This window comes from Gouania willdenowi, chromosome 22 (assembly GCF_900634775.1).
Source record: "Gouania willdenowi chromosome 22, fGouWil2.1, whole genome shotgun sequence".
Taxonomy (NCBI): domain Eukaryota; kingdom Metazoa; phylum Chordata; class Actinopteri; order Blenniiformes; family Gobiesocidae; genus Gouania; species Gouania willdenowi.
In genome coordinates, this window is record NC_041065.1 from 21,185,066 (window position 1) to 21,329,244 (window position 144,179).

The 144,179-nt window shown below is 39.6% G+C and overlaps 2 protein-coding genes across 9 annotated transcripts; one reads left to right on the top strand and one right to left on the bottom strand.

Annotated features, from left to right (window-relative positions):
* The first annotated feature begins 3,479 nt into the window (after positions 1-3,479).
* insm1b (insulinoma-associated 1b) lies at positions 3,480-6,204 on the top strand. The gene has a single exon (XM_028438957.1). The coding sequence runs from the start codon at positions 3,758-3,760 to the stop codon at positions 5,228-5,230; it is 1,473 nt and encodes a 490-aa protein (XP_028294758.1). The 5' UTR covers positions 3,480-3,757; the 3' UTR covers positions 5,231-6,204.
* A 2,506-nt stretch (positions 6,205-8,710) lies between these two features.
* ralgapa2 (Ral GTPase activating protein catalytic subunit alpha 2) lies at positions 8,711-112,684 on the bottom strand. 8 transcript variants are annotated; one of them, XM_028439077.1, is made up of 44 exons: positions 112,381-112,684; positions 96,710-96,817; positions 96,337-96,386; positions 87,435-87,492; positions 86,124-86,167; positions 85,791-85,971; positions 85,533-85,648; positions 84,436-84,574; positions 84,043-84,245; positions 83,490-83,729; positions 82,503-82,685; positions 82,233-82,367; positions 81,980-82,128; positions 81,772-81,883; positions 80,370-80,607; positions 78,996-79,175; positions 74,298-74,444; positions 73,834-73,956; positions 72,738-72,823; positions 72,563-72,653; positions 72,249-72,422; positions 71,753-71,926; positions 71,178-71,210; positions 70,384-70,577; positions 70,152-70,250; positions 69,352-69,507; positions 66,268-66,396; positions 65,666-65,794; positions 65,392-65,450; positions 64,550-64,658; positions 61,999-62,109; positions 61,708-61,776; positions 61,066-61,203; positions 58,677-58,854; positions 55,958-56,786; positions 55,331-55,402; positions 54,036-54,159; positions 53,786-53,941; positions 48,176-48,334; positions 37,498-37,625; positions 17,716-17,837; positions 14,406-14,465; positions 13,764-13,806; positions 10,777-10,910 (listed from the first exon to the last, which is right to left on the bottom strand). In XM_028439077.1, the coding sequence occupies exons 1-43, from the start codon at positions 112,484-112,486 to the stop codon at positions 13,802-13,804; spliced, it is 6,096 nt and encodes a 2,031-aa protein (XP_028294878.1). In that variant the 5' UTR covers positions 112,487-112,684; the 3' UTR covers positions 10,777-10,910; positions 13,764-13,801. The 8 variants fall into 8 exon arrangements, with proteins under 8 accessions (XP_028294873.1, XP_028294879.1, XP_028294877.1 ...); XM_028439072.1 differs by lacking the exon at positions 13,764-13,806 and having other exon boundaries at positions 8,711-10,910; positions 112,381-112,683; XM_028439080.1 differs by lacking the exon at positions 14,406-14,465 and having other exon boundaries at positions 112,381-112,683.
* Between the last annotated feature and the right edge of the window lie 31,495 nt (positions 112,685-144,179).

Genomic DNA, 144,179 nt, shown 5'->3' on the forward strand with positions numbered 1-144,179 from the left:
TAATCCAATACATATTTCACCATGCACCAAACAGACAAAAAAAGAGATAACTTTATACCTAATGCTGCAATAAATACTTCAAATGTAATGTATTGTTTTGAGTAAAGATCTGATTGATACAAAGAAAATGCAAACAGAAACACAGAGGGAAAAAAAGACAACTATTCATTCATTGTACTTTATTACAATGATTAACAAAAAATAATGAATTTCAGAGACAATTGTCATCAAAAATGCATTGCATTTAAATATATATATATATATATATATATATATATATATATATATATATATATATATATATATATATATTAAATAGGTCAAGAAACAAAACAAAAAAAACAGTACAGAACACAGAAAACTATTAAAAGACATAAAGACACATCAAAAGAAATTGGGGATTAGAAAAAAGGTAAGTGCCTTTTTGTCACACATCTTTTAATGAAATTATGTAATTGTGTAGTCTACTTAGTCTGTATATTCAGAGTACATTTTTTGTAAGTTATCTCTAATTTTTAATGTAATTTTTTTCTTCTTTTGAAATATTCTTCCTATTTTAAATCTCTGGATGTTAATTTCATTAAAAACTAACCCAGTTCTCTTTGGGAAAATATATTTTGTAAATGGGAATTTAACCTGGATAGAGATTATAATAATATTAATCTCAAGAATCTTGAAAAGCCTATAAAACAATTGAATAAATAGAGTTTGGTGTTAAGTCATGTTTTATGGTTGCATGCACTGCACCTTCTCTCTGCACAGCAGAGGCTGCAGCCACTGCAGAAGCAGCTGTATGCTAATGAGGCGCCTGCGCATCCCGTCTGCGCGGGGCAGCACGCGCCACTGAGCAAACACACGCATGCGCCCACGCGGCCAGAGCCCAGGCACACCTGCCCACGCGCCTCACGGAGATGATGTGCGCAGTGGAAAAAGAGGAACTCGTTAAAATGCCATCAAAGCCTGTTGTGTCCCAACAAACCACGACTGATGAAGCCTAAAGCTAAAGAACCACAAGCAGACAAAGGATGATTAGCCTACAGCAGACCACTGGCTCTCACTGTGTTAGTCAGCAAAAAAAAAAACAGAAGTGGAATGAAAATGTAAACGGTTTTATTATGAAAATCTTATTCTTTCAAGAACTGAAAAAACAAAACAAAACAAAAAAGTCAAATCAAAAGAGAAAAACATATAGTCAGTATACACTGGGGGAAAACTTGTGCACAAAATTAAATAAGCACCAAAAATCTGCGTCCCAAATTTGGATCCCGACCCAGCAGTTGAGAACTTCAACTTTGAACACGTGAAACATGTTAAAAGGCGTGTGACTAATTATAAAAGAGCTTTCAGTCCCTCTAAACTTTACTTTTACACCTGATGAGCCTTTTGTTTCACTCACTGAATCCTGGAGGGAGGGACATAACGGTGTGTGTGTGTGTGTGTGTGTGTGTGTGTGTGTGTGTGTGTGTGTGTGTGTGTGTGTGTGTGTGTGTGTGTGTGTGTGCGTGTGTGTGTGTGCAGGCAGGTGAGAGAAGAGCACAAGCACCCATAGGCCCATTGAATGGAAGGGCGCCGGCCTGCGGCTCAGCCACGATTGTGTAATTATTTGACTTGGTCATACTGCAGCTTTATGCAAATGAGGGGAACAATAGTCGACGATGGAGATTAATTCCTCCCTGGTCTGCTGACTGAAAGGAACAAGAATGCGCTCTGTGCCAAGTGGCGCATACATTCAACAGTAATGACACAAAGGCAGACAAATAAGCATGTGAGGCATGAGACACGCACAGGAAGCAAAAGCCTTTGGAACAGATAGCAAATAAAAAGTAGCCTAGATATAGATTTATATATATATATACCCTAACCGTATATATAAATATATATATTTTTTTTTTTCTTCTTTTCGTCTTGCAAAACAGCACCACGTGATACCATCACATGAACAATATGAGCCTTGACCCCAAACATCCCACAAACTGCAGCATCAGCTGTTTTTGGTCCGTGAATAACTGTGCAGACATTTCTCCATCACCACCATCGGCTGCGGCCTCCTTTGTCTCCCCAGTCCGCCCAGCACGCGTCTTGCTGTGGGGCCAGATTGGCCGTAAGTCCCGATGCACAACCCAGAGGTCAATTTGCCTTTCATAAAAAAAAAAAAAAAAGAGAGAGAGAGAGAGAGAGAGGACATCCAAGCGCAGGCGGGCAGACGTGGCTATTGTGCTCAAAGACCAGAGGGCCTTTCCTATTACTTATGTATGCAGCGAGATGTCTGATTTATACGTCGAGTTAAACCACCGAGACAGACACGTGTCCTAATATAAAGAACCTTTTCTTTATATATATATCGAAAGCATGTTTAGATTGTAGCTCCATGAAAACAGCATCGTGCGTAAAGGTCGTGCGTAAAAGATGCAACAGAGCGTGAAACAAACACTACAAACAATTTGTAGATATACTTTGATTTATGGGTCTATTGGCCTCTGTTATTACGCACAGATAAAGTCTAAGGCCAACAGTGCATTATAGGAGCTGTTAGTCAATAGTATAAATAATAAGTTTCCTCCTGAGTGACAAGTTTGAAGCCAGAAAGCTTTTTGAGAGTGGACCAGGAAAGATCTATATATGCATGTTCAGTTCCAGAATAGGAGACAACCCCCTCCACGTGCAGGATGTAGGACTAACTTTGTGGCTAAACCGCTGTGCAATATGCGTGAATATCATGTGTGTGCAATAGTGGATGTTTCCTCAAAAGGCAAAGCAAAGTCTTTTTTAAACGATTTTATTTAAGTTAATGTGCACAAAAGTAATGCGTAAAAGAGCTGAGAACAGGATCTGTGGGTCAGGAACTGAAAGTGACCTGTTTTCAATTAGCATTTTAACACTAATTGAAAACTGACATGAAAGAAAATGTGCTTTTAATTTGAAGGAGACTTGTGTATAATGAAAAGTGCCCTAAAATTATTTCTAACGGTATGGACGCATAATTTTGTACTTACATTTTCTTTAAAGAGGTAGCTTTTTAGAAATACCTATTATTATTATTATTATTATTATTATTATTATTATTATTATTATTATTATTATTATTTAACTTTTTCAGCCCATATTGATGAAAAATAGCAATAACATGACACGTGGGACTTATTCTGTGTTTCGAAGTTTAATCAAATGATGGAAGTGTTTTGTATTATTTTTTTAGCATTAGGTGTAAACAAATAAATAATAATAATAAATCAAACACGCTGAGCTTTGGTGTGCGTGCTGCTGATGGACATTTCCTTTTAGAGAGTCCGGGGCCTCCAAGGAAGGGCCACAAAGCAGAGGCACGTGTGCATTTGTGTAGGGGCCCATCGGACCATAAAAAGAGGAGGGACCCGGCGTGTGCCTCTGTCAGGGAGGGGCCCCCAGCGCACACATTAATGTAATAAACCGCCAGTGCATCTGCTGAGCTATCTGCACATCCTCCAACGAAATCCACTAAACCCAACCTCAGAGCCCTCCCACAATAAAATCCTCCAGGATCAGGGGCGCATCTGATTGGTCAGGGATGCTGCGACAGGGGGGGCGAGAACAATAGCATCATTCCGGCATAAAAGAGTGGAGCTATGCCTTGGAGACGAAAACATTTCAGCAACAGAAGGATCGATATAGCGGGGAGATAAAGTCCTGCACGCTCCTGGTGTTGCCATCATTTACCAAACCTGGATACTTCACATCTCACCCGCCTCTCCGAAGTGCCTTCCTGCTCTCAGTCGCCAACATGCCCAAAGGATTCCTGGTGAAAAGGAACAAGAAATCCGCACATGTTTCCTACAGGACCCGCTCGGATGAAGATGACCCCCAGGAGCACCCCACCCCTGCTGCCTTTCCGACCCACATGGATCCATCCCCGTCGGTCTTCGTGGCGTCCAGTCCGGACCGCGCCTCAAGGTCTCCGGATTTCACCGCTAATGCACCGGTATTCAGAGTGGAGAAGCCTGTCCAGTTTGGCAACCCGGAGTCGGTGTGCCAGGCCATCTACAGCCCCACCCGGCCCATCAGCAAGGAGCACGACAAGGGATATTTCGAGCGAAGTTTCAATCTGGGCTCGCCCATCTCTGCAGAGTCATTCCCGACCTCTGCGTCCCTCTCCGGGCTGGATCACCTCATGTACGCCCCCGTCGACCTAAAGATCGGCACCAGCAACAGCAGCCGCAGCGGCACCTCCACCTCCACCTCCACCTCCATCAGCAGCCTGCAGCCCGGACCGAGCCAGCGGGTCGGAACCAAGCGTCCCGCATCTGATGGAGCGGAACGCAAACCCAAACCCGCCCCTAAGAAACCCAAAGCCATCCGAAAGCTCAACTTTGAAGATGAGATGACGACCTCTCCGGTGCTCGGTCTGAAGATCAAAGAGGGTCCTGTGGAGGTGAAGCCCAGGGCGCAGAGCTCCGCGGGAAACAAGCCTCTGGGGGAGTTTGTGTGCCAGCTGTGCAAAGAGGCGTATGCGGACCCCTTCTCCCTGGCTCAGCACAAGTGCTCCCGCATAGTCAGGGTCGAGTACCGGTGCCCAGAGTGCGATAAGATGTTCAGCTGCCCGGCAAACCTCGCCTCTCACCGCCGCTGGCACAAACCGAGGACCAGCGGCGCACCGGCGCAGGGCGTCAAGGCTGATGTGGCCAAAATAAACCCGATGGGTGTCAAGTCCGTGTCCGACGAAGCCAAAGACATGAGTGACAGAGACAGCCCGAGTCCTGGGCTGTCCGAATCAGGCTCTGATGACGGCTGCTATGACTGCCATTTCTGTGGGAAAAGGTTCAAGCGACAGGCATACCTAAGAAAACACATCATGGGACACCAAGCCCTGCAGAAGAAAGCTCTGGAGGATCCGGGCTTTCCAACCAGCGACCGGGCAGCCGAGCAGGTGCAGGTCCCTGCATCAGCATCATCCTCCTCCTCCTCCTCCTCCTCCTCATCATCCTCATCACCCTCAGAGGAAGCCTCAAACCAAAGCCCCCTCAACCTGAGCCCGGTGGACTGCCTGATGTGCCCGGTGTGTGGGGACACTTTCACCAGCAGGGCCGGACAGGAGCGACACCTCCGCCTGGTGCACTCCTCCCAGATCTACCCGTGCAAATACTGCCCCGCCACCCTCTACAGCTCCCCGGGCCTCACCAGGCACATAAACAAGTGCCACCCGTCTGAGAACAGGCAAGTGATCCTGCTGCAGATGCCCGTGCGTCCTGCCTGCTGAAGACAACCGCGTGCCTTTGATGGGAAAACAACAACAACAACAACAACAACAACAACAACAAAAACATAACAAAAAAGAAAGAAAAAAAGAAGTGTCTTTTGTTTGATAAATACCAGAGTTGGTGATGCTCTCTCTGCCATAACTGAAGGCCAATGACGGGCAGGGCTGTGTGATGTTTCAATGGTGTCTTTTTCATGCCAATCAGTGATTGTTATAAACGCTTTTTCTCTATATTTGAACCACACATAGGCCTATTTTGAGATTTCCTTTCTCAAACTAGTTTATCAAAGCGTTAGTTTGACTGTTAAAGGGTATTTTTCTAGGACAGCACACGTTCAATGATAGCTTCTAGACCTAAGAGATGTCTTAAGAAAATTCTCAGAAACTTTTTTTTTTCCCACCCACATCCAGGCTGGAAACGCTCCGTATCAGCTGGAGCTTTTCCGCTTGTTTGTGGAGGTAAAAAGTGACTGAAATTTCCCTGTTTAGTAGAGCCACAAATGCCTTTAGTCTATACAGAAAAGCCTAGTCCTATACATAGCATACATACACATCCAAATCCTGCTGTATAACTGCCTTAAAGTACATAGATTGTTTTAATTTTGAATGCTGGCACATATTTTATTATTATTATTATTATTAATAATATTGAAGATTGTTGCAATATTTTTCATCATATGTCTATTTATTTATTTATTCTAATTATTTTATGTAACTTATTGTTGTGTTTGTTGGTGATTATTTCTCCTGTGAATCGTTCTGGCAGTTTACATGTCGTCTAGCCAAATCTGGTTTTTTTTATATTGTTTTTGTTTTTATTTTATTTTTTTAATTTAATGATAATTATTGTTCTTATTATTTGTCAGACAATATGAGTTGTGATAAATGTCGTGGGTCGGGTTTTAATCTTCAATCTCCACAGCTCGTTGTTAAGGAAAAAAAAAAAAAAAAAAGAAGAAGAAAAAAAACGCAAAGCTCTTACTTTAGATGCAATCTTTTTTAAGGACACGTTATTTTTCTTAAATGTTGGCTTTTATAGCGCTTTGATTGTATGTGTACATCGTTGTTGTCTATGGAAATAATAAAAAAAAAAAAAATATTTTCAAAAAGACACACAAGGCCTGAGTGTTGGGACTTTTATTTATTTATTTATTTTTTATTGTTTTCCCCCCTACAATGTATCAGTTCTAAAAAAAATAATAATTATGTTACTCACGAGAGGCTTTGGTATTTCATTTAAACTCAGAAATGAGCTTTAAATCAATAAATATCAGTTTAGTGTCTGGTTTTCTTTGAGAAGGAAATTAGTTCCCAAGGTAAACTTTTTAATAACGAGGGTGACATACTTGATGCTTATTAATAATACATGTTCCCTTTGCGTAAAGGAAGCTCAAAACATACCATAAGGCCTTAATGGTGATAATTATTTTATATTTTTTTAAAAGTTAAAACATTTGCGATAGGCTAATATATATATATATATATATATAAATGTTATTTATATGTTTTAATTTGTATTAATTTGCTAAAACAAAAAATATAAAACAAAGTAAATACTTTTAAAGAGTGATTTTACACTCAAACCTTGTTCCCACATTAATACCAGATTAGTTTAAATGCATAAAAGTTTTCAGATGATGAAACATTGAGTTGTGAATGTGATGCTGTCTCCTATAATCCTCCTGTGTTTCCTCCCACAATATCAACTTAAATCAAATTCTGCTCAAACTGAATGAGTGTGTGTCTCTGTGTCAGTCTGGCATGGAAACATTATTATTGAAGCCTTCCTTAATTAGTCAAAGCCCTCAATATCTGTGTGTATCATTGCTGCAGCTGCTCAATAGACACACTTTGGTCCTCAATATAAATCCCCTTCGTAATACCATGTCAGGACATGACAGGAGGACAAAGAGGTGGGGGATCGACGCTCACCTCTGGAGCAGTAAAACATCTGTCTGCTCTGAAGAGGAGAAACTAACTCAGCTTGATTTTTTTTTGTAGTCGGGTTTCAGGCTGATTTAAGAGGATCCATATCTGACCTGCACGAGCCATAAAACATGGAGATGGTTGTAATTTAAAAGACAGCTTCTCATTGCGTCAGTGTAAAGCATATCTCAAAGCACTGATGGGTAAAAAGTTTTGGATAGGGTATAGATTTATTCCCACAGTCTAAAAAATTATTTGTGTTGATTTAAATTCAGAATCAGAATCAGTTTTATTGCCAAGTAGAGTTTTTAGACAATGAATATTGAGACTTACTTGGTGGATGTTGCAAAAATATAAAAACAAACCAAAAACAGTATAATAACAATGATAAATATGAAGGATGAATATAAACATAAATACAAGTAGTTGTCTTTTTTTTTGCTTTTCGTGAGATTATGTGACAATTTGTTTGAAAAAAAAAAAAAAAAAAAAAGAAAAAAAGAGCATTCAACCATATTTCCAAACGTTGAAAAACACATTTTACATTCATCACAAAGGACTTTTCCATTTAAAACATAAATCTATGCTTAAATATCCCATAGAACATATACCAAACTCCAGGCTCTGAAAGATAAATCTGGCCCTTTGTTTGCCACCCTATAGAAGTCCATTTGTTGGGTTTTATAATCCTACATTTTCCCCTCTTAAAACTTACATATATAACTAAAAATATGGTGTTTATGTAAATTTCATTCTGTAGGATCATTCTGCAAAAATGATCCCACAGGCTAGAATTTACAAAATACTCTATTAGTTTAATTTAGCATGTAGCTTTTGAGTTAAGACATCAATGGTTCTGAAGGTGTGCGGTCCTGCATGCTTCATCCCTGCTCCAAAACACCAGTCTGTAAAGCCCAGGTATCTGCAGAGCTGTATGATACACCATCAGGGTCAAATATAAACTAGCAGGACAGTACCTCTCCAGGAACTGCCTTTTTCTCTAGGCATGAGGTCAATATATATATATACATATATATATATAACTATTTAAGAGTAAAAAAACATAAAACGTCACCTTTACTTATCACATCTACTGTATTTTTTTAGCTTCTTAAGGCAGTTTTCAAAGGTGATGAAACACCTGGATGTTTTTACGTGGGTGCTATAATCAAAGCTAATGTCAACTTGTTCTGTTAATGTATCGTGAAGGCGGCACTGTAAGCATGGGACAAATGAGGCGTCAGGTCACACACAGCGGCTCATCACAGTCAAGTGCTTTCCTTGTACCATGTGGCCCAGGAGAGGCAGGGCACCCGTAGGTGCAGCACTTCGTCACACCTGTACCTCCTGCTGAGGATCCATTATCCTCGTCTCCTCTAAAGCATGGCTGAGCAGCAGGGGAGACAGATGGGAGGAGGGTCAGGTTACTCCTGCTGCTGTTGGCAGCATGGAGCTCCGGGGTCAAGACGCCCGTAGTGAGTACACGCAGAAACACACACACACACACACACACAGACACACACACACCACCAGCACCAGAAACAAAAAAACAAAAAGAATTCAAATCGATTTAATGAAACTTTTAAATTTTCACATTTCTAATAAAGAGAGCAAGACTTCGTTCATTAAAAACAGTTTGATATGTTGACAGGGATGAAAATTTCAAGCTCTTATTCTTCTCCACCTTCTCCTATACAAAGATTATATATATTACAGGCATTCATATATTTATATTCAAAAAGAGCACCCAGGCCCACAGATTTGACACAATGTACAAGTATTTCTAAAACGAGAAGAAAGACGATAAGACTAGCTTGTTTTCTTCACGCGAGTAAGACACACAACGTCATGTTGGTCCATGCTAACAGCTTCCAGCTACTAAGCCACACAAAGAAGAAGGAAACAGAAAAAATAAACCACTTCAAAGACATCTTCTAAAAGCTACAATCATTAGATTTGACACCCTCGGTGATTCCTTCAAGGGACGACAAAGGAAATAAAAAGAGTTCAGACCTATGGGGGACTGTACATTCTTCAAAACAGGAACTATAATCTGTCACATTCAGCACGAGGAAGGATACAAACACACGGCGTGACAGAGGTAAGGCAGAGAGGTGCAACAGATGGAACAAAAAAAGTCTCACAGTTTGGGTGGAGCCCTCTCAAGGGGCGTGGACAGATGGGGACACCTGGTTGCCGTGGCGACACCAGTAAGCATGGTCACATGGCTGAGCGTTGAGAGAGCCGCTCTGGCATGCCGACCTCACCCAGGAGGCAACGAGTGTCGAGGATAATGGGAAATGAGGAGGAGAAGAAGAAAGGGACTTGATTCCAGTCATAGACTAATAATGGAAATTAAAGACAACACCAACAATTCCAAATCCATCTTTTGCAATTGTGGGAAAAAAACACAACACACGAGGCCTTAACGCAGACACAGTGCCAACGAGGCGACAGTGGTTAGTCAAGCGTTGTAATTTGATTAAAGACAGACATCACACAGGCACTGTGAGGACACTCAAAAATGCACACACACACACACACACACACACACACACAAGTGCATGGAGTTGAAATTCACCTGAGGCCGTAGCGGCATTTTTCATCTCAAAGCAGCACACCAACATAGACATTGTTTCAACAGTAATTCATCACATTGTCTTCTCAATAAAACATTAAACAGAGAAACAAAAATCCATAGACAAAGAGACATTCAATGCTATAAATGAGGAAAAAAAAAAAAGAAAAAGTAGAACGGAAGACAGTCGGGAATGTCGGAATGTCGATGTCGTCGCTTCCTAGGACGAGGAGAACTGATGGCAGAGGAAAGAGACAGGAGGAACTTATCCAATTACCGGACATGAGTGGACGTTAACGACATCAGTGGACAATTAGAAATGCAGTCTTTTCTCATTCCAGCGGAGTTGCATAAATCAGATTGTGACAGAATCCATTGGAATTCATTTAAAAAAGAAAACGAGTGGTAAAAGAAATCCCACGCAAATGTGATTTCAGCTCATGTTGAAGCGATTGTCTGCTCCGAGTACAAAGGAATAATAATTTAAAAAAAAAAAAAGAGGCCTGGACTGCAGTCATGGTGACATCGTCTTAATTCATCTGCCACCTAGTGGTGCGGAGCAGTCACAACACATGACGCAAAAAGAGGTAAAAGGCAGATCTACTCAAAGACGAATCACGTGCACTTTTCAGCATTGCACTGTTTATAGCTGCGCCATTCAGTGCTTCATTACATTAAGTTTTAAGAGATCAATAAGACGAAGAAATGTGACTCAGCGATTTGCTTACAATAGTAAGAACAGGGTTTACCAGTGCAATGAACAGTGTACTGGAAACACAGACATTAAAAACAAACGTTTACATGCTGGGGCGCAGCAGGAAATGGAGAAACTTCCTTTGCTGCTGAAAACACCAAACAAAAAAACTTTTCAGCGTTCCACAACCACACACGTAGAAATGTATTCATGATTGCCACATAAATTAAAAATTGCATTAAGATCAACAGGGATAAACACAGACAAACACATTAGAAAAAACTCTTGCAGTCTCGTCGAGGTGTGTGAGGTTCTTCAGGGGGCGGATCAGTTGGAGGATTTGCTGATGGCGCTGGCCGAACGACGGAGTTTCCCAGAAACTCTGTTTTTCGTAGCGCGGGGCATTGTGGGAGAAACCTGGTCGACAGAGTCGGACGCTGTGATGGTGGTGTTTCCGGTGTCGGTGCTGCCTGAGAAGGAACCTGTGAGAGAGACGGAGTAAAGTTTGTGAGGCAAGGGAAGAAAGTGGAGATGATTGGTGGTGTTGGGGACGTTCACGTGGGCTTTGGTTCCAATCACGACGCATCTCTGCATGCAGCGACATGCACGTGGCTGCTCCAGAAAACCCCAAAATCACCAAGTTAGACGGATTTACTTTAACCAGCATTCCTTTAAGACAGTGTTTCTCAAATGGGGGTAGGTGTACCCCTAGGGTAGGGATGGCCCACTCTATCACAGTGTGTCTGATCAGTGGGCCACATGATCAACATTCATGTCAGCATTTAGAATAATGACCAATCAGAGGGTTGTAACTTTTTTTTGTCTTTGTCTGTGGTTTTGATGTTTTGTCAGTTTTTAGTCATTCTTTGTGTGTTTTTTATTTTTTGTGTGTGTGTTCTTGTAATTTTGTGTATTTTTCTGTCATTTTCTGCATTTGTCTTGTCAATTTGTGCATTTTTGGGGAAACTTTCTGTATTTTTGTTGTTGTATTTTGTTGTGTGTCTTTGGAGCTATTCTGTAATGTGTTTTTGTTTTGTGTGTTTTTGTAGTAATTTTGTTTGTTTAAGTGGTTGTTGTGTATCTTTGTTGTCATTTTAGGTTTTCTGAGTCATTTTGTGTATTTTTTAGTTTTTTGATGTACTTTGTTCATTTTGCGGCTGATTTAAGTGTTTTTGGAGTTATTTTGTGTATCATCTTGGCCTTTATGTTCCTTTCAAATTCTTCAATTACAATTTTTGGGAATTTGCTTTTGGGGGCCTCTTAAAGTTAAACTACTGCCAGTTGCCCATGTCTTCCCTAGGGGTACACAAATGAAATGATAAAAACTATAGAAATAAATATATTCAGAAGCAACTAAATCATTTCTTTTTCAACATTGAAGTTGGGACCCCATGTGTGATCGCCTTAAACAACTGTATTTCTATACTTTCACTTTATCAAATATATATCTAGTTAAACAAAAATGCAGTAAAAAAAATACCTGAGCTCAAACATGATGAAAAACTAATTCTAGAAACAAAATGTCTTTGGGGTCACCAGAAATCTTTGATATCAAAATGGGGTCATGATTCAAAAAAGGTTGGGAACGACTGCACTAAATACTGTTTCTTTCCACTTATTTACAAAATTAGATTCTTTAAAATGTGTATTATCACTCATTCATTCCATTATTATGCTCTATAGTTGTTTTTAAATAGTTTTGTAAGTAAAATGTTGTAGTCGGACAAAAAGGAGTACATGGACTCAGAAATAAGAGAAAGGGGGTACTTGAGCCAAAAAAGTTTGAGAACCACTGCTTTAAGATCCATACTTGTTAAGATTGAAATTAGTAGTTCAGATTGAACATTTCATGCATGTGTCACATGCGGCAGAGAAGCAGTTTGTTAGCAGAGAAGACGTTTTTATTCCCAATAGTTCTTTCCAGAAGATGTTAAATAATGATGTGGCCAGTTTAGTGTGAAAGCAGAGATTTGAAGGAAAATAAAATATGTGGAGCATTTCCACTGTTAAACATCATCCCTTTTGACACAAACATCACATCTATGATGACACGGCTAACTTCAATCGGCCAGGAGGTGGTCATGACAACCAGCCATTGGTAAATGCAAACTTCCATGCTGTACCCAGGACCAAAACCACAAACCACCAGGCACCAACCTACCCCCACCCCTACCTAAGCTACCCGCCTTGAGTTTAAACAACTTTTTTTTTTTTGCTTTGTTGAGATGGCATCTGGTTGCCTATTTTCTTTCCCATCCTTTTATTTCCTGCCATTTTTTTCTCCTCTCTGCGGCATCTCAAGTTGCAGCGGCTAAAAGGAATGGCAGATGGCCGGAGTAACAGACACTCTGCAGCAGAGTGGACACCAGCAGCATCCAAGGCTGTGGCTCACTGGGAGCTGTGGATGAAACACTGTGTGTGCATTGTAAGAGGCTGGTGGAGGGGAAACTTAACATGCATGCTCCAAAATCTGCATATGAATAAAAAAAAAAAAAGAGAAGATGGGCTGCCACGTGGGCAGAACAAAGTCTGCATTCCCGTATTTGTTTTTTTCATTCCTGCAGTAGATGCTGTCCTACAAATGGACCAATCGGGACGGTGAAGTTCGTCATCATCATCACCAACTCCGCTGTGTTTAACTATCAGCGTGTGATCCAGAAAAGACTAAAGTGACACCATTACCATCAAAGCGTTTGTGCTAAATCCTTACTGAAACCATCACAGGATGAGCTTCATTAAAGATGGTAAGAAAAAGGGAGGCATGAAGTGAAAAAAAAACCCTCTTTAAAAGGCCTGGTTGTCCCATTGGTCCCACCACAGCAGTTCAAACAAGGCTTTAGATGACAAAGACGTCTTCCAGTGCGGCAGGTGTTAGTCTCAGACTCTGCCCCAGGCAAACAGGCACACTCCAACAGGAGGAAATAAGGGAGGGGGAAGGATCGGAGTGATCGAGTTTAGAAAAGAAAAAAAAAAAAGAAAAGAAAGGAGAAAAGTGCTTGCCTGGGAAAGAGATAAAGCAGCGCCACATGCAGAAGTGAGGCCCAGAAGAGTAGCCGTATTGTTCATGCTGCTACTTAGGTGCTAATTGTCCCTGCGAGCATCCCTCTCAATTACCAGCCTGGCCTAAACAGGAGGACACCCCCTCCTTTCAAAATAAAACGCCTGGTTTCTCTGTCCTTTCCCCCTTTTGTCAGGGCACTCAGTAAATAAAGATTGGTTAGTACTGATTGGACAAGGAGGGGTTCAGGGAGAAAGGGTGGGGGGCGGGGGTTTGAGGCAAGGCAAGGTAAGGCTGGTGGATCCATAAGAAGACAAGCTCCCAGTCTGAGTCTTACCTTCACCACACACAGTATGTGAGACCTTTAAGATATTTTTAATCTAAAAGGAAAAACACAGAGTAAAACATCATATGAGATAGCAGTGTACACACACCAAGCTGCACCGCAGGGCGACACAACACAACACAACACAACACAACGCTGCTGAACCAACAACATTAATCAGTGTTGGGTGGAGAGACGTTCAGACAGCGGGTGTAGTGTTGTGATTAGTGAGTTAGTCAACAGGTGGCAGATGTCACTGAGGATTTATCTGTTGTTATAACAGCTCAAAGATCTTAATTTAATAACAACCAGTTATCAAATTCAAATTAAGTGTACCATAGAGAAGTACATACTTTATATTTTGCAATCTTTTTTTTCTTAGGATTTTAGTGACAACACGATGGAGCACAGATCATGCTGGACGGTGCAGGGTGAGAGTGAGTTTATATCTGGGAGAGTTTTAAAAAAATTAATAATGTGCGATCATAGGAATCACGGTGTACATGCAGGACCTGCACTTCACTTTAGGATGAAATGAAGCACAAACACCCGATGAGGATGAGCTCACAGTGACCTAATTGAATAGATGAGTGAATGTTGGGGGACTGCGGCCGGGCGTCATGCCTAATATGGAGGAAGCAGGCAAAGTCTTACAGTCCAGCTTGGCCCAGGGGTACTCCATGTCCCAAACCATCCCCGGCCAACGCCTGCACGCTGTCATGGAGCATGAATGACATGTTAGTGGCAGCAATGGGAGCCAGAGCAGGAGTGGATGGACAAGCAGCGTTGGACGGAGCAAACGAGACACACAAGCTCACACTCGCACAGACACACTCCTGCAAAGATTGAAATCACGTTGAAAGCAGATGAGAATGAATCAGCCAGCTATCCCAGCTACAGTGAAGAGTTAAGCTTAATGTTACATGTTTTATAAGATCTTGAAATGTTTGGATAATGTACACTAAGTCTGAGGCACCGGGAGCACAATTAATTTTATTTAAAACAAGCATTGAAAAACATTTAAACACCTATGCAATCATATAATATAATCATAAAACCTGCTTGTGCTTCTTTCAACAAATTAAGATTTTTAGAACTAGTATATTAAAAATCTGCCCAACAAATAATGTTTTGATGCTGAGAATCTGGAAAGAGATTTCCTTCAGCTGTGAGGGCAACACAATGACAACAGCATGATCTCGTGTACGACCTCTCACATGTCCTCAGCAGGTGTTCAGAAGGTGTCAAACATAGTTTTTGACTCAATAACCTCCCTCTCATTAGTGGCATAAACTGATGAAGCACAAATTATTCATCCAAGCTAAGATGGACACTATTTTCCAGCTAATAAGTGAAAATGAAAAAAATGCGTGGCTATGGATTTCTAAAAAAGCTAAAACATGCTTTACTCAAACTGTAACCCTGGATACCGCAGGTATAAAATCTACATCGTTTTTTTTAAACTAGTACAGAGCAGTCTAAACCTAAACAATTGTGCATATTGTATTTAAAAACATGAACTAAAACACTAAGCAACAGAATTGAGAGGGGGGGTTGTGCTGCACGCAGGTATGCGGGCATCAAGCCTATTTGATAAGCGATAAAGTGGAAATTAGAATTATTTTCATAATAACACAACCGGAAACTTTAATTTTTCTTTCTTTGCAGCCCAGTACCAAATGGTCGATTTACTGGTGGCTAGGACCACTACTTAACATAACATTATGAAGATTATAATTGGTTAGATGAAAGTCATAATAACTAAATAGTTGTTATTATGTAACCATTAGAGACTTGATGTCCTATGGGGTTCCTCAGGGCTCTGTTCTTGGATTACTTCTGTTTAGCCTTTATATGCTTTCTTTAGGTCAAATTCTGCAGAGCTGTAAGGTTGATTGTGTGACTGCTTAGAAAAGATAAACTGCTGGATGAGTGAAAACTTCCTTTAACTAAATCATGACAAGATGGAGATGATTGTCTTTGGTAACAGGGAAAAGAGGGCCGCTGTCTGTGAGTACTTTGAGTCTCTATCTCTAAAAGCTAAAGACCAAGTCTGAAACCTTGGTGTTGGCATTGACTCAGATCTGACATTCAGCACTCAGATTAAATCAATTATAAAATCATCCTTCTACCACTTAAAGAACATCTCCAGAGTGAAAGGTCTCATGACTCAGAAGGATCACAGCAAACATGGTGAAGCTGTGATCTAAAGTAAAAGCTCTGCTGGGTTTGAGACATGGTTCTCAGTAGGAAAAGGGTGGATTTCCAACTCCAGGTAGAGGAAAAGGTCTCACCCCAAATGGAGGAGTTCAAGTATCTTAGGATCTTGGTTTACGTGTGAAGATAGGATGGAGCAGGAGATTGACACTTGTTGTGGTGAAGAGATAGCTAATCAAGAAGACGAAGCACTCTGTTTACCGGTTGATCTATGTTCAATCCCTAACCTTTGGTCAAGAACTTTGGGTAATGACTGAAAAAAACTAGATGACAAGTGCAAGCGGGTGAAATTAGTTTTCTCTCCAAGGTGGCCATGCTCAGCCTTAGAAAGAGAGTGAGAAGCTCTGTCATCCAGAAGAGCCACTGCTCCTCCACATCGAGAGGAGCCAGCTGGTGGTTCAGGCATCTATCAAGGTTGCCTCCTGGATGCCTCCCCAGGGAGGTGTCCTGGGTCTGTCAAGCTGGGAGGAGACCCCAAGGAAGGCTTAGGACACACTGGAGGAATTACATACATCTTGGCTTGCCTAGGAATGCCTTGGCATCCCACCCAGAAGAAGAGCTGGTGGAAGTGGCTGTGGGGAGGACAGGACAGTCTCGGCTTTTCTGTTGAGGTTCTTGCACCTGTGGCCCAGACCCAAATAAGCAGGGGACAACAGAGTAGAATGGGGAGAGAGTGTTGTGCTTGGAACGTCTATTGTTCAATGATAGACTGCTATCTTATTTTATTTATGTATTTATTTTACAAATTATGCAACAAACAAAGACATGTTTGGATCATTTGGCACATTAACAGCAGTCTCTTTGGCCCCTCCATCCCTGCATGTGCTCCTGCATTTTGTCCTGAGGCACTTTGTAATTTCCAGATGAGAGAAGGGTACTTGAGGTCAGTGCAGGATGTTTAACACCTTGGATGGAAATGTGAAGCTCTCCTCATTTCTCAAATATAACACACCTGCTACCCGAGTATAGGAAGTCCGACACATTAGCCCACAAAAAAAAATCCTCTCTCGAAATTTTAGAAAACTAATTTTCACATCGAAGCTCAATGACCAAATTACATTTACTGCAAACCACAGTTAAAACATACACCCTTCGACAGGTCTGAAAATGGTGAGACGACGGTGGTTTTATGAAGTGCTTTCCTTGCCAAATCAGAACGCACGTCGTGCTCCAATCGAGTGGAAAAGTGCAATCCTGTATTGATTTCGGTGCTGTGCTGTGGATCGATCGGAGACGGTACGAGTGGGAAGAACAAGATAAGACACGTTTTCCATTCTATTCATCATGGACTGATAAGAGGGCTGTGCTGACATCCGTGAGCTGCTGTTTGTCTGTCAGATCTCTTAAGTGTTGGTGAATGAGCTCATGAAGACAGATGCGCACACACACACACGCACGCACACACACGCACCGCCTTTCAAAAAGCAGCTTATATTCACTAAAAAGGAGCTGCACAGAAGGATGCAGTTTGTAAAAAAAAAAAATATTAGTGGGATTTAAGGAAGTGGGGGAAAAAAACATTTTAAAGTCAGTTGGATGGCATGAAGGGCCCCCATCAGTGAGTGTGAGAGTGAAGTGAATGCGGGGGAAAAGTAAAACGAAACAAAAGCAAAGAAGTGAGAAAAGGCAATGAAAAACAACAGGGAAAACAGATGATGATAAAATGTATAAGTGGATAATTCTCAAAGTTAAATTTCGAGGATAAAGATCTAGAAGGTGTAGGTAGACTCCGAGGTTCAGTTCTCACCTGTTCCACTGATCGGGTAGCCAGGAGAGGGGGAGAAGACCTGTGAGGCAAAGTCTTCAAAGGTCATGACCTCTCTGTGATTCTGCACAATGGCCTCCAGGTAGAGAGCTCGCTCCTCGTAGCTGGTCGAGTCTCGTTAAAGAAAACATTTTATAACTTCAGAACATTAGCTTTTCAGAGTGGTTTCAAGTTTACAATCCTTAACAAGAAATTATTCTGTAAAATTTAATTCCAGTCCACAGCTGCAATAGGCTGCTTTTGAACATTTTCTCCTATTGCTAGAGGTAGCTCAAAACTCTTCGCAATAGACAGCAGAAGACTTTGCTTTTAAAAATAAAAATCTATTCTGTATACATGTAAACAAGGCCACTGAGTGTTGCGAGGGTGAGCTGTAGTTTTACTAGGCCCAACAGCTCCACCATCAGCAGCCCACAGATGAACAATCAGCCTTGACACATGGGACCAAATGAGAATGCTGTCTCTACAATAATCAAAAGGAAAGAAAGAATGAATACAACCCGAGTGATGGTGAAAACCTCCTCTCACGCCTCTTATCCCTGTTTTCTCGCTAATAGAAGCCCTGGTGCAGGCACATGTCTAGGACCACCCTCCCTGATGTGCTGCCTGCCACTTCTCCGTGCCATCAGGGGGAAAATTGGATCCATTTGAAATTCAGAGTGACAAGCAGTGACTGGATTCTGGGCAGCCAGCATGCAGGATGGATGGCTGGATTTGAAATGGGAAAGCTCCAATAAATAAATAAATAAGCCAACAAAAAGGCTGCCGGGTGAGGGTGGAAAACATTCGGATGGCCATTATCATATCATTATCATAGATAGATTGTTCTAAGTCTGTTGTGGAATGGAGGAAAGTGCTGGATGGAATATGGTGTGGGGAACTATTGGAGTAAAAAGGCATATCAGATGGTGTAATGATAGTAAAATGTGTGCGTGCACATGTTTGGGAATGAGTCTGATTACTCTCAGCTTTCCTGTTGTGGCTCTGTTTCCTTCACGAGACGACACCTGACAAATTACATGACAAACACATGCAGTCTCACTTCCAATCTCCCACAGAATCCTAGAAACTGAACACTAATGCCTTCCCCCCAAATCAACACCAATGCCAGGGTGGAGTAACAGCACGTTGCTGCCAACACCAAAGCCTCACCAGGCAGGGCGCAGATAGGCTGGATGGGGCCGATAGGCTCCGGTCTGGGTTAGATAGATAGGACGAGACCGTGGCTGGGCAGAGGGCTGGAAGTGGGCACATGCCACCACAGCAGGGGCCAAAGGCAGCCATGACCAATGACTTAAAGGAGAACCGTGGAGAAGCTGGGATGACAGGCACCTGAGCCGGGACCCACCAGAGAGTACGGTGGCCAGGCTGCTTGGGGTGATGGATGGAAAGTAGTTGGTTCAGGGCAGAAAAAAACCCTCAAATTTCTACATTTGGATATTTAACATTTTAAAACCACAATTTTTTTGGTCCTCATAAAACTCAAAAAATATGTTTTACTAGAGCATTTACTTAATACAACTAATGTAAAGACAATTTTCTTACAGGTCAAACTATATAAAAGCATGCTTCTCTAAAACTAGTTAGCTACAAAAATAATCATAACAAGATTTAATATGAGTATGAGTTGAAATAAGTCTGTTAGGCATGACATATTTGGAGTTAATGATACTATGTATTCGTGAAAAAAAAAAAAAACTAATCCTAAAGATGTACTGTTAATTAGATGTCCTGATACAACTTTCAATATGGATATTGCTGCCTAAAATATTGGCACGAATCATAAATAATTAATTATATTAATTCATTTGTAGTGTGAAATTTTAGAAAAGGCTTGGTCAAGTGATATTACTCACAGAACAATAGTCAGCAATACCCATTTACTGTTAACTTTAAACACAAGGATATTCTACAATTCAAAAGAAGTTAATGAAAAATAAATGAGAAGACCCAATAAAAACAATATATATTAAATCGGAGAGTTTAGATGCTGGCTGAAAAAATCTGATACTCTTTTCTATTTTTGGACAGATAACTGATATCAATATTGGATCGGGACACCCTTACTCTTAATTAAGGATGTTGGGCAATATGTTGTCCCAAACAACAGGTCGTATCGATTTTTCAATATTGTAGGAAAAACCGATACCAATGTCAACCAATAATACTATTTATGGCTACTATCGGCTGATAGTATCATCTATCTCATTCTCTATTGCCATTTTCTCACCTTCTTGACAAATTCCCAGATTCACCACTAAAATCTGGGCCCGTGTAACTGTCCATCCTTCACATGGCCTACACTTCTGTTTATGTGGTGCAGAGTAGCGTGATTTCAAGCACATAAAAGCACTTGTGCTCTATCTGTCTTCTAGTCATAACCAGGCATGCAACGTCACTGTTTCCTGTCACTTGCTGTAAACGCTGTTGAACAAAGAGTGGGCACACAGGGCTCGGCTGCCATGGTAACCTTGGTCACAGCTCTGTGTAGTGGGTCATATCCAGGGTTTTTCAGTTGACAGAAAGAAAATAAAGTTTGCAACATAAAAAAGGGACAGAGTGCACCAGAAGAGGTGACAAGTGGACAACAAAGTCCAAGAAAAAAGAGCAACTTGATGGAAACAAATGAGGGAGCTTTGACAGAGTGCTACATGAAAAACAAGGAAAGAGAAGCTCGGCATAGCATGGGTCAACAGAGCCATATGGCTGTCCATTATCAAAGATGTAGATGACTGCAGGCCTGTTATTGAGATTCCTAAAGCAAATATTGACTCCAGCTGGAGCCGTCGCTCGCGCTGACTCTGACACACGCCTCTCCTTCACTACTTCCTTCCGCTGCCCTCCATCCAAGTTAGATGAATGGATTACAGGGAGTGGGAAAGAAATGCTTCAAAATTAAGGCAGATTTAGAATTATCAAGAGACTATGGAAAATACGAAAGGCACTGGTGAAAAAAGACAGGTGATGGGGTAGAGGGGCTAATAAAATGCATTTTAAATGAATGAAAGCGAGAGCCATCATCAGCTCACTTAAGCAAATGTACAAAGCTATCCACGAGTAAAAATAAATTGCTACACAGAAATCAGACCTGATGCACTGCACAGTGAGGGGTAATCTTGCCTTCTTCCGAGCACACACTCTTTTTCATAGTTTCCTCTAATTACTAAGCCATGAGCACAGCTTGTTCCCCTGCATATGCACAGATGCTGCCACCGCCGTGCAGTAACTTAATCATGGGACAGAGTAGTGACGTAAAGAGTATGCCGGCATTATGGACATCAAACCCACTGACATGGCCTACTTTCAGAGGAAAACCAACTAAGCAGCAGATTTGTTGATGAGTGCCAGACAATGATTCACAAAGACATACAAAACCTTTGCAACCTGTTCTGAAAGCTTGTACAGCATTCCCATAAAGCAAAGGATGAATTTCAGACAGGCTAAATTTATGGAGGGGGGCTGCAAATTAAGTCAGCCATGACATAACTGTAAATTTTTACTTCAGTGAGCGACTGGAAAAACAAAAGTGTAGCACCACTTTGGGAATTTCCAAAGAACCTTTAGGTTCCACATGGCTGTATTCCCATTAGGGGAAGCAGGGAAACCAATGTTATGTCTACAGAGCGTGATGACCACAGGGATTGTAACAGCAAAAAAAGGTGATGCAAAACAACCAGAGTAAGGAGGGACATTTAAAAATATTGAGGATTTTACGAACAGTGTTTTCAGACCACATTTATTAGAAACCTTTGTTTTGGAGCCAAGATGTCAAAAACATGATAAATGCTAGCCTATTGGTGGCATTGTAGTGTCCCGGATATAAGCAGCACAGTTTGCCTATTGTGTGTTATTTCAATGTTTTTCAGGGTGTACAATGCGTCGAGAATAAGGTTAATAGACTTTGCAATGGTTTGGAGTGTGTATTTTTCTGTATTCATGTGTGTTAACCCTGTTTTTAACTGACAGCATTCTGAATAGAATGCTGACGCAAAGGTGGGTGTTGTGAGTGGATTTGGTCTTTTGTCCTGCCGCCCTCTCATTCTTTGTCATTACTTGGACTTGTGGCTGACATGTAGAGACTGACGGCAGGTGTCAAGTGGTCAGACAAAAACACAATCTCTCACATAAAACAGGACATTTCATACCTGTCAGATATGTTTGAGCGTCTGTATGGCTCGACATACGTGTACATGCATATGCATTTGGTGGGTGTTTGCCCACATAAATACATATGCATGCAGGCTGTCCAGATGGCAATGGGAGGGCGGGCTCCTGGAGGGAATTAGTGGGGGTCAAGCACCTTTGTGGATCAAAGCCAAGTTCAGGGCAGCTGCAGTGGCCCATGTTCAAGGTGAATGGAGGCCTCAGATGGCTCTTCATTAGCAGGCTGCTCCATCCCTGCTGGACCCCATCAACCAACCTCCACCGACCTTTTATCATCACTTCTCTCTCCTTTCTGCTGCACATCCACAGGGACCTGTCGTGCCAATGCCTGTCAATTGGGATCCATTTCCGAGCAGTGCTTAACCCCACCCAGTGCATGTTGGCGTACACATGCTCTTACACTTCTGTTTGTGCAGCAGTAAACACCAACGCTCTTCACGACACACGTGCACCAGGTTCCCCCTAAAAAAAGACTTAATTGACCTCTGAACCAGCATCTCTCTGGAGGGCAGCATACTGACCATTCAGCCTGGGTCTTTGTGTCCCTCATTCTCCTTAGTGATAAAAGTCCTCACAGCACCACTGGCCTCTGACACCCACAACATCTTTGAAGCATACAGTCTTTAAACACACGCAGACAGCCGGCCCGATTATACACGGTGGCTTCTTTACCAAAACGCTCCCCGATTGTACATTTGCCAATCCTCACAATTAAGTCAAGACTAAATATAAAAAGTGACTGCATTTCATTAACCAGAAATGTTTCACCAAATGAGAAAGAGGTTATGAGTTGAGGGGGTGTGGCAACTTTAAGGTCAAGGCGGTGAGAGCCATTAGTAAAAAGCTTTTGTGTATCTGTGTATGGGGTCTGGCTGTGGGACAGTATGGATGATCAACTAAAGCTATGCTCCAGCAATATACAGCAATTTGAATATACATTTAAGGAAATTATCTTAACACAATATAGTCTATCCAAAGATTTATCCTTATCGTAGAGATATTATATGGGTATATATTAGACGTGAATCTCCATCACTGACAACGATTCGATACGCATCTCGATACACTACCGACGATATGATACATTAGCGATACATTGAATCCCCTGGTGATACGATTCACGCCTGTTCCCGATTTAATTTGATATTGATTTGATGGTGATTCAATACTACACTATGCAATATATTGCAATTCAACATGATGCAAAGAAATTATATCAAAAATGTAAATAGAAAATAAGAAGCTACATTTCAGTATAGTACTAGAGGAAGATGATTTATTGATTTCCTTGTAAGCAGCAAATTTAACAAACAAAAAAAGTGCAAATTTTGCTCTACTAGTACTATGCATCACAACTTATTTTTGGCCTCTTAAAAACACAACAAAAAACAGGCTTTTTCACTAGTAGGATTAGGATTTAGAACCAGATTCAACATTAAAGCAGAACTAAGTAACTTGTGCTTAGCACTCCCCCTAAAGGTCCCTTTTGGTTATGTTACTGTCTTAAAACTCCACACCACCTGCCCCACCCCACAGCTACATGCACACCTTTCCTCTCCCAAGACAGTAGCAACCGATCACTGAAAAATCCTAATACAACAGTGACACTAAGGGTGCTTTCACACATATTGTCCCATGTGAACAGTATGAGGAAGAGAGACAAGTAAAATAAATTAATGATGTGGGAGTGATACAAGGGGAGTGTGGAAATGTGTGTGATGTGTTTGTTTGTGTGCTGACAAAGCGGCTCTGAAACTGGATGGATGGATAGATGGATATTTGTGTGTGTGCTGCCTCATGGAGTGCTGGGTTGCGAGTGTGTGTGCCTGTTGCCGCGACAACAGTGTGTGTGAATGCTGTGTGTTGCTGCTGAGCTGTTACTGCATGGAGTTGCTCCTTTCCTCGGACAAAGGTCTTCTCTGCCTTTTTTTAGCTTGCTCCGCCATGATATAAGTTTGAGAAAAGTGAATTTGTAGCAAATATAATTATTTATATTATTTAATTGTCACAGCTACTGTAAACAGACCCTCACTGAGTCATATTTAATGTCCATAAGAACAAAAAATAAAATAAAGTGAAATAAAATACACTTTTATAAACAGATCTGGTTCAAATCAGTTACGTCTTCCATCTCGATTTCATGTCAATTGTACCGATGCACACTGAATTAATCGATACTTGCATTGCACATAATAATCTCGATAATGCTTAACGTATATATATATATATCGAGAGGTGTGCATATATAGTGGAGTATATGCATAGGTATATTTATGCGTATACAGATATACTGTATGTGTAAATGTGAACATATATGAAAGTTACATTTAGGTTTTTTAATGACAAAGCCATACATTTATTTTATTTATGATGTACAAGCAGCTAGTAGATTATAAGGAAGCTTGTAATTGACTTGTTCCTTCTGAATATGTTCTATACCTTATGTTCAAATGTTTTTCATTTCCCTTCAGCATTTTTTGGTTTTTACATTCAAAGGCAAATCAAAAGCTTTGTGTTTTCACAAAATAATTCCAGCAAAAACAAAAAAAACATTAATTGCAACTTTTTCAACAAACACAAACTTATGAATGCCAATAGAAACAGATCAAAGAGACAGTTTTTCTCTTTTATATTAGACAAATGTTCATTCTAAAAACAAGGAACGCCATCTTAATTTCTTTTGGATCATTATTTCATTTTTTCTTTAGAATATTGGTGTCTTTAGAAAATCAGAAAATCTAAATCTTAATTTGCAATAGTTTACTAAACACAGAGTGAAAAAAAAAGGAACGTCAGCTTTGTTTTGAAAGCAGAAAACACAAAAGACACACACACGCACACACACAGCTAATCTTTTGATAAAGCAGGATTGGGGCAAAGGTCCAGATTAGGCAACGTTGAATTACCAGGGGTCTAAAGACACCCCATGCTGACATTTCACTTCTTAAGCTCCATTTCTATCTACTTGGAAGTCGCAGAAGTAAGGTGACGTTTGAGGGGAGGCCATTGCCTGCTGCCTTTATCATTTTGGGTGTCCTCCAGAGCACCATGAGGTACTAAGTCTTAATTATGAAGTAGAAAGCGGAAAAGAGAGAAAATTAAAGGTTCTATACTTTATACTTAATATGTAATATTTCTGAAATGTAGTAGGTTAACAGCACTGTTTATATATATATATATATATAATATTTCAGACTTAACAACTAAAATATGGTCATCAAACTATCCAAGTGATTCCCTGCTTCTTGACAATCAGTCAGTCCTGTGGTCTTGGGGCCTCAATGGCGGCAGCCGGGGGTTAATCCTGTTTGTAGAAGCACTGCTAGTGAAAGGGTGCTCTTCTGAGTGAAGAGGAACAGTTAAGAGATGAGGTGGAGGATGCCTCGAGGTGCTTGACCTCCTCTCTCTCTCTCACTTCGCCCAACATCTACCCATTAACCTGGCCCAATCAGCTTGACCTTGGTGAGAAGAGAAACTCAGGAATAGCTTTCAGTGCCATTGACTTCCACCGACCACTTAATTGCTTTGTTAAATGGCACAAATTTGTTAAGGGGAATCAGTGCGAGTGTGGCTTGGCAGCGCAGCTGTGCCAGCCAACACAAGACCAAAAGCAGATGAATTGAAACCTATACCCTCCAACACTATTAGTTTAAACAAATGAGTACTCCTGGACTAATAGTTAATAGATAAAAGGTTATAAGACCCTGACAACCACACAAATTTAAATTGGGAATACATAGATAAACGTAATAGCCGTCCCGCAAAAGTCAGGGATAGAACTACCAAGGTGGGATGGAGATAAAATGATGGGGATCCATGGAAAGGAGGAAGGAAAGAAAAAGATAAAGCTGAGCAGGTGTTGATTGGAGGGAGGCCAGGCAGTGAGTGCCAGCGGTACCTGTTGTCACAGCGAGGGCTGAGGTGTGAAGCTCGTCTCAGCAGAGGCTCTCAGAGGTGTGAGGTGATTATGGGAAAATGGTGAGGAAGATGAAGACATTTAGGCAAAAGGACACAGGAAGGAAGAAAAAGATGGAATGAATGTGGTGATAAAGCTGGCTGCAGGAATACTGGCGTAGTGGGAAGGAACAACAGCTCAAGATATCAACTAGAGCGAGTAGTGATTACGTATGTTGTGTGTGTGTGTGTGTGTGTGTTATTTCCATTTTAGCAGGTCCTCAAAGTTTGGTGTCTCATTATACAGCTCTCTGCAATAGACAGCTGGAGCAGCAGCAAATAAAACATCTGAATGTGTCACAGATGCATTAGGATGAATGGATGTGTCCGAGTCCATTTTCACCATAGACTCTAACATCAGATGCTCTGGAGGAAAAGCTGCTTTCTATGAGTCTCTCTCTCTTTTTTTTTTTTCAACAAGTAGCCTAATTAGTTGGTTGAGGAAACTGCAGCTCAGGAGACCCAAAGGACTTGGGTCACATATAGAGCGCAGGTTAATGACACCTCCTGAGGAGTGGCTTTCCCACAGCAAGAGCTTTCTCAGCTCCAACCTCCACACCTCTCCAATGTCCGTCTGGCACTCAGACAGCCGGATGGGGAGTTATGGCTGTGACATCACTCCTAACCTGTGACATCATCACTGCCCATCAGTGGTTTTGCACGTTTGCCACAGCTGCAGACAAAATCGGTTGTCTGCAGGCTGGCATGGCTGGGTTATTTATGAGCTGACTGGAAGAAGTAGTCGCCCATTTTCTCAAGTCTGTGGCAGCCCACCGTTCCTCTGGGGGACACTAAAAATTGATTTCTGTGTCATTACAAATCATAAGAGCAGCAACTACATTAAGGTCAATGACCTCTAAACTACAATAAAAGCAACCAATTGTTCAGTTTTCACAAAATCTAAGAGGTAAAGCAAGAAGTCACGTTTGCACTCCAGAGACTCAGAAAAGGCAAAAGATAGAAGCTTACGTCATTATTTTTACTAGCAGTTTGTTCACTACAACATCATCAAAGCCTGCTGGGCTTATGAACTCCGATAAGTTGAGTCTGTAACCAATCTCTTTCAAAGGACTCTCCTGCATTGATGGGTCCTAACACAGCAGCCTTAGAAGTGAAACACAAAGGATCGCCATGATTAATCAAACACAGACCCATTACAGGCACACAGGCCTTCACTGTGTATTAACAGAAAGTCATAATAAGATGAGCTACAAAAGGCTGATAGGAAAAAAGATGAACAGATACAGTACGAGGCTCGGTGAGTTCTCCCCCCAAGGCCTCTTTTGTCAGTGATGATGGTGACATGAATGTCTGAGACCTTTGGAGACATAATTTTATTAGATCAGGACAAAGGTTCACATCTTATGAGCTATCTGGGGTAAATACATGGCATATTTGTATTTCAGTTCCTCAAATTTGAAATGTTTAAAGTCGAGATCGGAGAAAGGCATTTGATCTCGATTTGAACTTTTATTAAAAAGCCAAAAATGAAACAGAAAAGGGCATGTTGATCCATAACTGGGTTTCAGGTCCGTCTGACCACTCCTTCACATTTGCTTACCTTCATATTAAAACAGAGATTATTATTAGCAGGACACACTGGTTCCCCTTAGCTAAATCCACCCAAATGATTTTCAGCAATAAAAGTGCTCTCAATGTTTTTCTGATTTGTTTGACACCTCGAGTCAACAATCCCGACACTTAAAGCACAAGACTCCGGTGCCAACTCCGGGTCATGACAAATGACGCAGATTTTAACACTGCAAACCCTCAGCTCAGACAAGCACTGATAAAATATTAAAACAAAAAGAACAGCAGCTTCTGCAATTTTAATGATGCTTGTGGCATGTGCAACACAATAACCGTAATACATTAACGTCTAGCATCTACACTCGCCTTTAGCACTCACGTACACACAAATGACGTTTTGATCCTTCATTGCCCTCAGTGAAAGGTTCATCGGGCCAATTAGGCCACCTAGGCTCATGCAAAATGCAAGGTATTTAGCGGGAATGATAATGATTAGTGCAAGGTCACCGATGATGATAAATGGGACCACAAAGGCCTAGTTACTCAAGGATACAAGTCAATCCCTTGCCAAATTAATCAATTTTCAACATGAACCAATTAATTAAATGATTGCTTTATTTGAAAATATAAACAACAGTTAGATGGAAGGCAACTAAGAAAACGTTTTTTAAAAAATAAAGTTGCAATAAATTTACATCTTTTGGCTTGGTTTAGATGTTCAATGGATGCCTCTAAACTGGTTAACTATAGACCAATCGCCAACCGTCCTTCCATGGTCAAGATGATTCAGACGGGGGTCTTCAACTGAGTCATTTCTTAACCTTGACCAGAATATTTTATAACTTTCCATCAGGCTTTCGTTCTCATCACAGTACAGGAACAGCTTTTATCAAAGTGCTAAATGGCATAAGGTCGAACACTGATTCAGGAAAACGTTCTATTCTTATTCTATTGGACAATCCTACTTGAAGGAGGAAAGTTATTTTCTAAGCATTGGAAAATATGAATCTGAAAGATTAACAATGTTCTGTGTGGCTGCTCAGAACTCTGTTCTTGGACCCCTTCTGTTCAGCCTTTATATGCCGTCTTTAGGTCAAATTCTGCAGGGTAATGGTGGATTATCAGAGCTACGCTGATGACAGACAACTATATCTATCCCTGAATCCAGATGGTCCCATAGAAGTGTTATCTTACTGCTTAGAAAGGGTAAACTGTGATGAGTAAAAGCTTCCTTTAACTAAATCATGACAAGATGGAGGTGATTTTCTTTGTTTACAGGTAAAAAAGGACTGCTGTCTCAATCTTTAAAAGCTAAAGACCAAATTCATGTCAGTGAGTACTTTTGGTTTTTAGCTTTTAGAAATAAAGACTCAGTCTGAAACCTTCGTGTTGGGATTTACTCTGATCTGACATTCAGCAGTTAGATTAAATCAATTACAAAACCAGCCTTCTACTACTAAACAACCATCTCCAGAGTGAAAGGTTTCATGACTCAAAAATCAAGAGAAGCTGCTCTCCAGCAGACTGGACTACAGTAATGGTCTTGGTTTGTGTACAACTGTAAAGTGTTTTACAAATAAAATGCATTATTATTATTATTATTGTCTTCTGACAGGAATCCCCCAAAAGAGCATCAAACAGATACAGGTGGTTCAGAACACTGCAGCTCAAGTTTTACCCAGAACAAATAGGTCAGAGCACATTACTCCAGTTTTGAAGTCTTTACACTGGCTCCTAGTCAGTCTCAGAACAGACTCTAAAGTTCTGCTGCTGGTGTATAAAATTTGTTAATGGGTTTTGTCCAGAATACTATTTATACAACATTTAATGTTGTATAGCACATTGAATTGCCTTGTATGACTTGTATTTATAGGCTTATTATTACCCTTGTCTTATAAGATCTATCAAATACTTTTTAAAGTAAAGAAATCAAAAAATATTAAACAAGGCAAATTATTATACACAATGAATTAAAAAGACTGGAGCCAGGTCAAAAGGAGCTCTCAGCCTACCTGTGTAGTATTGTAAGGGATGAGGAGGATACTATAGTGGGATGCATGCACGTGCATTCACAAAAGCATGCACGCTAACAAACACCTACACACTGAACCTTTGGGCTATAAAGAAAATAGACTTCTCTGTTGGCAACAGCTTTTCCTAATCCTCGCCCCTGGGCTATATTGTGCAGTCAAGCAGGCTATTACATGGCAACAATTAGGGGGGCCGGAGCCCAACACCTGGTCGTCTCCTTTTCTGGCCCTTCAGTGGCAGCTGACTGTACAGTCTCACAGCCAGGTGGCCCTCCTTCAATGACATTAGCTAGTCACTCCAGGGTTAATCAGGAGCCTGCCATCCTCCAATGTGCTTGCGCAGAGCCTCAATTCAGACTGGACACTTTTAAATGAAAAAAGGGAGATGATGGAGACAATGTTGTTTTAAAAACTTGTTCAGCTGAAGATCTCTGACAGGGACCCAACATAATCAAAATGAACTTGAGGGGGGTTTGGGCCCCTCTTAGATTCACGGCCTAAGTTGGGAGCTCTCCTTTGATTGGCTAAATCGCAGCACGTCAACTGTGCATCCTGCAGATTATAATGGACCTTTTCATGGGTTGACAAAAACAGATGGAGGAGCGGGAAGTGCTATACATCCACGCAGACGGGTGACGGTGTGGGGGGGAGGGACACTGGGTTTCGTCAAAGTCGGCAAATACAAAAACAAGTGGGTGTAGCTGAAGCAGCTACAGCGATATCTGCCTGCACAAAGCCCCCATTCCAAAGCCCTCTGGCTTTGAGATCTGAGGGTAAATAATGCTTATTAGAATAACAAAAGATATAGATTTGTACCCAAATCAGCTAGTCTCATCAATAGTAATTAGAAGCTATACATAACTAATGAAGATTTGAAATGCTACATTAAACAAAGGTACTGAGTGATATGGTGTTTATCAACATATGATGTTACAATTTCACCAAGGAGAAAAGACACTTAACTGTAAACTATAACAACTTGTTGTGATGATGGTAGATTGCATGCTATGGCCAGAATAGCTGTTTGCATTGCTTTCAACTAGAGCCCCCACTTGACAATATAACACAGATCATCGGTATTAACACATCAAAGGTTGCTTTCTGTACGAAGATGCAGACAATGCAGACAATGCAGACAATGCGGAGCGATGCACGCTCAAATGTTTTGTTTTTATTAATGCTTTGTGTGGCTTGCCTGCCTGTCAAAGTAGAAAATTCCATTTGGTGCAAAAAATGCAAATGCTGTGAAGCACAAGGACACCCTCTGAAAGGGAATAATGGCCACAGGCCAACGGAGGAGCAGACACTGCCTTTGAACCATTTAAAGAGGCATTAATGTGCATCTTATAAATAATCAACTAATATAATCTTAAAACCACCAATTAGGTCTGAAACGACAAAAGACCTGCAGCTTTAATGAAAGAAAGAGCAAATCCTGACTGTAAACTAAAAACAGAATAGAAAATGTATTGGCCATTTAGGGACATAGATACCCAATATGTCACAAGGTGTCCTCAGAAAAGTCCCACAGTACATTGTGCCACATCAGAGACAACGAGATTCCTGCGGAGGATGATAAGTGACATTTCACTGACATTTCCCTGCAGCATTCAATGTGGCGCTGTCTCAAGACGGCGTTAGAAATATCTATGGATATGCTCGAATGTGACACAAGCGTTAAGGGATGCGGGTCCTTTCAGGGGACGGGCTCAGCTCTGTGACCGGTGATGAGGAGTCTGGACTCTGGTAGATTGAATGGTAATCACTGGAGCACAGATAATGGATGATTGAAGGCTCTTTCTGAGCCGCTGTTGGTTTTCAATATCAGAGAGGCCCGAGAATTGGGATTCTTATCAGGGGCGGTGTGTCAAACAAAGGAGAGCTGAGCGTGAAATATGGGGTCCAACTCAGGCACACGACCATGGCGATTAGCACAAGGATAAAAAAGGCCGCACAAACAAAAGAGGGCAGCCTCCGTTGGACAAAAGATTGTCCACTGCCTTGTAGCAAGGAAACACAGGAGGAAGAAGGGGCATAAAGGATAAAAAAAAAAAACCTAAGACGACTTGGTGGTAAAAAGAGGACAGGAGAAGAGTTGTACTGAGACGACTGGAAGATGAATGGCCAACTGTTAAAGAGTGTTCCAGATTCCCTGCTTCTGAAGGGGAATAATAGACCAGCAGGGATGAAATGCAACACACCCCGCCTCAAAGCTATTCACACACATCTAAACAAACTCACATCACTCACGCACAAACACACATGGTGGCACGAGACTTCCCATCACTGCCAAGTCCATCACAAAAAAATACACAAACAAAGAAAAACAAAATTATTCCCATTTATCCCAAAATTCCAAGCAATACAGCGTGCCAAGAAAGCTCATTAACCCTCCCTTCAATAATGCAGAAACAAAAGGGGGAAAAAACAAAACATAACTAATCAATGAGAACGCGTCCATTGGGGGGGGGGGGGGGGGGGGGCAGGGTGAGGGAGTTGCAAGTACACGCATCCATTTGAAGAACCATAGAGGATGAACAGCTTTTGCTTTAGTGTTGTGCTGGCTGTAAGGTGGAAAAGAAAGTTCATCAATTAAACAGGACCAGGGGGTGACAGATGGAATGGCTAACTGGATGCTAATCACTTAAAGCAGAAAGACAGGTTTTTACACCCACACTGGAAATTGGATCACCATCACACAGCAACAGACGTGGTGACTTTTTGGTGGCAGTGCAGTAACTTCTCGAGTCTACTGATGCTATAGATATTAGGGATTCTTGGAAAAAGCTCTAATAATTTGAACAAATAAACATCAAATTCAACAACTTTTGTATCTCATGCTAAACTGTTGAAAGAAGAAACTAAAACCCTCATATTTCAACCTTTACGCAGCCATTCCCTCATACCTTTGTATCTCGAAGCTTTGAAAAACAAACAAACATTGAAATTGACAAAACTTTTAAACTGTTCTAAAACATTTTGGCGTCAAGTTAAAAATCAGAGGTTTTGCTGTTAAAAGTTATTACAACTGGCATCTCTAGAACTGTTGTGACCACCTGTATTATTAATCCAAAAACAAAAATTACATTGTTCCCTAAATATTGCCTTGGACCACCGTCCTAGATGCTAAGCTGCTGTACAAAGGCTTGCTTAAGCTGCTCATCACTGTTCACAATTTTTGGCATGGGACCGAGGAGGAGATCCCACCAAAAATTGGCTTTCACTTTGCTGCTCACAAACAGACAGATGTCAGACATGAATGCATAACAGAAGGAGAGGGGTAGGAGGAGGGGCAGGAGGCTGGGGGTTCAAGTTTAAAAATGCACAGAGCCTGACACTCTTTGGCTTACACTAAGCTCAGAGTTTAATGCTGACATACAACAATTCCACAGTTACAAAAAAAAATATGATTTAGGCTTTGTGACTTGAAATAACGCTCATAATGTTTAAGCTGTATAACAAAAACTATGCACAATAACAAATAATGCACAAACAAATTGAAACACTGGCCAGGCATATAGTTTTATAACAACAGACGTGCAACATAATTAAAGCAGTTGAGTATTTACGCACTGAAACTAAACGTCAATAGCCACAACAGTTTGACACCAGCAGTGTGTATGCGTTATCCAAGGCGGGGTTCTCGGTGCCTGCTGTTAGCCGTCTGGTTCCATGCCTGCACTACCTGTGTTTTAACGGGGCGTGTCCCATGAAGTTCCAGGCCCTGGAGTGCGGGCCTGGTTGGGCCTCGAGGGCTTTGAGGCCATGTAGTGTACGCCTTTTGTTACAGGCTGGGGGACAAGAGAAGGTAGGACTAATGTGGTGCGAGGTTTAGACCGGAGGAAAAAAAACGAGTAATGCTATGAGTCATTCTGCATTAGCAGCAGGAGAGAAAAAACAGGGGGTAGATGAGAGGGGGTTGAGAATACTTTTGCATGTTGTATGAAGCTAGACGCCATATGCCATCCGAGCTAGGCTGCCTCCTGAGTCAGGGCTCTTGGTTTGACAGGCTTGTGCTTGCCCCATCTACATCCCCCACGAAAGCACCCCCCTCCCCCGTCCTTCCCCACCCTCCTTCCCATCTAACACTCTCCTCCCTCTAGGCCTTGCAAGGCTCCATCGAAGGGGCTTGGTGATTGCATTGGTTGTGCATGGACTGAACTCTGCTCATCTGTGTCTTTAGGAGGAAAAAAAGTGGAAGAGGAGGGTGGGGAGGTGGGTACTCAGTGATCTGAACACATCGGACATTGTCATGAGTCTCGGCAGGAACAGCTGGTCGGCTGGAGACAAGGGCAGGAGGGAGCAGGAATAAGAAGTGAAGGGGGGAAAGAGATGGGAGGCAGTGCGCTACACTGATAATGGGATTAGGTTAAAGAGACTCCGCCTCTCTTTGCAGCCCCCCTACCCAAAACTGGATAAACTCTCCTCATCCACCAAATCAAAGCCAATGCCAGCCTCCACCCTAGACAAGCTTCGGCCAACTCAACCTGGAATTTTCTCATTGTCGAAGAATCACTACACCTACACCTAATCTATCCTGCTTAATGCAACAAATATAACCAAAGATATAAATGTATTAGTCCCATCTTTAGATAGTTGCCGTTGAACAGGAAGTTGGCTAGTTACACTCTCATCAGCTCTGACTAATAGGTGGCTTCAGAATATAAAGACCTGCTAGGCGCCTCAGTGTGCGCAGTCAAGCACTGTGCTCGGTGGTGACATAGACTACTGAGTATTACCCACATGTCTCAGGCAGTTATGGCACAACAGCTGGCAAATTAGACCTATCAATGATGCTAAATAATTCATGTGAGACAACGCCAACATGGCAGATCCTATTCATGACACCCCATCATGCCTAGTGGGTGTACTGTCATCTCGGCGAGGTAAGTATTCTTACAGTGTACAAAGGAACACATTGCTGATGACAAAGACACAGGGAGAGTGGGACGATAACTTGCTCTGACGAGGTGTGAGGATATGTCAGCCACTCTGAAAAGTATGATGATGTCTGAAAAACGCATTGAAAGGGCCCTATTAATGCTTTCCAAAGAAAAACAGGTTTTAATGTACAAATTGTTAATTATTTTAGGTTGTTGAAGTTGGAGGACCTGAGATGCGCTTATGTGAGTCAGATTCAGGATTAAGGATCAAGCCTCCCTTGTTTCTGCTTCTACATACACAACCACACATCACCTAAAAGCCTGGCTCGCATGACTGGCGATGGGCAGAAACAGATTATGGTTATTGATCGCTGCCTCGAGATGGATCTGAGTGTGTCTGTGTGTGTTTACTTGTGTGTGAGAGTAGAAGATGGGGACTAAGGGCAGTGTGCAAAAGCTATTGATTTACTCCAGTGGGGAGGCGATGTCTCTGAATCAAGGTTAGTTTCGCATTGTCTCACCTATTAGTAACTTGCCATCTTTCCAACACACACATACACAGGCAGCCGGTCAGGTTGCACATTAAAAAAATCCTTCCATCACAAAAAAAGATGGACGACAGCTCAAACTCAAGTGCTTGTTGAAGAGAAATGAATCCCTCCTTTTGGATGACGGCCCTATTCTATAGAGCCAGAATGAATCATCTTCATCAGACAATAAATGGCTTCAGACATCAAGGCCATTCTTCCTGGTATCAGGTGATGCAAACGCATGTCATCTCTTCCTCTTATGTTTTGTGTGTAGCAATGCATTGACATGTTCAAAAATCTGTGTAAGATCAAGAATCTAAAATCCATCCAACTAAAGATAAACACACACACAGATGAACAAGTTCAAAAATGGCAGTGTGGCAACATCTCAAACAAAAACACTCAGACCACAAAGTCCAGAACAGCTGCATTTTCAAACGGACATATTAATAATAAATGATACATTATAAGATGTCTGTGAGAGGTTTGTGGTTCAATGCCTGCGAGGTTGAGGTTGTGTACCAAGAGAAGCAATGGACAGGGAATGTAATCGACATCAGGGGATGTATAGAGCAGTAGAGTTGCTTTGTCTAGCGTCGAGATTTCACAAATCACAAAGAAAAATGAGACAAATGGAGTCCCATGTCAGAGAGGCAGATTGCAATCTTACAAACACTCGTGTAACCTGTATGTACGCTCTGAAAAGGTTGCTGGTGGTCATTTTTCAATATCAAATCCTATTAACTTGAAAAATGCTGCCAGCGTAGCAGCAGACTGCTGGAGTCCTCTCAAGCCTTGTGACGAAGCAAGAAAAGGGGCTGCAGAGTCATACCAGCCTTTTATCTGGACACACGGGAGTTATATAGCTTCTCTTTGAAGGAATATTCAACTAATTACCTTGGAGAGTGGCCTCACAGGCAGAGAACAGGCTGTGGATTGTTAAGACATTGTGAAAAGGGGTAAACTGAGGATGAGGATCTTCATTTTGCACAAAAAAAAAAAAACTTGCATCCTGGAGAGTGCATCCGATCCGTGCGGGATCATGATTAGAAAATGGAAGAAGTGGAACAAATGAAGAGCGGAAAGCGCAAGGAGAGGGAAAAGTACAACAGAGAATAAAATGCTCCTAAAGAGTAACTCAACCTGGAGCAACATCAAATTCAGTATTGAGTTCTTCCACTGTGATGCATTGTATTACTTAGCTAACTTGGAATATCATCAATCCTTACCAAAGTTATCAGCTTCATGAAACTTTATACATTTTTGGTTTTACCTTGCCATAATCTTCCTAATCTCTTCAGCAAAATGACACAGACATCTAGATACTGGATTTGGTGGTGAGCTTTGGATGGCAGGCTCTCCAGTTTTGGATTGTATGACGCCTTACAAAATATCTGTGCCAGAACTCCAGATGCAGTGCTTATCTGCTCTCAAAGATGATGCCTTTGTGCTGAAGGCTCCTCTGCTAAGGAATGCCAGGTGAGGCCTTTTTTGGCCTGCGTTTGCACCTCAACCACACGGACACTCATCCCCTAGGCTTAAAGATGTGGGCAGGCCTGTGACTGAACCCCCCTCTGGCATACAGAGTCACACTGGGCTAATTCACTTGGCGTTGGGTAAAAGACATCTGTCACTCACAATGCCCCCAGGGACACACATACAAGGCCCGATATCAGGATGGGCGGGGGGGGGGGTGATGTGATGCACTGTGAAACCCATAGAGACAGACATACTTACACACACCAGTGTGCATTGCAGTGCAATTAAAGTCTGGAATGAATCTGTGTTAATGTATAAAAAAACATACAGGTATTTAAACTTTACTGTCTTCAAGTTGTTGGGATGTAAAAACAGACAAGTCATTCACCCCAACGTGAAAAAAAATCTCCTTGGGGGAAGTTTAAAAAGCAACTGCCACTGAGGCAGTTTGGTTCTAGTGATGCTGTGCTGTGCTGTCAGAGGAGGAGCGGGCACTCAGGGAGATCAGGTTTCTTTTTCCAGGGGTCATTTGGCCACTGCACCCCATCTCCCCCCCCCTCTCCCCAGCCTGCACTGTGCTGCTGGCATTCAGATGCTAATTCATCACCATTGGTAATTACACTCTCTTTAAACCAACTGACAACTACAGCTGGAGTCAGGCTCTTAACGGCACACTGTTGGACGGATGGGTGGAGGGATGAGGGCGAGAGCGTGTGTGTGTGTGTGTGTGTGTGTGCATTTGTTGTTGACACTTTTAGTTTAGGCCTTCTTGTCCTCCATAAAATGGTCCTGATGGATGATGACATATTATCTATTGTGCAACTACACCAAAACAGCCCTGCAACCTCCCATGTTGCTCCAGGCTGTGTAACAGCTCCAGTGTAATAGCTACAGTATATGTAAATCAGGGAACCCATAAAGATCAGTGTCAGCATTCAGCTGTGTACATTGGGTAGCATGACAAGCACGCCACATGTTTCAATGTATTCAACCTAATGGCACTGGTACAGCTGAAAATATAACCTTGATGATCAAATGAACATGTCATCATGCAGCCTAAAGTGGTGCTTGTAATCTAAATGAACTCAGATTGTTTGAGTGGGTGATAACTTCAATTTCTACTAACGGCATTCCTTCCATGAGCCGTGAGAGAAAGGAATAAACCAAGCGAGAGAAGTGTTAGGTAAAGGATACAAGCTCTGATAGAGCGTCAGCTGGGACTTGACAGCCCTGCTGGCGTTAATACAGGTGGCCCGCACCATGTTTGGCAGCAAAGTTCCTGTGACGATGGCACCGTTGAAGAGAGGCCCAAAGAAAGGAACCTGAGGAAGAAAGAAGAACATAGTAAAAAGTATAATCAGCCATTAAAACACACTGATCCAATTCAACCAGGGTCCAGTCATTTTATTGGTAAATGACAAATGTTGAATTTCCTTCTCACAGGGTAAGCTCTTTATAATTTTAGGGCAAAAGTTCAATACAAAAATAGATTTTCCCAACTTTGCATGACAAGCACACATATTCAATGTGAATCAATGTTGGGTAAATGAAATTAAAATCCCAATCAATAGCCTACAATGCCTTCATATTGAGCTACTGAACAAACACAAAGGAGTACGATGAATTTTAGCAACAGCATGAGTGTGTGTGTGTCCACACACGTCTGTTCATGCATATTGGAGGGGGGCCCTTAATCACCGAAGCTCAATAGTCATTGACCTGGAAGTTGACGCGAATGTCAAAGTCTTTCCAAAATGTCCTGCTGTCTTCAACTTGGCAGCTGAGCGAGCACAAAGGTTGTTCAAATTTAAACAATACACACGTTTTAATCAGAAATCAAACAGACCAATTACCGTCATGTGCAGGGAAACCAGGACATTTATGGATAGTTAAATGTCACAAATGAGATTTTTTAAGATGGGATTAGAACTGGAACATGATGAATCAAAGCTAATAAGGCAAAGCTGTGTAAAAATATTTTCTTCTCCTTGGAATAAAGTGTTCTGTGATAATACACGAACAATTCGTTACTTTACGACTACTAAAAGCCAAAGAGAAAAACACAGATCATCTCTATGGTTGCATGGGGGATACCTGAGGCATCAGGAGAATAAATTGTCCAATAAATGCATTTGATAGGCGGGAGACTTTGCTAAGCTTCAGGACTTGAGATAGTTTGACAAGAGCCTTTGTGATGGCCAGACGCCTTCCAAATAGAAGCTCTTGTTGGGCATTCCCAGTCTGCAGTGGTCCCTCAAAAGCATTCAAAGGAAAGACAAAGTAATAAATATGGGTGGGTGACTGGTTTATCTGATGTACTTGGCAAGCAAATACTTGCCTTTCTGATCCAAATAAAAAAAACAAAGGAGTGTGACTCCTATTGGTTGTGAAGGAGAGATGTCAGAACGCACAGTGTATCACAGTTTGCTGTGAATGGGTTTATATACAGTGGTGTGAAATAGTGTTTGCCCCCTTTCTGATTTCTTACTTTTTAGCATGTTTTCCACACTTCAATGTTTCAGATCATCAAACAAATTTAAACATTAGTCAAAGATAACACACAATTACACTAAGAGCGCAGCAACGACTCATCCAAGCAGGCATCACTTGCCTCAGTTACAGTAAGGAAGGCAAAAATAGCCTGCATGGCAGAGTTCCAAGACGAAAACCACTGCTAAGCAAAAATAACATTAAGGTTCATCTCACTTTTGCCAGAAAACATCCCCAAGACTTTTGGAAAAATATTCTGTGGACTAACAAGACAAAAGTTGAACTTTTTGGAAAGTCCGTGTCCCATTACATCTGCCATAAAAGTAACATCGCAATTCAGAAAAAGAACATCATACCAACAGTAAAATATGGTGGTGGCAGTGTGATGATCTGAAGCTGTTTTGCTGCTTCAGGACCTGGAAGACTTGCTGTGATAAGTGGAAGCATGAATTCTGCTGTCTACCAAAAAAACCTAAAGGAGACAGTCTGGCCATCTATTCGTGACCTCAAGCTGAAGCAAACTTGGGTTCTACAGCAGGACAATGATCCAAAACACACCAGCAAATTCACCTCTGAATGGCTGAAGAAAAACAAAATATAGACTTTGGAGTGGCCTAGTCAAAGTCCTGACCTCAATCCTTTTGAGATGCTGTGGCGTGACCATAAATAGGTGGTTCATGCTCAAAAACCCTCCAATGTGGCTGAATTACAACAATTCTGCAAAGATGAGTGAGCCAAAATTCCTCCACAGCGTTGTAAAAGACTCATTGCAAGTTATCGCAAATGCTTGAATGCAATAGTTGCTGCCCAACCAGTTATTAGGTTCAGGGGGCAAACATTTTTTCACACAGGGTTATGTAGCTTTTGATTTTTTCTTCCTCATTAATAAAACCTTTAGGTTATGTAAATAACACCGGTTCTATGAGTAATATGAGTTATATGTCTCACTATGGGATGCAACCTCTGTCTGCATTTCTCGGAAGCATTTATTTCAATCTGCCAATCCTGATTGGCCAGTGAAGCACGTCCGTCCGCTAGTGGGAGACCCACCTCCTATGAAAAGAGGACTCGAACAGACGCGTACTATTCAAAATAAGCGCCTCTTCTCCTCCTTCGAGCAAGAAGGGTAGTCCGGTGAGACATCTCACTCATATAACCGGCGTTATATACATAACCTAAAGTTCTATTTCATAATATTTCGTGAAATGTCTCACTATGGGATATGGAAACTACCGTAGTGCAGACATGCTTATCGAGTGGTAACAGCCCCCAGGGCAGAAGTCTGATCACATCAGGACAGTAAAACCAACGTTCAGCAAGAAAAAGCGGGCAAACGTGAGGGGCGAGGTCCAACTCGCCGCTGCACAGATGTCCTGAACAGACACTCCCCTGAACAAAGCCCAGGATATGGCAAGACCCCGAGTCGAGTGTGCACGCAGACCCTGACACGAGTAAGCCAAAGCAATAGCCTCACCACCCAGTGTGACAGGCGTTGCTTAGTAACAGGCTTCCCCTTGTGGGGATTGGCCCAGGAGACGAACAGCTGATCGCTCCTCCTGAGGCCCCTCTTCATATCCATATAAGTGCAGATCACACGAACTGGACACAACACATTCGCCTCAGCAGCGGAGCAATCGCAGCATCCGTGCAGGGCACAAACACCCTCGGGCTCAAAGAGAGGCCAAACGGGAGAACGTGGTACTCGTAACTCACCCCCCGGAAAGCAAACCGTAGGTACTTTCTGTGAGGGGGATATATTGGAAGGTGAAAATACGCATCTTTGAGGATGTGAACCAATCGCTCTGTCTCACCAGACGCAGTAATGAGGAATGCGTGAGCATCCTGAATGTGTATTTCCTGAGGTACTTGTTCAGGGCCCGTCGGTCCAGGATGGGATGGATCCCAGACCCCGCTCGTTTGGGGACCAAAAAGTACCTGGAGTAGAACCCCTCCCGAGACTAAGCGGGAGGGAACACTGAGATCTCCTCTTGTAACACACGGGCCGACTCTCCGTGGGCACGAGAGTGAACCACGACGGCAAAACAGGGAAGGACATCTCTCTATCCTCAGGGAGAGAAACGTAAAGCGCTCCGGTGTACCCACTCAGAGAGGAGCCATTTACAGAGCGATGGCTCCCTCTCTCGGAGGCAAACCATAAGCGACTGGGGAGCCCAAAAAGGGCGTGATGGCACCCCCTGTTGGAGGCCGCCTCCAACCGTACAATGGTGGAGCCCCATAGCGGCAGCGGGTCGTACGCCATCAGAGGGCCCGTCCACAGCACGGTGGAGCTCCCTGCCGGAGGCCATCCGACCAACAACAGAGGAGCCTCCTGCCGATAGAAGAAGGCAGCACCCCCCGGAATGAGCACACACCGCTCGCTCCGGGGGACAGGGTGATGATGAGGAAACTGCCATTCCCGACCAGGGATGGAGAATAACGGGACCCGCCACCACTCTGCTTATTGTAGCAGACATTGCTTTCACATGATGTGCCCCTGGCCTTCGGCCAAGGGACATGAGCGATGAACACATCACTCTGTTTTGAATGTGTGTGTGGGTGCGTGCTTTTGGACATGCGGGGGGGGGCAACAGCCAAACATCCTGCGGAACCAGTCCGTCTCTCCCGAACAGCAGAGGGTCGAGCCTTGGCAGGGCGAGAACAGCCCGAAAACGCACTGGAGAAAGCAAAGGAGACGAAGCTTCGAAAACGAGGGAACATTAGCTTCATCATTAGAGGAGAAGAGAGCGGTCAGACAGTCTTTGTCTTCCTCCTCGACTGCGTGCGCTGAGCAGGTTGTGCTGGCGCAGCAGCAGCTGTCGGAGCTGCAGGGTTTCCGGACAAGGTGGGCGGGCCTCGATGAGGCTGTGACAAAGTCGGCTGGGGAACGGATGGTCTCAATACTTTAAACCGCGGACCCTGGGGAGCAGCCTGAGGGAAAGCCCTTCGACACACCGGTGGAGACGTGAGCGGGGGTTTCCTGGGGAGGCAGAGGCGGAGAGCCTCATCCTCTCTCTTTTTCTCCTCGCAGCGCCACTGCATTGACAAAGCGGAGCCGAAAATGCTTTATAGAACAACAGGGGCAACACTTTTCTCCCCATCAGACAGTTTGGCCAGGTCGAGCCAGCGGGCCCGCTCTTGGAAAACCATGTTACCCATCACCCTCCCCATGGCCTGCACAGAGCAGCGCTGGGTGCAGAGGCACACATCGGCAACCGTGGATATCTCTTCCATTGTCGCCGGGTCCTGAGACAGGGAAAAATCCTCACAAGAGTTTGGCCTGATAGGCAGTAAGGAGAGAGAGGACATATAACGCCCTGACAGAGAGCAGCGGCAGCATATGTCCTACCAGACAGGTCCGACTGGAGACAGTCCGCTCTGAACGGCAACACGGCCTCCGAGAAGACACGGCGGGCTGTCGAGGGAGCAGGTGAGCCGCAACCAGGTGCTCCACCAGCGGCATGCGAAGTAAGCCAAGGCTCTCCATCACCTCACAGTCGAGGGATGAGGCACCTGACACAGGGTTTTTCTCGGTGAACGGACGATCCTTCCAGGGGCTGCTCAGGAAAAACAGGAAGGATTTGCATCGAAGCAGTGTGCAAAAAGAGAAGCTTCTTCCCTTCGCAGCATTACCTGGTGGTTTCAGTCACCATGGAATGGCCAGCTGGGCCGCAGCACGCTCACACACGTCCACCGTGTCCAGGCTCGGAGGATAGGAGACGGGCATGGAGCCCTCTATCAACTCTTGAAAGGCGAAAGAGGCAGCAGGAAGCTCGCCCCGAGCCGGGGTGATGAAAGATTCATCCTCCTTGTCCACACCCGAGCCGAAAAGGTCAGAGGAGTCCTCATCAAACTCTCCACAGTCAATTACGATGACATCCTCGTGAACCGGGTAAGGGGGTCGCCAGGTCGACCGCCATATGGGCATGTTCCAGACCCAAGCAGCTGAGGCAGATTTCGTGCTCGTCTTTGGCGGAGATTTTACCCCCACATGGACAAAGGCAAGCCCCAGAGCGTCCCGCTCCCTCGGTGAGAGGAGCTTTAGTCTCCATCTCCATCAGTCACTGCAGTCAGGAGAGCAGGTGGCTTAGCTACCATGACGTAGCTAGCGCAGGGACGCAAGCCAACGTGTGCTGGACCGTCTGAGACGTCGAGGACAACGTTGGTTCCTTTTGAGACGGCAGCTTTCGCCGTAGTCCGAAGTTCGGGTACCGTTGCACCAGGAGCTGGAGCTGGGCTACACACTTTCGTGAGAGCCCAGAGGGAGGGCCGACGTGATTACGGGCCCGTAGGCCGACGGCAGTGGGAACAAGACGACAGCGAGGTGTGCTGAGGTCAACACACCTGCCTTGCGGCAAGGAGAGTGTGGCGAGGCTAACACAGGAGTGAAATAACCGCTAGGGACCAATGTGTGCCGGAGCAACAGCATTGGAAGGAGCCGTCAGCCGGAGCTGAGGCTCGGAGGTTCACTACCTTTCAGCAGCAAAGGACAGCGCCTACCTAGCAATGCAAGGTAAGAGCTGTATTTTACCTACTTCTCGACCAGTTGTGGTCCAGAGTAGGCACTAGTTCTGTCAGCGTCTGGCGACTGGAATAAATAGAATCCGCTGTGGACAGTTAAGCAGGCAAAAAAACAAAAAAAAAAGTGAGATAGCTCAGAGGAGAAGAGGTGTTTGAATGGTGCGCGTCTGTCTGGGTCCTCCTTTTATAGGAGGTGGGTCTCCCCCTAGGGGATGGACGCGCTTCTCCGGCCAATCAGGATTGGCAGATTGAAAAAAATGCTTCTAAGGAATGCAGACAGGTTGCATCCCATAGTGAGACATCTCACAAAATATTATGAAATAGAAACTTCATTTAAAAATTTAATTTTGTGTTGACTTGTGTTGTCTTTGACTACAGGGTTGTTTGATTATCTGAAACATTTAAGTGTGGAAAACATGCAAAAAAGTAAGAAATCAGGAGGGGTAAACACTTTTTCACACCAGTAACTGCAGAGCTGGAAGGATGCAGGTGCTGAACTGCACTGCTGAAAATCACCAACCAGTAGAAAAAGACCATTGCAACTGAAGCAATGGAAAATGAAAGAAGGTGAGCTGGCCATGACCTGAAACCCAGTGTTGATTTGGCTTTGCAGAATGCAATTTCAAAGCAGATCTTTAGAGGTATAGTGAAAAAAATTTCTATAAAAGTGGGGGATCAATGCATACATACAACTAAAATAATTAATGTGCACAAGCTCAAGTGTTGAACTGTAAGTTTGTGCGCCTAAGATTTAAAAAATGGATAGACGTGAAAGACAGGAGTCTGCTCCTGATTAAGAGTTTGTTTTAGTTCTGTGCCTCGGAGTGGGGAGGGGCGGGGCTACGACTTAGCAAGGTGAGCTCAGCACACTGAACAGGAAGAGAGGGAGAGAAACACGAGAGGATAGCTATTTATTCAGACCTAAAAAGTAAATGGTGGAGGTGAGAGAAATGAGTAAAAAAAAATGGAGCAAAGTTTGGACACATTTTAATGTGGACAGTTAAAAAGCAGAGTGTAAACTGAGCCCCCCCTTTAGTCACTTCAATTGTACCATTTTTAGGCCAGGCTACTTGTTGTTGCGTACACTAGTTATAATCGCTACTTCTCTGTTATTTGTGATCGGGCTGAAATTTGGTAGGTATAATTTATGTATGTGTATGCATCGACGCATGGAGCCCGATTTTCGATTTGGGGCCTCAAAAGCAAAAAAAAGGTGATTTCTCATTTATTTGCGAGTCAAATATTACGATGGTTGGTGGTATCGAATCATTGGCACATACCAATATATAAATGGGGCCCATTACCCTGTACGTGTCATGGGGGTGCCAGGCGGCCCCCGGGGGGCCCATTTTTCAAATGACTACTCTTCCGTTAGTTCTCGTTAGATCAGAATGCAGTTTGGTATGAATAGTCTATGAATGAATATGACGAGAGGCTCGGAGCCCTTTTTTTGAAATGGGGCCTGGCCCATTTCCGGTAATTTCCAAATTTATAGGAACATAGTCATGTGATATATCATTTCAAAGGTAAGTCAACGTAGTTTACAATTATGCCTCACACAATTTGATTAGGGGCACAAAGGGCCCACCCTCCTTTTTAAGGCAATTTCCAATAAAGTAGTTTTCTCATTTATTTGTGAGTCAAATATTGCGAGAGTTGGTGGTACCGAATGATTGACACATACCAATATATGGGGGCCCCATTTTTCAAATGACTACTCATCCGTTAATGTTCGTTGAATCGGGCTGTAATTTCACATGGATATTCTATGAGCGGATGTCAAGAGCCCCTCGGAGACCTTTATCTACTCGGTGGAACCAAGTCATTTTACTGAATTCTCGGGAACATGGCACGGTGAATTCGGTCCGAAGGCGTTCCGCGGGCCCGGCCGTAGTTCATCCAAACTTGTTATTGTAGCACTCTGATGTCAAGTATACAAATTAAACCTTGTGAATAATACATAATAGGATTTATTTAACATTTTCATTTTTTTTTTTTTTACAAGATAAGGGGTTAGTTTTCTGATCGAGAGGTTGGGGGTTCAATCTCAAGGCAATACCTGTCCATGTGTCGAAGTGTTCATGGGCAAGACACTGAACAATATGCCACTCCTAACTGGAACCTAGTTACATTGCATGACAGCTCTGTCCTGAATGTGCTGATCTTGTAAACAGCTTCGGGATTACTTCAGTGGTAATAAAAACACTATATAAATCAGTCCATTTTATATTTACCATAACAATAATGCAAGCTACAAAATCCAAGGAGTCACTTGGGAGTTAATTCTACCACTGAATTGAAGCAGATAAATAAGGATAGTGATAAGGATGATGATGGAATTCTTTTGGATGGCAGAAATATACTAGGATGGATGGATTTTAGTTATTTGTATGTTTAGTTTTCATTCATTTCAATAGAAATATTGATGTTCTGCAAGACTTGTGCTGCTTCTTTTTTTTTGTTTAAATTAAAGTGCACGTCAAGTTATCCACGCGGCCCACTGTTCTGTTCCTCTTGAGAGGCGATTACGAAAAACATGAGTACCAAGCAACAACCTTAGGTGCTACCCCGAGCATCAGTCCAAAAAAAGTTATATGCACCCCTGATTATAATATAGGTTGTTCTGACAACCTGCTCATAACGTTCACTTGTCTTTATGTCCATATTTTATTAGTTTGTGCTGCTGAATATAAATAGTTATCAATAATGCATACTGCATAAACATCATGCAATGCTGAGCTTATTTATTAGCGTCAGTGAAAACATAATCCATTAAAAAAAAAGAAGACTATAAATGATAACATTTTGAAAGCAAACAATTCATTAGTAATCATGGGTGTACCTCAACTCAACATTAACATTGCATTAGAGTTGCATCTGAAAAATGTTTTGCCTTTACAGTATCTAGCATTTGAAACATTGTGATAATGTACATGTTTTTCTTAAATTTTATATTTATCAAAAAGCCACATTTGATAAGTGAAAACAAGATCCTCTTTAGATGATGTAAATGTTTGTAATAATGTAAATATAATGTTAGATATACTAGTCCATCTGAGAACCAGTGGTTTGGGACAAAAACATGTCTGTCCTCAGAGAGGCCACACATTGAGTGCAGCACTGTGGAGTAACCAAGATGAAAGCTAGCCAACAAAGGACAGTAACCATCTCTGAGAGGACATACCCACAGTGTGGGTAATAATGCACTGCTGGAGTTAGGGGGAACTGAGAGCCTTTAGACATAAACCACATCAGGAGAGAAAACCTATGAAATGCAGAGCAAAGTCTGAATAGAAAGCCTCAACATGGGACTGCATTAACCCACGGACATTACTGACTAATGCAGTGTTACACTTCTGGTTAGCAATGGATTTTTCTTCATGCCAGTTGTCTTTTTTATTTTTTTTAAGTAAGTGAGCCAAGCCTGGATAGAATTAATGATGGCTCGCTTGCATTAGGTGCTCAAGTAAGCTATTTCTGCTCTCTTGAGTGTTGGAAGCGTCATCAGTAAGTCCACTTGAGATTTTTTTACTGCCACGACTCCAAATATCTGCTGTTAAAAGGATCCAAAGTCTAGAACATGAATGTCAAATTTTAGGAATTGCAACATTAGCACAATGATGGATTAAGAACATAGTGTTTGACAAGGTTTGTTAAAAATCATGAAATCATAGACAATATAACATGCATCAAAAAAACATGCAATATACTTATCTGTATAGGAATCTTACACATAGCTTCTCCTCTTGATATCTATTTATATCTGCACCTATTTTCTTTTTTAAATACTACATAGCTTATGTAAATACTTGCTGTTGTTTCTTTTTTTTTAATCCTGTTTATATCCTCCAAAACGATGCAACAACATTTAGTTCTTATCTGTACCGTAAAGTTCAAGTTTGAATGACAATAAAGAAAGTCTAAGTTTATAAAATCTGCGGGAAACTGAAATAATTTGCGATTGAGTTATGAGCAGTGTTGGGAACGTTATTTTAAAAAAGTAGTTAGTTATAGTTACTCACTACTTGTTCCAAAAAGTAACGGAGTTAGTAACTGAATTACTCTATAATAAAAGTAACTCATTACCAAGGAAAGTAACTATTTGTGTTACTGTTAAAAAATAAAAAAAAAGTTGCTATATGTCAAAGAATTCAGATTTTTTAGATGCGTGTGTCGTTGTGAGGTGTTTTATTAAATGAGTTGCTTACAATGGATGTCGACGAAGTCTTCACTCCTGGATATAATGTACACTTCACACTCTTGCCTTTGACCATAATTAATTTAAAGTAGTGTTTGTATCGCCACCATAAAAATGACAACTTTTCATCAGACTGCTCCACGCTCACCATCTCTGCTGCTTCATCAAATCTGTAGTGTGTATGTATGTGTGTGTGTGTGTGTGTGTGTGTGTGTCGCGTGTGCTGGTACATCGCCTTAGCCAATCATACTCGCTCACCTTGTTTTTAACCCGCCTCCTCTCGACAGCTGAGTAAAAACACTGGCTCTGATTGGCTACCATGAAATATGACGCCGCTTAAGCCAATCATTATCGCTCATTTTTTTTTAACCCATCTCCTCACGACAGCTGAGCTGAGTAAGAAGCCGGGGATGCTTTCGGATAAAAGTTTATTCAATAAATGTAATGCACCACATTTAGCGTTCAGTAACGACTATGGCGTTGTAACGGCGTAAAAAGTAATTAGTTAGATTACCCCGTTACTGAAAAACAAACGCCGTTACCTAACGCCGTTATTTTAAACGCCGTTATTCCAAACACTGGTTATGAGGCCTATGGACAATGCAATATGTGAAATAACACTGCTATAGATCCAGTGGGGGAACAAAAACAAAATTTGGCACGTACCTGTGGTTTCTTCAGGATCTGGATAAAGTACATGCGGTTCTTCATCGGATAGATGATGATTAACACGTCCCCAAAGTCAGTGGGTATGATGCCACGTCTGTAGTCTCTGGTGTGCTCGGACCAAACAACGTGTACCTCATCATTTCCCAGGTGACGCAGCTGCCAAACAAACAAAATCACTCTAATAAAGAACCTGGCCAGTGCATGTAATAGTCATCGCTATGGTGATAGTGACAGAGAATTTTTTGGATTAGGATGCACCACTGAGTTTATTTGGGCTTTTTGTTAGGCCCTCATGACTTCTTGAAAGACTCTGGAGTTAAATAAGGTATATGAAGTGTGTAGAATAGGAGAACTGATCCTAAAACCCTCCTCATTGTGATTAGTGGAGGATTTTTAAAAACGTGAACTAGTCTTTCATCACTGGAAGAACAGTGCAAGAGCAAGGTGAACGTTTAAGGCTAAATTTGTTGCAAAACAAGAGTTTAAATTTGTCATCTGCGCAATGGTTTCCACAGTTTTTTTTTTATTACAAATTCAAATGACAAAAGCATACTAGACAAAATTGGGCATTTTAAAACCAAATAATATAAATCCAATTAACCTCCTCCATTGGAGGATAAATTGCTTCTCATTTCCCCTCTATTCACATACACAAATGAAACTGGGCAGGACTACAAAATACACTTAAGAGACAGGAAATTGACTGCTACCACTTTAAAAAAGGTCAAACTCCCTCCCGCTCCATAAGTAAAGCAGTTTATCAGTTCTTATATACTTTCAGTAAAGCCCAGAATGACTCATTAAATAGAACAGGGTGAAGCCGACTTGTTTTTTTTCCTGGAGTATCATGGACACGGAAAGTGAGCCTTTGTTTGGGAGAAAACATCTGCCAATGTACTGTTGGCCTAATGACTCATTAAGAAACATGCCCTCGCCACCAAAAATGCAATTAGCACATTCTATTATAAGCCCTTAATTATGGTGATGCAGTAATCTTAAACAAATTCACGGCATGCTGATTACTGGAGCTCGCCAGTGCTGTCTGTCTATTGGAGGATCAGCAGGTAAAACACAGGTCAGTCTCTGGGACAATTTCAGAGAAAATGTTGAATATGCATTTGCATCTGACAATCAACGCTGGGATGTTAATTTAGGTTACGATATTAACATTTGCAAGGGCAGAATGACATTTTTAATGAGGATGCTTATGCTCTAGTCAATCATGTTGCACGCCAATCTATTTACCCCCTTGTTAATCACATCCAAATGCTGGAGATTTCTTTAATAAAATGTCATTCAAGTCAAAGGCTCTTGTCCAATTAGCCCTTATTGCCCTCGCTCTCAGCCAATGAGATTTCCACATGGTGACGGCAAACCAGAGAACCCCAGAATACAAGAGGCTCCTAAACAACCTGCAGCAGTTCAGATAAGCTGCCCTGCCTGGGGTGAGTGTGAAAGCCAAGACGCCCATTCTATCTCCTCTCTCTCTCTCTCTCTCTCTCTCTCTCACACACACACGCACACGCACGCACGCACGCACGCACGCACACACGCACGCACGCACGCACGCACGCACACACGCACACACGCACACACGCACACACACAGAGTACATGGCCTGACCCCAACCCTGCAGGTCACTCCTATAACCGCATTACTGAAGCCAGCTGCTACTGCTGCAGTCTGTGTAACACCAAAACCCACAATTGGATTGAGGAATTCACGGTTTTCTTTTTGCTGTAGCCGTTTTTCCCCCCACTTCTATCATCTTAAAACAGGCAATGCACTCGGCAAGAGCTACCCCATCCATCTCTCCCCCCACTGTATGCCTCTGCGGCTACAGGCACTAAAGTGGGATACTGCTGGTCTAAAAGTGTTATTTTTAAATTGACAGACAAACATCCCACTCGGACACAGACAAAGCTGCTCCTCATTCCAATTCTTCATAACACTCTCTCCACCTTTTTGCAAAAGCATTTTCACACTCCGTTAGCTGCCCAATTTCGTCCAGACCTGCAGATGGAGTATAACTCTGACTAAGGCGAGTAGAGTAATTAATGACTAAAGTTCATGGAGAAATGAATAACAGTGGAGTCGCATCACACACTACTCTAAGCTCTGGCTCCCCCTCCAGGCACTACATCCTGGGCAAGGTCAATCCCAATCTTTTTAGTCCAAGATGCTTACCTGCACTTTAAAATCCTTCGTAGTAAATAATTAAGCCACTGTGCTTCAGTTAGTCCTTCATGGTGTGCCTTGTTTGCACACACTGTCGTGAAGCTGTTTTCTAGAGTTGGGTATTGTAGCTGGTTCAAATTGTAGCATCATAGTTTGTTTTTGTTCGATGGCTTCCTTTAGTCACATTGTATGTTTTTCTTTGACCTTTTTTTAATACTGTATTTCAGACTGGTGAGAGCAATGACGTGTTTATCACCTTCAATGAACTCCAAGCATTTATTATGGGCCGAGCAGCCTAAGCTTCTTCAGGGGAAACAAACTTCCTATGTTCGAACAATCATCCAAACTTTGCACAAAGGTCCAGTCCCATTCCAGATTGCCTCAGGTGAAAAATCAGGCCAACAATCCTAAAGGTGGTGCTACAGCAATCTTTTAATGTTTACAGTTTTGAAAATTAACAACAAATCAAGCATATGTGCTACAAATATGCAACTTTCCCCAAAATGTAGCCCCAATGCTGAAAAAGCACCTATTGCAAATTATAAAGCCCATTAGTCCGTTTAAAACTTAATAAATCTATCTCCTCCAACAATTTTTGCCACCAAACTTGTTCTTTAACTTCAATTAAATTCAACTTTATTTATATTGTGCAAATTACAAAAAAAGTAATCTCAAAGCACTTAAAATATAGAGTCCATAGTAAGAAAGAAAGAACCCAACAAGATCCACATGAACAAGCATTTAGCAACAGTGGGAAGAAATCTACAGAGGAACCCGTTTCAGAGGTGGTAGTAGCCATCCGCTTCGACTGGTTGGGGTTAGTGAACAGAAGGACAAACAGAATAGGATAGAAGGATAGTCCATCCCAGTGTTCCAGACTAGTTGAGCCGCGAAACCATTGATGATTGATTGACAAATGAATCTGTGTACTCTTCGTTCTTTGGTTATTTCATTTCAAAACCAAATTGAAAAAATAAAAAAAAACTGATTGTTTTTTTTGTTTTGTTTTGATAATTTCAAACCAGAAACAGGAAAATGGAAAAACCAAATCCAAAGAAAAAAATATGTATTTCTGTTTTGTTTAAAAAAAAAAAAAAAAAAATCACAATAACAATAGCAACATATTATATTGTTTTGTTAAGTTTGTCTTTTTAAAAAAAGTGCAGTTGATTCTATATCCATACCGATGTTACAGTTTAAGTGGCGACCATTTTAACTGGCGCCCGACTTCCCATGTAACTTAAATTCAAGTTAAAAAAAATATATGATACAGAAGTGTATAATGCACCCCAAAATCATGTTTAGCCAGCTGTCATTTACCGTTCTGTGTCTTTAAATAGGTTTATATTTTATTCGCGCCGAGGCTACCTTTGAGCAGCTATAAACTGTGGGATGTTGCGATCGTCAGAAGGGAGTCACCAGTTGACATTTCTGGTTTTAAAGTAATAAAACAAAAACAAAAAAAAAAAATCAGTTTTTTCTATTTTTAATTTGGTTTTGAAACGAAATAACCAAAGAAGCCCAGGGCCCAATGAGAGCCGGAAATTGGCACCGGCAGACCCCCGCGACCCTGATAAACGGGAATTCGCGGGTTTGAAGATGGATGGATGGATGGATGGATGGATGGATGGATGGATGAATGGATAGATGGATGGATGGATGGATGGAAGGGTACACGGATTCAAATGAGCCACTCAGATTTTTGATTGATGAAAAATTGAGCCTAAAGAGCATTAAAGTGCTTGACTGTAAAAAATATTGTAAACATTATACAGGCAAATTCTTGCCGTTCATGTTCATTACAAAAAAATAAATGTCATGGTCGATGACGTTTGGAAAATATAAAAATGTTCTCTTGAAAACTTAATTTATTACAACGTTTTGAATTTCGTTTTGATGTGAACAGATTTGTTTTTCCTCCTATGGAGCCAATAAATCATTGTAAAAAAACTAATTACCAACACCTCAATGCTGTTTAGATGCAATTACGTGTATTTTTGTACTGAATTTATAAAAACCATTTAAAATCTGCCACTAACGTTAACAGCGGCTGTCTTGTTTTTCCTATAAATGCCTGGCCCCAACCATCGCTGCGCAGCAGCTATAATTATGAAATGCATTTTTTTTAATAAATTAATGTTTTTTTTCATATCATTGTAATTCCTTGTTAGTCATGTTTTATTTTTTTTTATTTCCAACATGTGAAGTGGTGTTTTCTTTTGTTATTCTTGCAACTCAAATTTCCCCTCTGTGCGATGACAAAAGGTCGAACTTATCTTAAGTTACTGTAAACTGTCGCAATATTTTCTAAATCTTCTCCCCTTTGATTGAACTCACTCATTGAGTGCTGCCTGCTACGAAGGGTTCCTTGATTCAAATTCCTGAACTGACAGGACCACCAGTGCTTGGCAATGAGCAGGGCCCTTAACCTCAAGGGTTGAGCACTATAGCTACTCCTCAGGTTAAGCTTGAATGCAGAAGAATTATTTTATGTATATATTTCACAAATGACGATAGTTAGTCAATTTGTTGAAAATTAATCAATATCGAGTACATACAACATTACTAGTATATTGTGAAGGCATTGATGTCACTATTTCAGCTCTTAAATATTTCTGAGTCAAAGATAAGGCACATAATAAAGTAAGTGTTTTTGTTTGTTTCCTCCCACAGTCTTTACCAATGTGTTTGATTATCTGGAATATCTAATAATGTCTGAGGCGACCTCTGTGAGACCTTTGGTATGCTGGGATACATTCACCAGCACATGTAAGGATTATGTGAAGGGAGTGGAGGATGTATGGGTGGTTGAATAGAAGCTGAAATGTTGTCTGTGTAGGGCTGAGGTGTGGATGGATATGAGAAGAGCCAGATGAATTTCCCTTCTCAGCAGGTCACTATATGAGAAGATTGGCAGCACGGGCAGGGGCCTTGCAGCTCATTTCTTTGTGCTAACTGCCACTGCTGCACAACAGCTCAGAATCCCACTGCAGAACCCAATCGATAGCTCCTGTGGCGGCAGCAGGAATCGGATAAAAGGATCCTGCAGGCATCCGGCCGGCGCCTGCCCTAGCAGGGAGAGCTAATGGCTGAATCCAGGCCCTGGTCACAGCACACAGGGAGGGGGCAGGGGCTAGCAGAATCATAGTCATTACCACAGCAGCACATGCCCTCTCTCCGCTCACGCGCTTGCGATTCTCTACTCCTCAGGCCTTCCTGCGCAAGGTCACTAATCAATGCCCGCACTCAAGAGTCACACCTCCTGATCACGGCTTAAGACAGATCTGAGGGCGGCAGCAACACTCGGCTCTGGGAAATATTGGCTGTGTGGCCGTATTTCAGTGAAAAAACAGAAACCTAATTTTCTATGTATCATTAGCAGACAGACATGAACAGTAAAAGTTCATGAGTCACAAACAGGAGCGTTACCTTTTTGGTGAGGCAGTCATCTGAGTCAGATGGCATGCGTGTGGAGACATGAAAGATGACTTCCACTGTGGAGGTAGCATAGTAAGGAGCTGTAAGACCTGTGCTGCCATTCCTCTGCAGGCCACCCATGAAACCACAGTGTGTGGATAGATCCACCTGAGGGAAACATGAACCATCAAATGTATATTTAATACACATTTATGCTACAAGCAATAAAGCAGATTGGGGAATTTGTTTCTTGTTTTTTTACCTCCCATCCCAGTCCAGACACAAAGTCCTCATAGGCCTGGCTGCCTGCACTGTTGGACAGGATTGAGCACTTGTCTTCTTGACCTTCTCCAATGTAAAACACAGCAATCTTGTGCGTCTCTCGACTAAAGAAATATAACAAAAGAACTAGATGAGCTGCATTTCCCCAAAACATTGCAAGTGAGGATGCATAAGCAAATCCCTCGGAGTCAGAATAACCTTTTGGAGTCAATATAACCCTAAGTATAACCCCTCGGAGTGAGTATAACCCCTAGCAGTCAGTATAATCCTCAGTATAAATTTTGGAGTCAGAATCCCCCACCCACCGAATCAGTATAATCCATCAGACTCAGAATTCCACCCCTGGAATCAGTATAACTCCTCGAATTCAGTATAACCCTGAGTGCACCCCTCAGAATCTTGCTCTGAATTTATTTATTTTTTCCCAACTTTCCTCATTGAACTTTTTTTTTTTAACAGTAAACACAATACAAGAAGGAATCACAACGAAGGCAGTTTTACAAGGGGCATATCTGAAAGCAAAAAAGCCTACACCTCAGTATTACCCCAGTAGTACCCGAGTATTCTATACTCTGTGGTACCTTGGTTATTACACTCAGACTAAATGTGAAAAAGGAGCTAACCACCGAAATTCTAAGGAATATTAATAAAGTACACCGGAAAAATTGTGAGAATGTTATACATCTCACCACTTGATTTGTATTATGGAAATGCTCTGTGGATACACCGACTCCACAGTCCACGTTACACATTTCTCTAGTACTACTAATAAAATGAGGGGGAATGTAACAAAAATTGTTCTTGGCAACCCCATTCCCCGTTACCATGGTAGTACATTGGACTGGATTAAATTTAGAGCACCTTGCATGCTTGTGAACAGGTTGTTTTTTCCTGAGCAAATATTACCATCTGCAAGGATAAGGCCTAATCCTAAGGGCATCCTTTAATAAGCTCCAGTCATTAGCCATGTGTGGAGTACTTATTGATTGCACTGAGAGAGACATCATAAGCGAGGGACAACGGGAGTGACAGTGAAAGTCTTCCAGCACTGCTATCAGCAGGGGAAGGTGCAGATTAAGCAAGCCACGAGGGAAGGATGAAGGCAGCAAGCAACATAATGTTCCTTTGAGAGGCAACCAGACTTACAGTCAGAGGTAATGTCTCTAATGATGAAACGGGTTTGTCAACGGGAAAGTTAGGGATCAGTCACTGTTCAAACATTAAAACCCTCTTGGGCACGCAAAGCATGACAAAAAATATAAGAGCAAAGTTTACCATTGTCTAGAATCCAGGTTCTTCAGTTCTCTTAGGAGTTTTGAGTTTTTCTTCAACAAGTGGAAGCTTTTCCTGTTTGACAGAAACAATTTCAAGTCAGTCCATGAAGCTCAATTTACAAATGTGCAACTAGAAATACCTACGTAATTTATTGAAATATTTCCCATAAGTCTTTGAACTGACTGTAGTTGTACTGTGATAACTAGAGGTGAAAAGACACAGGTGCATAACAGTCCCTATATAAGCTGTGTGCTTGTTCCACCATCTTCCATTAAGAGGTGCAAGCTTTTAATTTACAGAGTAGCACTCCAAAGATGTGACTCCGCAAAGGAGACCTTAGTGAAAACAGCTGGGCACTGTTACCCTGTGGAGAGGAGATTAAGACTCTGCAAACTCCATTGAGCCTTTAACACAACTCCTTTCTCTCATAATCCTGCAGCTGATTTACTTTGAACTTGAAAGACGTGACTCACAAATGAAAGAGAAGATACTATTTACTTTACTATACATTTTCTTTAAAGTTTTATATTCATGGTGGTGTATTAAACCAACTAATTCATAACAATTCCCAAGCATTTTCCTTATTTATGACTTTGCAGGAAAACCGAAACCCTTAGTATGCAATACCTGCGATCCCACGAGTTCATGCCAAGATCATTCAGCAGCAACCGGCAGAAGTAGAAGGGGGCCTTTGGTTCCTGGTGGGAGGGTTCCCTTTGGCAGGCAGCCTGAAAACTGACATCAGCCTCCCACCTCTTCGCTTGGACCTCCTCCTGCTCGGTCTGACGCAGAATGGCCTCCATGATGGCGTTCTCCAGCTCCAAGTTCATGCAGTGAGGTGACAGGGCCGGCTGATTGAGTCTGAGTCGTGGCTGAGGCAGGCATTCTGGGCTGCTGTGGCCGAGGTCCTCCAGGAGCATATCCAGGACATCAACCTCACTGTCCTCGTTAAACAGCAAATCTGAGGCCGTGCTGGGATTTTTGTGTGGTCCGTTTGTTGGAGAACTGTGTGGATTTTTGCTGTGAAGGACTGTAGTGGTTTTAGAAGGAGGAGGATCTACAGAATTACAAATGCCAGCGTCGCCAACGTTCTCCTGCATAGTGCTGTAGAGGATCGCACCGTCCCAAGAGTATTTGCCCGAGATGTCCCGCACAATGATGCGCACTTGAGAGGAAGGGTGGGGCGGCTGTCCCGCGATAGGTGGCTCAGAGGGGATCTGAAGGTAGGACACCAGCGTGCTGTCATTGAAAACAAAGAGCTGGAGATTGGGGCTTTTGAAGACCTCAGACGACAACTCGGAGGATTCCACATATGGGTTGTCGTGGTTTTCGCTCACAAGGCTGTGGAGAAGTGCGGGGCCTCCACTCAGAGGATGATGGCCCAGATGGTTTACCAGGTGTGTCATGACCATCCGCGCTGTCAGGGGAATCAGTTCCATATTTCGACGGCGCTTTTCTGGAGAGACAATAATAAAAAGAAATTGAAGAAACACTCGCTGTTTAACATAGACTCCTTAAAAAGACCCACGCTAATGTGTAGACATGCTATCATCTCTATCAGCTCTTTCTACTCGAAGCAAAATCTCATTGATGATTACAAACTGGCTACGTTATTCATATTTTATAATAAATTGTCCAGTGCTTACCAAAGGAGATAGAATCTAATCATACGAGACAACTTTGAATAGCCCATCCAGTCTTTTTACAATGCATAAGCTTTGAGATTGGCCAAGTGCTAATTAGAACCACCATCTTTACAAGCTGTTGAATAGATCTCTCTGTGGATTGCGTTTATGTAAATGCACAGGTTTTTACTACCAAGTGAAAAGCATGTCGTGTTTTATTCTGCAGTGATGTGAGGGCGAAAACAAGAAGATGCACTCTTGCATTGTGACAGTGCTCTCAATGCCATCATCCCCCATCAAAGTAGAGAAAGCTCTTTAGAAAGCAGGCCAAGCTGCATTAGAGATGCACTGGGCCTTTGATGTGACTTGATCAATATGGGGTGAGGGCATGAATATAACTAGGCCGGCACTCTTTGGTTTGCCCTTTTGATAGCGCTGTGTTATTCCTACTCGAACTCATTGCAGTATTAAAGCTTCTGTGTGATGCAATTTTCAAAGGCTATTCTTCAACATTTCCTGCATTGTTTTAATGAAAACAGGAAAACTTTTTTAGAAGTTAGAATATACTAAATGTTGGAGTACGGAAGACGATTATGGCCAATTTTGATGGAGAAAATAATTTTGGCTAAATCAAGAATAAAGTTGAAATGTCGAGAATGAACTCAAAATTCAATGTAGTGGTAAAAGTAAATAAAAAGGTTTGCTAATAAAGTAAAATCTACGGAAGCCGATGAGAGCCAATTCACCATATGACAACAAAGGGCAAACAGTGGCCGTCTACAAAATGCTGTGTATCGATGAATGTGTTTAACTATACCTTGAAGTTGAGTTTAAAAACAAAGAGATTCTCTTTTAGCTCATAAACACAGCATTGTAATCTCTTCATGGACCGGTAAAAACAGCTGCTACTAGTGTCAGTCCCGTCTGTGGCTACGGAAACAGATTAGGTTTTGATAGAGACTATTGTCTAATATTGTGAATTGGCACTTGTCCACTTCCGTAGATTTGGCTTTATTTGCAAGCCTTCGACTTTCATCAGAATATTGTATTTTGAGTTTATTTTCAAAATGTCTTAATCTTGGCATTGTATTTTAACTTTAATCTCGACATTTCGACTTTATTTTCCCCATCAAAATTGGCCCCAATCCGTTTCCTAGTTGGAGAGATAGAAATGTGTTGTTTAATAATATCATAAAGCCAGATAGAAATTTGAAGGATTTTTTTCTAAACTCCATAACGAGTTATTCCTTTAGGCCGCTCCATGCAAAAGTTGATTTAATTTTGATTCCTTCATTAAGATATTGACATGTAAAGGAGAGTCTCCAATGAATTGGTTTCTTAGCGAGAGCTTTCACTTGTAGTTTATTCTCCTTTTCTCTGCTACTGACAGTTTTTAAAAGAGAAATTCAAAGTCTAACACTGATTACATGGTAAATAGACAGATTCATCTATTCTTTCTCTAAACCAGGAGTTCCAAACTCACTTCTTGGAGAGCTGCAATTCTCTAGCCTTAGATTTTAGTCCACTTTAACGCACTTTACGAGTGTGTACCGTAATCATCAGCTTTGCCGAATACCCAATGATGATAATCTAACATCTAACACAAGCAGGACTATGGCCTTAATGACCCAGACAGAAACACAAAAGTTTGAGACCCCCGTTTGAAAGAAAAAGCATACAGGAAGAGAAAAGATGCACAATCACACACAAAAAGCCTTTACCTTCAGCAACAGTGAGAAGGTTGCCAAAGTCTGTGGTGGTGGCTTGAAAAGGCGGCGGTTCACAACTCTTAACCTGACCCAACATGAGGTCATAATCACTGGACAGGTCTGACAGACTGAGGAGGTAGTGACTCTGTTGAGTGTGCAGGTTGGAGCCTGACACACAGCAGTGCAGGACCTGAAAAACAGCAGGAAAGTCCAAAACTTAATTAAGTTGGAATAAAATGTGTGCCTGGCCAATTTTCCTTTGGTGTGACACGGAGAGGTCCTTTGATGACTCTTAAGCTTCTGTTAGATACTGTAATGTCTGTGTGGATCCTGTGTGTCGACACAATCCAGCAGCACAGGAAAGGGGGAGAAAATTTGATCTATTCACATCATAAGGTAGTAGTAGGATGCAACTAACTTCTTTCTTCTGTGATGTGACTGTATCGATCTACATAACAAATGATAGCTCATCCGGTGGCAGTGCTATAGATAAGGCTCACTGGGGCAGTTGATTACACCCATTGGACAGGTTTACACTGTTTGATTTAATTAAGGCTTTATTCTTGTACTCTGTGCGTATCACAACAATGCACATAAACCTGCAGGCGTACACAAATAGACACCTGTGTAATGCATCATCTGACAGGAGGCGAGCTTGGGAATTTGAGGGTGGGGTGGATTGGGGGGGTGTTTAACAAACGCATCATTGTACACAGATGAGGGCACATCTCCCTCCTCAGAGGAACAACTTTATGTAAGCCATGCAAAGGCTAATTCCATTCAGAGCACACGTACGCTAACACTTGGCTGCTGCCGGCTGGTTTCGTCATGTAAAACAGTATTGGGAGTAACGCAGACAGTATGTGGATGCTTCCACTGAGCAGACCTCTGGGTGCAAAGAGGGGAGGGGGGAACAGGGATTGGAGGCTTGATGCTGAAAAGACCTGAACCGCACAGCTGCTACACCAAAGCCCCAAAGAGCTTCCAATGTGGAGAGGTAGCAAAGGGAGGGGGGTGGATTGCACGCCAGTGCCTGACAACTAAGTGACTGCACTTCGCATAGCAACAGTTCCTGGAAAGCTAACACACTGTGAAACAAGCCTACAGTAGTTAGATCGGCACATATTGTATGGAGATGGGAGCACACTATGTACACACACAAATCAAATAATGAAAACACGAGATGTGCGGCTAAGAACAAATGTACCACACACACACAACACACACAACACACACACACACACACACACACACACACACACACACACACACTGCAGCTGGCCAATGCGGCAGGCAGAGAGCAGATGGAGATGCTTGAGTGGGACTCCAAACACGGTCCAGTGCAATGTTGCTTTTTTAACTGCAAAGTTCTGCGATGTTGTTGCCACAAAAACTTCCATCTTTTCCTCCCATTTGGATTAATGTCAAACTTTTAATTAGACTAACTGAACTTGTGTTGATTGCTTTGGTAAAGAACAACTTTTGGAAGTAATATGCACTGAGTTATTAAAGGTATTGTAAGTATAAAATAAAATTAAAAAAATCCACTGGATTGAATTGAAACAAATAGAAAATCTTTCTGTTGGGTCTGTACTCTCCGACTAACATAAGCTGTCTATTGAAATATATAGATTTCAGTTTAGATATGGCATCAATTTTGTCACACCTTGGGATGCCCCCTGATCTCGATGAAACCCAGAGGGGCCGTGTCTTTTGTGCGCCGAGAGACAACCAATCACACCTAATTGGCTTTGCTTCCATAGCAGCTGCAGTCGCTCTCATATAAAGACATATTCCATTCAAATCTCCAGGACAAGCGTTTATTGCCCGAGCTTATCAAGTGGACAAAGGGTCCAGTTTGAATAATTGGACCATTTCTTATCAGGGGTGACATCCTTACAAAGATCTGCCGTTGACCGCATCTGCCCAGAGAGGAGGGAATGAATAATACCTCATTCATTTGTGCCTGAAGCTTTGCCCTCATCCTCTGGGTCAGACCATAAAATACAGAGTAAGAGGGAGTAAAACAGAGGAGTGGACTGAATGTAGAATATTTTGCATATTTTAAACAAAAGCTACTGAATGCTAAGTGCAATGTGAGGGCTTTTCTTCATATGATGAATGTCAGTCGTGTGCAAGCTACAGTAGGTGCTTCATTGCTGTTGAACCACAATAATGTTAAATGAGGCATAGTCATGAGGTCACACTGGAGGTGAGTGTAATTAAAGTGGCAAACTCGTGTGGTGGTGATGGGTTGGGGGGATGATTGTTAAAGCTTTGTTGTCAGCAGGAAATAAATACGTATGTTTTAGGAGACAATGGGTGTCAAGCAGTAAAAAGCGACAAAAATTCAAGCCTAAAAAAATTTTAAAACTGAATATCTGAGCATTTTTCCACCCACCCTGTAGATGTAGTCCAGCAGCGGGGCCTTGTGGGCAGTGTGGTCCGTCAGTGAGGGCATGGTGATGGCTTCCAGCAGCAGACTCAAAGGAACGGCCATGCACCAGTCCAATAGGCAGAGCAGCAGCGACACCATCATCTTAGATTCAAATATAAAAGTCAGTCTTCTTATTCTAGCAAAAATCAGATGTTTTCAACATGTGCGTCGATTCAAAATGGGGTCGGGGACTTGTTTATTGCATAAGCTAAGCAAAAATAAATACATAATTGAAAAAATAAATAGTGAAAGCTATTAATTTTTCCCAGCTTTTGATTTAATGCAGTACTTTATGATAAATGGGGAATAATTCCTTCTCTAACGGTATTACCTGCTTGGCATTTAGGTTATTAAGTGGCTCAATATTTTTTTTCAGATTTGAACCTTTTTCTTTGTTTGGGTAAAGATCTACATCTAAGGTAATGCTTTTAGAATAAAAACACCTTGGATCAAAGTGATTTCAAAGACAGAAGATGCAGGGGGAAAAAAGGACATTCCTCTGCAAATACCTCATTCCTTCAAAAGAGAAAGAGCTTTTAGATCTCAGCCATTTTACTCCCCCCCACACACACCCTCACTACCCCCCTCCTCCTTTCGAACATGTACCTTTTTGTCTGCCTCCACTGTTGAGTGTTCTGCACTTGGCAACAAAAAGGCTATTGTGGCCACAAAGATCTGCGTTAGGACAAAACAAGGAGAAAGATAATTGGATGACACACTTCTATTCATCAGCTGAGCCAGGCCTGTGTTCTAAAGTGGAGGAGAAGCCACAGGACCAGGAGCTTACATTCATATGCATTAGTGACAACTTATTGCAGACTGGCTTTTAGAAGCTACAGATATGTGAACAATATTTCTGATAAACTGCGCATAAACAATACATACAAGAAACCTTACCTCAATTATTTTCTTCGGGAGTGCGTACTCCAACTTTTGCAGATGTTCCCAGTGAGAGATGAGCAGATGGAACACCTCACAGGCAACTTGAGCCACAGCTTTGTTCTCAAACTGGGTAAACGAGGGACCGCGAGAAGAACCATCAAAATAAAATCCATATCAACACTATATTCAGACAATTCTAAGATGTAGATTGGATTAAAATACAAGCTAAGCTATAGAAGAGTTGGGTGTCATCCTATTTTTGCATTGTACTGTTAAATTGTTGGTCATGAATTACGATCAATGCATAAGCATCCCTGAGACATGACACACTGTCTATGATTGAACACAGAATTACTCCATCTCTCAGTGGTGTGCTGTGCATTCTGCTGGATATCTCAACCACGTCAAGAGCATTTATTGGAATGCCTTGGTTAGTGTCCCATCCTCTATATTGGAAAGGCTAAATGAAAAAGAGTACAGGATGGTCCAGAAAGGTTCTTCCCTGGCTCCGGATATGCGGACTGACTAACAGTTTCAAAGCTTAAGCTTTATACAGATAGGGAAAAAAGTTGCACCCTGAGAGAAAGAAAAGGAGGGAGTCAGATGCTCCCAACAGTGGAAGTGGAGGACAGGCTGGTGCCACTGGTATCTGTCCTTGATAGTGTGTGTGTGTGTGTGTGTGTGTGTGTGTGTGTGTGTAATGTGAATGTGAGGGAGTTTGGCCTTGAAGTTTCAAACCGGGGTTCTTATCTGTATGTTAACATGACTCATGTTCAAAAGTGCAAAGAGTAATGCAGTCATCATGTATTAAAACATGACAAATTGTACACATGAACACACATTTGATGATATGATGATGAATATAATAATTGCCATACCACATATAATTGTATTCCAATTGTCCAAAAAAACTCTGAATATCTGGTCATAGGTTAATACTATATGTAGTGTAGCACACTTTCATGTGTAGTTGAAATACGACCGACTGACTTGACTTGTGATTTGCATTGTTTTCTTTTTAGTTTTTTTAATATGACTAATATCTTGTTTTTAGATAAGAAAAATAAGAAAATGAAAAAGCACAATAATCATTACTATTTAATAGCAATAAATCAAAATCACAAAATAAATCAAATCAAATATTGTGACAAAATCAAATCAGAACAAAAGCATATTACCCAAGCCCCAAATACTATGCATCTGTCACAAATACTACTGCCATTTTTACAACTAATAAAAGCATTAACAACACAATGTAGTGTCAAGGTTTTATTCTGCTCACATCCAAGTTCGATATTTTTCAGCGTGTGCATTTTTTCGTGAGTCTTTTACTGAATAGATGCTGTAGTAGCAACAAGCTATGATGAAATAATCAAACTTGTCTATAAATTAACAACTAAAACTTGGTCGACCTTAGTAACTCGTTTGAAATTCATCACCTGTACCGTTTAATTTCTTCAACCCAATCCACACACACACACACACTGAGTGGTAAAAGTTTTAACACTCACCAGCTGTGAAAAAATCCAGTGTAATTTTCCTTAAATTCAGTTTTACACTTACTGTGCTGATAATCAGCATAATTTCACTTCACTACAATCCCCAGCTCATTTTCTACGCTGCTCATTGGAGGAGAGAATTGAGCTGTTGACAATTTTCTTACAAATGTGGATTTCTTCCATGATTTGAAATTCTTTGTGGAGAAATAGAATTTCCCATTTCTTTCCGGCTGAATGCCTCTCAACATGTAACAAGGGCAGACAATGCTGCGAGTGCAAAAATGGCCAAACACAAAAAGGGGCTCTGAGAGTTCAGCACCTGCTTTTAGAAAAGAGACTCTCAGTGCCACTCTTCCCCCTGGATCCCACACCCAGCCTCTACCCTCTATTTTGGGGCTAGCTGAGACTGTGTGTCAAGTTGTACAGGGGAGTGATTACTGCTCCATTAGAGAACAGAACATCTCTGTGTGTGCGTGTGCATGTGCTAGTGTGTGTGTGTGTGTGCATCAGCTTGAGCAGGAAGCTGCGAGATGTAGCTGCTTAACTTGGCCCACATCTACAGAGAGCAAGCATCCTGGAAAATTACGCCAGCGCCCCCCAAAGCCTTTTTCGGTGGACAAAAAAATTAAATAAAGCACAGCAACACAGCCTCCACTGAAGTCTGTATCTCCTCACTCAGAGAGGAAAGTGGGCTCTTCCAAAATGCACCTGTGAGTCACCTTGCTGGACATGTTTTATCCCCACACTTTTTTCTCCTGTTACTATGCTGAAATTGTTCAGGCTATTTTTTATGCAATCAACCATCATTTTTTTTTTTGAGATAAAGTGCTGCAAGGCTCGCGTGGTGAAACCAAAAGGGCTTCCAGCACTATTCTTTAAAAGGGAGTGTGGCTGGTAATTTCTCTTAGACTGAGTTTTGTGCTGAAGGAATGAAAACCTTTCATGATGTTAGGGGCTTTTAAAAAAAATGGCCCTGCATTTAGGAAAATGAAGTGCACACATAGTTTAGCAAATAATTTCTAAGCAATGCGTTATTATTGAGTAACAAAAATCAGCGGCTCACTAACCTTAAGTGTTACAGCCAAAACATTGATGGCCTCTTTGACTTTATGGTGAATGTTCTTCTGCATTAGCTCCTCACACACCCAGAGCCCCAAACTGCACACAGCAATGCACCTGAATGACAAAGGCAAGGAATTCATACTTAGAAAGTCAAACACAGTTAAGGACTTGAAAAGCACAGATTTAATGGATTTGAATAAGAAATAAAAATGCCAATAAGGTATTCCAGAATGTTTCATCTTTCACTTCTAGTGAAAAACTTAAGCCAGGCCTTAAAAGAGGATTTTAGCAACTCATGAGGAACTTTAAATAAAATAACTCTTCCATATTCAAGAGGAACTCATTAACAAATAAAGATAAAAATGATGTCTGAACCCTTTGAGAACTAAAGGGGTCAGATTGTCTTTGTGAGAACTACTGTGATTAAAATTAAAAACAATTTAAGAGATTAAAATTTAGGGGTTTTTTTTTTGGGTCTTCAGCTACAAACATTTTGGGATTTTTGGGGAATTTCTATAAATTCTTTAATGACATACAAGAAAATCCATAGTATTGATGTGGAAAATAAATAGTCAACTGCATGACTGTGGTGACAGCTGCCTGTTTTACACAATTCAACAAATTAGTTGTTTGTGAGCAACTAGTACAATAACTAAACACACTGAGATTAAAGAATTGCAATACATGACATTTGAGGACGCCACCTCTGGCCTGGATGATTAATGTCCCACTTTTTATGTGTGGAGTTTACAGGTTCTCCTTGGGTTGGGCCAAGTTTTCTTCTCGCAGACAAACAACTAACTGCTCAGGCAGGTGATTTGTGTGACCAGTTACATCAATAACATACCTCGCCCCTTCAGAGTGTTCCTTTGTGGCCGAATCAAGCAGGATGCTGACCAGATAATCCTGCAAATAAGTAAATAATTAAAAAATAAAAATTGTTTAACGATCAGCAATATAAATGTCAATAATCAGACCTTTTGATGCAGGAAGTTCACATTTGACAAAAACAGAAAAATCACTTCCTCTTACGGATGTGTCAACGACATTATTCATGCTGTGAGGACTTCAGTCGTTAATAGCATAACAGGATTTCCGCTATAACACATCTTTGAGTTTACCTTGATGTCCTCATTTCCTACGTTGATGTCATCGGAGCCTGGCGTGTGCCGCAGCACAGGAATCTGACGGTAAAGGTTGGGGAAACACACGAGGGAGCCAAGGACTGTTTGAGCCTCCACCCTTGGAGTCTGGATTAAAAACCAAACACAATTCATCCTTTAAACCGACAGATAAACAACCCACTGATTCAAGGAAAAAATGGAGGGATTCAGTGGATTAATGGGATCTTTATTCAAGATGTACAAAACTGTGATTTCTGTCAAATAATAACCTAAATCAACAACACTTATCCTCTACAAATGTATTGTTAAAACTATGATGAAATTGATTGGAACTTTAATCATGAAATAAAAAAGAAAAATTATCCTAAAGAATAATTGTACTCTAACTTATTTTTTTAAACATGTCTAAATAATTTTAAGTTTGTCCAATTGGTTGTTAATTTTGAGATGTATAATATAACCTTTTTTTTTAATTATAATTCTGTTTCGTAGAGAAAAAATTTCACAAATAATTTTGGAGATTCTTTATCAGGAGAAAAGCTGCCCTTTAAGGAAGAAGAAAAATAGGCTCGTGCATGTTTTTTTTCTTCTTTTTTTACCTCCGGGTGGATTGAGGTAAGAACGCTTGCGGCGGCTGTAATAAAATCTCCGATGAGCATGGTGAACCCGGGAAGGCTGAGGAGGAAGAATCGAGGAGAGCAGGAGTGCATGAGGGTGTTCAAAACATCCTGGTGACACACAGTGGTTAAAAAAAGACCAACAATAATGTTAAAGTTGAAAAAAAAACAACTAACAAAACTAATGTAACACACAAATGATAAGAAAACTTATAAAATAGGGGTTATATTCTGTGAACTGAGTGAGTGTAGTGTCTTGTTGGGGCTGATGGAGTAAAGATGTATTGGAGATGTTTTTATAAATGGGCAACTGGGTGAGAAATGTCAAAAGGAGATAGCTTTGCACTTCAACAGGTAGGATATTTTAAACATGCCGAGGAGAGTGCAGCCTCCATTAGTTCTACTAAAGGAAAGACCAAATAATAAAAAAAACAAGAGTGTGGGAAACGAAACAGTCAGCAGATGGATAGTTCATAGTGGATATGAAGGAGACAAAGGACACAGACATGTAAACCTGTAATTAAAGCCTGCCAAGGTATTGTTTTTGCTCAGGTTGGTGGCAGATGGGTGCTCTATGATCACTGACATGTGTGATACTTAATGCAGGAAGTTGGATAGAGCTGCTTAATTTAAACTGCAGCTAAGAATTAAGGTAGTTACTCTTCACTGACAGACCATAGATTCTTATCTGATTGGTTTAGAAAAGCATACGGAGGCATTCAAACATTACTGAAAGACAGAAAGACTGGCCCCTCTCCTATCTGAGACCTGCATGCACATTTCTGTGTACAAAGGCAAGGTCCAGCCTGGAAACACCTGCCCTCCTGGCCATAAACTTGTGTAAATCGGACAGTTCAAACAGCAGCCTGTTTTCTGGCAGCTTAACAAACACGCAGGCACACACCAACACACTGTACCGGCTATCTCTGCGTGACATTAATCACCCAAAGCTTTGGTAAACAGGGAATGCAGGTGAACAAAAGGTGAATGGAATAAACACAGAGGGGAGGACAAACCAACACCGGCACTGCTTGTAGAAAATTGGTAGGAAGAGCTTTCAGATTGAGGGCCCATTTTACCCTCGTTTTGCTGGTAATTGACCTCTGAAGTATAACGTGTGGTGCAGTCAGAGGTAATTAGTAGGCAACAAACTGTTTTCTGATTGCCTGAAACAAGCATTTAAGAGGAAGCTACAAATGCAGAATGCAAAATGCTTTCAATTGTGTGTTTAAGTAGAGGGGACTTGGTTTAAGCTGTGTGTGTGTGTGTGTGTGTGTGTGTGTGTATAATTGTGAATTGAGAATTGTGGATAACATTGTGGCAGAAGGCATGGTCCCCACATCAACAAAAGGTGCATTAAGGTACTTCTGAATGGAGGCACCTCAGGCTTTTTGTCATGTCCAGGAAAGCACACGCTTTCCACCTGCTAGTCCCTGGGGTGGCGGGGTTTACACTCCTGTGCTATACCACCACACACAACAGCAGTGGACACATTCACGGACATTTTACACTTTAATGCGGAGACAGTAAATTCCTGTTAAAATTCATGAAATCAAACTGTGGAAATCACGTGAATAACCAGCAGCTAGAGCGTTTCTTTAACTAGCAACCACGTCGATGACCTCAAGGTCAGAGTTTACATTTTAATCTGGAGTTTGTGAACAAAAGGTGGCAGATGAGGTAAAGATTAGGAAAAAAAATTACGATATTTACAACAAGGGGTTTTCATTAATATAAAAAAAAATGATACTCGATGCATCTTTACTCCTACGAAACACAGAGGATTCATGCAAAACTGTACTTGCAGGAATTAAAAAGGCACAGATTGAGCAGTTATTAGATAGATTACTGCCTTTGTGGGACGACCATGCCTTTGTGAGACCAGTGACCGGAGTGACACAATCAGGACAATAGCTCTGACCTTGGTACGCTGTCAGTTGGAAGGAGATTCCCTCCAAAGAGAACTGTCATTTTGCCTGGAAGCTTAGTAGATTTTAACTCTGGGGTTCCCCATTCTTGTTTACAGGTGACAGCTGTTAAAGGTCAGTTTAGTTATATTGATGAACAAGTTGTTGAAAAAACAAAAAAAAAAAAAACAACAAAAGTCTACCTTGATTGAACAGGTCGTTTTTGTAGTGACTAAAAATACCAAACAATATTTTTATTCCTCTCTTGTAACAGGGTCGTTGGGGTGCAGGCAGAAAGGAAGGGGAGACTAAAATCCACTTTCTTATGATAAGCAGGCGTGCGGCTGTCCTCTATTGTGTGGCGTGAGGACTCTTTTCTCCGGCCAATTTGAGCATGCTTCAGTGGCCAGCCCCACTCCACCCCCCCAACACGCATAATTCAGAGCAACAACAAAAGCAGGAGAATGCTGCCCAGTCCCTTAGTGGGGAACTATGATGGGGGGGGGGACTACTCTTCGTTCCCCAAGCTCCACCTCCTCTACTCCCTTCAACACATTTGCTCTATACATGGGTGGGCGGGCTGTCCGGTCTACTGTGGGACTCAGCCCCCCCCCCAGGCCAACATGTCTAACGGAGCACGACAGACGTCAGTCCTTAATTAATCACATATCCGCAGCAGGAGCTCCAAACATTATTTAACAACATGGAAAACATTCAAATAAGCTTGTCAGGCTGCCAGGGTGCAACAGAAATCCAGCCAGGAGGTCAGATACTTATCAAAGGCTTATTATTGCACACACTGACCAACTTTTTTGTTCTTTACTTTAGCGCCGATTTCATCTATTGCAATTGAGTCGCAAGAAGAGGGAGCCTCAGGATTCCAGGTTTAATAGGAGAAAGGGTGTGGTTAAAGGGTCACAATACATCTGCACACTGCAGTCCTCACACTAACCCGTCTCCAGATAATTCCCAAAATGTTTTAGCCTGCACAGTCATTATGAATACACCCAAGCAAAATAAAATAACAGTCATACCATATTTCACTTAAAAACTAAAAAAATGTTGGGCAACTGTGCTTGAGATTGACTTGTGTGCCACCTAGTGGATTGAAAAAATAGGAGCAGACATTCTTCCTATTAGAGCCACCTGCTGGTCGTACCTGATCATCACTGGTGAAGCCCCTGTGCATGATGTAGTAAAGGTGCACTAAAAAGTCACTGTTGGGGAGCACGTCCTGGTGCCGGGTCATCATCTCACAGATCAGCTTGTAGGCCTGCAGCTTGCCTACTTTGTACTCTGCCGGCAGCATGGTTGCCTGTGGAGGGTGGGCAGAGACACCGAAGTGAGTCTATATCTCCATTCAAAACAAAAATGACTCAAAGACACAATGACAGAAAAACAGACCAAAAAGGCTTAAAAAAATTCACACAAAACAGCATCAAAAACACACAAAATGAAAGATGTTTATATATTCCGCCCCTTCGATTCCTTGACTTATGTTGTAGATGACATATTTGCATATATATCCAACTATATCTGTGTGTGTGTGTGTGTGTGTTTTGTAACTTTGTGTGTTTGTTGTGTCATTTGTTTTGGTTGCAGTGTTTTTGCTTTGTTCTTTCCAGTATTAATGTTCAGATTGGTCATTCATCTAAATGAGGACAAGAATTTTGATATTGTGGCCCTCAGACTAGACAACCACATTTTTGTGGCCCTCGTTGTGATAAAAGTTGACTAAAGGGATAATATAATGTAACCAACTAATCGACACAAAGGATATAGGAGCAAGTTATACGATTCTCTATTTCTATATAATAGGAGAACCTTGATATATGTCTAAAATATATTTCATAATAATTACTTTGAAAGAATTATCCACAATTACTTCAATAACTGATTATGTGAGCAGTAAAAATATAACCAGGGCTTGGATTGCCAGTACGCCTCTGCTGTTCTTACCCTGAAGAGCCAGGATGCGAGCATTCGAAGGGGAGGGATGAAGGCAGGTTGGGGAGGAGAGGACTGGTTGTCCACACTGACCCCGAGATTGTCCCTGATCTGCAAATACATGGAACAAAACTTATTAATGTCTGTCAGCAAATATGAAAAAACTGAAAACAGTCTAAATACATATCTAATTATATTGTCAAAACATACTTAAGACAAATATTTGAGGATCTATTTTTCATACCTTTGCCAGCTTGTGCCACAGCTCATAAAGGTATGTGAAGACCTTGGCGTGGATTTTGGGACAGCGGATGCTGTTGACGTCTCCAAGGATTCCCAAAATCCTTCTCCACAAGACAAAGGCGGAGTCAGGATGCCAACCAGTCAGAGTGCCACCAGCAATGATACTGACATCATCAGCCAGATACTCACTGCTATCTGCATGTCAACAGAGAGTGTTTAGGAAGGTTTAGGTTTCTCAGCCCAATAAATGTTTTTTTGTAGCTTGTAGTCAACAAGCTGTATGAGCTCAAAATGGCAAAAAAGTTATTGTTAGTTGTGATGGAAAGTTTATAAACACAGTGCATTACGGTTATGTGTGGGCCAGGGGAAAAGTCCTACTAAATCTCAGCAGGGGGTGAACGCTATGGTTGATCAGTAAACATTAACTTCTTTTTACATCATTTAATACTTTATCATGGTGTTAAGATTCCTTAAATACAAAAATCATAGAAATTATAAATCATACAGGATGAATTATCCCTTTTTTTGGTTGCAATTTTCATTCATTTTCATAAATCTTTAATACATTCATTTTGATTTCAATAAACTCCAAATTACAGATTCAGAAGTTTGAAGCCTTGTAGGGTAAAATCTGACATGATTGCAAAAAAATTATTAAATCCTTAATGTCAACAGCTGCTGACAAATCAGTAGAGTTTATATTAATTTTCACAGCCAAACATGACATACTCATTTTACTTGAAACATTTACAAATGAAACATGTTTGAAAAAGAGGTATGCTGTGTATGTAGTACCATCATAGATGAATTGTGAAACGACAGCGTCACCTAGTGGGCAGCAGAGTAAGAAACATAAAAGGAAATGAAGGCTGGGAAATGACACATTTATGGTAGTGATCCAATACTATCCAAATGTATCAATAAAACAGTTCACACAGTGATAAGTTGAAATGAACATGAATGAATATCAAATGGAAACAACTGTAACATAGTGGATACGCACGTCTGAAAACTAGGTAGGGGTGGTTAATCAGCCATATTTCCCAATTAGATTTTAATTATTGAAGTTTCGATTCAATTGCAAACTGATTTTCGATTATTGATCTTTTATTTAACATCAGTCAGCTGCTGAATTATTGACTTGTTTTGAGTAACACATCACAGTACCTTCAGTATTGTACAGTGTAATTGAAATATCTAAATTAGGAGGACTCACCTGGTTTGCATTACAATTTGAAGAAAAATATTGTAAAACAATTATCAATTATTTTCACCACCCCTACTGAAAACATTAAAGAAAAGGAGGAAATGTTGAACATGGTGATTCAAACTATTATAAACTGGTAGTCTTAATGCATGAGCAACAGTACCCATGTGATGTGGCATGTGTAAGACAGACTGATGCATGTTGTCGTCCAGGGGGTGGACCAGCAGGGCTGGTGATGCTGGGGGATTCTGGGGGTATTGGTAGTGGTTTTGGTGGTGGTAGTAGTGTTGGTGGTAGGACGGGGGTGCAGAATGGGGAGGAAAGGCACACTCAGGACCTAAAAACAACAAGCGGACAGGGATAAGGAGCGGAGCAGGGGGAGACCGTGATCACAATGTAAGAGTTTATGTCACAGAATGGTTGGGACTGAGTTTGAACAGAACACAATGATGGAGGAGGCACATGCTGAAATAAACTGTCCATATTTTCTCACAAACACAAATTTGATTCACACAAATGTAGTGAAGTCCAGAACAAAAACAAAATGAGGAAAAAAAACACAAGCTGAGAATCAGTTTTATAAAACAGTTGAGTTTTATAAAGCAATCCCCTAATGAACTCAACATGTAGCCCATCAAAATTCATTGGTGTTTCAGTACCTGCCAGAGCCTCGTTGTGGCTGAGTAGCAGACTCCCCTGGCTGTGGGGGTCTGCTGTCACATCAATATGGGCTGACTGTGTGGATTGAGTATCAGCCTCTTCATCAAAAGCCGCCCAGGTGATTTCAGCTTCATTGAGGTAGCCGTTGGATGTCTCACTACTGACACTCTCACCTTGGTATGGTTAAAAAAAATGCATAAAAGGGGGGGATAATTCTGACAAATTTGATTTACTGTATTTCTTTATTTTACATGAGGCAGATAATAAAACTACATGAATGGAATTATCATTTCAGAATAAAAGACAAACAAACTTTTCTCTCTGAGTTTAGGCCTTTGGAGGTTTATGTGTCCTTCGGCATGTTGATCCGTCTCAGCAGGACTGCTGCTCTGTCTAATGTAGATCTGAACAATGATATAAGAGGGAAAGCTTTTCAAAACAATTCTGGGTTCTTTGCTTTGGCTCTGGAATCCAATGAAGCCTCTTACCACTGGTGGCTCACTGCTCTCTGTCCTGCCCTCAGATGTCCTGCCATCTGAACCACAGGAAGTGGGCGAGGACTCCCTCTTCTGGGCTGAAAGGTAAATAACATGCATAAATGACATCTATCAGTTGGATTTTAAAAGGATAAAATGCATCACACCTGTAGACAACGCACATGTCAAATGCAACAAAGGCAGTTTATGTGTGTGAATGTGATAATCAACATTTGTGTGTTGAATCTACATTTAAATGTCAACCTATTGGGGTTGTGTCCAAGTAGCCTGAGTGATCAGGGTTGGTAACTAACACTAACCTTAACAAGTTCAAATGAACTATGGCCGGGCCCGCGGAACGTCTCAGTGTCAAATAGCACGTAACATGTTCCCGAGAATTCAGTCAAATTACTTGGTTCCACCGAGTAAAACGAGCACCCTCGTGGCACACACGGAGTAGTATGTGAAAGGATTCTGTATCACCAACCGTCTTAATATTTGACTCGCAAATAAATGACAAATCGACTATCTTTTTCATTTTTTTTTTTTATCTTTTGGGGCCCCAAAATCAAAAATCGGGCTCAGAGCATCAATGCGTACACATCCGTAGATTATACAACAAGAACAAAAACAAAGTGAGTGTTTTGAGTCTGGTAGCCTGGCCTAAAAAAACTAAGCTGGTAGCAACACCAAACTGTATTGTAGGGTGCACATGGATTATTATTTTTTAAATATACATATTTTAATATTCATATTATATAGTAAAAAAAAAAACAAACTTATATTTAATATATTTTTTTAATTGTCTTAACAACTCTTTCTATTTTTTATTATTTTATTGGATGAATGAATGCTGATACAAATGTATATATTTTTTTTTAAACATAAACGAGAAAATTGAAAACAAAAATATAATTTCTTAAACTTACTTGGATAAAACACTGTGATTATTTTTATTTCAATGAATAAATTACAAATAAACATTAATGAATGAATATTTTGGCTTGTGTTACTTGAAAATATTTTTTTTATTTAGAATTGTTTTACAAGCATTGCAATAAAAGAGATGAAAAGGTATTGACAACATTGTAATTACGTGTTGGTGTACCTGGTATGGTATCAGACAGCTGTTGGGTGATGTCTGAGGTGCTGCTGCTACGTGGCAGAGGGCTTTCTCTGCCTCCAAGCTCCTCTTCTGCTCCACATTCAGACAGCTGACACTCCTCCACATCTGACAGGTAGAACAAAGACAGAAGTTCATGAAGCGTCACAATGGGTACAAAAGAAATCTGGTAATGGACGTAAACTGGTGGCGGTTCTTAGGATTTTAAGGAGTCAGTTTACATGCAAAGAGAACACAGAGAAAAACATGCAGACAAGTAGTGATGGTGCAAATATTTGTAAGGCTTTGTGTTAATGTTCTGCAAACCAGACCATAACCTTATTAATACAAAGCTGTGTCACAATAAATACTCCAAGTGGGAAGCACTTGAACAAATGAGGGAATACGCAGGACAAACGCAACACACACAGACACACACCAATGCATGCAGCTCTCAGAACACACTTTACCTGAGAGTCTGTGAGAGCAAGCAGAGTTACCGGAAGAGATACCAGGCAAGAAAGAGCTCACAGTGTGGAGCAGCATTGGAACACTTTTAGTAGCGGGCAAAGCCTCGTACAGGTGAACACAGTTGCTGATGGACTGGCTTCGCTTAGCTTCCATCAGGGAGAGAGAAAGAAGAAGAGAAAAGAAAAGAAAGGGAGGAAAAAAGATGCAAAAAAGAAAATATTGAATAACAGCAGCAAAGGCATTTGCTTTGATTTGATTTCTCCAATTAAAAAGGAAACAGTCAGAGAAATGGCTTTATTTACATATGTGACTAAACTCACTGAGTGCCATTGACGGGATAATTCACGGAGATTACTAGAATACACCCTGGCGGAGGTCCCTCATGAATATCTAAGCTGTAGAATGAAGTAGTGACCACCTGGTGCCCTGAAGATGGCAGCAGCGCACCTTTAGACGTGAAATAAGCTACTGATGCTTCCATTAGCTAACGAGGGAGAAGCAGGAACAAGTGAGATTATGGCGCTACGGAGTGATATTGTGAATGATCCAGCAGCTCACAGCACCACATACCAACACAGAAAATGTGTGGACCTGAGTGGATTATTGATAATGTTGCGATGGTGAGATAAAACCATTAACTAACCGAGCCAAACAGGTTATCTCTGCGTGTCGGGAGGAAGAGGAAGTTACTAGGGATGTACCGAAATGAAAATTTGAGGCCCAATTCAAAGCCGAATAAAATAAAAACGCTTGGCCGAACGTCGAATGCGGTTGTTAATTTTTTCACTAATTTTTTTAATAGTGCATAAATAGCCTAGAGCTATTTAAAGAAGTTTTTTAAAGAAAGTAAATGTTTAGTGAATATAATGACATTTTTTTATTCCAGTAGGCTTTGCTTCTCAAAAAACACAACAATGATTTTCATTTATATTATCCCTTCAAATAAAACAAAATATGCATTGCAAAAAAAGCTAAAGTGCATTAAAGGGTATGATAAAAAAAACACTTTATAATGGTTTTGCTACAGTGATATACTAAAACTCGAACTAAACAAGCTACAAACATTTTTTTCTGACGAAAATAGAGACTTTAACCTTTCAGAATGCTTTTTTCCGTCGCCCTTTCCGGCATGCAAAAAGACAAAAAAAAAAAAAAAAAAAAAAAAAAAGAACGGACAATGTGATTTCTGCTCTGAATGTCAAAGTGAATTTCTGTGATTGCAACCATGTCGGAAATGAACTGAATAAATAAATAAAAAAAATAAAAGAATCTGGTGTCAGGTTTCAGTTATTGTCACAGTACAAAATATTCTGTGGGTCTTTAAAAATCAGTCAAAATGCTGAAAAACTAGTAATTCTGTGAATTTTAAATATTTCCAATATTTATGTCTGCAAACACCAAGTCTAAATCTTCTGTAAAAAGGGAGTTTTTCTTCTCATCTCCATGCAAGCTTAATTTTAATTTTATTTTAATAATAAATCTTTTTTTTAATTTCGTCTTTATATTAGTGGTTCTCAAACTTTTTTGGGTAAAGTAAAAACACTTTTGAATGCAAGTACCCCCTTTGTCTGACTACCACATTTTACTCAAAATACTATGAAAAAACAACTATAGAATATAATAATGAGTGATAACACACATTTTGAAGAATGTAATTTTGTAAATAAGTGGAATGAATCAATATTTAGTGCTTCCTGAATAGATTTATTTCGAAAGTGTTTATCATTTCTGGTCATCTCCTTCCTAATGTGGGAACTGCATTTTCAGTTCATCTTCTAATCAAGATAATTCCATCATTATTTTGTGTGTTTTTGTTGTCGTTTTGTGTGTTTCTGTGTTGTTTGTCTGTTTTTTTCATTATTCAGTAAATTGTTCACTTATTTTGTGTGTTTTTGTTGTCGTTTTTGTGTGTTGTTGGTATTATTTTAAATGACTCTCTCAGTGCATGTGTGTTTTTGGTGTCGTTTGGTTGTTTCTTGTGTCGCTTTGTATGTTTCTCTGTTATTTTTCTGTATTTTGTAGTGATCTTGTGTATTTTTCTCTCATTTAGTGTGTCTTTGTTGTCATTTTGTGCATTGCTGTCAAGTATTTGTCTCTCTTAGTGTGTGTGTTTTTGGTGTCATTTTATGTATTTTGTTGTTGTTGTCCGTCCGTTCTTTTTATTATTCATTATTATATATCAACTTATTTTGTGTTTTTGATGTCATTTTGTGAGTTGCTGGTAATTTTTAATATTATTATAATTTTTAACTAAAAATAAACATTATAAACCCATATTTCTAATGCTTTCATCTCTCTCTCGCTCAAGTACCCCCTGTAGTGCAGTCACGTACCTCGAGGGGTACCCCATTTGACACTGTTTTATACGATAGGTACAATGTTGTTTTTTTATGGCACAATATACATTTTTTTAACAGTTGAAAAATGATCTTAGTGTCACTCATGCCAAAGATTGAGAAACAGAGTCGTCTGCATCTCTGTAATCCAATAAGTAACAGGTTTTAATAATATGACGTGTCCATTGTAATCAAGGCCTGAGCTCAGGACAATATTTGAATGTATTTGCATGTTTGAGTGCAGCTAAAGTTTTGACAGTCTTCTGTGCAGGGCAATGCCATTGTGTCTGAATTGCACTTGAGGGCTAATCTCAAAGAGACTTTATTCACTGCTTTCAGCACACTTTAATTATGCCTTTCAGTGAGAGAGAAATACATCGCCTCCACTGCAGCCCGCTGCTGCTTCCCCTGTATGCATATTAATGAGCATTAATTACACTCTTAAAGAAACTATCAAAAACCACTGTGTAATTGATGTGTGGGCCTTCTCTTGAGGAAGGGGGTTGTGAGGCCTTTGAAGATCAATGTGTGAGAAATCCAATTAGGCAAAAGAAAAGGAAGGGAACCTCTTAATGTCCACATTTATGTACATACAAAAGACAATAGAAAAATAAAAATAATATTATGCTACTACTTGTTGATAAAGCTTCATGAGGCAGCACTAAAAATAAAGTGTGTTTAAATTAGAATAGCAGAAGTAGAATCACCATACTCACGACTTAAATCTGCCAGAGCTTAAAACATATTTGTGTAAAAAAGAGATCTGCACACTTGGATCAATGCAAGTAAAAAAATAAATAATTGCCAAGCTTTTGGTCAGAGGACCTTTATTAGGGTAACATTAGAAATTAGAATATTAAAAAAAAAAAAAGATTATGAAGAGCGCTAAACAATTTTAAAAGAAATTATTGAGTCCAAAATATTTCAATTGACAAAATGTGTAATATCTCCATCTATAGCAGGAGCATCAAACCATTCTTTTTCTTTTTTTGTCGTAACATTACATTCGTCTCAGTGCGGGAATAATCTATTTCTCGACATAGGGATGTGTTCAGGACGGTGTGCCGTAATGTGATGGGAAATGTGCTATAACTGTTAATATGACATCATTTAGCTAAAACCTTGTTGCCCTGGCAGTGGATTGGTCCAATTTAGACGATGTGGAGTGGAAGTGAACCAACAAAAAACCAAGGTGTTAATTTCTTTCTTTTTTTTATTTACAATTTTCCACCTGATTGAACTTTGAACTGAGCTCCTGTGAAAGCTACTGTAAACAATTCCAACTCACATAAATTACATTTGTGTGCAATTATTTATCAGTGTAAAAGGCCAGGTATCTGCTGCTTACAATAATAATGTGTGCTGAAAGGAAAAGATTGCAAAACATTCAGAGGAGTTAAATATGTTTTCTGCATGAAGGATTGCTAATTAATTATAAAGACTATCTGCATTTTGATTGTTTTGTGAACCTTTGAATGATAAATGACTTAAATATTCAGGAAGTTATGAATCGCCTTGTAAATAGTGCACTCCACTTAATGCTGTGATTGTCTTTATCATCTCAGTCCTCAAAGTAATTAAAGAAAATTGTTGAATGTTACAGAAAAAGTTAGGTTTACAAGAATCTTGAGGTTAGTTACAATGTCTATTAAGGATTTAGGCTTCCTCTGCACTCCTGGTGTATGTAAATGGAGGCAGAAATGTGTAAAACTCCATCCATCATACACTAAAACATCTGCTCTCTTTTGAACAAGCTCATCGTATCAGAGTGTCAGTGTATCTGTGAAGGTGGAAGGTCAGCAAACAAAAACTGATCATCTTCATCCTTTATCCCCCTCATTAAGATCCTGTCTAGACCAAATTAAGACAAGCTACTCCCAATCTGCTGCCTCCCAGCTCAACTTGTAATTAGCCTGCCACTTTCCAATCAGATAACACCCAAATCCAGCCTTTGACATGCTGTCGGAGGGGATTTTGTTCTCCGCCTACGTTCCAGCTGACATGGGAACGTGTTGACGTTAGACAGTGACATGCATCGTGGACAATAGGAGCCATCTGCTGGCTCTTTTGTCTTTTGGTGTCGTGTCTTTCAAGGCCACCTGGGCCGGTGTGCACACAGAGCTGTCTGCGGTCTTTTACACTCAATAAATATGTGTAATAAAGACCTTTGGTCTAAAGCTGTGCTTCAGAGGCTTATCAGTTTGTGTGTCTCACACAGTCAGAGATGAAAACCTCATAGAAAAAGAAGTAGAAGCCGTACCTTTCGGTTTAACATTTGTCGGCTTTGATAGAATGACCATTAACACCTATAGCAACAAACGCCAATAGCAACAACGGCTAGCTCCCATCCTAGGTACTCACCCGAAGCCTTCTGTCGGACATTGTTGCGAGCCTTCTCCACACCAGGCGCCCCCGACGTGGTCGCTGAGCGGATTCTCATGGGCTCCTGTGCTCCAGGCCCACCCTGCTCTGCCTGGTTCCTCCAACTCAGTGAGAAAGATCGAGCAACCGCAGCTGATTTCTGAGGATCCTGCATAACGGCTGATGATGAGAAACAACAGAAAGAAAGCATTGACTAGCCTGTTATAATTTTATAATCACTTCACACCTTTAGGTGTTATATATTTACATTATAACTTTAGGACAGAGAGAATGAAAAAAAAAAAGTGGTAAAAGGGGTATTGATTTACAATACATGTACATATACTGTAGTATATTACCCAATGATGATTATGTTTTTATCATTTTGTTTTGTTTTTTTGAATGGAAACTTGTTTCTTTTATTAGTTCCAGCAATATTAATTGTCTTCTTTTAAAAGTATGTTAAGTTGAGGTTACGTTTAATCAGACAAGGTTTTTCAGGAAATGTTTATCTCCCGACATGTTTCGACTGTCAACTGCCAGTCTTCGTCACTTCTGCTGATCGTCTTTGATGGTTCCTTTGAAGTTTCACTTGAATTCCATGTAATAATTTCGGGAGATAAAAATTTCCTGAAAAACCTTGGCTGAACAAACAAAACCTCAACTTAACATACAATTAAAAGATCACTATTGTTCTGGCTACAATAAGTGATATACAGTGCTGAAGAAACAAATTCAACCCGTATTTATAACACTGCCGCTAAATTACCAGCACTGGAAATGACTAGGGGTGCGACTATACTAACACCAGGTATTGGGCGTGATACTGAGGTGTGTTCTTGTACTTGTAAAAAAAATATATATATAATTGTATCCTCAACAAATTAGATTTGATTGATCAATTAGGCAGATTAGTTGTGTAAAAAAAAACAAAAAAATAAATAAAACAGTGTCGGCAGTGTGGAAACACTAAAGGTTAGAGAGTGTGAGAATAAAACTGAAACAAAAGAAAGCAAAATCAGGTCCTTGTATCCGTACTTGGTATTGGTGAGTACACACAAACCTGAGTACTCGTCTTTGTACTTTAGCTGGAAAACCATAGTATAATTCTTTTCTTTTTAACTGATTGTTTGGAACAGTAGCCGGTTTTCTTATGTGGATTGAACATGTTAGGTACATTTTGGATTCTATTTGTTCAAAATCTATATTTTCAATTCTTTTCATTCAATAGAAGAGGCTAAAGGAGCATAATCTGCATTTATAGTAGTAATTGGACAAGTGACCAGCATTGGCTACAAAAAAGGAAAAAAAAAAAATGTAAAATCCCCTAAAGTTAATATTTAATATAAAGTTAAATTCAGTCTTCCCCCTCACCACGTCCTCTCTGCTTCTTCTCCTTCTGTTCGCTGAGTTTTTCCAGTGGGAGGTTGGCCATGTCCAGGCCGTAAACGGTGCGTGCCAGCACAACAGTTAGTGAGTCCATGATGCTGGCCCATTCCGTCACCAGCTCCTCCCAGCAGGTAAGAGAGGACAGCACTTCCAGCAGCTCTTCCCACAACTCCCGGGAGATGAAGACGCACAGGTTGGCTCGTACCCATGCCACAATGATAGTCTGGATGTAGAAGGAGAAAGGAACACGTACATTTACATGGACAGATTGAATAGTAGAGTAACGTCCACACCACAAACTGATTAAAATCAAACATTGACATTAACACAGTATACTACGTACACTACGACGCTAGATTACCCCTTATCGTGCTAACTTCGGGGATTTAATCAGTGTGTGCTGTCTTATGAAGCTCGCTAACGTCTTACGGAGCTAAATCACCATGGTAATTTAGGCTGAACGGCTAACCTGGTCGGGACCAGGTTTCAGTTCTGGCTGGAATCGAATGCGAGCGCCAAAGCCCCACCTCCTGACCAATCAGTTCTCTTAGAAAATGGATAAATGCAATCCTTTAATTTACTAATAACATCCTTTAGGAAATATACAGATTTACATATGATGGACTGATCTACAGTCAGCTGATGAAATGTGCTCTCATCCCAGTGTGTGTGTGTGATAAAAAGAGGTCTACCTAAATAGAAACACATGTGAAACTGATCAGAGCACTGTCTGTTTATCATCCAATGGATTAATATCATATAATAATCTCAAGCTTTTACGCATTAACAGTGTCAGCAGCTTCCTGCCTGGGTTCTTTCATTCCTGCCTTTTCTGTAACAACAGTGTTGTGTTTGGTCTGGATTATGGATTTTAATTATTCATCATTTTAAAGTTAAGCTGAACACCTAACCTGGTCAGGACAGGTTATGAAGTGGATCAGATCTGAGTGAGTATAAACTGGGTCGTCTGAAATGTCTAGCATTTGGTAATAAAATAATAAAATAAAATAAAAACTACTGATTGAAATTGCATTTCTAAAAATATTATTATCTTTCAAAAAAACACCTCACTTACACAATAAATATCAGACAACTGTATTCTATACTTTCGCAAATAAAATTCAGTATAAAAATATCTTAAGCATCGCATTTTGTGAAACACTTTAATAAACATGATCAAAAACTAATTGTAGAAAAAATAAATGTTTCTGGGGTCGCCAGACATTTTTGACAACCCAAAAAAGGTTGATAGCCACTGACCTAAACCTAAACACTTCCAGGAGCCTCTTGAAAAATAAATTACTCTCAATGAGAGTCTCCTGGTTAAATAAAGATTAAAAAATAACACACAGACTTTAAAAAAAAGCTGTAGGTTATGACGACGTACCCTGAATAATATAGATGCTAAACTTTCAGCAAAGCTGTCTTTTCTTTGGTTTTCCAGTGGTCTTTTCATCACAGCCTCAGTGATTCTCAGTAGTACCTGCAGTAGCTGCTCCCTGCAAAGACAGCAGAGTGCATCCAAATTAAAAACAAAGAATCATAATAATACGTTTTAACCACATCAAAGAAATGCTATAAAACATTGTGCTGACCAAGTTTGTGTATTCATAGTGTGCTCCATGATCATATGCCTGTAGATGCTAAGAACACCTTTGCAGACTTCCACCTGATTATCTAAGAGTTTTGGTACATCCTGGCATGGTTCCAACAGGAATACATTAGATGAGTTGGTCAGGAACACCTACAAATGGATGTAAAGGCAAAACCAGAAAAGAATGATATACAATAAATACATTATGAAATTCAGCCTTATTGTTGCATGTGAACATTAAGGTGGAGGCGGACCTGTAGTGTGGGCTGGATGCCAGCCTTAATATCCCTATTCTGCTCCTCAGTGAGAAAACCCCGATTGATGGCACTGCTGAAGGAGTACGTCCTCCCCCAACTCGACGACCGTTTGTGACCGTGACTCTCCAGCATCTAGCAGAATAGGAAATTAGTCAATTAGAAAACAGAACACACTCAAAGACAACAAAAAAAATCATATAATTTCAACTTTACAGATGCTATCAATCTATTCAAAAAGGGTCTAATTTGACAGTGTGAAAAAGTTACTTGTGCGTGCATGCTGATTATCTCTGAGTTTATTCTCTGTTCAGAGCTGTTATCCACTTCATCCTCCTGTGCAGGTGTGTCTGGCTCCGTCATGAAGGCCGGTTTCTCCAGCAAGATCCATTTCCTGTAGACTTTGATGACCTTCCCAGTTGCCAATGCTTCACAGGATGGCAGCAAGAAAGCCTGCAGAGAGAAATAAGCTTCTAATATCAACATTTTTCCTGATCTGTTCAGCCTTAATCAACCAGCAGAGGGCGCCATAGCACAAAGTACTGTAGTGTCGTGCCAGTATTGTTTAGGACAGACATGGCAACTGACAGCTCTGGATCATTATGTGCAGCCCCCAGAGTACAGGCACAAAATGAATAATACTAATAAATTAAAAAAAAACATTAAACAACAAATATACACAAAATTACACCAAGAAACACACAAAAGGGCAAGAAAAATATACCAAAGGACAACAAAAGGTACAAAATGAAGATAATTTAAAAAAATAAAATAAAAAACATTAAACAACAAATTTACACAAAATGACTCCAAAAAATCAAAGAAATTACAGAGGACACGAAAAAGACACTAAAGGACAACAAATTACACAAAATGACTCCAAAAACCAAGAATGACAAAAAATGCTCAAAATGACAGAAAATTGTACAAAATGAGAACAAAAACACACAAAGTGATAAAAAAAATAAACAAATGACTCCGAATCAACGACATGCAAAATGAGAACGAAATATACACAATGACTACAAAAATATACAAAATGACAACAAACACACACACACACACACACCCCTTGTTCTTTCCTGCATTAATGCTTAGATTGATCATTATTCTAAATAATGATATTGATAATGTGGCTCTCGGATCAGACAATTGCATACTTGTGGCCCCTGCTGTGATAAAATTTGCCCATCTCTGGTTTAGTACTTGCTCAAGCACTAAATAAAAATACAAAAATAGTTGCCAATCCCACTGTACCTGATGGAAGACTTCGTTGACAAAGTTAACGTTATCCCTGGTTGCCAGTAAAATGGCCTGCACCATGTCGTAGACTTGACGGTGCTCTTCTTCGATGCTACACACACTAGAATCGCTGGGCCGGCGGGCGGACAGAGTGCTGCTGTTGAAGTGGCTCTTCTCTGGCTCCCCTGCTGGTGTATTTGTGTCCCCATCAGAACTCTTGTCCTTCTCCTGGCTGTTACCGCCTGCAGTGACAGTCTGACATCACAGAAATTAAATGATTAATAACATGCTTCAGTGACGCCGCCGCAAAAATCAATAACTGGACACCAGAGACTCAATGCAAATTAGCTGTCTAAATATGATGCATCGCATCACATTATCAGGACAGAAATGAAATTTTTTTTTGCTTTTTTATTCTTGAAGTAATATAAACTGTTTTGGAATCAAATAATATCCGATTCTTACCAAAATAGCACACACAGGTATAAAACACACACAATGTTGGTGTAAAAAGTCATCTTCATCAGTGATTTTATTCTTCGTAACATGGATGAAAATGAAACCTCACCTGGATGAGTTTGGGAATGACCTCCGTACCATTCTTGGCACTCTGCGCTGCAGTGCTGATATATTTCTTCTCCAGGAAGAAAGTGACCAGCCATGTGATGAAGGCCACACGAGGTGCAAGGTACTGGTCCCTGGTGCAGAAGGTGCTCTCGTTGTTCCGCGTCACTGGCACATACAGTGGTTTGGGTCGGTGGTGGGGGAGGTCTGACCCAGGCAGAAAGGAGAGAGGAAGGAGGAGGCCGGGACAAGAAATTAGTCCCAGGTATATTTTGTTTTTTTGTAGGTAAATGGAAATGACACTTCAACATTTTTTTTTTTGACAATTCTTTATTTGATGTACATTTAATGAGAATAACTGTGAGCAATGCATTGTCTGTCCTCAGTGTGAGCATACCTAACAAAGGCTTGTAGAGGTTCGTGAGCTTGGTGAAGGAGGGAAACAGATGTGGTAGGTAGTACTTCTTGAAAAGGCTGAAGAGAAACCTGAAGCCCGTATCCTGGTTCTCCTTTTGCTTCCACTCTAAACTGGATGCCTGGTGAGATGAACAGCACAAAGACTTACAAGGTTGTTTTGGAAACAGACATTAAGTATTACTTGATAGTGTAGTTTTAGTCAGCAGAAAAAGTGCTGTTGACAAAAACAATGATGTAATAATAGTCAATAAAATAAAATAAGATCTAAAATGCAGGGTGACTAAAACTTTTCAAAATTACTGGTGAAGCTGTACAATCCAAATTATAGTGCATCAGTAACTAGCAGCTTTCCTGTCATTTTGGAGCAATTCAAAGTGCGCTGTGAATGCAAACAGAGCCAAATCAAGGTGATGAATTTATCCAATGTTTTCTAATCATTCGGCTCGAGTCCGGGACTATCCCAGTGTGACAGCAGCCTTAGTTTTAGGATCGCCTTCGGTGGCTGGAAGGTAACAGGTTAAAAAATGTAAGTATAAGTTATTTTAATAAACTACAAACAAACATAAATCTACTACAAGTTAGAGAGAATGAACGACTCTGTGACAATATTTAAATCACTTCTTAAAACACACTTTGATCAGAGAGCCTTCCCTGATTTGAAGTAACTTTTAACTTGTTCTTGTGTTTCAGTTTCTTAAACTAATTTATTCTCTGGCAAAGACTCTATATATTTGATTTTGTAATGTATAGCTGCCTTTGGATAACACTTTGTAACATGAACAACAAGCCATTGGTTTCATCAGAATCAGAAATACTTTATTTATCCCAGCAGACAATACTTGTGATACAGAGGCTCAAGAAATATTACATGTAAAAAGAATAAAGACGAAAGAAAGAAAGAAAGAACGATTCTACGAACTGCAGCTTTAAGTAAAAGACTGTTAATTAATTAAGGATTAAATACAAGTGCACACATTACACTAGAAAAAAATTAAATAAGATAAATAATAATAATACAAATATACAATTATAATACATACATAACAGCTGATGTGAAAGCAAGGCAGTTAACCTCACCTGAATGACCATGTACTTGAGCAGCGTTTCCAGGACGTAACACGTCAGGTCGTCTGCTGCCTTTTCTCCAACCACAGCTGGAACCAGTGGGGTGATCTCCTCAGGCACCACCTTGGCTGCTCAGGTCAACACACATACACAGCACATCTAAGTTGAGTGTGGGTTTTTCCTCGAGTCAGAAAGCAACTCACTCTGGTGCTGGCAGCACATTCATGTACAGTCACACAAGCAATTTCTAACGGCTGTGCCTTGCCTCACCATCTGCGGGGGTGGAGAAGGGGTTGTAGATGATGGTGTCGAGGGTGCATGGCCCTCGAGAGGAGGGAACAGCGGGGAATCCTGGCACCAGGCAGGCAAAGATAAGAAACTGCTCCTCAGCACAGTTGTCTCTCAAGGCCTGCAGCCACAGCAGGAAGAGACGGATACCCTCACAGCGGATCTACACAGGAAGACAAAGGTGTGTTAATGGATGCACAGAGGGGGCTTCTTTTACCACTTTAAAAATCCATTTAGAAAAAAAACTACATGCACTCATTTTGATTTTTTTCAACTTAAAGCAAGCCAAGTTTGACTGCATTATGTTTCACTTACTTTAAATGAATTTCCAGTGTGTAGAAGCTTTTTAAGAATAGAACCTGGAAGAAAAGGACAAGGACAGTTAAAATAATTGGTGATCACAATATTTAACGTAATGAAGACTTTGTCACCAAATCACCAGTTGTCAAACTAGTGGATGGATTTTCCTGACGCAAGATAGCATCAGCTGGCAGTGGCATGAATTCAGGAAGGCAATCTGTTTCTACTATAATCAAATGAGACATTGCTCTGATTGCTGAATGCCTCAAGTGGGAAAGTGTGTGCTCTTTGGCCAGAATAAGCCCTTTACAGGGCAAAAGATGCAACAGTTTTATGGGCGACATAATCTGCATGATTTATTTTTCCCTTGGTTAAACAAAGAATTATGGCAAAAAACGTAACTGTGCTTGAATAAAGGTCACACAGCACAACAGGAGGAGTTACATCTTGGTTAACATATTCAATCTTACTAAAAGGTCTTTAAGGTTTAGCTATAAAAATGTTTATGTAAGGCAAAGCTGATGTGGGTTTGAATGCTCGTCGGACTTTATCTGCTTACACAAAGGATTAGAAGTTCGGTTAAGAATTCAAGGTCACAGGATTACAAAATGCAAAAGCACTTTTCCTCTTGCCATCTCAATGAGCTAAAAGAAATGTTGGTTAAATACTCTATCAAAAGTCAAAACGAATAAATGTAATTTCTGACCAAATTCAATAACTACAGGACCTAGGCACTTGATTAAATAATTTACTGCACTGGATGTTAAGAAAATAAATAAAAGAAATGTATATATGTAAATGTTAACCTGCTGGAGTATCTGAAGACTAGCACTGCATATGAACAAACGAGCGGAAAGAAAAAATTAACTCGGGTTTGGGAGATGCTAACCAGCAGATTCAAGGATATTCTGTCCAGCAAGAGACAAACTGTTAAAATATCTGAGGCGTTATCCCAGAAATTGATATTTAAAAGTGCGAGCCCTGAGAGAAAGTTAACCTGCTGCCATGATCTAAGGATGGACTGTTTTAATTGGGGTTATCACCTCTTGCAAACATTTTTTTTCTTTTTTTGTAATGGATCCAAATCATGCAAACCTAATTCAATTACTTATTTGAATTTCAAATTAAGAGCTTATTAGCATATTTCATTTACATTCCCTCCAAAGACTAATTAGCTTCTCCTTGTGAAGGCGGGTATTAGTCATTGCTATGGAGACATTTTTGTTCTTCTCAGTCATAGATACTGAATGAAAAAAAGGCGAATGTGGAAAAAGAAGTTAGCATTGTATAATATAACTCATATTGGTCCAAGTATGATGCACATACCTATGCTATGAAACTGCCAACGGTTGTAGATTTTCTCAGGCAGAAGTTGAAGAATTTTCTGAAGGAAAAATAAAGAGAAATTAGGATTGGATTCAAGGTTAATAACAAAATAAAAAAAATCAGAAGTAGCTTAGCTGTGAGAAGATAATTTGCAAAAGCAGCATTTGCATGTTCTCCCTCTATAGGTTTTCTCAGGGGCTAAATCCCAGCACACATTCAAAGATTATAGGTAGATCTTAATTCTCAGTAACTGATTCATAATCATATGATGGGCCGAGAAGTAGTGAGTGTTTTTGGAAATTAGGGCTGAACGATTTTGGAAAATAATCTAATTGCGATTTTTTTTCCCTCAATAAAGCAATTGCGATTTAATATGCAATTATTTTTTCAAAGGCCTCTGGTCATGTATTTTTCAATGAACACAAGCAATACATCAATCTGTTTCATAATAAACAATTTCAAATTTATTTAAACTTTAAATAATAATAAAATGTAAATTTTAAAGCACAGATAACAACAATAAAGCAAACAAATCTGTGGCTTTACCAACTAACTTCACGTTTCATGAAACATGTCAACATGTGGACTGCACTTTTTAAACACCCTCTGAACTTAACAGGACAGTATAAGACAGGACAAAAAAAAAATACATTAAAAAAATAAATGAATAAAAAATTGCAGCCTTTGCGATTAGAAAATCTCATTTAATAATATTGCGATATATCGCAAATGCAATTCATCGTTCAACCCTATTGGAAACCAAAACCAAATATTTTAGTTTCCTTTGATTCAAACACAAGCCATTTTCAGCCTATATCAGGTTTTTCCCCACCAAGAGGTTATTTGACACCAGTATCACTATTTTGTTTCTGCTATACCCAGGAAACGGTCAATATTTTGACATCAATGTCCAGCTTACACTTTTGTACACCTTGTGTTGACAGCACTAACATTTTTAAATCACGTGATGAATGACCATTGTTTTAGAGTGGCTTATTTAACCTAAACTTCATATATTTGCCCTTTACTGCTACTTAACCAAGCCCGTCTATTAGACTCTGTGCTTTACATAACTAAATTAGTGCGCCCCCACCTTTCATCAGCATATCATTATTCTTGAATATGTCAGTGGAGATCTGTTAAAATGAGCTATATGTGTGCCTGTGCATATTAATCACTGGTTAGCTGTTAGTTTACTGTGAGCAAGTGATGCGATTCATTTCAAACCTTAACCAATGGCCAAGTAAGATTTTAAGTTGATTATTTACAACACAGGGTCTGCTTTTTCTGATACATCAGTGAGGTCACCACAGTTAAAGAAAATATAGTCAAAACAAAGACGCCTTTGTGAATATTAGGCGTGGGATGATACACAATTTGCGTTCACGATAAGATACAATAAAATTGATGTGATACCATGAGAACAATACTGTATTTTTGGAAAGTAAAAACACCCTAGAAAATGCGGGTAAATAAATAATAAATAAATGTTTTTATTTTACTTTTACTCTGGAATTTAACCTTCAATTTAATAGGAATACAAAAAACGATTTGGTTTTTAGTAAATCTTGTGGATTTAATAATTTTATTTTATAATCGGACCCTCCACATTCGGATCATCAGCAAAATATCTTGTGATGTTTTAATGTTGTGATATCGTCCCACCTTTACTGAATACATAAGGAAAAATAAAAATAAAAAATGCTTAATAGCCTTTACTGATCATGCAGATGTGTTCGTACTAGGACAACTGACAATATTTTACACAAATCTGTGCCATCTTGTATGCACTAGGGCATAATGATTGCTACAATTTATATGAAAACAACACAGCTAAATTAAGTGATTTTCCACCACTGTGTACATGCAGGCCAACTTATCTTTCAACGGGTTATGTGGGATATTTATGAATAAAATGTTATTATGGTGGCTTTTTTGACTTGTGGCAGTCTGTCATGACAACAAAATTGTTTGGACAATGTGTTTTAAGACATACAGATTGCTGCGATAGGCCGGAATTCCTCTCTCGTAAACAAGTGTTTTTGTTTGTCAACAACTTCTATACACATTCGTTATTATACGCGAACTTTCACTTCCCTTCCTTGTCCTCTGAGACTAAATCGCTGTCACATGTGACAGCAGATATATCAAAGCATTCATCACTTGGAGGAGATGCTGGATGACTATCTGCACAGCTCAACTTCCCTCTGATCCACAGACGTGATGATATGCATGTGCAGGCCTGCTACTGCACCCTAGTATTGATCCCACATGGGATTACTCCATCGCCATTCAGGATCTGTGGCGGCCTCCTTCACACAGTCTCCTTGGGCCAAGAGAGACGTAATACGAGGCAATAACACAGCATGGTGGCCTGCTTAAGCCTTTCTCCGTGTGGTCTTGTGTGTGCATGTGTGTTCAGACACAATAACAGTGTCTTTCTCTCTCCTCGATTGGGAATGAGATGAAGAAGCCACCTCAGAAAGACTCCCCGCAGAGCAAGAACAGCAGCTGCAACTCCGAGGAATTTACTGATGGATACAAGGTGAATGCAAAGACTGGAGGTTGGCAGAGTTACTCTAATCTGCAGCACTACTCCAGCATAAAGATAGGAGCATTATTGTAGTACAACTGCAGTCTTGACACATTTACATGATCCGCACTTAGGTTTCCAGTGGTAGAGTCTGAACATGACAAAGAATATACTTCTCGTAGAGGTGGCCTACAAGGGCTTTTCAGTGGCACAAACAGCCATGAGACACTCAAAGAAGAAATGTGATCATTCACACAGCGTTTATGCCTTTTTAAAATAATTTTGGAGATGATCTTTAAACATTATTGTGTCCTAGTTTGCAATAAGTGACAGGTATCAGTCCCTGCAGGACCCAATTTAAATTTCTTTGATTTTGTAATGAATTTCCTATTCAATTCAGGGAAATTCAGTGAAATGATTTAAGGGAAACTGCAGGATTTTGGAAAAATTTTAGCTTAAAAATGACTGCCATCATGTGATATAAGCATGGGAAACTGTGAGCCCAGGCAGAGGTTGTAGAGTTTCATTGAATTTGTGTATTTGAAGGGAAATAATAGGAAAATGATTCATGAATTCTCTGTCATGTTAACTTTTTCTTGCAGGGCGAAATTGATGCTCTAAAGGGCCGGATTTGGCCCCCGGGCCTTGAGTTTGACACGTGCTCAAGAGGGATTGGTTGCTATATTTGTAGATGTGCAATTGTACGTATCCGGATTCATCAGTCAACAAGGCGTAAAAAGATTTCTATCTCGATTCATCTTGCACTTTTGGGAATCACATAATTATATATTCTGTGTAGCCTAGAGTGTGTGCATATACATACTAATATAATTGCTTTGTTTATTCTTGACACTTAGTTCTTTCATTATGCTATAAATTAAACCAAGTGAATAGTGCATCCACACCCTGATATAAAGGATAAAATACAGTAACAAACATTTTATTTTACATTTATTAACAAATATTCTAATGCATATACAGTCAATTTTACAATATAATAAAGGTGACCAAAAAAATCCACTTTTGCAGTGTTGTTGAACACATATGAGGTAACTTGAGTGTCCACCAGCACACAAAATGTGAAATAAATCCATCTAGTTGTTTGTTTGTGGTCTGTGTAAGTCTTACAACACAGAGAAAAGTGCTCGGTTTCAAATTTTCCACATTTGTGACGTCACAAGTGCAATGGGGAATCAGTGTTGCCAAATCAGATTGACAGTTTCCAGACCAAACACATCTTAGAACCCGCCCATTCCAATAAAAACCAGCCCAAACACGAACCACAAATCTGGCAACACTGTGTTTGTGACACAATGCGACATAGCGATTGAACAAAACAGTGGACTATCACCTTGAATGGATTATTCCTGTTTTTCTGACTCACAATCACAATAGCCGCTTAACTAGCCATGTGTTTTACTGTAATGTGCAGTTTTTTGGCTGAAACAATAAGAAAAGTGTGTGAATAACAAAAGAAAATTGCTAGTGATCAACAGTTGTGTGGAGTCCACATCTATAGACACACCCACTCAAACAGCCCAGTTTGAGAATTGGTCAGAAAGTCACTTTTCAGAGGGCTAAAACTCCAGACAATAGGTGAGTTTAGGAAAATAAAGCTCAAATACTATGTTGTTGGGGTTCTTAGAACAAATGGAGATGGGTGAAAAATAGCATAATATGTCCCCTTTAATTGTCCGTAATGGCCAGTGGGTGGCAGCACAGCACAATCTGACAGCACCCAGTGCTTCTAACCTGGTTGGATGAGTCTGTGGTCCAATAACAAAATAGCAACATACAAGTAACTACTCTTAGCAATATTTTTCAGAATCAGAGAAAACATTAGGGAATAAGGGGCAGGATGACAGGAAAGTTTTCACTGAGTCAGGTCCGGATAACAAACAGCAGGTCACTATGAGGTCACATCCTGTAAAGACAGAGGGGAGGGAATATAAACTGGCGCTGACACAGCTGCCCCCTAACCTGTCCCACAACCTCAGAGCTTTAACTGTTTACATTCTATCAGAAGTCGTCTGCATTCATGTGACACTGTAAACGACTGCAGTCACACTGTGGGAGTGCACGGCTGGTCTATTGACAGTTTGACGAAATCGTATGAGATCTCGCTGTCACTGTATGACAAAAAAAAACATTCTTGCTTAGCATTTACAGCTTTTTCCATTTAGGATGAAATAGTCTTAATGAACAAATATTGTCAAAAGAAAATATTGCAGGCTTCTTGTATCTTGACAATGTCATCCCTACTATCTTTTATGGATCTTGTTTTTTACAAACCTGGAAAGTAAAATCCCTAAACTGAGGATCACAACACACAAAGTGGAGCTGTTTCTCTTACATCAAGCAGGAGACCTTTCACATCACCCTACCAAGGCAGAACTATAAATACTTCTGCAAAGTCATACAATAATATGTTATTCAACCATCGCTCATCCAAGCACAAATAGCTTTTAATTAATCAGTGTCCTGTTGTGGGAAGGATAAAGAATATTTAAGTACATCAGTATATCCCTAACAATTTTTTTTACACAACTTCAGCACCCCAGCAGTCTGCTTGTTATTTAATGGTATTTATATTAACATGTCTAATGTTCCTCCTTAATAACATTAACAATATATATATTTTTCCCACTAAAATTTTCCTCTATAATAAATAACTGCAAATGCCAGGTATTTAGACAATTAGCAGTTTCTTCATCTCTATCATTTGTCAGCCTTCATCGATTTCACTCATTCATTTTGATGGTCTGTTTCATAGCTGCATAACAAAAACTATTCTGTCTATTCTGTTTAAATTTCATTACATTTTTAGATACTTTATCATTTAAATTAAATATATTTTAAATAACCAATATACATTTTTTTTGCTCAGGTTTTACAGGATGAATAAACAATTCTCAGTTTCTGATGATCAAATGCAAAATATTGATTTGCTTATTTGTCACCTGACTGTTTAGTGTCTTCAAAAATATGACATAAGCTAAGAGTGGTTTTTTTCCCCCTTTATCTCCATGACTAGATGACACTACATTTTATACACTGGACAGGAAGATTTTGAATACGTATTGAAAATGATGACAATAATTAACTGTCCTGCAGTGTTCTCTCATAGGGTATCATTAACAGCAGCAATGGTAAATAAATACCCCCTGAATCTATCAATCGATTAGAGTCACACACCTCATCATGACTACCAGGTAATCCCAACATAGTTGTGTCATAGCATTCGGCCACATGTATAACATGCTACATGTCAGCCAGGTTTCAGGGAGACATTTCAGTGATGAACAGCATTTAGAGCTGTTTGTCTTCTTCAGCAGAAACAGATGGAGCCATAAATGTGGCTTTCTGGGAAAAATGTTTCCTGCATTGTTGTTCTTCTTAAAATGAGATACAGCTTAGTGCAGCAAAGTGCGACAGGCTGCTCACACTTTACTGAACATACGAGTATATAATCATGTTCATGCTGAACACAGAGAATATTAACATAGATCAGCCTTTTGGATGTATAACATTTTGATTTCCTACTCAAGTAAATCACTCATGGTCTAAGTTGAAATAAGTGAAATCAGTAATCCATTAACACTAAAACAGACATAGGGAACTGGAGGTCAGGGGGCTGCATGCGGACCTTGGACTATTTTGTGAGGCCCCCAAAGTAACAAGTAACAACAAAATAACTTAATATATACACCATATTACGCCAAAAGTATACAGAAATTACAACAAAAATACACAAAAGGACAACAGAAATACAGAAATGCTTAAAAAAAAAAAATAAATCTACAAAATTACTCAATAAACATACACAATTACAAGATAAACAAAATGACAAAAATACACAAATATGAGAAAATACAAAAAATGACAATGAAAATATACAAAATAACTAATAACACACAAATCAATTACAAAAATACACAGAATGACTCCAAAAACACACTAACCCACAACAAATACACAGAAATAACAGAAAACCACAAAAAATGACTCACACAAACAAAAACAAAAACACAGAAAATGAGTCCAAAAACGTACAAAATGCTGACAAAATTACACAAAATTAAACACCAACAAACCAAATAACAGATAAATACATAAAACAACAAAAACAATTTGTTATTTCTTGTATTAATGCTGGTCATTACTCCACATGCTGTCATGAGTGTTGATATTGTGACCCCCACTATAATACCAATTGCCCATCTCTGCTCTAACACAATACACAAACCGGTGTCAATACAGTGGTGCAGTGACAATTATAGACCAATTATGACCAACACCTGTGAGTGCTGTGAATGCCTAAGGCTCCTGTAGTGCAAAGACGCTCAAGTGTGGAAGGTCAGGCTCAAGGTTAATAAGTGTCATGGGAGTGTCTTTGTTTATCTTTCGCTTGCTTTTATTTTGAAAAAGAAAGCAGCTTCCTGACATGTGACTTCAATTTCACAAAGCTGAAAAAGAGCAAACAACAGTGTTTATAGAGGCACTGTAGATATTTTGTTAGGTTGATGGATCGATATCTAAATTAAAGGCTAAAATGCTACTGTCATGCTACATTTGCTTTGCATGTTAGGGAAAATTAATTTGTTCATTGATACAATATTGAGGGCATGACATTTCTGATCAAACAAGGCCCAAAAAGAGAGTTTGACAGGAATCAGGATCAAAGAACCACTCTATCTGAACTGCACACACCACTCGAAGCAAGCTTATCTTTTCTGTGCACAAGTAAAAGCCAATGACCCGGGCAGCGGCTAAAAGGGGACAAATATTGATTCAATCGGAAAATATGACTCCATAATAATGTAAAAGGCCTGAATCCAGGATGTATTTACAGGTCAGATGACAGAGCGGTATGCCTATGCATACAGGCGGGGTAGCTTGTGTAATTTATTCTTTTGGGAAGTGCAGTAACATTCAGACATTAGATAGCCTTCAGATAACAAGAGAAACATTAATATTCATGCCTTTTTTATTCAAGTTTAAATTCAACAAAGCATTACCAGTCCCAAATGGCATCAGGAGAGAAATAATGTGTGTAAAATGAGTGCACTAAAATGCAACATGAACTACATAATGCACTACCCAAGCATTGACCTTGCCTGCAAGATGGATTCTCCTGGTGTTCACAAACACCAGAATCCATCTTCTGCTGTTCCCGCCTTTGCCTTTCGAAACCGAACTGAAATGATTAGAACCAATCATGAGACAGTGTTGTGGTTTAGGGTGGGATATCCGGGTGTGACGAAGGCAGAAACGCTGAAGCCAAACTCGCGCATGCGCAGTTACAGGAACAGGAACTACTGTAGCTGAGCTACCGCTATTAGCACACCTCCGAATCAAAATAGAAAGATGTCGACGCAGGAGGATGGTCAATGCGCCCTTAACTCACATACTTGTGTTGCAAAAACGGCAAAAGTCACTCAACGACATAATGACCGCAGCATTACTATCCCAAAAGAAAGTTTTCACCAGCGGAGCCTTGTTGTTGTTGTTGTTGTTGTTGTTGTTGTTGTTGTTGTTGTTGTAGTAGCAGTGTCTCTGCGGAGCATGCCAATGATGACATCATCATTTGTTACCGTGTGATTGGCTAAAACAAATCATGGTGGACAGGCGCTTCGCCCAATCAGCTTCAAGCATTCTGTTCATGTCGCTCCCTGGTTCCGAAAGGATTCGCTAGACACGTACCCAGATTGATGTGGAGAACTCGAGTTAGAAGGAGGGCTACACATCAATCTGGCTCTTGCCAGGTTACCCAAACATGGCCAAAAGTGCAATGTGATACCAGGGAAAATACCCTGAAGAAATGCAAATATGGCAAAGTCGGCATCTACAGCTAAAAGAAATTAAAGCATTATCAGTTTTGAATTAAACTAGTTCTCCTTTGTGCAGCAGCTCAAAGAACTGTCCAATAATGTTAGATAAAATCTGTGCAACAGCTTGAATGCATCCCAGGTTATCACGAGAAAACTAGGACAAGACACACTACAAAAGAGACAGACAGAGCAGACGGTGCCTGAGTTTGATCTGCCACCATCGTCAGCCCTGCCCTGTGCAAATGTAACCAGAGAGCAGGTTGTTTGTATTGGAAACTCGATCTGCCTTCGCAGTCCGGTGGGAAAACAAGGTAGGGAACTTTCACCATCAAGTGCAACACAAAAGTGCAGTCAATAAAGACAAAATATGCCAATTCTGGTTGCATTAATAACTAGGTTCTGGGTGTATTTTTAAAAGCACAATTACCAGCTCATTTCCACATAATAACCTTCACCATGGAAACACAATCCAGTCTTCAGGAGTAAACAAGATCAGCAAAACAAAATCAAAAATCAAAAAAGACGGTCAAGGACTTACTTCAAAAATAAAGAGGATAGAGTCCAGCTCCTCCCTTTGAGATTTGTTCCCTGAAAAACAGAAGGCGCACATTTACCACATGGTCTTTAAGCACATATCCTGCAGCTCAACTGCTTCATCCATATAAATAATGCAACAACCATCCAGGCATTTTTTAGTGAAGAAAAATGAATTTATGTTACCACAGAGCAAAGCTCCTGTGTGGATAATCTACCATCCAAGTGTGGGAAGCAAACCAATCAATTGCTTCATTAAGTAGTGAAAATGTGGAGCAAAGAGGACAGAAAGCATTTGCTCCAAAGTGCAAAGGGGTTATTTATTGAACTATAGTGAAAGAATGGTGGTTTACTGAGTGAGAGTGCCGTGTACTCACCTTTCTGTTTTAAGTTGCTTTCCAGTGTAATGAAATTTTCATAGAAGATGAAATAAATCTGAGAACAGTTGCTCTCAAAGAACGCCTTCAGCTCACTCTTGTCAATATCTGTGGAAATGAAATAAAAAAAAAACTGTCAGCAATGACGAATTATAAAACTATGACATCATCCTATGTCTCAGAGGTAGTACACTACATCACACCTGGACAACTGGCAGCCTTCGGTCTCATTGTGTGGGGCCCCCAAAGCAAACGCACAAAAATAAATAAATAAATAAATACACAAAACATCAGCAAAAATGCACAAAATTACTCCAAAAATCAAACAAGATGATAACAAAAATAAAAGGAAAATATATGAAACGACAACAAAAAGACTGATAAAAACAATCGAATAACAAAAATAAACAAAATGTTAGAAAAAATACAAAGCAAAATCAAAAATACTATAGCTGTCAAAGGTAACGTGTTTTTATCGCATTAACACATTATCTTATTAACAGCAATAATTTTAACTTTCATTACTTGGAATTTTTGTTTTTCCGTCCGAGGTTCATCTGAGGTTAGTTCAGTCGTTAAAAATAAACACAAAAAATGCTTTTTCTGCTGAAAACATATGTATTTGGTATTGAGTAGTGCTGTTGATTGAAGATAGAAACAATTAAATGTGATTAACTCAGTAAAATCATGCGATTAATCATGTTTTAAATTGTAATTGTTTGACAGCACTCTAAAAAAAAATTAACGAAAGCATTAAATTACAGAAAGATATACAAAATGACAACTAGTTAGTTCCTTCCTGTATTAATGCTCAGATTGGTCATTATTCTAAATGCTAACATGAATGATGATAATGTGGCCCTCAGATCAGACAATCACATTATTGTGGCCCACTGTGATAAAAGTTGCAGATGCATGCACTACATTATAGGGCAGAAATAACTAAATAATTTATAATGACAAACAAGAGGTCTGAGTAGCAATGTTTTTCAGTGTACTCAATGCTTTTGACCATATCATTATGAGAACTTCTGCACAGTGTATTTTTAATGACTTTCGCTCTCCTATACTAAGGAGTGTTTGGCCTTCCACGGGTGAACTCCCATTCCCATTACTTTGCAAACTGAAGCCGTTTTACATTTAGGAAAATGTGTTCACTTCCTCACCTGCATAAAATTACACACCCCACACATTTATCCCTTAGTGTAGCAAAACTGGTTTATTTTAAAGGGCATGGGTTCAAGCCCATTGTTTCAAAATTGAAGTGTAATTTCCAAGAGATTAAGATGAGTAAGCAGTGATTCAATTCAGAATGTTTCTCACCATTCATTTAAGACAAATGTTGTATGATGTCATTCATCTTACACAAAGGACTGACAGAAATGTTCCATTGAAAACCATTTCAGCTTGTTGCTCTCTCTACTATCGACTTTGTGCTGACTGATTATTCAAAATGTAAAGAGTAAACACAAATATCTAACCATGGAAAACAATAAAGCAACTAAAGACATTTGAAATTTAATGCAGTGTTTAACAATGGGTTTTTATAGAATTGTATTGTAAAAACATGCATTAAGATGAATAAAATCTATTACAATGTTTTGATTAAATCCAATGTACACTGGTTTTTCTGTCCAATTCTATTTTGGCTATATATTTTTTCACACCAAATGTTAAATTAAAATGGTTCTTGGTAAAAAAAAAATAAAATAAAAACAAAACAAAAAATATATATTAATATTGCAATACAATAATGTTAATAAAAAAATCAGTACAGACCCTGTTCCAGTGTTCCTTTGAACAGATAGTAGTACCTGGAATAAATACTCCATTTACTGAGGAGTGCTGGATTCACGTACAACAGTGGGCCATGAAATTTAATTTGCAATTATGATACCGGTAGTACTTTTTGCTATCAAATAAGATCTGGCTGATAATTCCATCTGCAGATACATATTCCATTAATATTTCAGATGGAAAAAAATCTAAGAGAACACAAAAGCTGCTGAGTAGATGAAATGACTGTAGATAATGAAACACTATAATGATAAACTCTAATAGGAAGAATTACAAACCCGTATTGGAACAATTTGTGCTTTTACTTCCATCATTAAAGGTCAGAATATTTTAAGATATTCCTGCAAAATGTTAGATTTTGATTAAACTTGATTTGACAACATTTTACTTCACACAAGCTAAATATTTCCTAACCCTTTGCAGTACAAATGATCATTGTTTAAATTAAAGTGAATCTGAACAATAATAGTCAACAATGGTAAAACAGTTGACGGCTTCAGATGAGGAAGCTGCATCAACCATGTAACATGTTCTAAGTAGTCTACATTACTGTATTGCATGTAGGTGAATGCAATAATCAAACTCTAGAGTCAAAAACTGTTAAACATCATTCTGGAGATGTTGTGAACAAGATGAATTCTATTTTAAGGCAAAATAAAATGAACAACAAAAGCTTCAGATGAGAAGAATGATTATCCCAAGCAACTGCAACCTTGTTGGGAACATCCATGTTTAGATGGTGATAGACAAAAACACTGATACGCATGGGGAGAGCATCCAAACTCTACAAAGTTCCACTAAATAATAAATACAAGCGAAAAATAGATTAAATTGTCTTGGAATTATATGAGTAACATCTGTAGTGGTAGAAAACCAATCATGGATCCCTTCTAGGAGGAAAAAGTCCAGTTTGTTTTGCTTTTTAAGGGATTGTCAATTAGTATCTATAGAAGGCCAGTTAATGTAATGCCAAGGGTGTAACCTGCCTTAAACCCTGGGATGGGCTTGAGAACACCAAAATGAATGGACGATTAAATTTGTACTGAGTCTAATATAAACAATAGCAGGGTGGATTAAGGAGCTGGGTAATTTCACATAATGCTACATGTCAGAGACATCATATCCAGTCACCAGCGGTATTCCAGGCTTGAGCCTTGATCCTAAATGGCTAGCTAGAATACTGGCTAGCCTTTTAGGAATAAAGAACAGATAAAAAAAATTAGATAAGTAGCTCAAGCCAGTCTTAGAAATCTCTATCTAATAATGCTTGCGTTTTTCTTTTTTTTTTAATTTACAGAACAAAATAACAAAACAGGCTTCTAGCAACCCACCCCAACCACTCCCCCATACATTCATACCACAATCACAACCACAACCATCCACACATTCATTGTGTTGTGACAGGAAAGCAAAATAGAAATAAAATTTAAAAAAATGAGCACAAAACAAACAAAAAATTTACAACATAACAGAATGAAAAATAAAATAAAATCAATAACACTAATCAAAAATCAATAAACAAAATACAACACAATTACCAATAAAGCACAATTTTAAGAAAGTACACCAAATAACTACAGTATATCTCTAACTCAAGTAAGCAAACTTTCTATTTCATTTCACGCTCAGTAATTCTGTTGCTATAATTGTTTCTCGCATACTGTATACTGATGATAAACTCTATTCTTAGTGTTTTATACATAAATTTGACATAGTTTTAGCTTTAAAAATAGACATTTTACACAGCACAATAATCATATTCACTAAGTGTGTACATTTACCTTCAAAAATACATAACAAAATATTCTGAGGTGTGATTCGCAAAACAATATCCATAGACTTTAAACTATGACTGTACACTGACCCAAAACTTAGTCACATGTGGACAAAAATAAAACCAAGGCATCTGCCACTGCTTGTTCCAGAAAAACTTAATATTGACACTAAAACATTAAAACATTTTGCAAATATATCTCGAGTCACTGTCAATCTTTACATCATACAAAACTACGGTACACCAGTTCAGTCAACTATTCAACAGCATGCATGGCTATACTGTACACCCCCCACCCCCATTTAAAAAAAAAAAAAAAAAGGGTGCGACCAACTGAAAAAGTTCGTTGCACCAGTGCCACCACTGGAAAAGTTTGTGTAGAGCCGTGATGTGGGCAGAAAGTAACAGAACCCGTTTGTCAAGCTCTGCTGATGAAGGAGATACTGTATCCTCAGCCATAACAAAGTACCTCTGGGATCACGTCTCCTGTCACGGAGTAGACAAAGCTTCTCATAGCTGTCCACCGTTTTTCTACTATCCTTCTTTGACATTAGCTTTACCATGGTAACCTGACCTCACAAAGCATCATCTTTTTCAAGCAATCAATAATTATAGAGTAACAACATTACACCTAAAACATCACAAAATTGTCAATGCTAACCAAGTTTTTTCTCAGACCGCTGCAGCCAATGACTACCCACAATCTAGAAAACACAATTTGGAAGAAACACTACCACATCAAGATATCTTTGAATCCTTGCCCATAATGACACTATGGTGCCTTAAACAAAAAGTGGAATGATTATAAACACTCAAACGCTAAAAACAGCGTATAACTCAGTCAGATAAAACTATAAGTAACCCAGAAGGGAATCAATTAACTGGTTATGAAAATCTAGATAATCTTTGCAAGTCTGCTGAAAATAACCTGATAATTTATAGACCTGCAAATCCAAACAGCATCACATAGAGTATTCCTAGCGAGTATTTAGGCAGTGTCATCAAGGGTCACTAAGAATACACACAGAGATTACAAGAAACATATCTCATTATCAAACAGCAACTCGTTGGCAATTTGGCAGGTTTCTCAAATGTCTAAAAATGTGTTCACTTCACTATATGGGTTTTCTCCTTATATCAAATGACTTCCAGGGAGAAAAGTTGTGGCATTGCACAAGGGCACAAAACAGATGAAAATTACATAATGCACTTCCTAAAAAGGAAATGGAAATGTGTCATGTGCATGTATGTCTTGGGACAGAAATCACATTTACACGCAATTTTTCAGTATCAACGAGATGGAAATTTAAAATCTTGTGCAAAATGTTGCTACAAAATCTCAAGATGGTGAACAAACAAACATACAGTTAGGTCCATTAATATCTGTCCTGAGACAACATTTTTCTAATTTTGGTTCTGTACAGTACCACAATTCATTTTAAATGAAACAATACAGATGCAGTTCAAGTAAATTTTTTTCAGCTTTCAATGGGTTGAACAAAAACATTGCATAAAAATGTGAGGAAATACAAACCCTTCATTTCAGGAGATCAAAAGCATTTGCATTGCTAAGATCACCAGGGCTTTCTTTCCTTCTCAGGATGTAGCAAAGATCTTGCCACTCCTAATATTGTAGCAATTTCTCTGAGGTTTTTTTTCTTCTGTTTTCGCAGCCTAAGGATGGCTTGTCCGACCTGCATGGAGGGTTCCTTTGACCACATGTTGTCATCACAACAAAATCTTCCAAATGTAAGAACCACAGCTCAAATCAACTCCAGGCCTTTTATCTGCTTATTTGATAATGGCAAAACAAAAAAATTGCCCACGCCTGCCCATGACATAGCCTTCGAGTTAATTTTCCAATTACTTTGAAACTCCTAAACCCTTGATCCAATTTGAATGTGGAAATCCTTGTCCATTATATACCTAGAATTGGAATAGGTTTAAGTAAACGGGCAAAAACACAAAACTTGTGTCAGTGTCCAAATATTTATGGACCTAAGTGTAACTCCTGGGAACAGTATCAGACATTTACACAACAGTTTTTGCTGTAAAGGGCGTGTCTTAGTAATCTTGTATACTTTCAATGGACTTCTATACTAGAGAAAATAACAATATTTTTAGTTAAAGCTGATATCTGGAGTTTCTTAGAAATCTTTATGTATAATTCTTTTGAAATGTATAAAAATACCCAACTAGTGTTTTACTATGGTATACTGCCGGTGGTCATTCACATACATTATTGTATATAAGTCCCTCCTTGGTCCTATAGACCCCTATACAAATGGAAAAGATCGGCGAATGCGTACAGTCAATAGGCTTCAACTACGTGTTTTTGAGACTGTCAATCAAAGTGAATGCAAAACTGTGCACGGAAACAAGGCAACGGGTCACAACAGCAAATAGGTAAATATGATTTTGGCTCTTACCTGAACCATAGACCTATATCAATGTGACCCATTGCGACCTTGTTATGTTCTGCGATGCGCGTGCAGAAAAGTAGAGGTGTGGCTTCTGGTAGATTGCAGAGGCAGGGGGAGGAACAGTTGAGGGTGGGACATCGAGATGTCCTCTCAGAAACTCCGGATATCAGCTTTAACTGTTTTAAGAATGTTTGGCACGATCTCGGGAAGTTTATCAGCCAGCAATGGCATCTAATTTGGGAACAGGTAAACTGACTAAAAAATGACACGGAAATGGATAAATTTAGAAACAAAAAATAAAAAAGGCTCTAATTATGAGAGCTTTGGTGTATAACTACTTAACATCAGGGAACTGTGTGGAGAAAGGCTCAATTTAAGTTGCTACATTATCTTAAGCTTCAGTTGAATAATTAATGTCTATGTGTTTGCTATATTAATGGGCTGGGCTTGACAGGCAAGCACTAAAGCAGTACCCACCGGGATACTTGATTAAACAGGTGAAGGTCATCTTCCCTGCATTTGCGTGGACGCCAGGCTTGCTGCCCTGTTCCCCCTTCCCCTGTTTAAACTTAATACGCACAACCAACAGGAACCCACAGTAAGAGTTCAAAGGTTGTGTCAAAGCGTATTTAACTGTGGGGGTAACTTCCTATGTATCCTATTTAAACCACTTAAAGCTTGGTCATTAAAATGCCTTGTCAGACTGAAAAAGAAACCAAACCAAGTCTATGAACAGACCTACACTCATTTGCATTAGCTTTGGACTGGTGGACACTGCAGGTGCACTATACGCTTGCCAGAGAGGAGATGAGGCAAAAGAAAAGAGTAAAGGCTTTCTTTTGCTGTGTGTAGAGATTAGGCACAGAGGATTCTTTAAGGGCACCAGCAGAAGGATGCCAGGAGGGAGCCAACACCAAGTGCTGCATATTTAAGAGGGAGCTAGTAAGGAAGCTAAGCAATCCTCAACAACCTACTAAAAGTATCTTATGACTGACAGAAAGTTGATGTTTGACCAAAGTGAAACAAAGTTAATCATAAACCCTATGCACCTATGTAGGGAGGGTGAGCATGCTTGGGAGCTACAGTATGTTTATACTGTAGCTAGAATAACGCAGCACTGCTATTCGTCATGCTAAATAAGATCCCAGCTTTGGCAGATTGATAAAGTTCATTATATTACAAGAGGTCTCAAAGTTTCTAGCAGTATGAGTTCACACAGAGCAGTGTGAAATGCCCATGCTGGAGTTGGCAGTGACTGACCTTAGCCAGTTGAATCCACACCTCAGAGAGTAGCTTATCTCTGCAACTAAACTGGCAACTTTTTGTGCTTCCTATCCAAACAGTTCTAATACAGTTATCAATACCAGCAGTTTTTAGGCTTAAGTAGCCCTTTTCTCTTATTTCTGAATCCAAGTACCCCGTTGGTCCAGCTACAACATTTTGCTTAGAATACCGTGGAAAAACAGCAATATGGTATAATGATGGAATGAATGAGACGAAACACACATTTTATAGAATCTAATTTTGCATTGCCCGCCTGGTGTGGGTCCAAGACTGACCCTTGTATTTTCAGTTCAAGTTCTAATGATAATGATTATAATTTTTAACTAAAAATAAACATTATAAAACCCCGTATTAAGATGTAAAAGCACAATTGGGAAACCAAAATACGTTTCTTCAACATCACAAAATTCATTACTAGGTAGCCTACAAAAGAATATTTTTTTTGATTCAATACAAAACATGTCAATACAATCAAACCTCTAAATATTGCCTCATGTTGTTACTCAAAGTTAAATGTTTTTAAAATCCGTTATTGATTAGTGAGTGCACGATACATGAGTGAACAAACTCATCCTTTAGATTAACCTTTAATAGCATGTCAGAGTCAAACACCATCTAGAGTAGAGAACAAGGGAGTTGTTTGTTTACAATGCTGCTCTCCAACAGGCCAGTTGCTGAAAGGGAACCATCTCTTCATTCTGGACCATGTCATTGTTATCATAAAAAGATCTAAAACAGGCAAAAGCAATAACACAGAAACAAAGTGTAAAAGATGCTAAGCATTAACCTCAATGCATGACTCTGAAGACTTAGACCTCAAATAATAAAATAAAAATAGGTAATCCCTCAACTAAGCTACCAGAATCACAGTATAGATATCAAAGCTTAGAAGAAAAACAACTATCAGTCTTCTATTCCTCTCCGTTGTTTAACAGTTCAAGAAATTGCAAGTTTAACAGGATACAACCGCAAAATGAAATTAAAATAATTTTTTTTATTGCTTTTCTGTCACCACAAAGATGGCTAAATGCAATACAACGAATGCCACCTACTAAATGTTAATACTGCTGCCACACAGTCTGAAATGAAAGAGTCCAAGAGGCTGAACTTGCTCAAAATCATTTCAAATCAATAGGTCAGATATTTTCAAATCTAGCCCTAGTGTTAACCTCTGACGACATGTGCAGACATAAAAAAAATAAATAAAAAAAGAATAAGTGAAACAATGACGCAGCAGTCACGCTCTCCATTCATGCATGGCATAATAAAGCTTGGCCATCAGGTGATTAAATCAATCAGTCTAACAAGCAAAAATAACATGGCTGTACAATTTGCTAATTATTTTGACAAAGTGACATTACTGGTATGAACACTGTGAAAAAAAATACCAGTAAAAAACCATCAGTTCCATAAGGCATGTGGCATTAGGTAAATTTAATTTACATATTTCTTAGAACTCTGAAAATCAAGTAGTATCTTAGCATTCACAAATGTATTTATATTTATATATTTTTATTAACATTTTTTTACCCCCATAATTGTGTTTATCACAAGTGTAGTGTTAAGGTTAACTGTTTTTCACTTTTTGCATTTCAATGTTTAGTAATAAAATTGATTTGTTTACAGATTCTTTATTTATGTAATTTTTTGAGTATGTGTTCAGTTTGAACAACGTAACAAGAAACTTACATTTGATTCGAATCTCCATTTTGAGTCAACAGCATCAGAAGAAGAAAAAAAACGAGTAAACATTCTGGATAAAAAAACCTTCTTGAGAATAGTCTATAATGGAGACGTTGAGGTGCGTTACACCTTTTAAATGTTGATATTGTTGCCACACAGTCTGAAATGAAAGAGTCTAAGAGGCTGAAAATTGTTCACAAGTCTGACCTGAATGTGTTTTTGAAAAAAGGGAGGATCAGGAGTTGAGTGATCCCAAGCTTTACTTTACCCACACAGAGGACCTGGTGGAGAGCCCTTCCAATGTGGTGCTGATTGTTCCTCCGGCACTTCATCGTGTGATTTCCTCCTCCAATAGCAACACTTTCAGTTGACCCTGACCCCAGCAACACTTAGAGCTCTCTCAAAGAAAAGAGAAAGGTCTCGTGACATCATACATCACCGCTCCAAATATATAACCATATAAAAATAAGAAAAAAAACACTTGTCTGCTAGTTAGAAAGAACCTGCTCATACTGTTGTTATGAACAACACTTGCAACATAATTGTTGTTCCCAGGTCGGCATGATAAGATCATCACGTGCAAACACAAGCAAATACCTACTTGACATACAAATTTGTCCTTCAGTTAAAATGGTGATAAAGTTATTTAACTCTTAACTGATGCATCTGGGTTTAAATCTTTAAGTGTGACAACACTGGATGAAAAAACTGCTTTTCTCAAGTTGTCTTTGACAACATTTCAAAGTAACACCAAAGAAGCATCGCCTTTGGGATTAAATAAGACTTATATGTTATCTTGAACTTAATTGCCAAATTTGTTAAAACAAGGATCGTTGTATTGAAACTCTGATGTAGTCAACGTTAAAAGAAAGTGTCATGATAAAATTCAGGGGCCTCATTTATCAACCGGTGTGTAGAAAAGGCTTAACATTATTTGTAGGTATGAAATTTAGAGTATGCATAACAAAAAAAAAACCTGTATTTGTCAAATGTGCCCACACCAGTATATGCATTCGAGTGAATATTGTGTGTGTTGGTAAATCCCACCAGTTTCAAAATACCACACTTTTGCATATTCAGGCTCAATTGCCACCATATATAGAAAGTAGAAACAAACCAGAAAATACTGTTTGGACACTCAATGCAGGTGTAACCAACAAAAAGACAAGCAATAAAAAAAATGGCTTGGGAAAGCCGATCAGAGGAAAAAGCAGTCTCGGATTAAAAAATGAAAATGGTTTGATGTCAAAGTCAGTGCCTCGGAACATGACAAGGCCCACATACACAATATATCTGTAAATGGAGAAGGACAGGCAGCAACCTAAATTTTCACATACGGAGCAGGGGGAATTGGAGAAACCAAAGCAGGCGAACCCCATTCGGTGCATCCTGGGGGAGCAAAGGTTCAAAATCAATGGCTTGGGAAAGCCGAAAGGCACAAATGAAATAAAGGATATACTGACCAACACTCTACTATGAACCCATTGGCACGGATTGCAACATGTGAAATCACAAATGTTCAATAAATGAACCATACAATGTCAAAATATGAAATGTTGATTCTCTGTCTTGTTTGAACAACATTAGGTAGGAAGGTAGTCTGCTCTGGGGAGTTCCTTCATACTAGAGTGATGCCTCATGTGATGGCAACGTTGTAAAGCACATAGTAAGCCAAGTATTGGGGAGGACTTTTCAGGCTTCCACTATCCTTTCCTTTTTATGTAGTTTAATTCATAGTACGATAGTTCTTTCGTTGCGATGTGCCATCTTGGAATCCGGCGTTGGTGCAAAATCCTTGTGATGACAGCATGGGAACTGGGTGTAAGTTGGGGCCAAACAAATTTTAGCATCCAACACTGCCAGCAAGATTCTGCTTAATGTTGGCTGTGAAATGCTGCATATGTCTCCAGATTCCTGCTGAAGTGTTCCGTTGGCCAAAAATCCCAGGGTAGACAAGAGCTGGATGTGTTGGAATGGCTTTGGTGCATTTTGTCTCTCGCTCCAACATGGGTTGCAAATCACAGCATAAATCAATCAGTATATTGAGATTAGCACGATCTTCGACGCGGTTTTCCAAGTCCTCTAACAGTACAAGATAAGCTATGGCATGTGCATTTGCAGCTGTGTTTATAACCTGTTACACCAATTATTAATTGTGTATTAAATTGCTATTTGAGGAGTGTTATTAATTAAGGGAAACGTGTGAGGTTTGGGACTGCTCAACACTGTGACCCTCTTAGTGCATTCTATTTGTAATTTCACTGCTCTACCACTAGGTTTTGTGTGCATGAATTATATGAGTTATACTACGTGTACATTAAAGCACACGTTGATAAATATTGTGTTTGGGAATGTTCATACGCACTCATTACAAACATGTGTGTGTATGCACAATTAATAAATGAAGCTCCTGGTTCTTGTTGTTTTTCAGCTATAATCACAGGTAAACTATTCTGAAGTGAGACAATAAAACCTATGTCAAATAACATTTTAAAGTCATTAACAAAACTGCCTCAAAGGACTGGTAAGATCTTTTTACAACCGCACATACAAAACTGTTTCTCTGGTATTTGGCATTCAGGAATTGGAAGCCTGAAATCGAAAGGAAAGAGACTCTTTATGGGGGTCACCAGTTATAATACAAACAGCAATCTGTTGTAAGGGTCTTGTGCTAAGGAATTCCAGAAAAAACTAAACTCTAAAATATTTGTTTCAATCTTTACCTCTCTTAAGAATGTTTGCCTGAACTACAACACCAATGAGCAGCATAAAAAACTTGTATAAATGTGAGAAAACCAGCTAGCAATAAGGAAATTGCCAGTTAGTTTGCAGGTTTCCTGTAATTAACAACCCCAGCCAAATCCATCCAGGCATGACCGGCAAATTAACATGCAGCAGCATTCACACTCCATACCCCAGATTGGCTCAGTGAGCAGAAAACCAATACACGGCCATTCTGAAAATAGCCCGCACCACAGCAAGCCGCACATTAGCCGCTACAGCAGGATTCAGCCTGTGATGACAAAGCATTCAAAGCCGAAAAATGTAAATACAATATGTAATATGTAAATCATGTCCAGACAAAGACCATAACAATCAGCCAATAATTTTGCATAGTCATTACAGTCAAGAATAGTATTTCAACTTAAATTTCAGCATATTCAACTTCTTCCAGTGGAACATTAACACCTGGTGTCCACCTGTTATAAATCACAAATGTGGATATTTCAACATACTTCAAATTAAACGCATTAACAGCTCGAGTCCCACCCATCTCTCATCAGTACTTCCCGCCTCACACAGGAACCAGCAGCACCAGGAGGAAATCTTACTTTCACTGTAAGCACATTTAAATCTGGGACATTGGACAGACATCAACGTGCACTGCCCTGCTTTCAGCTGCTGGGTTAGTCAAACAGACCAGCCTTATCTTTAACTGCACACAACGGAAAGAAAAACAGAGGACACACAGAGCCAAAAATTAACTCCACCCTGGGTTGGGCATGAAATTAAAGTTGTACTGAGTCAAGCCTATCTTTTCCTCTTTTATTCACATTTAAACAGATAATGGTGCCAATTGATGAACTCAAAACACTATCTTAAAAATGAAGGCCATAATCAGCTGCTTTTTACTACTGAATGGTCCAACGTTGATTCCAGTACAATACTGCTCATTCCAGTTGAACGTGATTGATATAATTGAAGTCACACTATGAGATCATGGGGTTTGGTGATCATTTACTGAGGTTAAGTAGTAGCACAACTTTATTGGATTTGACATACAACTGAAATTCTTTTCTACCGGTCTCACCAATACAATAGACTGACAGTTTAGTGACACTAGAGATGTTGCCTCACACCAATAAAGGTCTGGGATATCCCTCAAAGTTATGCAAGAAAATGTCTGGGTTAAGTTTGCATAATCACTGTCTCTGCTCGGGCTGGGTATCGCCAGATACCTCACGATACGATATATCGCAATATTTTTTTCCCACAATAACGATGATATTGCGATACAGCAATAATCGATATATCGCGAGAAATTTAATCCGCGATACATCACAATATCTGTCACTAAAGAAATTCAGAATTTATCTACTGCACTGAATCCATTTCACAGAAATTACAAAATATTGTCAATCAATTTCACATGAATGACAGCCAAGTAGCCAAGTGTATACTGCACAGTGACTCTTCTTAGCACACACTGACCACAATAAGTCCAATGTCCTTGTGTTTAAGTCTTTAAGGGAAGACTGATACAAAATAATGCTTCACCAAATAGTCACTTCAGTGCTAGTATTATCAACTTCTCTGTAAACATGGACACATATCAGTGCTGAATGAACTTGTTTTATGAAAACTGGAAAATTTCACTGCATATGAAAAATAAACATTTCAGTCAGTGCATTACCCTGGCATCGATGGTCTCGTCCACAACAACATGCAACTTTTCCCACGGATCTCCTGTAGCTCTGATGAGACGTTAACACTCTGAGCAGGTGAAGCTGCTCAGAGTGCTGCTGCTCTACACGAGAAACGGACGAAGTTTCAGAGGCACACTAAAGTTAAGCAGGCACTGGTGGGCTATGTGTTTAGGAGTCAGTGATGATTTGTGTAGTTTTTGGGCATTTTAAATGGGGTTTTAGGTGGTTTAGGCGCTATTTAATGCAGCCAAGATGGGAGGAGGAGGGTGGCGCACCTAATAAGCGCTCCCCAGAAACACGTATCCCCCATAAAAAAGGTTCCTTTCTTCTCATTGTGATGCATTTTATGCCGATTCTGTCCATTTGATTTCATCCGTTATTCCGTTAACGTGGATTTTATAGGGCCCTATACTTAATTTTTGTAATAGGAAGGATAAAAAAATTAAATACATAATATATATATATATATAATTTTTTTTTTTTTTTTTAAATAAATAAATACATATCGATGTTTGGCCCCAGCGAATCGATAACATATCGCTAGACGAAACATCGCGATATATCGTCGTATCACACTCCTAGTCTCTGCATGTTAAAGGATCTCATAAACAACCTTAAGGTCTTAGTGTATTGATGTTGTACTGGAATATATTTTCTTTATGTCAGATCTAACTCTTCTCCTGCACAATTGACGAAAAACAGACATAGGAAAACACATTCAACAACAAGCACAATTCAATTATAAAACACGAGAAGTCCAGACTGCATATTAAACTGCATGACCAAGTAATGACACTGCTAATGACCTACTTTAACTGAAAGTTTTCACTAATAATGAATCACTTGCAGTTGTTTAAATCTAACTAATCCCTCTGTTAAGAAATGTGGCTCTAAACATTTCTGAGTGCCATACTATAGAACTCACTCAGGAGAAAAAGCTAAAAGTGACACATATTGTGCAGCTGTTTGTTAATAAATGTGCCTGTTTGGCATTTTGCATTAGCAAATTTAACTTAGGATTGTTTTTCTGGCAAGACTTCATTTGAGATAAAATTATCTAGATTTTTATATTGTATAAAAGCCATTTTGAGAAAAAATAATGGTCCATAACGCCCAGCCCTAGTCTATAACTGCTTTAGTTTGGCCCCAAAAAATCCTTTATCGGTCAGGCAGGCTCTCAATGAAAGTTACCAGAAGTGAGACGTAGAGCATGTATCTGAGACGAAGTGAAACAGGAGAAGAAGTCAATATGCAAAAAATAAAGTGAGTGAAAGTGGATGACTTAAAATACATTGGATAAACCATCTAATGCAAAGAAACATAAGGACAGGGCTTTTTCCATTGGGCGATGGAGATGAGTGCACAAGGAAAAATAAACAAGATCTAATAATAAAAGGTGACGTGAAGACAGCTTGTTGGTTGTTTAGGCAAAATAAATAAATAAGAGTAAGATAATATTGTAATAAATACTCTTCTACGTTGTTACGAAATAGTTTAACTTGATCTTTAACATGAGCTTTCTCGTACTAAACTAATTTTCAGTGGTCATAAGCCGGGGAAACATCCCATAGTAAACAGAAGTTCAGTATAAAGGCAAAGGTATAACCTCCCTCCCTCCTCCTTTTTTATTCAAAATAACTATTTTCCCTCCTAATTTGGTACTTGTTATTTTAATCATTGTTTTTTGTTTGTTTTTTTTCTTTGACTACTTTGAATAAATCCTATTTTTCCAGACCTTGTCCAGATACACCGTTGTTGTGTCTGCCTGTGCTTTTCATTTGTTTAAAAATATAATTTTAAATGTTTGCCATAATATTATAGTTATGGGGCTATATTTATTACATTTTTATAATTAAATTGAACATTGTGTATTTCATTCGATAAAAATAGTTGTTCTGCTGTTTCACACATGAATGCCATTGTGTTGAAAACAAAGGCTGTGTAGGGCATCTTCCTCTGAGCCTGATGATGGTGATGATGATACCCTGATGACAGCATCTGTTAGCATCGCCTGGCTAGTTAGCCACCGGGGAAGCTAGCTCACACTAGCTAGTATCAATGCCTCGTCACATGGCAGTTTTTATGATGATAGCTTGTGATAACGTTATATTCTGAAAAACCGGAACCAAACAGGGAGTCTTCAGTGACCGTGTGGCTACAGGGCACCTGTCAGCTACCTCAGGTGTAACAGGGAAAAAGCAAACCAGACGTTGTTTGACATTAGCTGGAAAGCTAATACTCGACGATGCTTCAGAAACCAAACACCGCTGACAATGCACTCACCCAACAGAGCCCGGAGGTGTTTGAGTCGGGTCATAACATCCTTCTTTGGGTCCAGAACTTTCTGTGTAGATTTCTTGACGTCTCCATGCCCTCTTCGAGTGAACATGCCGCTGTGCAATTCAAGCGTGGAAACCGAGTTCAGCCGTGGTTGAGCAGACACCGACACCCCAGTGTGGCTGTCACTTTCCTCACCAGCACTCTACGCCTGCTCGGTAAACATTAGCCCGACGGACGGCTGTCGTTGTGTGTCCTGTTTTCTCTCTTTGTGGGTGTGTAAACACGGAAGACAAGCTGACTGGGAGGCGTGGTTACACTCCATAGACCCGCCCCATTGTATTAAAATGTCCCGCCTACTGTATGCCTACTTCACTATACTGAGGGTGACGTCATCAACGAACAAAATAACACTCAACTTGAGGAAGTTTCACATCCATAAAAGTACAATTCAAAACTTTACTCCATTATTCAAGTTGCTCCTGATCGAGATTGATTATTATTTGAAGTCTCAAATTAATTAAAAATGGAAAAATATACATTAATGACTGTTATCCATAATCAACAAATAAGTATGGGACACCGATTGTAAAGTTGCACATGCTAAAATAAACAACATTTAGCAAACAAACATGTTTACAAAAAATATGTGAATTTGGCCATTGTGAAATTTGTGACGATTTTTTTTTCTCAGAAAATTCTAATGTCAATGTTAAATCTAAATGTTACATATTCAATTTAAATGTTAAATCTAAATATCACATTTCAATATAAATGTTAAATATAAATGCTAAATATTAAATCTAAATCTAAATGCTTAATGTTTAATCTAAATGTTAAATCTGAATCTTAGATGTTAAGTGAAAATCTTCTTTTAGTTTAAATTGCTGTAAATAGTAATATACTTTACTTTAGAGGTACTGTTTTACAGTACCTCTATATCTTCACGGGTCAGAGATTTAGTCGCTGTTGTGTTTGTTCTCATTACTGTGGAAAGTGTACAAATAAACGGATGAGTTTCCACCTTGACATGAAATCACATCCTTACTGACACACGTCTGCATATCAGTCCATTTACAGCTTTTTATGGTCACTTTTTACTGGAATCTGACTGATAAATTGCTCCTTACGCTCCTGTCCTATCAGCTTCGAGATATGGCCTCAGGAGCAACCCAGGGTCATACCCACCAAATTTGGTAAAAGTCGGTCTTGCCATTTAAGAGATGTAAATGCCCGATATTTGCAGTGCCCCCTAATGGCCTACATTATTCAAATGTGGCTCATACCCCAACAGTCACATGCCAAATAAGGATCTCAGATTTTACTGAATGAAAATTATTTTATCAATTTTAAATCAGGTCTGACTGAAGACTCAATGTGACAAGTTTCACACTGATTGGACAAAACCCCAATGAGGAGTTCGAAAAAGTGGTTTTTGATGTGCAGTGACTTACAAAGAGCAATATACTGTGGGAGTGGGCGTGGCCTATGTCGGAAGATGCTGCGACTGTATTTAGGCAACACGTGGATATAAAGTTTATGAAGATGTGATTTAAAATGTGAATGTTAGAGGCCAAAATGTGTTTGCACTTGTAGCGCAACCTAGCGGCATACTTTTTGGTATGAGTGGTCTGTGTGCTCTTCCATATTTTCCCTGTAAATTTCACAGCCCTCAACATAATACTTGAGCTGAAATTAATGTTTGTTTATTTACATTTTATGTTGTAATAAGCCACGCCCACTTTGACCAATAGCGATTAACTCTGAGATATGAAAAATGGTCATGCCATTTAAGAGATATATATTTCCCATATTTGCAGTGCCCCCTAGTGGCCAAAAATATTCAAATTTGGCTCATACCCCCAAAGTCACAATCAAGGATCTCAGATTTGGTCTTGTTAGCATTTATTTTGACTAAGATATGCAACAGTTTGTGTTTTTATAGCTAGCTAGAAAACTTTACACATTAATAATTTGTGCATATTTTGACAAATTCATTTCCTCAACTTTAGATCAAATCCAACTGAAGACTCTACGTGCCAAGTTTCACGCTGATTGAACAAAACCCCAAGAAGGAGTAAGAAAAAGAAAGTTTTGCAGTTTTCGCAAATTTTGCTCCCCAAAACTCTAGGCAGAAATGGGCGTGGCCTAGCTCAGCTGATTTGGTGCTATTCAGGGAATCTGAGGATACGAAATTTTTGAATGTGCGCTATACGGTGTAGGAGTTATAGGCCAAAACGCATCGACCTTGGTTATAGCGACACTTGCTGGTGGACATATGTGCGTTTCGAACTCCATCAACGTATTGATACCCTGAAGCCACACACTGAATTTGGTTATCCTATTTTAAACAGCTTCTGAGAAAAGCTGTCCACTTTAACTCGGACAGAAGGACGCACGGACAGAGCTCAAACCTATATCGCTCTTCCACTTTGTGGCGGGGGATAAAAATGACAGCATAATATCAGCCTTTATGTATAAAACTTCAAATGTTAACAAAGTCGCATAAAGAAAAGATTTCGATGTTTTCTTACATTCCAACATGTAGTTATGGGTTAATGAAAATTGTTTTTTAAAAAAGTATTTTTTCAGATTTCCAGAGCATGTCACCCAAGAACCAATGCATATCTGTGACTAATCATTAGTGATGTGAACAGTCTATGTGCATCGCTCAAAACTAATTCAATGACAGGGAGCTGTGGTATATGCTAAGTTGTTTACTAAGGCCCAAACATGTTCCAGACCCAAACACACAATAACATTTTTACTATTTTGAGGAGCTGGCTTGAGGAATATCTCCTTACTTTTCTTCCATTTTCAGCTTCCAATATTTCAGGAACTACACCACATAGAAAACTGAAATTTGGTTTAGTAATAAAACTCCACCTACTCTTTCAGAATATACTAAAAGATCTGCTATACATCATATCTGGTGGACCCTCACTAAATTCTCTGTATCTCAAAAAAGTATTCATCTGATCAAACTAAAAATGTACAGTGTGACTATTAAATAATCACAGAACAATTGGTAAAAATACGAGATATGTTTTTAGACCGAAGTGCGAGGGATGTCCTGAACATTTGTTGAAATGACATGACTTGTAGAACATTTTTATTCATGTTTTTAACGATCTCACTTGGTGTATTCTCTGCTTTTTTTTATTTCAATGGAAACCTTTGACTTTGTTATTGCTAAGAGACCAAAATGAACAAACAAACATAGGGTTTCATTCTTACTTCAGTGTTAGTGTGATCGGAACACTCGTTGCTACTCTGTGGTAAAGCACAAGTCAGTTTTTCAGTGCAGCGTGCACGCTTCTTAGGTTGTGTTTCCAGATGTTCCATCAAAATGTGGTGTCATCACTGCTCTGAGTCGCTAAGATTATTGATTTAATATGTTTTGCACAATCTTTATTAAAACTATGAGTATTTGGGAATTTTTTTAGGAGTAAAAAAACAAACAAACAAAAAAACAGTATCAACACACTGTCAACTGGCCTATAAAATAAAAAAAATGAAAAAATAGAAATGACTATACCAAAAAACAATGTTTTGATTCAAGTTGTCAATAGTAGAAAATTGAAGGAAATGTTTATTTATTTATTTTTTTGCTGTAATTTTCTGTTTGTTAGTAAACATTAAACGTGTATATTAAAGCTGTTTTTGACATTGTTGATATTTTTCTGCATTTAGTTTCTTGTTGTTTAAACTAATCAAATTAGTGGTATCAAGTAACGTGTTAAAAAGTTTTTTTTTAAATTTCCATTTAATTGTTTTGTTTATTTCATTCAGTACAGAACGCAACCGTTTTATTTCCTGTAAATGACCACACGAGGGCGCTATTGTTTCAATATTTAAATAGCTAGCTCTCGACTTCGTTTTTTGCTACAATTATCAGTACTAGCAACAAAACTATATTTCTGATTTTAACGAAGTATTTCTTTTTTTATTATTAATGCTATATGCTTTTTTATTATTTTAAAAATAAATAAAATAAAAAGGATGCAATGCAGAAAATAAAAATCAGTTATTAAACACAACACTAAATCACATAGATTAGCCATGATAAATCAGCATAGCTACACATGAAAAGGAAATATATATTTAAAGTGAGTGCATCTGTGTACCTACATTCATCCTGATGTTTACTGGAACACTTGTATTTATTATTAATGGTACAGACTTGACTAAATCCTGTTTTTGCCTCCTTTTCTTTGCTCTTTGATAAAAGGGTCAATACCATGACACTGAAATATTAATTCCAACTGCCTTTAATTTCATTAAAAAAGGTTTAAATGCATAAAAAGATACACGAGTCGACCAGTGTTACTCCTTAGGCAAAATGTAATAACTGTAACTGTAGTGGAAATAATTTGCAAGTGTGTTTACAGTACCGTTTACAGTCAAACATTTTGATGCACTGTAAGCTGCAGTTTTTGATCAATCAGAAATCTGTGTATAGGACAGTCTGAACCACAACATGTGCTGTAACACGTTTGGTGCTAATTGTGCAAAAAATGTACATTGTAAAGAATAATTTGCCTTTAATAATAATAATAATAATAATAAAAAAAAACTTGTTGCCTTAAAAAAACAATTATATATATATATATATATATATATATATATATATATATATATATATATATATATATATATATATATATATATATATTAGTATAAGGGATTACAAGTACTCATGTTAATTTAGTTGCTTTTATGGGTACTTGTACTTTTTTGAGTGTATTTCTAAATCAGTCATTTTACTTGTACAAACTACGTTTTTAAAGAAGTAAAGTATTTATTTATATTTCTACTCATAACCGTTACTGAGTCCATTATTATTTCTTTGTTTTAAAATGACCAACGGACATTGTGAAACTACAAAAAATGAAATGACCAGACAACAATCAAACGCATCACATCAGAGCCGACCAATCAGATTAAACGTAATGTACGGCGCCAAAACTGCATTGAATGCTGGTTATTTTCTTAGTTTTAGAGTTCATAAATGTAGCTATATTGTACTGTAATGTACTATTTTGAATTTAATTCACTGGTGTTATGTTATTAAAAAAATAATTGTACATTTTGACAAACCTTTTATTTTATACAGATGCCTTTGTTGGAAAATAAATTCAGTTCTAATTGTGCAAGATTTGGTCTCTTTCTAGTTTATACATGCAATGTTTACTGTATGCAAGGGAACCGTGGCAAGTTGTAATTCCAATTAAGTAACAGTACTTCTACTTGAGTAGGATTTATCAGTACTCTTTACACCTCTGGTAACATATATGGTTTATTTATATTTATTGTTCTTTTTTAAATTTGGAACTTTAAAGGCCTCCTGTAGCCCTAACTTTAGGATTATTGGCCTGTTTTTGCAGCTGAGGCAATCTGGCATGATAGGACTAAACCTTTGTAGAAAAGTTAGTGCTTGTTTGCGCATAAGAAGTAAGTAAGTAATCTTTATTCATAGAGCGATTTTCACAGGTAAAAACCACAAACTGCTTCACAGAAATGTCAGTATCAAGAGAGTGTTAAGAGAACATGGAAGAACTGTAACAAATAACATGGGAGACAAGAACGGGAGAACTGTGGGAAGAAGAGAGATTTCCTCAGAAAAAGTAAAAAAGAAAGAAGAACATACAGGATAACAGTAGGTTTCCAGCAGACTATAGCCCTCCTTATATCATGATAACAAGGGACAATAGGCTGTGAAATCAAACCTACCAGAAGATGGCGCCAAACACTGATGGGTGTAATGATGTCTCACCATCAACAATTCCAGAAGAAACAACAAAAAACAATTAATAAGTGTCATAAAGTTTAAGTTTTTAACCACCAGAGGAAAATGTCACTTGGACAGTTCTTCATTTTCTCTCAAACACCACAAAGTGATGATTTTATTGAGGTTCTCCACAATAGATTCCTTTGAGCGATAATAGCAGGAACAGTAGGATGGAGAGAGAGAGACAGAGAGAAATTGGGAGGCAAAAGAGAAGTGAAATCAGCCTCTGCCCTGCAGTTTGCTATGACACTCATTATCTGAAGTGTAGGCCATTCTCAGGAAGGAGGAGGTGTCTGTCACAAACAGATGTTGATTACACAAAACAAGGAAGTTTGGAGGGATGAGGGAATGACACACACACACACACACACACACACACACACACACACACACACACACACACACACACACACACACACACACACACACACACACACACACACACACACACACACACACACACACACACACACACACACACACACTTTGGGTTGTCATCAGTCTTAATTCATTGCAATCACTATTCCTCCTTGGTAAACCGCCCCTCTTCTTAGCGTGCAGACTATTGCTCATTATACTAAGCTGGCAGGGATGTACAATAACACACCACCAGTAAATACTGGGACTGGATATTTTTATTTAATTCTGCACCTGGGAGTAGACACACACTTTTGCTTTTAAAGATGTACCTTTATTTGAATGGCGACCCAGTTCAGTTTACTGTAACAGTCAGGAGAATGTTGTAGAGCTCTAAAAAAAAAAAAAATACAAAGGAAATGAAAAGTATCGAAATGAAAACCAAAAAATTCCATCAGGTTAGCACACCATAAATACATTTTTATTGAGACATTGCTTTGTCTCAAAGTCAGACATGTTTAAAGAATAAATAAATAAAAAGCTAGTTCAAATACCACATATATATATATATATAAAAAGAATCAATGAAATTCAGTAGATTTAAATAAAATATTCAATACTGAATAAATACATTTAGAATAGAAAGTATTTAAATGAATATTTCTGAGTATTTATGTAAGATGTAAAAAATACCTTTGAAATTATATGTAATATAGTAATATGGATATTTTTTTTCTTATTTTCACCAATTCTAATGTATATATCATGCATTTTTATTTAGTTGTTGGTGTAATGAAATGTGTCTTGATGTACCTTTTTATGTAATGTCTATTTTTAACTGTCTTTAATTTATTCTCTTCTTCGGGAACCTTAGCAACCACCAGAGTGGAAGCTAATAAAGGTCAAATGAACAAATGTAAGAAGTAAATTAATATTAATCGAGAAAATGTCATGAAGTGACCATATATATATATATATATATATTTAATTTTTTTCCCCGTCATTATTGGGTCTTTTCCTGCTCATTCAGCTCTGACCATGCAACCACATGGTGGCGCTGTAGGCTCACAAATACACGGTGTATTTCCCAAATCCAAGGTTTGAAAAGCACTTGTCTTCTCCAAATTGTTCTTTTTAAAGAGCTCGGAAATACTTGACTTTTCTCCTTATGTGGTTATGGATTTCCTTTTTGTGCAATTAAGTGCCATTAAAGGCTAATGTCTCCTGTTAAAGCACATTAAGGTACGAGGGTGGACAGTGTCTGCAGCTGCCCATCTTCAGCTCTTTTAACAGGAAAAACAGAGAGTTTCAATGTTTGAAATATTTACAGACACCATTCACGATCTTAAGGGCGAACAGGATGAAAAAGGAAAAGAGGCTGTAGAGACACAGGATGATAAAAAAAGAAGACAAATCTGTCTTTTACAAAAAAAAGACTGGATAAATCGCCCCTATTGCAATTTCCAAAATTATCAATGCATTTAAAAGAGAATAATTCTATATATACAGTATATATATATACATATATATTGTATTTTTGGCTCCCTATAATATTTGTATATATATATATACAGTTTTTCTACTTTCTTCCAGAAAGGCACAAAGGTTGATTCATTTACATCAAAGCTTCCGCCAGGGGTCGCCACAATGCCCTTTGAGTCTTCAGGTTATCATTGCTTTATGATCGCCATTAGACATCAAAGTCTTTTACACCTTAGGTTTATTTATATTCATTCTCCATTATCCTAATCCTGTAGTTTTTATTCACACTTATGTTCTTCTTAAACTCCCTATAATTTCGTTTCCTATGGCAGGGGTCTGAAACCGTTACTTTTAAAGGAGCCATTTTGCCTCATCTCACCTGGATTCAAGTCATTCCGAAGCCAGAAAAAATACCTTCTCAATGAAAACAATACAGTAAAAATGTATAAAATTATATCCAATTTGATTTATATTGATCGTGTAAACGGCAACTTAGAAACAGTTTAAAATAATATAAAATAACATAAAAAAATAACAACAAAACAGTATCTTGCATCTTCAAATTCTTACGCATCTCAGTTTACACGAACGCAATGTTAAATAAAGAAGATTTTTTTTAGTTGAAGTATTTGAAAGGCTACAAAAAGTATCTTGAATTTGGTAACGCGCAATCATGTCGGTCGACACATGCTAATTGCACATTGGCGACATTAGCCACAGGTGCAGGAAAGTGGAACTGGTCTGTAGATGTTGCAGGAGGTGAAGTAGGAAAGTGGCCGAGTCATTGTACGTGATTTATTTTTAGGTAAACAAATTGTTATATCATGATTTTATTTGTCTTTAACTATTAATAGACTATTTAGAAAATAACAACTCTTTATTTCGATTTTTTTTATAGCTATAAAAAGCCATTGCAAAACAGTCAAAGAGCCACATGAGGCTCCAGAGCTGCAGGTGGCAAACCCCTGTCTTATGGGCTGTATCAAAATAATCAAAGCTTTTTTGTCTGTTATTAAAGAATAAATAAGTGAAATTAAAAAGATGTGGTGCATTATTGAATAGTATTAAATGTGAATTAATGCTTGGCTAGCTAATGTAGTATTATTACGACTTCTCGTAATTATTGCTTTTCTTGTTTCGAACAGAAAAAGTACCATGTTGTAAGATCTCATCACAGTGTTTTTCATCCTTGGGGTCGTGGCCTCATGTGGGGTTGCCTGGAATTTAAATGGGGAAGCCTGAAATGTCTTGTAATCGATAAGAAAAAATACTGATTATGTTTTTATTTTTAAATTATTTCAAATTATTTCAAACACCACACACAATCTCAAATAACTGTATTCTATACTGTCACTTTCTCAAATATAAATCTAGTTCAAATCAAATGTAAAATAAGACAATAAAATAAAATAAAAAATATTGAATAAATGTTATTTTAAAATTTTAATTAAATTTCAAATTGTATTAAAAAAAAATGTGTATAATGTATAGTTAATACAAAAATGCAACGATCCTGGAAACTTGAAGGAGTGAAAATTATCTTTTAGTCTCCTTAGGGCATATGTCAAACTCAAGGCCAGGGGACAGAAGTCGGTTCTCTACAGCAGAGTTTCTCAAACGGGGGTACAAGTACCCCTAGGGGTACGTGATGGCACTACAGTGGGCACTTGAAAGAGAGAGAGAGAAAAAGAGAGGGTGGAAAATTAAGTGTCAGTCTTGGTCCCACCCCCAGGCGCGAGATGACCGGAAAAGATAAAACAAACTATAGTCATCAATCTATTAAGGAGCCACTAAATCAGTGTTTTTCAACCTTTGGGCCGGGACCCCATGTAGGGTCTCCTGAAATTTCTGAAAAATTAAAATTGATTTTTGAAATTCTTTAATAATTCTTTTTTAAAAATGAAAACAACACACAATCTTTAATAACTGTATTTCTATACTTTCACTTTGTGAAATATAACATTCAACTAAAATGCAGTGAAGAAAAAAAAAAAAACGTCTGAGCTGAAACAAGATGAAAAACTCAGTTTCAAATTGAATTTATCATTTTATTGAATAAATTAAAATGAAAATGATTTTATAAAAAGCATAACAAATATCTGAGGTGGCTCATCTTGTCACTTTGTGCACTAATCCTGGTTTCTTTGTATTTGTAACACAGTATAACACAATCAAAAACTATTCCTAGACAAAAAATGTCACGGGCGTTGCAAAGAATAAACAGAGTAAAGCATAAATATCTGAAACAGAACTATATCCTTTTGTAGCTACATAATAGTATTTGCTTTCCTTGTAATTAATACACAACAAAATGATGCCGTGAGACAGAACGACTGCTTGAGTATGAGTATGTTTAATCAACTTTATTTAAGTTTTACAAAGAAAAACACACCTTATATATTGTACTTCAATTCAAATATAGATATAAACTATATCACTGCATGGATATAAGCAATTTCAAAGTCTAGTGTAGTTTGGAGCACATTTCCATAGAGGTTAATGAGGGGGCACTCCGAAGTAATTAAAACAAGAGTATTATTAGGCAGCAGTTTCACATAAGGTACTCATAACGGCATAGCTCATCCTTAATTAAAACTCTGCTGACAGCATTCTGTATCGTCTCAGGTAATCTGCTGTGAAATTAATAAGGAGGGAGGATTAAAATGACTAAAGTTGGCAAAGAAAGCCCATTATACACACACACACACACACACACTCCCACCACTGTCGGATCCATGAGAGGGGTCGCCAACAGGAATGCCCGATTCTCATTCCACAGAAAAATACTTCTTCGGATTCCCTCCGTAATCTGATTCCAATTTCACTTGTGGTGTGACACTGCAGCAGCAAGCCAGAGGGAGGTTTAATTGAAATGTCTGTGCTTTTAATTGGATTCTGTTAAGATGTGAAATTACCTCCTGAATTACAGTTTCGCACCTTCAAATGCTGATACGGAATAGTCTCCAGCAGTGATCAGTTAAGGAGCTGAAATAATGCTCCCATTCAGCACAGCGTCACAGTGCTGAGGCAAAAGAACCCAAAGCCATCCAAGCTTGGGGGGGGCCTTGCATTTCAAAGATAGGCGTTTATCTGCTGAAATGAATTGTTTTCTTTTAACAGGGGTAGTGCTTTTAAGACAATGTAATACTTAAGTATCTGCTGCAGCAGACCAGGACATTTCAAGATTTGGTTATCAAACTAAAGATTTATCAGCCCCGCTATGAGCTACTCTTCATCGTGAGGCAGCGTTTACACCTCTAAAATGCTCATCACCAATAGCACAGAGGCTGACAGATATCCATTGCAAAGCTAGCTGAACCCCGCATTCATAGTATTACAGTCAGGCTGGAGGTGTTAGCACTGGACACTTATACGCTCAGGTGATGTGTGGGCAACAAGGCACGGTGGATTCTTCCGCCTCTTCAAGGGTTGCGCTCCTCCAACCTCCTACACTGAGATTTGTGAATTTTCCCGTGTCACCTTGTGGTGGCTGTGCAAAACATCCCTGCTCTCCCTCCCACTGCTGCCTTCTGCACCCACATCCATGACCCCGTCTGATCATCCTGGAGTTCATCCCTTTCACTGATTACTTTTGCTGGCAGCTTGAATGCCTGGCGTCGGTGGCCTGTGTGTGTTAGGATGAGCCAGTGCCTGGAACACCATCCAGCCAGAATACCAATATTTGGACTTGACAGTTCTGTGTGTGCAGAAAAAGGCACAAGAAACATGAAAACAGTCAAAAACATGTGTGTAACACTGCCCCCTACATGGAGGCAGAAGTACTACCTGCATACTGTGCTTTTTCATTTACATGACATCAAAGATACTTCACTACAAACACACAGATAACTTAAAAATGTAGACTCAAAAGAGCAAAAAAGCAGCCAATCAGCACTCAGCGAACAACCTTAGTTTTGTCTTCAAACCACAGGAAATATGCAAATACGAGCCAAATATATTCAATTCGAATTAATAATAAGATCAATAGACTTATTATATCATATATATATATATATATATATTTTTTTTTTTTAAAAAAAAATAAAAATAAACAAATATTTATTTTGCTCTATTATTGTTTTTTTCCCCTCACTGTCTTAAGGAATGGACATTTTATTTTTAATATTAAATGTCTACCTTGCATGAAACATTTTTTTATTTTTTTTTTAATCTTTTTTGAGTTTGAGTTTATTTTATTTAAAACAGGGAAAATACATATTAATGAACATATACATGCAAATATGCAAGATTAATGGCTAATTCCCATCTTTATTCCCTTATTACATTTGTAATAATTATTTTTAAGTATGTCAAAACATATTTTAAACAATACAAACATTTTCATGAGAAAATTAAGCAAACATACATTTCCACAGATGAATAAACAATATATAATAATATCACGCAGATTATGTTACTCATCATATATCATGATGAATAATTAATTGAAAGTTTTTTTTTTAAATTAGAAAATATTTTTATTATTTCTTTACTGGTTTTATTTCACCGTTTTCATTGTTTTGTTTTGCTTTATAGTTTGTAACGCTTTCTAAATTAGTGATTGAATCGTTAATGTCATATTGTGGGCTTTACTGGAATAATACCAAAGAAAGAAAGAAAGAAAGAAAGAAAGAACTGCTAGAAATGTTGGGAATAATTCAAACCAGCTCAGTGGGATTCCAGAAAATTCTCCAGCTCGTGCGTGTAAGTAGAAGACTTGATGTAAGGTTTTACCATTTAGTGAGTTCCCAACTGAAACCCTATCCATTTTAATATACAGTGTGTGTATATAAACATATATAGGGGCATGTGTGTGTGTGTGTATTCACATGTGTTTGCTTGCTTACCACTGGCACAAGCTGAAACCACAGGAGTGTGAAATAACAAGCACAAGAGGGATTTCATGCCTTTGCAGTGCTGAAAAGACATGTTTTTGTAAGACAACAGTCCATTTCCATTCATGGCAAACTTTGTTTACTTCAGACTCGTCGCAGCCAACCTATCTCTTTAAAAAAAAAAAAACTCATACAATTAAACTGCTTCATTATATATGGGTTCCCACGGGTATAGCGTGTCCAGGTTTTCGACGCTGAGGCTCCATGACCTGTTTTAACGGTGTTATCAATGGCACACGGTGCATCGTTAGAAAAAGACAAACAGCGCTGTTTTCCTTTCGTGGGGACACACACGCTGACAGAAAATCAATGCTTGGTTTCCCAGGAGCACCTAATTAGCCGGACACTTGTGCACTGTTGTGTGTCTCTTTGTCTGGCGAGTCGATCAGGTGAAATCCATGAGAGACACATTCACAGCCGATAAAGTGTCAGGGAGGTGAGGAGTAAACACATAAGTGACACTCATGGTCTAGCACGTCTCACACCCACTGTATGCTTTGGCAGGCTTGATTTGAACTTTATCGTCCGTGTCACACAAGCATCTCATACTGAGAATATTACTAATAGCTCGTAAAATTCCTCGTGAGAAACCTGCCACTCATGCACGACGTTTGTAGAATAGGGAATGCTGGGGAATGTTCGTTCAGGCTAGGATTCTTTCACGAAACAGGGTCAGGAAACGAGTGGTGAAGGTGGATTTTTAGCTTGAGTGCTTTGCAGAAGGCACATTTTCATGTCAGCTTTGAGTCGATGGATCCCTCAAAGGAAATTCTAAACATTAAATAAAAAAAAGAAGAGGTAGAAAAAGAAAAAAAAAAACACCCCTGAATGTCCAATGTTATTCTATAACCTGTTAGAGTGACACTTGCGAGTTTCCACTATGGTCACGATGGCATGACAAACGCTGATAGGCGAAGCTGAATAAAAAAGGCCTTCTCATGACAAACTTTCTGAAAATGTCAGCCTTTCATGCTGTTGAGAAGACCTATTTCATATCTGTTACAGCAGGCGTTCTGTGTCCGATATTTCAGATTCCCGTCCTCCCCGCACAGAAAATCCTCTGCCAATCTTCCACCCTTAAGAATCTCTGCCAGCCCCCAATGTGTTATTCCCCCACCTCCTCTCTCTTCCCCCCCTTTGATGTGACAGAACAAACTGCGACCTATTAGGATTAAGGCTTTGAAAAGATCTTTGAAGGCGCTCAAGGTTCCTTTAAACTGGGGAATGACAATATGAGCTGTGTGGCAGCAGATGCTGAATGGAGTGATTGCTAGTCCTCGGCGAGGTCTGCTGTCACATAACGCACACTCACGCGCCTGTGCAAGCACGTACACACAAATCGCTAGCACGAGACACCTTTCACCCAAAACCTTTGCAAATGTCGTCTACTGTACTTGGCTTTTTGTTTGCTCCCAAATGCAAATTTTTGTTAATTGCTTTTCTGTTTCTCCTGTTTTTTTTTTTTTTCTTTTTTTTTCTTTCCACAAACTGTCAGGACCAACTGTGGCTCCATAGTGTGCCCAAAAATGTGTGTAATGTGTAGTCAACACTAAAAAAACGCCACACGCCTGGAAACTTGAAGGAGTGAAATTATGAAGTTTTAGTCTCCTTAAGGCATGTGTCAAACTTAAGGCAAGGGGACCAAATCCGGCCCTCTACAGCAGAGAGAGCGAGAGAGAGAGAGAGAGAGAGTGGAAAATTAACAAATAAAGTGTCAGTCTTGGTCCCACCCCAAGGCGCAAGGTGACTGGAGATGATTAAAAAACTATAGTAATCAATCTATTAATGACCCCAAGGTTTTTCAACCTTGGGGTCGGGATCCCATGTGGCGTCGCCTGTAATGTCTGAAAAATATAAATTGATTTTTGAAATTGTTACTCTTTTTTTACATTTCTATTACAACAACACACAATCTTAAACAACTGTATTTTTATATTTTTACTTTGTGAAAAATAAATCTAGTTCAACTAAAATGCAGTAAAAAAAAAAAAACAATATCTGAGCTCAAACATGATGAAAAACTAATTCTCCAAAAAAGAAATATTGACATCAAACTGTTGTCATGATCCAGAAAAGGTTGGGAACCACTGCAATAAATACTGTTTTTTTTCCCACTTATTTACAAAATGAGATTCTTTAAAATGTGTGTTATCACTCGTTCATTCCATCGTGTTCTATCGTTGTTTTTAAATAGTTTTCTAAGCAAAACGTTGCAGTCGGACAATGGGGGTAATTGGATTCAGAAAAAAGAAAAAGGGGGTACTCCACAATATTTGTAGGGCTCTTATTTTTTCCATAAACATCACGAGGACAATCATTATTTAATCACAAGTTGTTAAAATAACTCTTATTTTCTCCAAAATCCTGCAATTTTCAATGACTTATAGCTTGGGTATTGTTGGTGAATTCCATATTTAATATATATAATTTTTGCATTTTGTGGAAATGCAAATTCTGACACATTAAGGTTGAAAATACTTATTTTAAAATCTGAAAATATGCGGCCCACCTCACATCAAACTGCTCCGTATTTAGGCCTAAACTAAAACCAGTTTAATACCCATGACTTAGAGTGAAAGAGCTGCAGCAATAAAAAAAAAAAATAAATAAATTGTTCCAGGGGTGTGTTTGCAATCCAAAATTTCAATTTGTTATTATTTAAAAAGAAATAAAAAGTGGAGCCAGATCGCTGACGGGTTCATCTGATCTGACTGGGTTGTGATGATTGAGCACCACAGCGATGCAAAGGAGTGCAAATTAAGTAAAAATGACATCCTGAATGTTCCCAAAACACTTTACTTCAGTCACACAGAGACACGACAGAGTGCATATACCATTGCTATGCATCTCCCCCCCTCAATCAAAAAAGAATTTAACTTCCCGTTATCTAATCACCTCTCTGAATACCCCTTATCGTGGCTGCCTCGCCCCCTGAGGTGTGATATCCAATATTCAAACCGAGTGATTCCTATAGAGATTTATCACAGTGGAATTTCTTGATGATCCTATTTAGATATTCAGCGTCTGTTCTGCTCGGTGTCGTGGGTTAAACATGCCCCGGTGTGAGATGTCACTGAAAGACAGTCACTACAGATAGCCGAGCTGTAGAGCAATGAAGCCACAGGGCACGGCGGGTAAAGTCTCCTTAGTACACAGGCGGGGAGACAAGTTCTCAGGGAGCTGCCACCATAGAGCACATATTGATCTGCCATCGCATCTTATCTTCGGTGACTCTTAGATTAAAATCCTCAACACTGGCTCTCCCCCCTCTCTCCCTGCCAGACTGAAGGTCTTTCTGTGTCGCTGAGTGGAGGAGCTCTAATCTCCCCATGAAGTAGTGAGGAACCGATCACACGCAGCAAAACACACACAGTTCTTACAGCTGAGAAATTAAGCTTTTTTTTTTCCTATCTAAAGGGTAACTTGAATGATAATCAGGTTAGATCTGCATTTCCTGACTTTTGAGACTGGCAGTTGTTTTTTCTTTACCGAGTGTTTGGAGATTGTGTTTTTTTTTTTTTTGCCCCAGCTCTCATTCTTCATCTTGAAGCTCCGCTATCATACTTCACAAAGTCTGCTGTGACAAATGTACATTTTGCTCTCATGAAAAATAGCTGGAGTTTATTAGATTGCTTTAATGACAGCAACACATTTATTTTTGCTTCGAACTTGGTGAAAACTTAAATAAACAAATGACTACACGTTTCATGAAGACTTTCTAGATCAAAGGCCTTAATCCTTGTCAATATTCATGAATTCATCCATTTATCCCTCCATCTTTACAAAGATTATGGTTACATGGTTGTAAAAACAAAGCAGGTTTTTTTTATAACGAAGGAAACACTCGGGATCAATTGGCGCTCTATCAGATTAATACATTTAGAGACTGAAATGATCAAATATGTGTGTTTTTGGACTGTGGGAGGAAACTGTGTACCTAGAGGAAAACTTTACACTTGCAAACAAGTTACTGTAAATTCCTTGTACTATTCTAACCTGTACCTGGCAAATAAAATCCTTTCTGATTCAGATGTGTTGTGTTAGGCTTTTAAACACAAGTAGAGATGAAAAAAAGTAATTTTTCTGTCTCTTCTGCTTCCATTGTGAGGACTAGCTGTTAAAAGCTGTCACCTACTTCACTTTTACACTAGATTTGGCATTTTTTTAATTAATTGTGTAGAGGTAAAATAAAAAAAAACAAGTGCCTAAAGCCTAATCTAGCCTGTTTCCAGGCAGTTATGGTGAGGCAAGAAAGGCCAGCAGTGTTTTTCAACCTTGGGGTCGGAACCCCAGGTGGGGTCGCCTGGAGTTTAAATGGGGTTGCCCTAAATGTCTAGCAATTGATTCAAAAATAAAAATAATTACTAATTGAAAATGTATTTTCAATTCTAAAACACATTCAATAAATTAAAGCATTTCACCATCATTTCTTCCTTCTCTCCTTTATGGATTCTCTTATTAAATGGTTAAAACAATAGGACAGGACCACCAAAGGGTAAGGGTTAGGGTAATAACACCCTAACCACTTTCAGTAGCTTTTCAGTATACATGTTGATGAATTCAAACTTTATTTTGGTTTATAGCCAGTTTTGAAGGCAAAAAACAATTATCAAATAAACCAAGCTCTTTCCGCTGGCATCTTCCTTATCTTGAGCCACTGCATCATTATCCAAACATTTGGCTGTAGTAACTGTTTGTATTCATCTTGTGGGAAATGGCTCAGAATCAGATCCTCTTAGGTCTTGTTTTATCTCCTCTCCAATTGAGCTGCAAAGAGTAGAAGTTTGGACAAAAAAGGCTGGCAGGAATAAAGGGGAGAAAGCCTGGGCAGACAGACGGATGAGCTTCAGAGTCCAAGGCTTTGACTTTGGCCAAACAAACATTGTTTTTCATCGTAGAACAGATTGGGGAGGATGTAGACTAAAAGTACAATCCCTCCCACACAGCGACCAGTTGCCCATCCGGGGTCTTGTCAAACGATGCATTCAGAAGAACATTGCACCTGTTAGAGCAGCCCAGGAGAGCAGGACCGGAGGATATTGAGCAAGGCTTTGTGGGTATCAGAGCCAAAACAAAGTGTCGGGCAGAGCCCATTCATCTTTGATGTTCATTGATGAGGAAACTAGTGGACTTCAATAGGACATTGTTTCCTCTAAGTGGCTCTCATTGACGGCCAGAAAGCCACATCTGTTTTTATTCTCTAATGGACTGAGCTTGTTTTAAAAGACGTAATGGTGCATTAACTGGTTCAAAACACTGTGCTTTGGAGAACTCCTTGCACCATTGGTTAGAGGCCGTCTTCCTCAATATCCAAGAAGCAATAATGAAATGCTATTCACGTCCACATGCAAGCACAGGTGTGCAAGAATGTATAGTTTGTTTCTGTTTTTGGATATGTATAGGTTTTCTGGACTGCTCTGAAATAATTTTGAGACAGAGCAGGAGAAACAAATGAAGGCATTTGACTGCCATTGTATCTACTTCCTGGCCCGTACTGCACCTCTCCTCTCTGCCTTAAAAAACAACACAGAATATCTTTCACAGAATACATTTCTAATGTTTTTGTTCAGCTAATCATATCCTCTCCAACAATTCCTGAACGTACCAAGATAAGAACGATAAACGTCATATCGTCTCATCTCAAATTATGAAAATGTGTAGATGAGGGAAGGACATCTGAGAAGGAAACGGATATCAATTTGTAGCACTTTTCATTTTGTATATCGCCTCGGAAGAAAACAGTAATTTTCTATCTTATCTATCTCAGATCCCATTAGGATCAGGTTAATTTAGTGCCAGCGGTTTAAACATGGTATCGTGTCATCCCATCAGCTAATGTCTTTGAGCGCTCTCTGTTTGCAAGGTGTGACTGTTTAAATTTAATACAGTGGCTGATATTGCAGTTGACTGATACATGATCTTGAATATAGCTTGCAAAATGGTGAATGAAAGGTGATTGCATAAATTAAATTCTTGCCGGTGATGAGCTTCATGCATCATTTAATAAGTGGAAAGAAATGTAGCCCAGAGACAAAAGATGTTGGGTTATTCCTGCATGTCTTCTTTGTATCGTTCTCAGTAGTTTGTCTCGTATTAATGTGACATAGAAAGGTCATCAGCATTGACTGGTTACAATGCCATAATGACTGTGGTGTGAGAGAATAAGGGTTATTGTAACTCACGGTGAGAACATACTCACACTGGTAATCAGTGCCAATACTAAGCACTAGGGGTGTAACGATACACAAAAATCACACTTCGATACGTACCTCGGTTCAGTTCATTTACAGTACAGTATGGATAAAAATGCAAAACATAAATTTGCTTGTTGTTTATTCGCAATGTTAGTAAACCAACAATGTATTTAACATTATACAGAATATGAAAATAAAGTTAAAAAAAATACAATACTATTGTAAAGTGTTGCCTGGTAATAATAATATTCTCTAATAAAAAAATACATTAAATATTATAGAAATAAGCTCACAGCTTTTATCCACTGCTATAAAGATTCTGATAGCAGTTGCTTTGGCCAGATCTGAATTGCTAGGCAGAGGCTGCTTGAATGCCTAAGTCAGCTGCGTTTGCACTAAGGACGGTTTCTTTCTTGTCGCAGTGATATTCGTACTCTGGTGGTGCCGTTTCAAGTGAGTTAGCATGTTCCTCATGTTCCTGGAAACATACCCGATCTCAGCTGAACAATGTCGGCACACTGCCCTCGTTTTATCCACTGGTCTTTCTCCGTTGCAGTGTTTCACCCAGAAGCCGAAGTGTTCCCAAGAAGGAGACTTTAGCGACAGGGGAGGGTCCTCCAGCTCTGGTTACTCGCTAGCATTAGCCATAATGTACACGGGTTGCAGATGTAGCTAAAGGCAGAAGTAAACACATGCAACTTTCGTTCTGTTCCGGGAACTCACCCATGCACAACCCTGTACCCGAACCTAACGTCCTGTACCAAAACCCTTACTAAGCACGTTTAACACCAATGGTCCTGATTGGCTAGTGCCGACACAATCTTTATAGAAGAGATCGGCTACAGACCTTGGATTAATTTATCTATTCTTTTTTTGTTTTTTTTGTTTACCCTGCTTCATGGACTGTGATTGTTGTGCATTTGTGACCAAGCTGTCCACCATGTTCCAATGTTGTTTGTTGATGTTGACTCTATAACACTGTCATTCACGAGTACTGTGATCCTGTTTCCTTCCTGTGTACAAAATTCTAATGAACAAAATTGTTAAAAAAAAAAAAAAAGAAAAAAAGAAGAACAGATCGGCCACTTGGCATGCGTGATTGTTCATGCACAGTAACGAACGCATGGTGCAAAACGTGATAGTTACGTATGCACTGGGTGAGCATCTCTCCTAAAATATTTGAAAAAACCCACAGTCATTAAAATGTGAGGCATGTTTACAGGCTTGTTTTCAAATGCAGTGCTCCAACCACACGCAAACAAATGTCCAATGTTGACGTTGCATCATGCTTAAGCCATAATGTGATAATATGTGTATATGTTTTGGAGAGAACTGTGCTGGGCTGAGGATAATGTGAGTGCAGGTAAGCCTTTATTAATGAATTAAATTAATAGGCTTTAAAAAAACTTTACCCAAATCAAGGATAAAAATAAAAATCAATTTTTAGTCAAGGCCATTAAAATCATTAATATTAGTTTTCCTTATTATCAAAAAGATATCTATCCATCCATTTTCTGACCCGCTTGCTGCATTTTTCAGGGCCGTGGGTCAAAAACATATATAACTATATATAAATAATATTTATGTAAAGATACTTGTTCATATATTTTTTCAATTTTATATTTCAATGATTCAAGTTAACTAACTTGAAGTTTAAGTAAACCCCTGCTTTCTCCTGACCTGCCACTAGCAGGAAGATGAAAAAAAAAATGCCTTGATTCCGGGCGGGGCTCCTGGAGCAGTTAAGACACGCCCAGTCTATACTATAAAATCTCCAATAAACAATCTATGCTATGTTAACTATCTACTCATTACTCACTATACCTCTCTATTCACTCTTCTCTCAATCCAACCTACTCACCTCAGATTGTTGAGCCCACATGTGCTAGTTTTTATAAAAGGGGCGGGACTAACAGTGCTTGTTTTGTGACACAAGATGGTCCCAAAATGTCACATGATCTTGTTCTCAGCCAATAGCAAAAATGAATTGTAATAGCTGGGTTTCAACCCATAGAGTGCAGTCACACTGACATTTTACTAAACATGCACAATTAAAACACTACAGCACTACTTCATACACAAATGCAATTGTATTCAGCAGAAAAAAGTGGTTTGGGGGTTTAGTTACTCTTTAAATTCCACGGTTGGAAATTCTTCAGAGTAATCTAAGCAGACAGGTTGAGCCTCATCAGCAGCTTGTTCCACTACTGTGCAACTAAAACACAGGTTTGTTGCTGTCTACTGGCAACACAGTGGATTTTGGTTTCATTGACTCTCTAAAAACACATAATTTTGTGTGGTGGCCCTGCAAAAGACTGATGCTGTTAATGAGGTGTATACCTAGTATTGTAGGGGATCCAAATTAGAAAGGGAGTCATTGCCACGCTGGAACTGTAAGGGATTCTAGTAAACCTGAGGTTTATTTTGTTATTATTTATTTTTTTACACTGCGAATACGATCATTCAGCACACGGTAATCAAAGCAGTTTGCTACATTGAAAACATTCCTCCTCTCGGTACTTTGTAGCTGCATGCTCATAATTTAACTTTATGGATCCTTAATTCATGAATATGAATTTTCTCAAGAGTGTGTTTCTCAAGAGCCAGGTTCTGTCGACATGAAAAATCAAGTACACTTGCCATGTTTCCGCAACGAGGTGTATCAAGAATGCACAGCCACATCTTACCTTAAATAAGGGCCTCTGTTTATACCTTCACAGAGGTAGGGCTTTTCCTCCCCCTGTCCTGATTGTTGGCAAGCTTGATTCGCTTGGATTCCCAAATGATAGGCTCATATGAAGTTCCAGACTTTGTTTACGCGCATTGCTTGCTGCCTCCTTAAGCGCGAGGAGATATGCAAGAGCAATCAAATATTTCTATGACTTGTATAAATGACAGTGGATGGGAGAGGAAGTTTGAATTTTTCACTCCTCATTTGTGGTTCAATTGCCAGAGTGTGTATTGGCTGTTTTGTTTTTTTTTTCTGCCGAAAGGAAAATAGATGGCTTTGTCACTCAGTATGCATAAAATGTTGGGTCTGTTTGTTGTACGCTGTCAGCGGAAATGATAGCAATTCTATTTGTCTTATGAGAAAGACATTGTTACAAAGTCTGAATAGTAGTTTTCACGAAAAAGAGATTGTTTGTCCATTCTGAAGTTATTTCCCTCAGACATTACACGATGTATCTGCGTGAACCATTTCAAATTCGGAAACTTTCTCACAAAAATGAGGTATGTTAACGGAAAAAACTGGGAAAAAGTAACAATACTTCTGCTATTAACTGTGTGACTTTCTATTTCTGTATATCCTATATGCGTCAAAGAAGTTCCTACAAGTGCTGGTAATTACATACTCATCCAGCTCTTACAGAACTCCTTAGAGATTGCAATTTGTCTCTGTGTCTGAAATGACAGACTCCAACACTCCCTGTCCACTTTTGACCTGGGTCTTGTGTCATTCAGCACTTGAACTAAACATATATTTCAATCGAAGCGGGCGGAAAGAATAGCACGCTATGTATGGTGCAGAGGAGGTGTGTCCCCATCTGCCTCTAGGAGGGAGAGAGGGAAAAGGATGAAGTTGTGTTGGTAAAGGAGAGAGTCAGAGAGAGTGAGGTTACCTCTCTTTTGTTCACTGCCTTCTCCAACTGGCAGTGTTTGACTTCCCCGAGTCAGAAGTGGGTAATTCTGGGCCCTGTGTGAGGTTGTTAGATCACTGAGGCCCAAGACAGCACCATTCTTTGCAGACCCTTGACAGCAAATATGTGGTAATGATATTGTCTCCTGCTGGGTAATAACACACAATTCAGTCCGCCACATACTGCAGTCGCTGGGGGAAAAATGGAGGGGAGAGGAAAAGAAAGAATTACACTGAAGTACTGGAGGGAAATGACAGGAGAAATTTCTTCAACCTGAAGTACTAGATTGAAAAAAATTCACTCCTGCAGGACACTGCGGCGGGAGCGACTGTTTTGTTCTTCACTTCTTGAGTGATGCGTCACAGGATACTACAGCCGCTGATGTAGAAACAAGGCAGTTCTTTTATGCAAAGCTTACGTTCTCACTCCATCATGGCAGAACTAAAGAAACACCTTAGAAAATAGAAAACATGGGAATATTTAGTTCCCCTCGTAGCAAAAGTAACTTTGAGAAAAACACAAAAAGAACTGTTGAATGTTTACACCAAAACAACCAAAAAACACCGTAAAAAACAGAGGAATATTTAGTCACCCTTGTAACAAAAGTAATTTTGAGAAAAATGCAAAAAAAAAAAAAACTGTTGCATGTTTACATTTTCTCACCCACTTGTTCCTTCTTCCAGGCTCGTGGGGTGTTATTATTACATAAAGGTTAGATGGTTGAGTTCGGACTTGGATTTGGGCATTTGTCATACACGACTTATAGACAGAAACCATATGTTTACTGAGGATCGAGGCATTTTGAGAAGATACTAGGAAATTGTCTGTCAGAAATGAAATATGCCTAAATAACACCAAGGATAAAGCAAAAATGGCAGTTTAATATATGATTTGAAAATATAAAAATACATGAATTTGGCACAACAAAGTGTCAAAAATGACACTTTGTTATGAGGATTATGAAATTCATATTTTGATGTAAAAAAAAAAAATTATATTTGGGGTAAACAGTCATTGGATTATTGTCTTTAATTCTTTTATAATAATAAATACCTTTTGGTATCATAAGGATCAGTCTTTTCTGTTTCTTTATCATCTTCTACATGTTTGCCCCAAAGAAGACTACAACAATGTTGATTACCAACAGTGGTAGTCATACAAAAGGCTTCAAATGGCAAAAGCCCGACAACACACCACATACTTAGTGTTAAGCATAAACAGTGCTTTCCTACCATGGAGACCTTTCATTATGAAGCGGACCACACTGGCAGCTTCAACCTTCACCTTTGTGTTGTTCCACTTGGGACCCGGCTTGTAACTGTCAACACTATCCATCACGAGCCGGTCTGGGCATACGATGGGGGCGGTACCCCTGCTGTAGTGTGAAATTGTGGCATGTGATCCCTAATGTGCGTGAAGTAGACAAGGCCTTGACACAATGCATCAAGCTTCAGGAGGGGCTCCTCTGGGCGAGTCTATTAGTCTCCCACTGTGCTCCTGGCTGCCTGGACTTATTCCTCAGGATAAGTTGGAATAATAGTGTTATGCCTGCTTGCTTCCAGCACATCAGCCTACGGCTATGTTAAGACTACAGATCCATTACAGACTGTCAATCAAATGTCCTTTTTGACGGCAAATTATTTATTCAGGATTAGTTGCTATCTCCGAACAAAGATATTATTTTATTGATAATTTAGTCCTCATGTTTTTTAATGTAATTTCTGTCATCTGAATACACAAAGATTCTAGTCAACTACATCTCTAGGGGATTTAGGTGAATAATGTCACTTGTATTTACATATTAACCACTACTGTCCTCCAGCAACTAGGCCAAGTCCACCAAGGCTTGCTTCAAATTGATTTATTTATTACTTTTGATTGGCTCGATCGTCATGTCTCAGCCAAAATTTGCACCTGAAAGAAATGAGTAATTATTCATTTTAGTCTTTTGTCCATCTTTGTTAAGGAAAATATCAATGAAGATCATCATGGCTTTGGTCAAAAGTTGTTTGTTATTCTGCCTCTGCATGGGTGACTTGTGCAATGTCCTAAAAATAAAATAGAGCACCATAACATACTGTAAATTTGGATACACATTAACGTGGAGAAATTAATTGTTTCTATTGACCTGTAAGATGTAACAGATTTATGTCAAGTGACGAGTGCGGAAAAATAGCTTAAAGTTCATTTAAGTGGAAAGAAGGCATTGCAAAAATTCACAAGATACTGATCATTCTAGCCATAAGTTGATAGTTTATTAGCCACACATTTTAGGTCATTAAGATTTGAAAACCTATAATTTGACTCAGAAATGTTTTTTTTTTTTACTGTTTTTAATTGCCATAAAAAAAAGTGGAATGCACCAAATCCATTTGGAAAGTTACTTTAAAAAGCACATAAAAGCCACCAGTCTAGGTTTATAATTTCACCACTTGAAATACACGGTTGCAATGTAGACTGGGTTTGTTATTAAAGCTGCTACGATCATTTTTAATAGGATAAAATCATAGTGTACGCCTCATAGTGATCAATGAATCGAACATCATACACTGTAAAAAAAAAAAAAAAAGCAAAAGGTCAAAATTGCTGCTTCAAAGTTTGTTTTCATCTCAATCGTAAACTCTCTGCTTGTTGACATTTCCGTGCAATGCATTGTGGGATGTGAAGTCCCATAACAGGATATCTAGAGGAGTTTTATTACATTCTTACTGTGATTGTTTGGGTTTTTTGCCAGACAAGGAGGACAGTGATTCACTTGACACTGTTTTTGTTCTAGTTTGTTCCCAGTATTCCTTGCGTTATCAGAATGAAGTAAAAACACTTCTTTGCACCCGTTCCTGCGACTTCACATCCCACAATGCAAATACGGGAAAATGTCAACAAACTGAGAGGCGGATTCACTAAGATCTGTAATAAAGGGTGGTAAACCAGGTGCGCCCCTAAATCCTTTGGTGACGCAGTTTCCCCACTCGCAGACCACCCTATTTAAATGAGCATTTTGCTCATTCAATGTGGAGACATGAGGCGCACAGAAGCACATAATGACATTTGAGGAAGTTAAATTGGAGGAAGATGGACTTCTCTGTCTTCTGCATGAACATTTAATAATGTAGAAAACTAAACAAATAATAAAAAAACATTTTAAAAACAACTTTAAAACCTAATGATATTTTTCCCACCTAATTTATTGTGGCTGCTCCGTTAATTAATGTAACTGTGCTCTGATCAGTTCATGAAAAATAGGCAGATTTGGACATAAGCCATCCTATTGATCTGCCATTGATCCGAGGTAATGCAGCAACACAGTCTGTCAATCAGTCTGCACCATTTGAAGATGATATACTGACCATCAACCGGAAGGTCTGGCTCCTGAGTCGTCACGCACGCTCTCATTTGTAAATATTGTGCCATCGCTGTGTAAATGATGCATGCTGCTCAGCTGATTCTGGCCTAACGCTCCTACCGAGAGCTTGACGGTCAAAACATGGAGAGAAAGACACAGGAACTCATCGGAGCGGTGCGTCCAGAGCGACATCCATGGATCTCTCCATCTATCCAGCATCCTCACACACACACGCACGCACGCACGCACGCACGCACGCACGCACGCACGCACACACACACACACACACACACACACACACACACACACACACACACACACACACACACACACACACACACACACACACACACACACACACACACACACACACACACACACACACACACACACACACACACACACACACACACACACACACACGTTGATATTGACTATTATTTCATTTAAATTATTTTCTTATACTAAAAAGGTTAACTGGAGTATTTTTTTCCTTGTTTAATCAGTGCAGCGGATCTCTGCGTGTGTGTTTGCACCTGCTTGTCAGTCGTACTATTTTCGGCACATAAAACAATCACCGCAAACAGTTCCAGATATGATGAATTGCATTGCGCCCACTGCGTTCATTTATTTGCATGTCCTCCTCCCATTTTTTTGCTCGCCTTGTGAGCTCCGCCTACTATACATATTAATTCAAGGGAAACACTCTAAATGGATTGAGGGCGCATTGCGACGTAAAGCAGCCGTGCATTCCTGATTCCGTAGGGTTTGTATAGCTCATTAGCGCGTGGAATGACATTTGCACACGTTTTAATACCCCTAAACCTTCAGTGAATCCGTCCCGAGTGTTTACAGTGGAGATGAAAACAAATATTCAAGAGGCAATTTCAACCTTTTACATCTTTTTTTCTCGAGCAGTTCTTCAATTCATATATCGATGACACCAATACTATCAATTCATCTGATAAAAAATGTTCACGTCCAGCATCTTTCAGTTGGTGGAAGTCTACGCTCAGCAGGCACTTCATTTAGCAATCTAATGGGATCCACAGCATCACAACAGCATTACTATGAATATATTTACAGCATGTTTTTTAATTAGCTCATTGTGGGTGCTGCTATTTAATTGTGTGCATTATCTTGAAAGATGTTTCCTTATATTCTTTTGCTCGTCTAATCTACTTCAATTTCCCATTAAAACAAACCAGAGCCTCTTGACTGGTCATAATGGCTTATTTTTGGTTCGATTGCCACCTGATGAATTTGCATCTTCCTTAAAAGCTGTTTGTGTGAACATGGCCTGCTTTGCAATCGGTGATGTAACATCTCATCTGCCCTCCGCTTTCCAGGACTGACACTGACCCTACAGCAGGAAGGGAAAAGCAATTTCGCGGTTCACTCTGTGGTTAATGTGCTGCTGTAATCTATAGAGAGTTGTGTTTTTTGTTTAAGTTTCACAGAACAAAGGGTTGCACTGTTGTCAGCTCAGGCCAATTAATCACTTGGCTAAATGTGTGTAAGTGTGTGTGTTGGTTTGGTAAATAGTTTCCTCCTAAAGGAGCCAGTAGTTCATTTGTTCAGTGTGTGTGCTGACATCAGCTGGTGTGTATTTGGGAAAGGCTGGAGTGTGCGAAAGAGGAGGCCACTTTGCAGTGTGTATTTGACTGTGTGTGTGTTTGCGTGCTGTGCTCACATCGGCAGGTAAGCCTCTCTAATTGCTGCTAGGTGCATTAGCTCTCAGCCACCTCTCTCCCTCTCTCTCCTCATGTCTTTGTTTTTCCTCTCAGCACCAGTCTGCAGGCCAGAAGACAATCAGACCAGAAGGGTCATTTTCTGCAAGAGCTCACCTCCCTCCTCCAATCCTCGCCATAGTGAGGCTCACGCTCGGCATGAGCCCTAAATTAACACTTGACGTCTGCGAGGCTCAGCACTGATGAGGCTGCAGAGCGACAAAATGTCAGAAAACAAACACTCCATCACTTTTTGCTTCATTTCCTCCACTGCTGGGGAAACACACTCACCTGGAGGGGTGGAGAGGGCTGCAGTGACATTCAGCCTCCACCTCTGTCTGCTGCAGCGGATTGGCATCGCTGTCTATAGGTCAAGGTGAGAGGTTGAAAACAAACATGAGCATGGGTTATTAACTCATTTTTGGGCGTATTAACAGGAAGGATTGAGTGTTCGGACAATGGCTGTGTTTGGAGGAACTTAACTTGTAAGATTCTCTCAAATCAAGATGGAAATTTGATAATTATATGTCATCATAGGTGAAACTCAAAAAATTCCATAATTTCTCGGTTTCATCCAGATCTGATCTGGTTTGACATTTGACTGTGATTTTTTGCAAAAATGGGGTTGTCCATTTGGACCTACTGTATTGTTATCAATGGGGATAAAAAATTTATTTTAAGTCTGCACCTGCAGATTAAAGTTCCAGGCTCATCTTAAAGCTGTGCGTTCAACTTCCAGCTCTGGAATCTCTGCAGACTTTGCATGTTCTCTCTATCTTCAATACGGTGTTCCTCATGCATATTATGAATGTAAGCTCCTGGTCCTGTGGTTTCTCCTCCACTTTAGACCACAGGCCTGGCTCAGCTGATGAATAGGAGTGCGCCATCAAATTGCCCAAAGACATGTACTATATCCTTTTTTTTCATTTGTTCATAAGAGTGAGTCTTTTGTCTTTGTGTTTGCCTGGAAATACACTTCCATTTTGCTTTAGGACAGAGATGGGCAATTATTATCACAGCCGGGCCACAAAAATGAGATTGTATCTGATCCGAGGGCCACATAATCAACATTTATGTCCGCATTTAATTAATTAGTTTAATAATGACCAAGCTGAGCATTAAAGAGCCCAGGGTTTTATATATTTCCTGTTTTATATATTATATAAATTTCAGGAAATCTGAAAATCATAGCTGTAATTGAAAAGTTATTGTGTGCAGGATAAGGGGTGGTGAGTTTTAGTCGAGAAAAATGTAATTGATTTTTTGTCGGGTTATAACTATTACCCAACTACAGTCATCAGTTGCATTCATCTCTATTTTGTCCCTGCAAAGTAAGTTGAAAATTGTTTGCTTTTCGAACTACAGTGATAACAATCCTTGTAATTATTCCTCACTAGGGATGTACACAACACTAGGGCTCCACGCTGTAGAGAAGTATGATACTATTTGAAGCCTACTTCAAACACAGTGGCCCCAGCTAGTTCTGATAGTGCCAGTGTCTATTCCGCTTTATCTCTTTATTGCATGAGAGTTTATTTGTTTACATGAGAGGGATTGGAGGTTTGGTGATCTGAGCAAATTGCAGTAGAAAGTACTTGAGATAGGAATGACTGTAATTAGCGTGCTCTTAAATGTGGAACGCTCTCCTAATGTTTTTGTTTACGCAGGGTAGCTGATCTGTAACTGGGTGCGGGGGCGGACCAAAGTTAAAATCACTTGTCGTGCCAGAGATCATGGTTATGATTTTACAATTGGTCAGTGTTGAGGAACAATCAATGCAGCGCCAGGTAGACACTCCACAGCCCGCCAATGCTGCACGATATTGTGAGTAATTTTGTATTTACAGTTGTCATTTCCAGAGTGGATAATTTGAAAAACTATTAGCATGTTTGCGTGTGGTCATGCTCACGAGTTTCAGATTTTTTTTTCTAAATGGTTTGAGCTACACTTTCTAATCTCTGTATCTACACTAAAGCATATATTTCACAACACTCATTAAGAGTCAACTAGGAATTTACCATTGCACCCAATGATTCAGTCAGTGATTATATTTCACTGAAGGATAATATCCAGGTGAATTAAGATTTCCATTTAAATCAGCTTCGGTTGGCGCCGCATCTCCATTTCGCATCATGAAACAATTGAGATCTTATCAAGGATTAAAGTGGGGGATATTACACCTAAATTAAAATATGCACATCTACAATTCCACAGGCTGTTTAAGCATCCCTTGTGATAACGTAGAAGGAAAAAAACACACAGAGTGAAATGGTTTGGCACCTCACCCGGAAAACTCAAAAGGCTGTGAGGTACAATCAATTAAACTGGCAAATGAATTCAGGGCGGAAATTCTGCTTTTAAAGAGTTCTTGAAAAAGAGAAAGAGAGGCGGTTCAAGAAAATCTTGCACGAAAGGAGCAAAGAGGAGACAGGAAAGTGGGGAAACATTGAAAAGGGGGTGCCATGGTAGTCAGGTGACAGTGTGACAAAGTTGTTCTTGTTCAAAACGGAAATCTTCCCAGACTTCCTCCCTCTTGCCCTCTCTCCCTCCCTCCACTTGGCCCCTGAGAGCCCGTTGCGAATACTAAGCTCCGGCATCTGAAGTGGCAACACTTGAGATGGTGAAAGTGACAACATCTTACTATAGGCTGAGGGGCTAAAGTGAAAGTCAGTGCAGAAACCCCCAACACCAACCTTTCCATCCACCCACGTCCTTCATTCCCACTTTGTCATCCCTGTTAACCTCCCACCATCATTTCCTGAGCCACGTAGTAACCACACTATCGCCAAAGGGGACTTCTTTGAACTGCAAGGCAGAAATGCAGGAAGAAATTACCTAACCCTTGATTTGATATTATATAAGGTTATATGTCGCACACGTTGCAATTACCGTTCCTTGCATCCTCTCCTACTTTTCACTGTGATGGCCACATCTTCCTTCCACTTCCAGTCGGTGTTGCCACCAAACACATCTGTAGGCATGTAATCCACCCAAATCCAGCCTCTTCCGAGGAGTGTAAAACCAGGAATGTTCTGTGGCGGTCACTGGATTAGACAGAATTCAGGGTGGTAGCTTGGCTTGAGAGGAGGAATTAGGGAAGTCGGGGAGAAGCGAGAGCGAGAGAGAAGACCAAACTGGTTTTGTATTAAAATGATCTTACCAGGTGGTCTCCCTCCCAAAAGTGGACACACTGTGTCAAGTAATCTGAAAAGCCCCCGGGTGTGTGTTGCTCATTGGCTGGAGGCCTAGTAAAAAGAGAGAGTGTTGGGGGAAACAGAGAGAAAGACAGAGGGTGGTGGTGATGGGGGGTTTCCAGGGAGGTGGCACTGATGTAGCCATTGAGGCCTCAGTATAATGTCTGTCAGGCTTGGTTTACCACAATCACAGCAGTGATTAGGCTCCTTTTGATGACAGGTTTAGTTTTCTGTCCATTGGCAAGAAAGTGAGAATGGACAAGAGGCCGGGTGGGAGGCCGGTTGGGGAGTGGGGTTGGGTTGCTTCAAGAAACTTTGGGGTTGGGCGTTTACACACTGTTGCACGAAAATGGGAGGGGTGGAGATGGAGGTTGGTTGGAAGGCGGGTGGGGAGGAGGGTGTATATTAATGTCTTGTACTGGGGAGCTCCTACGTAATTTCCCAGCAGGTCGCAGGGTCAGGTTTGTATTTAGTTAGTGGTAATGATCTCGTTAGGGATCTGAATGGACCACCGTCTAAGCCCATTGAGGATAGCGAGTGTGCCTTCCCATCCCCCACCCCTGCCTGCCTTGTGTGGGCTTACACAGCCCGTGAACTGTGATTAATGGACTTCCAGGGCTTAATAACTTGCAAAACAGTATTAAACAAGGGAGGCCCCGGGACAATCGGAGAGGCTACCCCAGGCGGGGTAGGAGGTGGCTGTAAATAGTGCCCAGCAACAATTGCTATGCATGGAATTAACTGACATGGGCCGCTCACAATGCTACAGCTAGCTGGTGGCAGGGAGCCAGGCCTGGGAAAGAAAGCTTCAACTGGTGCTTCCAGGTGGCCCAGACCAGGCCAGGGCCCTTTTCAGTTCTGTAAGTGTTGAAAAATAGAAGGGGTAGAAAGGCTACATTTGTTATGGGGAGACAGTGAGAGGAAGCCATTGAGCAGAGACAAGAAAGAGATTAAAGAGCACAGAGAGTGATAAGCAGATAATAGGGGGCACATTCAATAGAACAAGTAATCCTTGACACGCAAGCACAAATATGAAGCCTTTTGTCTCTTGTGTCTAATTCAAGCCACGGCACGTAAAAGTGGCCGAGCAAGAATAGCAATCCACATAAACAAGTACACAGATAAAACACACTCGTCCGTCCGAGTGCACACAAACATTTCATCAGCAGCTTTTGCTCTGC

Coding starts and splice junctions, on each gene's coding strand:
- insm1b (XM_028438957.1), top strand. CDS start 3,758: ATGCCCAAAGGATTCCTGGTGAAAAGGAACAAGAAATCCGCACATGTT.
- ralgapa2 (XM_028439072.1), bottom strand. CDS start 112,486: ATGTTCACTCGAAGAGGGCATGGAGACGTCAAGAAATCTACACAGAAA. Junction 82,129..82,232: donor GCATCCAGCCCACACTACAG/GTCCGCCTCCAC, acceptor ATCCATTTGTAG/GTGTTCCTGACCAACTCATC. Junction 48,335..53,785: donor ATGACTGCCTCACCAAAAAG/GTAACGCTCCTG, acceptor TTTGTTTGGCAG/CTGCGTCACCTGGGAAATGA.